The 138,122-nt window shown below is 38.7% G+C and overlaps 17 protein-coding genes and 2 pseudogenes across 41 annotated transcripts in view; 8 read left to right on the top strand and 11 right to left on the bottom strand.

Moving 5' to 3' along the window:
* Window positions 1-7,619, top strand: part of LOC103428608 (WD repeat-containing protein DWA2) — a 19,485-nt gene extending 11,866 nt beyond the window's left edge. Inside the window, exons 11-15 of one of the 12 annotated variants that reach the window (XR_011583768.1) lie at window positions 4,441-4,514; window positions 4,605-4,663; window positions 4,933-4,975; window positions 5,216-5,623; window positions 5,707-6,657. Coding sequence is in view for 7 of the 12 variants with exons in the window: in XM_070826965.1 (XP_070683066.1) it covers window positions 4,441-4,514; window positions 4,605-4,663; window positions 7,132-7,326 (328 nt within the window). In the remaining 5 variants the exon portion in view is untranslated. Of the gene's footprint in view, window positions 1-4,440; window positions 4,515-4,604; window positions 4,664-4,932; window positions 5,188-5,215; window positions 6,658-7,131; window positions 7,366-7,479 lie in introns of those variants that run through there. The other 11 variants (XR_011583769.1, XR_011583767.1, XM_070826965.1 and 8 more) reach the window with 11 other exon arrangements.
* A 31-nt stretch (window positions 7,620-7,650) lies between these two features.
* On the top strand, window positions 7,651-14,164 carry LOC103420882 (protein EARLY STARVATION 1, chloroplastic). 2 transcript variants are annotated; one of them, XM_029106525.2, is made up of 12 exons: window positions 7,651-8,467; window positions 8,610-8,701; window positions 8,843-9,036; window positions 9,384-9,423; window positions 9,951-10,032; window positions 10,189-10,266; window positions 10,382-10,507; window positions 10,730-10,851; window positions 11,040-11,079; window positions 11,168-11,242; window positions 11,450-11,612; window positions 13,728-14,164. In XM_029106525.2, exons 1-11 carry the CDS (start codon window positions 8,112-8,114, stop codon window positions 11,607-11,609), a joined length of 1,365 nt encoding a protein of 454 aa, XP_028962358.1. In that variant the 5' UTR covers window positions 7,651-8,111; the 3' UTR covers window positions 11,610-11,612; window positions 13,728-14,164. The 2 variants fall into 2 exon arrangements, with proteins under 2 accessions (XP_028962358.1, XP_028962357.1); XM_029106524.2 differs by lacking the exon at window positions 13,728-14,164 and having other exon boundaries at window positions 11,450-11,730.
* A 21,112-nt stretch (window positions 14,165-35,276) lies between these two features.
* LOC103440178 (O-fucosyltransferase 16) lies at window positions 35,277-41,405 on the bottom strand. The gene is made up of 10 exons (XM_008378844.4): window positions 40,869-41,405; window positions 40,717-40,776; window positions 40,523-40,613; window positions 40,231-40,307; window positions 39,634-39,722; window positions 39,332-39,515; window positions 38,581-38,762; window positions 37,101-37,203; window positions 36,430-36,761; window positions 35,277-36,336 (listed from the first exon to the last, which is right to left on the bottom strand). The coding sequence occupies exons 1-10, from the start codon at window positions 41,034-41,036 to the stop codon at window positions 35,892-35,894; spliced, it is 1,731 nt and encodes a 576-aa protein (XP_008377066.1). The 5' UTR covers window positions 41,037-41,405; the 3' UTR covers window positions 35,277-35,891.
* Window positions 41,406-43,874: 2,469 nt separating this feature from the next.
* On the top strand, window positions 43,875-46,822 carry LOC103440179 (uncharacterized). The gene is made up of 7 exons (XM_008378845.4): window positions 43,875-44,348; window positions 44,653-44,742; window positions 44,874-44,954; window positions 45,151-45,285; window positions 45,678-45,896; window positions 46,283-46,375; window positions 46,458-46,822. The coding sequence occupies exons 1-7, from the start codon at window positions 44,106-44,108 to the stop codon at window positions 46,617-46,619; spliced, it is 1,023 nt and encodes a 340-aa protein (XP_008377067.1). The 5' UTR covers window positions 43,875-44,105; the 3' UTR covers window positions 46,620-46,822.
* A 244-nt stretch (window positions 46,823-47,066) lies between these two features.
* LOC103440180 (pentatricopeptide repeat-containing protein At1g76280) lies at window positions 47,067-54,280 on the bottom strand. 2 transcript variants are annotated; one of them, XM_008378848.4, is made up of 14 exons: window positions 54,006-54,280; window positions 53,801-53,894; window positions 53,592-53,649; window positions 53,147-53,340; window positions 52,617-52,724; window positions 52,215-52,397; window positions 51,042-51,563; window positions 50,626-50,721; window positions 50,299-50,472; window positions 49,565-49,792; window positions 48,645-48,788; window positions 48,366-48,554; window positions 48,144-48,263; window positions 47,067-47,970 (listed from the first exon to the last, which is right to left on the bottom strand). In XM_008378848.4, the coding sequence occupies exons 1-14, from the start codon at window positions 54,023-54,025 to the stop codon at window positions 47,566-47,568; spliced, it is 2,535 nt and encodes an 844-aa protein (XP_008377070.1). In that variant the 5' UTR covers window positions 54,026-54,280; the 3' UTR covers window positions 47,067-47,565. The 2 variants fall into 2 exon arrangements, with proteins under 2 accessions (XP_008377070.1, XP_008377069.1); XM_008378847.4 differs by having other exon boundaries at window positions 53,147-53,352; window positions 54,006-54,234.
* Window positions 54,281-58,680: 4,400 nt separating this feature from the next.
* Window positions 58,681-62,568, top strand: LOC103440181 (uncharacterized). Its single transcript, XM_008378849.4, has 11 exons — window positions 58,681-59,084; window positions 59,454-59,511; window positions 59,590-59,700; window positions 59,840-59,977; window positions 60,081-60,150; window positions 60,432-60,487; window positions 60,755-60,880; window positions 61,142-61,281; window positions 61,560-61,632; window positions 61,726-61,800; window positions 61,889-62,568. Exons 1-11 carry the CDS (start codon window positions 58,879-58,881, stop codon window positions 62,207-62,209), a joined length of 1,374 nt encoding a protein of 457 aa, XP_008377071.1. The 5' UTR covers window positions 58,681-58,878; the 3' UTR covers window positions 62,210-62,568.
* A 134-nt stretch (window positions 62,569-62,702) lies between these two features.
* On the bottom strand, window positions 62,703-66,512 carry LOC103410410 (pentatricopeptide repeat-containing protein At5g42310, chloroplastic-like). Its single transcript, XM_008349115.4, has 5 exons — window positions 64,451-66,512; window positions 63,642-63,794; window positions 63,488-63,559; window positions 63,094-63,281; window positions 62,703-62,998 (listed from the first exon to the last, which is right to left on the bottom strand). Exons 1-4 carry the CDS (start codon window positions 66,254-66,256, stop codon window positions 63,171-63,173), a joined length of 2,142 nt encoding a protein of 713 aa, XP_008347337.3. The 5' UTR covers window positions 66,257-66,512; the 3' UTR covers window positions 62,703-62,998; window positions 63,094-63,170.
* A 5,461-nt stretch (window positions 66,513-71,973) lies between these two features.
* LOC139198331 (epi-neemfruitin B 7-O-acetyltransferse L7AT-like) lies at window positions 71,974-73,720 on the bottom strand. The gene has a single exon (XM_070826885.1). The coding sequence runs from the start codon at window positions 73,668-73,670 to the stop codon at window positions 72,162-72,164; it is 1,509 nt and encodes a 502-aa protein (XP_070682986.1). The 5' UTR covers window positions 73,671-73,720; the 3' UTR covers window positions 71,974-72,161.
* A 544-nt stretch (window positions 73,721-74,264) lies between these two features.
* On the bottom strand, window positions 74,265-75,318 carry LOC139198400 (phosphoenolpyruvate carboxylase, housekeeping isozyme pseudogene; annotated as a pseudogene).
* Window positions 75,319-77,558: 2,240 nt separating this feature from the next.
* Window positions 77,559-78,908, top strand: LOC139198342 (uncharacterized). The gene is made up of 2 exons (XM_070826963.1): window positions 77,559-77,862; window positions 77,974-78,908. Exons 1-2 carry the CDS (start codon window positions 77,706-77,708, stop codon window positions 78,708-78,710), a joined length of 894 nt encoding a protein of 297 aa, XP_070683064.1. The 5' UTR covers window positions 77,559-77,705; the 3' UTR covers window positions 78,711-78,908.
* Window positions 78,909-80,137: 1,229 nt separating this feature from the next.
* LOC139198281 (protein DMR6-LIKE OXYGENASE 2-like) lies at window positions 80,138-80,602 on the top strand. The gene is made up of 2 exons (XM_070826755.1): window positions 80,138-80,389; window positions 80,504-80,602. Exons 1-2 carry the CDS (start codon window positions 80,138-80,140, stop codon window positions 80,600-80,602), a joined length of 351 nt encoding a protein of 116 aa, XP_070682856.1.
* Window positions 80,603-81,014: 412 nt separating this feature from the next.
* Window positions 81,015-87,047, bottom strand: LOC103440187 (1,4-alpha-glucan-branching enzyme 1, chloroplastic/amyloplastic). Its single transcript, XM_070826960.1, has 14 exons — window positions 86,673-87,047; window positions 86,371-86,487; window positions 85,821-86,031; window positions 85,637-85,706; window positions 85,268-85,537; window positions 84,151-85,057; window positions 83,911-84,027; window positions 83,486-83,548; window positions 82,928-83,035; window positions 82,280-82,381; window positions 81,992-82,059; window positions 81,824-81,905; window positions 81,557-81,673; window positions 81,015-81,353 (listed from the first exon to the last, which is right to left on the bottom strand). Exons 1-14 carry the CDS (start codon window positions 86,784-86,786, stop codon window positions 81,183-81,185), a joined length of 2,517 nt encoding a protein of 838 aa, XP_070683061.1. The 5' UTR covers window positions 86,787-87,047; the 3' UTR covers window positions 81,015-81,182.
* Window positions 87,048-87,279: 232 nt separating this feature from the next.
* LOC103440189 (small nuclear ribonucleoprotein SmD3b) lies at window positions 87,280-89,460 on the top strand. Its single transcript, XM_008378857.4, has 5 exons — window positions 87,280-87,707; window positions 88,445-88,497; window positions 88,614-88,680; window positions 88,769-88,825; window positions 89,170-89,460. Exons 1-5 carry the CDS (start codon window positions 87,549-87,551, stop codon window positions 89,227-89,229), a joined length of 396 nt encoding a protein of 131 aa, XP_008377079.1. The 5' UTR covers window positions 87,280-87,548; the 3' UTR covers window positions 89,230-89,460.
* A 183-nt stretch (window positions 89,461-89,643) lies between these two features.
* LOC103440190 (BTB/POZ domain-containing protein At2g30600) lies at window positions 89,644-96,340 on the bottom strand. 7 transcript variants are annotated; one of them, XR_011583758.1, is made up of 13 exons: window positions 95,928-96,340; window positions 93,766-94,650; window positions 93,052-93,381; window positions 92,592-92,822; window positions 92,083-92,244; window positions 91,298-91,510; window positions 91,168-91,215; window positions 91,024-91,082; window positions 90,795-90,927; window positions 90,628-90,709; window positions 90,475-90,555; window positions 90,164-90,232; window positions 89,644-90,011 (listed from the first exon to the last, which is right to left on the bottom strand). XR_011583758.1 is itself a non-coding variant. In XM_008378858.4 (13 exons), exons 2-13 carry the CDS (start codon window positions 94,561-94,563, stop codon window positions 89,793-89,795), a joined length of 2,418 nt encoding a protein of 805 aa, XP_008377080.1. In that variant the 5' UTR covers window positions 94,564-94,650; window positions 95,928-96,340; the 3' UTR covers window positions 89,644-89,792. The 7 variants fall into 7 exon arrangements, 5 of the variants coding, with proteins under 5 accessions (XP_008377080.1, XP_070683063.1, XP_070683062.1 ...); XR_011583759.1 differs by having other exon boundaries at window positions 90,475-90,531; XM_008378858.4 differs by having other exon boundaries at window positions 90,628-90,702.
* A 291-nt stretch (window positions 96,341-96,631) lies between these two features.
* Window positions 96,632-102,858, bottom strand: LOC139198280 (uncharacterized protein At1g01500-like). Its single transcript, XM_070826754.1, has 2 exons — window positions 102,805-102,858; window positions 96,632-97,015 (listed from the first exon to the last, which is right to left on the bottom strand). The coding sequence occupies exons 1-2, from the start codon at window positions 102,856-102,858 to the stop codon at window positions 96,632-96,634; spliced, it is 438 nt and encodes a 145-aa protein (XP_070682855.1).
* Window positions 102,859-106,202: 3,344 nt separating this feature from the next.
* On the top strand, window positions 106,203-113,586 carry LOC103440177 (U-box domain-containing protein 15). Its single transcript, XM_070826959.1, is given in 7 exon segments — window positions 106,203-106,643; window positions 106,729-106,842; window positions 107,056-107,487; window positions 107,689-108,315; window positions 108,317-108,408; window positions 113,118-113,264; window positions 113,266-113,586. Coding segments are annotated over 7 exon segments (1,920 nt in total). The 5' UTR covers window positions 106,203-106,334; the 3' UTR covers window positions 113,465-113,586.
* A 210-nt stretch (window positions 113,587-113,796) lies between these two features.
* On the bottom strand, window positions 113,797-123,797 carry LOC103440176 (ABC transporter E family member 2-like). Of its 6 annotated transcripts, none has more exons than XM_029106516.2 (13): window positions 123,619-123,797; window positions 123,065-123,181; window positions 122,425-122,510; window positions 122,234-122,331; window positions 122,036-122,153; window positions 121,834-121,923; window positions 121,185-121,489; window positions 120,874-121,069; window positions 115,793-115,978; window positions 115,427-115,696; window positions 114,442-114,687; window positions 114,214-114,346; window positions 113,797-114,143 (listed from the first exon to the last, which is right to left on the bottom strand). In XM_029106516.2, the coding sequence occupies exons 2-12, from the start codon at window positions 123,165-123,167 to the stop codon at window positions 114,227-114,229; spliced, it is 1,818 nt and encodes a 605-aa protein (XP_028962349.1). In that variant the 5' UTR covers window positions 123,168-123,181; window positions 123,619-123,797; the 3' UTR covers window positions 113,797-114,143; window positions 114,214-114,226. The 6 variants fall into 6 exon arrangements, with proteins under 6 accessions (XP_028962349.1, XP_070683058.1, XP_028962351.1 ...); XM_070826957.1 differs by having other exon boundaries at window positions 114,605-114,687; XM_029106518.2 differs by having other exon boundaries at window positions 114,605-114,687; window positions 123,632-123,797.
* Window positions 123,798-125,553: 1,756 nt separating this feature from the next.
* On the bottom strand, window positions 125,554-133,308 carry LOC108173915 (F-box protein SKIP31-like; annotated as a pseudogene).
* A 403-nt stretch (window positions 133,309-133,711) lies between these two features.
* On the bottom strand, window positions 133,712-135,112 carry LOC103440175 (uncharacterized). The gene is made up of 2 exons (XM_008378840.4): window positions 134,811-135,112; window positions 133,712-134,408 (listed from the first exon to the last, which is right to left on the bottom strand). The coding sequence occupies exons 1-2, from the start codon at window positions 135,009-135,011 to the stop codon at window positions 134,178-134,180; spliced, it is 432 nt and encodes a 143-aa protein (XP_008377062.1). The 5' UTR covers window positions 135,012-135,112; the 3' UTR covers window positions 133,712-134,177.
* Between the last annotated feature and the right edge of the window lie 3,010 nt (window positions 135,113-138,122).

Here is a 138,122-nt window from a genome sequence, read left to right as displayed (position 1 = left end):
TGTCTTTGGAACAAACCCACAAATCTCTGATGATCAAGTAAAACCTGACCATCAGTTTCCTTCATCTGGTCAAGCTTCCTCTTCATGTTTGTAGCATAGTCATGTGCGAGCCGGTGCAACTGTTTATTCTCATGCTTGAGCCCTCTAATCTCCTGTTTGAGACTCATCACTTCAGCCGCCAATGATTCAACTTGGCGGGTTCGAGCAAATAGGCGTTGGGCCATATTAGACATAGAACCTGCACACTGAACACTAAGAGCCAGCGAATCCTTAACAGCTAACTCATCAGACCGTTTGGAAAGTAGTCTGTTATCTTTGGGAGTGAGAAGGTTCCTGGCCACCACCGCAGCGGTCATATCATTCTTCATCACGGAATCCCCAACGGTAAGAGGACCAGTAGGGGAGACGAAGGATGGGCGCCATATGTTGTCTGGAGAAGGCGGGGCTGCCTCTACAACAAGGTTCAAGTCAAAACGACGGTCGGAGGGGCCAGACATTTTCAAAGGTGTTGAAGAGAGAAGAGGTCGGACAAATCAAGATCTTAGAAGTGCAAGAATGAAGCTTCTACTGGTGGAGATTCAAGTGTGCTTTAGAACTTAATGCTAGCCCCTATAAAAATCTGCACTCGACGGAGCTTCAGAAATCGAAGAGGCGCCTGCTCAGAAATCGAAGAGGCGTTTGCTTTCTCAAAAGCTGAGCTGCTTAGAGATCACGAGGGTTGATCTCAGAAATCGAAGAGGCTTTTGCTTTCTCAAAAGTTGGGCTGCTCAAAGACCACGAAGGCCGATCTCAGAAATCGAAAAGGCGCTCGCTTTCTCAAAAGCTGGGCTCCCCAGAGACCACGAGGGCCGATCTCAGAAATCGAAGAGGCACCTATTTTTCCAGCCTTGTCAGCACCTGTCACACGCACACTCAGCTTTGCGGAAATTATGGGCATTCTGTCGAAGACTTCTAGGGAAGTAGAAAACACATGAATCTTACTGTTCAATCACCCACTTCCCACACGCAACAATAGCTCATGGGTACCACAGATAACTTTGCCAAAGTTCTCTGCCAAAGTTGAGCACGTGAAGCTTGCAGCTCCCACTACATCGCTCTGACCAAGAAGGGTAAAAGAATAGCAAAGAAACAGCACTAACAAAGTTTAGACCCATAAATTTTGAAGGTCTAGCTACCATATTATTACCCACAAGGGTAAAGGAACAGTACCACTGCTGGATAATTGGAAAGTCCCTGTGTGTCAACCTCTGTGCTTCGTGGCAAGGTAGACTAGCAAACATGCCCAACCTTTACTCACATTCGAGAAAACACTCCCAACAAGATTGCTTGCTCCAAAATCGAAGAGGCACCGCCTTCCGAATCTCGAGAGCCAGACTCCCAACATGATTACTTTCTCAAAAATCGAAGAGACACTGCTCCCCGAATCTTCGAGAGCCAAACCCCCAGCATGATTGTTTTCTCAAAAATCGATGAGGCATCGTTCTCCGAATCAATCGAAGAGGCGCTCGCTTTCTCAAAAGCTGGGCTGCTCAGAGACCACGAGGGCCGATCTCAGAAATCGAAGAGGCACCTACTTTTCTAGCCTTGTCAGCACCTGTCACACGCACACTCAGCTTTGCAGAAATTATGGGCATTCTGTCGAAGATTTCTAGTGAAGTAGAAAGCACATGAATCTTACTGTTCAATTACCCACTTCCCACACGCAACAATAGCTCATGGGTACCACAGATAACTTTGTCAAAGTTCTCTGCCAAAGTTGAGCACGTGAAGCTTGCAGCTCCCACTACATCGCTCTGACCAAGAAAGGTAAAAGAATAGCAAAGAAACAGCACTAACAAAGTTTAGACACATAAATTTTGAAGGTCTAGCTACCATAATATTACCCACAAGGGTAAAGGAACAGTACCACTGCTGGATAATTGGAAAGTCCCTGTGTGTCAACCTCTGTGCTTCGTGGCAAGGTAGACTAGCAAACATGCCCAACCTTTACTCACATTCGAGAAAACACTCCCAACAAGATTGCTTGCTCCAAAATCGAAGAGGCACCGTCCTCCGAATCTCGAGAGCCAGACTCCCAACATGACTACTTTCTCAAAATCGAAGAGAGGGTAAAGGAACAGTACCATTGCTGGATAATTGGAAAGTCCCTATGTGTCAACCTTTGTGCTTCGTGGCAAGGTAGACTAGCAAACATGCCCAACCTTTACTCAAATTCGAGACAACACTCCCAACAAGATTGCTTGCTCCAAAATCGAAGAGGCACCGCCCTCCGAATCTCGAGAGCCAGACTCCCAACATGATTACTTACTCAAAAATCGAAGAGACACTGCTCTCCGAATCTCGAGAGCCAGACCCCCAGCATGATTGCTTTCTCAAAAATCGAAGAGGCATCGTTCTCCGAATCTCGAGAGCCAGATACCACAGACCACTTTTTCAAAGTGCTCTGACAGAGTTAAAACATGTGAAACTGACAGCTCCCACTACCGTGCTATGACCAAGTAGGGTAAAGGAATAGCATTACTACTTGTTGTTAGGGAGACGCCTATATATGTCAACCTCCATCCCCAACGGACAGGCAGACCTGCAAAAATGCTCAACCCTTCATCATATCTGAGAGGGCACTCCCAACGAAGCCTTTCGAAATATTCAGCTTTCTTTCCCCCCGATAATACCTCTGCAAACAAGCTATACTAGAGCAAGAATATCTCATATCATCAGGGTTAAAAGCAAGAGTATCCCATATCATGCTTTTTCCCTATCTTTTCCTTTGGCCTTGTTTTTACCTGCAAGACAAGGAGAAAGAGAGCAATCAGTCAGCACTTGGAATCAAGCTTCCAGCCAGGAACTGACTGCCTGGAACCCCTTACCTGATTACTTACCTGGCATTGCTCTCGAGTACTCATCTTCAACATCTTATGTTTCCAAGGAAGATTCCGCATCTGCTTGAGGAACAGATAGGGCAAGTGCGAAGGATACAAGGAAGCATGTGGAGACAAGCGTAACAGCACACGTGCCGATACATCCATTACTCTGTCAAAAGCAAAAGTATCCCATATCAGCAGGGTGGAACGTACTCTAGATTTGATGGACTTGTTTTGACCCTCAAATTCTTCAGTCGGCCTTATACTCTGGAGGAAACCAGAAAACCCTCCAGCTCAGTTCAAGAATAAGCCTGTGGAAAGTTACTTCTTCAAAAGCAAAAGTATCTCATATCATCTCTTCTCATTTTTCTTCTCTTTATCCTTCATGCTGTTGCAAGATGGGGAGAAGGTGAACAATCAGTCGGAGCTCTGATTGCTTACCTTGTCTGTCACCTCTTTCAGCAGACCCCCTAGCTCGGCGACTTGGGGGACTCCTACTACATGGTTTGTATCGCGCTTGACCAAGCCTGAAACTACAAGTAAGCTTCAAGTGAAATTGATACATTACCTTGTGCATCTCCACCAGTTAAAGATACCACCCCTGGATGGAGGAAAAGTACTTCCAGAGAAGATGCCACATCTACCTATGAGACAGATAAGGCAAGTCAAGACGACACCACACTCCGATACTTAGAAGTTTCGTGATTACGAGATCATTCTCCCACAATATTTCCTAATGTCATTTGTACTAAATCATTCACTTGTACTCACTAAAGGAGAGCTTGAACCTATGTACTTGTGTAAACCCTTCACAATTAATGAGAACTCTTCTATTCCGTGGACGTAGCCAATCTGGGTGAACCACGTACATCTTGTGTTTGCTTTCCTATCTCTATCCATTTATATACTTATCCACACTAATGACCGGAGCAATCTAGCGAAGATCACAAAAAGCGACCGTTTTCGCTACCTAGGATCTATCTTGCAAGAGAACGGAGAATTAGATGGAAATCTCAACCATAGAATACGAGCTGGATGGATGAAGTGTAAGAGCGCATCCGGCGTGTTGTGTGACCGTCGTAGGCCACTGAAGCTCAAGGGAAAATTTTATAGGATGGCAATAAGGCCAGCGATGTTGTATGGCACAGAATGTTGGGCGGTGAAGCATCAACACGTACACAAAATGGGTGTAGCGGAGATGAGGATGCTTCGTGGGATGTGTGGGCACACGAGAAAGGATAAGATTGGGAATGAGGATATCCGAGGTAAAGTAGGAGTAGCCGAAATTGTAGGAAAGATGAGAGAAAATCGGCTCCGGTGATTTGGACATGTGCAAAGAAGGCCGACTGACACTCCGGTTCGAAGATGTGACTACGGGACAGAGGTTCAGGGCCGAAGGGGTAGAGGAAGACCTAGGAAAACTTTGGAAGAGACTCTAAGAAAAGACTTAGAGTACTTGGATCTAACGGATGACATGACACAAAACCGAGCGCAATGGCGTTCTAGGATTCATATAGCCGACCCCACTTAGTGGGAAAAGGCTTTGTTGTTGTTGTTGGTTCTTATCATGTCTTGTCAGCCTGGTTGACTCGCCTACTAGGCGGATTGATCCATTGCTCAACTCTTACAGTGACTATGAAGATAGTATTTATGGTAACTAAGGCAACTCGTGAGGCATATAATTGATTTTTTTTTTAATTTTTTTTTTATCTTAAACTAAATTAATTTTAATTGAAACTATAGGTCTTGCATGGAGCTCTCGTGAGCCTTGGATCTTTGCATCATTATCCTATGATGGGAGGGTAAGAACCACTAGGGACACCAAGATCTATTTGTTTCAAATCTTTCATTTTTTTCTTCCAGTAGAAGCATGAATTTTAGTATAAGTTTTGTTAAATGATGCCAGTTTCATATGCATTTGTAACATGCTTCATCTGCAATTCGCATACATGCATCAAATGCGTCATCGTCACACAGGCATGTATTGTCTGTGTTTTGAAAGAAGTGTGCACGCTAACCAGTTAAACTATGTCTAATAAAAGCGACATTCTTTCTTTTCCATGAAAAACAGGTAGTTGTAGAATCAGTGAAGCCATTTCTCTCCAAGAAATAAGGTTTGAGAAACTGGTCCCTGTTGTTGTGATTGGTCTACTTGGTGTGTGTTGTTCTGATTTCGTTTGACATTCATTCATGTGTTGAGTACAATTCATCTTTCTTAGATTTCGTGTTTGTCAAATAAGCTCATTGTGTTTCCCTCCCTCCCCCCTTTAGTTATTTGAATGATTACTTGAATAATGGGTTTTTTAACACCTGCGACTGTTACCAATTTTGATCTTATCATCTCTCGCTTGAAGGATGTGAAGGATATGTACAACACTGGAATTTCAAAACTTACATTTGTGCTGCTCAACCAATCTTTGTACATCAGCTCTCTCATTGCTTGACGATTCATGCAATGTGAGAGACGCAAACACAAGAATACGTAATAAAATCGAAGACTCTTGAAGGTGGATTTTTGTTTTGGTTTATGAGGTGGTAGTTGTTGACAAAGATGGATTTGTTGCCTCCTCAACTTTCGTGATCAAGTGACGAGGTTAACCTTATCCAATCCAGATTCCAGACACGCCAAAAGAAATGTGCTTGGTTTCCTCGTCCTGCAACAGCACAGGAGACATCCAAGTGGTCCCACATGTTCTATCAGCCAGACACATGGCCATCATTACACCATGACTCTCTCTCTCGTGCCACCTCCTACTTTACACGTAAGATACCTTATCCTCATTTCTGTCAAATGCAAGATCGTTTATCCACAAGCATTTCTACATGAGAAGCTGGTGGTCAACAGGTGCTCCGGCCATGTCATCATGCTGCCAAGTACTGACACGTGGTGGAGCCAATTGGTTAGACGCGTGTCAAGCAACCTGATAAGGGTTTGTGGAATTCAGAATCTGAAGCCCTCTGCCTATTGGAAGGGGTAGTTGTCTTATTTTCTACCTATATTTTAACAAAAATATTAGTGAAAATCTTTTTTAGAAAAAGACTTTTAGACCCCTACCCCATTTCTCTCCCCCACCGTCTCTCTCTTCTAGTCCCATTTCTCTTGCCTCGTGCCTCTCTGTCTTCTATTTCTTCTCTCTCGGCTTCTCCACCGACCGCCACGGCTGGAAGCTGCGGTTGGTCTACAAGCTCATGCCCAATAGAAGCCTCCAAGAAGCATTGCTGGATTGGAAGAAAATGTTCAGTGTTGTGCTTGATGTGGCTCTTGGGCTCGAGTATTTGCACCATGTTTGTGACTCACCGGTGATTCACGGTGATGTGAAGCCTAGCAGTGTGTTGCTGGACTCGGATTCCCAATGCCAAGATTGGAGATTTTGGATTGGCGAGGTTGAAAACAGAGGTGGATGATCAGGGTGAGCACGGTGGGAGTTTTGGTGGAGGAAGGGCAAGAGGAGGAGGAGGAGGAGAAAGAGAGCGGGGGAAGGAAAAGCGAGATGGGGATGATAATGGATCGATTTTGGAGGAGAGTGTGAGTTTGAATGTTGTGACTGGCGGGCTTGAAGAGGGTCGGTCGCCCGAGTGTTGTGTGGTGAGGATTGGGGATTCCGTACGACGTGGCCGGAACGGGGTTTTATTAAGCGAGTATAATAGTAGACGGCGAAAATATAATGTGGATAGAAAATAGTTCAATGATGTGAGCACTGTTATTTTTTTGGGGTTTGAAAGTGGATAAAGTATTCGGCATTCATCTGTTTGAATTTAGCGCAAATTCAAATCAATAGAGTTTTGTTTTTTGAAACAGGTGTGGGCGAATGAGAGAAATTATCCTGTTCTTGAAATACATTATTTAGGATAAACTAACTCATAATCGCACATATCTACATTAAGAGGAGAGTCGACAAAATCTCACAATGGACTAACCATAATAATTGGTTCGAATTCGTTATTGGTGAGAATCAAATCTAAGATCTCTCACTTTACAAGTGAAGAGTAATACTACTAAACCTTAGTAGTAAGTTACTAATTCCTTGATTTTAGTTGAATTGGTTGGAAAGTAGTAACAAACTTCATCAAAAGGAGGAGATTTGAATTCACCAATGTGACGCGTGTTGGGCATTCAAAGTCATGTAAACGATGCATGATGTTGCAAATGTAAAAAAATTAGTGCATGCAAGTTTTTTCCGTTTCATTAAAATGCATGTATGTGAATATGAATGGATTCACTTTGAAACTAGTGGCTACTTACTTAATTTGTCATATGAATTTTGGCTAGAGTAAGAGTCAAGACTTGTGGAAGAGAGCACGTGTCAGCGGTAGAGAGAGCCATGGTGGGGAGAAACACAAAACAGAAGAAAGAATGGAAGTGGGGTCAAGTCTGCTCACGTGTAACGGTGGTAAGATAAAATCGCGGGATTGGAGGCGGAGGGCACGGCCGATTGTTTGCACTTGCAGCCACCAACCCATCTGACTCACTCGACTCTTCTGTTTTGCTCACCCTTAGCTTAAGGTGACTGTTACCCCTTCTAGAATCTTGCCACGTCTCTTTAAATGATGGATATCTATGAACAAAATGATCGGCCCTTTTTATAATTAATTCAATTTTTTATTTTTTTATTTACAGATAACCATGAGGCCAAATTTTAGTCGCCCTAATCTCAACTTTGCTAATTTCTCCAATTTCTGAGTCTATCCCTCAATTTCTCGTAACAAACCAACCACATGATTACCATTTCCCTCCACCGTCTCTATTTCTGTCACATCCAGCAGGAGGAGGAGGAGAAATTGAAAAAGGTGGAGAGGTTGATTTACAAAAGACAAGAGGATGCGAGGCCTCCCGAGTCCCTCCATCCTTCCTTCCCTCCTTAGTTGTTCATCTTCTTCTGGCCAGTGGCCACAGCCCACCTCATTCAATCAGTCAATTTTCAAATGTCGCTCTGCGTTGCTCTCATTGCCCTCCCTCCCTCCCCCCTAACCTTCTCCCTTATTTCTTTCTTTATAAATTGAACCACTAACCAAATTACTTCTCCAACCTCATTAATTAATTAACTTCCCCCAAATTCAAAACCAAAAAACCAAAAAACCAAAACCAAACCCAAAACCCAAACCCAAACCCAAACCCAAACTCAGGGAGAGAGACTACTTAGTCAGTCTCCCAATCCAACTCCTACAGTGAGGACTCCCTCCCAACCCTCTCAGTCTCAGTCCACGTTTCCTCCGCTTGGGATTCATTGGGATGGCTTTTTTGTAAACGCAATGGTGGCCACTTCCAGAGGCTTCGCTTCTCCTCCTGATTTCAAGCTCACCCGCCTCGGCCTCGCTTTCCATCCATATCCCCATCCCCATCCTTCTACCGATGCTAATGCCGGCCGCATGCGGGATCTCAGGAAGCGCAGGAGGAGACTCTCCCTTCCCAGGGCCGACCCACCCGCAGTCACTCTAATCACTTGCTGCTGCTCCGACCCCGTTGTTCCGATTCTCTCCGGAAAGACCGTCGACAAGGCGGACGACCGGCGCTTCGATTCCAAGAAAAGGGCTCACAGAGCTGCTGGAGTCCAAGCCTCCGCCGCATTACCCTTCTTCGCTTCGTCTTCCTCTTCTTCTCCTGCTCAGTACGTTACATTTTCAATTTTCAAATTTCAATTTTCAATTTATGAGGGAATTTACTTCAATTCCGTTCTGTTTGTTCTAGTATTGTTTTTGGCTTTTGGTGTTTATAATTAATTCACTCTACTCTACTGTATATTGCTGCAGATCTCGCTTCCTGTCCAAACAAGAGAAACACTACCCTCGCTGTACCCCAAGAAACTCCGGTCCACAATCTCGTGACAGTCCTCCGAAAAGAGGTAATTCAATCAATCAATCATTCACCACTTGCTAATATACCATCATTGTGCTTCATGGATGGTTTCGGTAGATAATTACTATGATATTTGATTGATCATTGTTCTTGTTGTGATTATTGTGGTGTTTGATATGTTTTATAGATACTGGCATTGCCAATGAGAAGGAGTGGGGCATCAGCTTGTTAAACGAAAATGTAAACGAGTCTGGTACCAATGAAGATGGCAGCACTTGGTATCGCGAAAGTGGCGAGGACCTTGGCAACAATGGCTACAGATGTAGGTGGACAAGGATGGGTGGTACCTCCCACGACGCTTCTTCACAATGGAAAGAAACTGTATAATATCATAATTTATCATAATTATTTTGCTTTTTTAACTTTGTTAGCTCTGCCATGTATGACTTGACAAACCTTCTTGACTATCCTTCACTTTATTAGGCATCTCCGTCATTTTGTTTACAGTAATAGTTATCACTGAATTCTAAGATTGTATTATCAAGGCGCCTTTATTTCATTCTCAAAAGCCCTAAAAAAGTAGAGGGGGACTTGGACATCCTGCTACCTGTAAACTAGTGTCATATTCATATTCCAAGTCCCTTGCTGCATTGACTTTGTCTTTATAACCCCATTGAGAATCATCCCAGGTGGATGCATTTAATTGGATTTATTGATCTCATTGACAGTGGTGGGAGAAAAGTGACTGGACCGGATACAAAGAGCTAGGTATACTTCTTCCTTGTCTTCATCTTCAACTGCTAACTCTCATTAACCATGTCCATCACTACAAAATTTCAATGAATGAGATATCTTAGGTTCTTCATTGTCCTGAATAAACCACAAACTTCAGAGTAGTTTGACATAAACAAAGCAATACATTCATTTTTCTAGACGGGAAAAAAGTTTTTGCTTCAATATAAAACATTTATGGTCATCTAATAAGTAAATTTGTAGGCACTGTCTTTGTAGGTCCAGTATCATCCTTGTTTCTGGAAATTTTTGAACTCAACCCTTCCCACTGCTGTGAAAACTAGCACAAATATCTAAGGGCATTGAACGACAATCATTCACTACAGACGTGATTAATTAATCAATATCTGTTTTTTTTTTTTTTTTTTTTTTTTTTTTTCCTGAAGACACTCTTCTGTCCTGTGTACGTTTACAGCAACTCGTCTTTCAGCTAATTTCAGTACTATATCATGGGCATGGGTACATATAGGCATGCATAATTCCCATCTGTTATCTTTTCATAGGTGTGGAGAAATCTGGTAGAAATGCTGAAGGGGATTCGTGGTGGGAAACTTGGCAAGAAGTTCTTCATCAAGATGAATGGAGGTCTTTATTTTACCTTTATTTCATTTAAGTTTTAGAGAATTACTTTTAACTTACTAAGCGAGCGGTAGTTTTAGAAATTTTTTAAATTTATATTTCTTGACCTCCTCTTGTTTCATTCTCCCAATATAAATCACTGTTGCAACTTTGAAAGCACAGTAATGTAGCAAGAATTGAGAGAAGTGCACAGAAACAAGCAAAATCAGGCACTGAAAATGCTGGATGGTATGAGAAATGGTAAGCTAAAGTACGGTTTGCTGCTAATTCATTTTTCAGTCACATTATAATGCATTGAAGGATTGATGAATTAGATAAAACATATGGACGATTTTACTTAATAATTTGGATGCAGGTGGGAGAAATATGATGCTAAAGGCTGGACCGAGAAAGGAGCACACAAATATGGAAGACTTAATGAGCAGTCCTGGTGGGAGAAGTGGGGAGAGCATTATGATGGAAGGGGATCTGTTCTCAAATGGTTTTTTTCTTCTAATTATCTTCTCTAACTGACTTGATTTAATTCTTCATCTGTTCATTTAAAACAAAAAACCCTTCATTGTTCCTCCTTCCTCTTAAATTCGGAAATTCGTTTGTCATCCGGTATCATCATTTGACCATTTACAATGAAAAATATGAAGCACAATACAGGCAGCTAAAAAATATCTAGTCATTGATATATGCTGGACGCTATAATTTTCAGGACTGATAAATGGGCTGAGACTGAACTTGGAACCAAATGGGGAGACAAGTGGGAAGAGAAGTTCTTTGCTGGAATAGGTTCGCGACAAGGGGAGACATGGCATGTATCTCCAAGCGGTGAACGTATGTGCAAGGACCTTGAACTATGATCAACACAAAATTTGTTTGCCCTTAATTGTTTCCTTTTACTATACCACGTGTCAAACATATATATAGTCTTGAATCTGTTCCAATTATTCAGATCTTCATGTTCATTTAACTTTTCAATAATGTAATCTGATGCAACTCTCTTTTTGTTCTCTAATGTCTAGGTTGGTCAAGGACATGGGGAGAAGAGCACTTTGGAAATGGGTACGGAAAAGGGATAAGCTTGCTGAACTGCATTGTCATCTATTGTTTTGGTTTTTCTTTGACAAGTTAACTTGCTTTCTCGTTGCAGTAAGGTGCACAAATATGGGAAAAGCACGACTGGGGAAAGCTGGGATATTGTTGTGGACGAGGAGACCTATTACGAGTAATAGTTTCTCCCTCTCTCTGTCTCTCTCTCTGTCTCCAACTCTCTCTCCACACACACTTCCGCGCTGGAGTTGGTTCTGTCTGCATTTAGTATATTGAAGCAGTCAAAAGGATTCTAGGGAATCAAATATATATAATTTAGATTATATCTTCTGTTATTGCTCTTACTGTAAAACTAATTTTGATTTTTCAATCTTTGATGAAGGGCTGAGCCGCATTACGGATGGGCAGATGTTGTTGGTGACTCTAGCCAATTGCTGTCAATTAAACCTCGAGAAAGGCCACCTGGTGTCTACCCTGCCCTTGATTTTGGATCATTGTCGCCTCCGGTTGATGAACCGCCAGATGAATTTTCTCCACAATGAAAGGTGACTAAACTTAGGTGGTCTAGTTTAGAATGTGGATCGAATTCCAATTATATTGGCTGAAACTCGTCTTTTGTAACGGACATTTTAGTCTTCATTTTATTCATTCTTTCAGTCGCCACTACGTTTAGTTTTTTTGTTTTGAGTTTTTAGTTAGGGTGAATGCTGCTATATTTTTCGCATTATTTTTTTTTTTGGAGAGTTGCATTCTACTTCTTCCATACCCGACGGAGATTTCTAGTATTTATATGTTCTTGCTTGTATGACCAAAATACGTTTTCACAATTTTGATTCGGTTTTTTCAACTTTTACAAAAATCATTACAAAGTCTTATTTGGTGCTGTTTTCTAGAACGTTATCCATTGGGAGATTTCATTGACCCCTGGAAATAGTTTTGATGAATTTTCTAAATCACAAAATAGAATAATAGATAGGAAAATCCTAGCATGGTCCTAGAGTGGTTCTGGCATCCGTATTGTCTTTGAAAGGTCTTAACTAATTTTTTACAAGCTTAGGGTGGGCGGAGAAAATTAAATTGAATTATTCAAAGTCTTTTTAGAAATTGGCAAAACCGTTAGCGACTTATTGCTCACAATTTTTTGTAAAAATCAATTTTTTTAGTTTTGCGAGATCTTTTGCATGCGAATTAAGGGAAACATTTTAAGCCCATTCGAAGCGATCTTTTAATTTATTTGACTTCAAAAAGCTTTATTTTTTATTTTTTATTTTTTTATTTTTTTTTTGAATTTTCCAAGTCGCGAAATAGAATTATTGATAGAAGATTAGTCGGTTTTGCGAATTTGTTTATAAATCATTATTCAATCTATTTATTTTCACCTTCATCTCACCGTAAAGTTTTGAAAATTAAGTTAAGACATTATGTTGATATTCTTAAGGGTGGACCCCATTTTAACAATGTTTTGGGGCTCACAACCATATTTTTTTAACGTAGTTTTTTAGTTTCGGCTTAAATAGTCTACTGAATATACATTTGTTGCTCAATAAATTGTAAATCTGCTTCCAAACGCCTTATAAATTTTTCCTTAATGCTCATGGAAATATGTCTTGAAAATAAAAAATTTGCATTTTTGAGGTAAAAAACATGTTAACACTCACGGTTTTTAATTGGTTTTGCAAATTCGTATAGAATTCATTATTCAATCTACTTATTTTCACCTTTGCCTCACCATAAAGTTTTGAAAATTAAGGTTACATTCTATTGATATCCTTGAGGGTGGAACCCCATTTTAACAATGTTTTGGGCCTCATAGCTATATTTTTGACTTATTTTTTTAGTTTTCTGCTCAAATAGTCTACTAAATGTACATTTATTGCTCAATAAATCCTAAATCCACTTCCAAATGCCTTATAAAGTTTTTCTTAATGCTCACACAAAATATTTTGTATAAATAAAAATTTACATTTTTCGCAAAAAACGTGGGTCACGGTATTTAGTCGGTTCTTACAAGTTCGTACATAAATTATCATTCAAACTATTTATTTTCACCTTCGCCTCACTGTGAAGTTTTGAAAATTAAAGTAAGATTTTCTGTCAATATTCTTGAGGGAGGAATCCCATTTGGGCCTCACTACTATTATTTTCACTTATTTGCTTACTTTTTGGGTTTAAATATTATACTAAATATACATTTATTGCTTAATAAACCGTAAAACCATGTCCAAATATCTTATAAAGTTTTCCCTAAAGTTCATGGGACGTAGTTCGCAAAAAAAAAAAAAATCATTTCTCACAAAAAAATGTGAGTTAACACTCACGGTTTTTAGTCGATTTGTGCAAATTTGTACATAAATTGTCGTTTAAACTATTTATTTTCACCTTTGATGCACCGTGAAGTTTTGAAAATTAAAGTAAGACTGTATGTTAATATTCTTGAGAGTGGAACCCCATTTTGACAATGTATGGGGCTTCACTATTATATTGTTCACTTATTTGCTTAGTTTTCGACTTAAATATTATACTAAATATACTTTTATTGCTCATTAAACCGTAAAAGAACTTCCAAATGTCTTATAAAGTTATCTTTAATGCTCATGGAAAATATTTCACGAAATAATTTTTTGTGAAGTTTTAACAAAAAAAACGTGGGTATTCGGCAGGCTTGACACATGCAAAACGATGAGGACTCTACGAAGCAGAATGAGGCGAACCTAGGCGAACGGAAAGGGAGGCGGGCCCTGCTCATTGAAAATACGAGCGGGCTTTTGGCACACAAAAAGAGAATGGATCCGTCGCACACAAAATGGGGCTGGATCTGTCGTGCAAACTAAGGCCACTCGGGACATACAAAATGAGGTGAGCTGGTGCACGGAAAATGGGGATATAAAACGAAATCAAAAGGTATTTGAATCTACATAAAGTAATGTAGGAAGAAAAGAAAATTGAATGAAAAAATAAATAAATAAATAAATAAATGAAATAGAAAAGGATACGATCGGTAGTTTACTACCGATTATTTTCAGAAATTGTCGCTAGCTTATTAGCAACAGTTCCAAGTACGAATTGCTAGCTTCATACCGAACCCCCATTTTCAATTTTTCTTATTAGTTTTTTCTTTATGTTTTTCGCTTATGTTTGTTTTATTTCTCTTACCATAACAACAAACTATCAAACTCATATTCTTCAAAATATATTTTTCCGTGCAAAATCTATTATAATACATATTTAAACACTTGTAATCAACGATTTAAAACCTAAATTTAAAGATATTTGAATTTAATAGTGGTTACTCAAATAAAGTAATGTACGAAGAAAAAATTGAAGGGAAAAAAAAGCAAAAAATAAATAAATAAGGGAATTGTTATTAGCACTCCAAAAATCTCATTTTACACTCCAAACTTTCTATATTAGAAAAGAAAAATACACTTGTGAGGAGTGTAGAATGAGATTTTTGGAGTATCAATAACACTTCCCATAAATAAATTGGAATTGGGAAAGATCGGTACCACACTACCGATCCTCGTCCAGTCGTATTTAAATCACCGTTCAATCTATTTATTTTCACCTTTGCCTCACTGTGAAGTTTTGAAAATTAACGTAAGACTTTTCGTTGAGATTCTTGAGGGTAAAACCCTATTTTTGGGTCTACTACTATATTTTTCACTTTTTTATATTTATTTTTCGGCTTAAATATTCTACTAAATATACATTTATTGTTCAATACATTGTAAATCCACTTCCACATTCCTTACAAAGTTTTCCATTATGCTCAGCGAAAAAATTTCGCGAAAATAAAAAAATTTGCATTTTTGACAAAAAAACGTTGGTTACTCACATTTTTAGTCCGTTTTGCAAATTCGTACATAAATCATCGTCCAATCTATATTTCTTTTCACCTTCGCCTCACCATGAGGTTTTGAAAATTAAGGAAAGATGTTCCGTTGATATTCTTGAGGGTGGAACCCGATTTTAACAATGTTTTGGGCCTCACAACTACATTTTTCACTTATTTTTTTAGCTTTCGCTGTTAAATATTCTACTAAATAGACATTTATTGCTAAAAAAAAAATCATAAAACTGCTTCAAAATGCATTATAAAGTTTTCCTTAATGCTCACGGAAAATATTTCACAAAAATAAAAAATTTGCATTTTTGACAAAAAAAACGTGGGTTAACACTTATGATTTTTAGTTGGCTTTTACAAACTTGTATATAAATCATCGTTCAAACTATTTATTCTCACCTTCAACTCACCGTGAAGTTTGAAAATTAAGGTAATACTTTCCGTTAATATTGTTGAGGGCAGAACCCATTCAACAATGTTTTGGGCCTCACTACTATATTTTTCACTAATTTATTAAGTTTTCAACTTAAATAGTCTACTAAATATACATTTGTTGCTCAATAAATCGCAAATCGCTTCCAAATGCCTTATAAAATTTTCCTTAATGCTCAAGGAAAATATTTCGCGAAAATAAAAAAATTGCGTTTTTGACAAAAAAAACGTGGGTTAACACTCACTGTTTTTAGTCGGTTTTTACAAATTCGTACATAGCTTGTTGTTCAATCTATTTATTTTCACCTTCGCCTCACCGTGAAGTTTGAAAATTAAAGTAATAGTTTCCATTAATATTCTTGGGGGTGGAACCCTATTTTAATAATGTTTTTGGCCTAACTACTATATTTTTCACTTATTTTTTTACCTTTCGACTTAAATAGTCTTCTAAATATTTGTTGCTCAATAAATCGGAAATTGGCTTTCAAATGCCTTATAAAATATTCCTTAATGCTCACAAAAAATAATTCCTGAATATTTTTTTTCATTTTTGACAAAACATGGGTTAACACTCAGTTTTTACAAAGTTGCATGTAAATCATTGTTCAAACAATTTGTTTGTACCATACTTGACCAATCCCGAAACTACTAGCACTGGTCAAGGTTATACCGTCAAGGACCCAGAAGAGTTTCTCTCCAACCAGGAGGCCAATCACAGTGCAACACGTGTCGACATCGGAAACAATCACAGCGCGACACATGTCAACATCAGAAGCCAATCACAACACGACACGTGTTAATGTCAGAACAAAGCTAGAAACTCTTCTATAAAATGAGATCATTCTCCCACAATATTTCATAATGTCATTTGTACTAAATCATTCATTAGTACTCACTAAATGAGCGCTTGAACCTATGTACTTGTGTAAACCCTTCACAATTAAGGAGAACTCCTCTACTCCGTGAACGTAGCCAATTTGGGTGAACCACGTACATCTTGTGTTTGCTTCCCTGTCCCTATCCATTTACATACTTATCCACACTAGTGACCGGAGCAATCTAGCGAAGGTCACAAACTTAACACTTTCTGTTGTACCAAAGTCCTCACTGATTTTGTGCATCAACATAATTTATTTTCACATTCGCCTCACCGTGAAGTTTAAAAATTAAAGTACTACTTTCTGTTAATATTCTAGAGGGTGGAACCCAATTTTAACAATGTTTTGGGCTTCACTACTAAATGTTTCACTTATTTTTTTAGTTTTTGAGTTAATTAGTCTACTAAATATACATGTGTTGCTCAATAAATATTAAGTCTGCTTCCAAATGCGTTATAAATTTTCCTTAATGCTCACGGAAAATATTTTACGAAAAACAAAAAATTTGCACTTTTGAAACAAAAAACGTGGGTTAACACACACTGTTTTTATAATTCATACATAAATCGTCGTTCAAACTATTTATTTTCACCGTCGCCTCACCATGAAGTTTGAAAATTAAAGTAATACTTCCTTTAATATTCTTGAGGGTGGAACCCTATTTTAAAAATGTTTTAGGCCTCACCAATATTTTTCACTTATTTTTTCTAGTTTTCAACTTATACTCTACTAAATATACATTTGTTGCTCAATAAATAGGAAATCCGCTTCCAAATGCCTTATAGAATTTTGCTTAATGCTCACTAAAAATATTTTGCGAAAATAAAAAATTTGCATTTTTGACAAAAAAAAAAAGCGTGGGTCTTACTCATGGTTTGTAGTCAGTTTCAAAAAATTCGTACATAACTCGTTGTTCAAACTATTTATTTTCACCTTCGCCTCAGCGTGAAGTTTCAAAATTAAAGTAATAGTTTCCCTTAATATTCTTGAGGGTGGAACCTAATTTTAACAATGTTTTGGGCCTCACTACTAATATTTTTCACTTATTTTTTTTAGTTTTTGACTTAAAAAGTCTACTAAATATACATTTGTCGCTCAAGAAAACATATATCCGCTTCCATATGCATTATAAAATTTCCTTAATGCTCACGTAAAATATTTCACGAAAATAGAAAATTTTCATTTTTAACAAAAACCGTGGGTTAACACACACGGTTTTTAGTCAGTTTTTACAAATTCGTACATATATCGTCGTTCAAACAATTTCTTTTTACCTTCGCTTCACCATGATGTTTGAAAATTATAGTAATATGTTCCGTTATATTCTTGAAGGTGGAAACCAGTTTTAGCAATGTTTTGGGCCTTAATACTATATTTCACACTTCTTTTTTTTCCGACTTAAATAGTCTACTAAATATATATTGCTCAATAGATCATAAATCCGCTTGCAACTACCTTATAAATTTTCATTAATGCTCACTGAAAATATTTCACGAAAATAAAATATTTGCATTTTTGACAAAAAAAAAAAAGTAGGTTAACACTCACGGTTCTTAGTGGGTTTTTACAAATTCGTAAAAAATTGTCGTTCAAACTCTTTATTTTTCACCTTCGTCTCACAGTGAAGTTTGAAAATTAAAGTAATACTTTCCGTTAATATAGTTGAGGGTGGACCCCTATTTTAACAATGTCTTGGGTTGGGCCTCACTACTATATTTTTCACTTATTTTTTTTAGTTTTCAACTTAAATAGTCTACTCAATATACATTTGCTGCTCAATAAATCTTAAATCCACTGCCAACTGCCTTATAAAAAATTTCTTAATGCTCATGAAAATTATTTCACTAAAATAAAAAATTTGCATTTTTGACAAAAAAACGTGGGTGTTAACTCACGGTTTTTACTCAGTTTTTACAAATTCGTACATAAATCGTCGTTCAAACTATTTCTTTTAACCTTCGCCCCACCGTGATGTTTGAAAATTATAGTAATACTTTCCATTATATTCTTGAGGGTGGAACCCAGTTTTAACAATGTTTTGGACCTCAACACTATAATTTTCACCTTTTGTTTTGTTTGTTTTCGACTTAAATAGTCTGCTAAATATATATTTGTTGCTCAATAAATCATAAATCCGCTTCCAACTATCTTATAAATTTTCCTTAATGCTCATTGAAATAATTTCACGAAAATAAAATATTTGCATTTTTGACAAAAAAACGTGGGTTTAACACTCATGATTTTTAGTGGGTTTTTACAAATTCGTACATAAATCATCGTTCAAACTCTTTATTTTCACCTTCGCCTCATAGTGAAGTTTGAAAATTAAAGTAATACTTTCTGTTAATATAGTTGAGGGTGGAACCCTATCTTAATAATGCCTTGGGCCTCACTACTATATTTTTCACTTATTTTTTTAGTTTTCAACTTAAACAGTCTACTAAATATACATTTAATGCTCAATAAATCATAATCCGTTGCCAACTGCCTTACAAAAAATTTCTTAATACTCACGGAAATTATTTCGTGAAAATAAAAAATTTGCATTTTTGACAAAAAAACGTGGGTTAACACGCACAATTTTTAGTCAGTTTCTACAAATTCGTACATAAATAGTCCTTAAAACTATTTATTTGCACTTTCGCCGTACCGTGAAATTTGAAAATTAAAGTAATACTTTTTGTTATATTCTTGATGGTGGAACCCCATTTTAACAATGTTTTGGACCACACTACTATATATTTTTTGCTCAATAAATCGTAAATCTGCTTCCAACTACCTAATAAATCTTCCTTAATGCTCACTGAAAATATTTCACGAAAATAAAATATTTGCATTTTTGACAAAAAACGTGGGTTAAGACTTACGGTTTTTAGTGGGATTTTACAAATTCATACATAAATCGCCGTTCAAACTATTTATATTCACTTTCGCCTAATCGTGAAGATTGAAAATTATAATAATACTTTTTGTTATATTCTTTAGGGTGGAACCCCACTTTAACAATATTTTGGGCCTCACTACTACACGTTTCACTCTTTTTTTTTTAGTTTTCGACTTAAATAGTCTACTAAATATGCACAATAAATCGTAAATCTGCTTCTAAATGCCTTACAAATTTTCCTTAATGCTCATGAAAAATATTTCGCAAAAATAAAGTGGGTTAACACTCACGATTTTTACTCAATTTTTACAAATTCGTATATAAGTTGCCGGTCGAACTATTTATTTTCACCTTCACCTCACCGTGAAGTTTGAAAATTAAAAAGTAGCACTTTCCGTTAATATTGTTGAGGGTGGAACCCATTTCAACAATGTTTTGGGCCTCACTACTATATTTTTCACTAATTTATTTAATTTTTCGACTTAAATAGTCTACTAAATATACATTTGTTGCTCAATAAATCTTAAATCAACTGCCAACTGCCTTATAAAAATTTTCTTAATGCTCACGGAAATTATTTCGCGAAAATAAAAATTTCCATTTTTGACAAAAAAACGTGGGTTAACACTCACGGTTTTTAGTCAGTTTTTACAAATTCGTACATAAATCGCCGTTCAAACTATTTCTTTTAACCTTCGCCTCACCGTGATGCTTGAAAATTACAGTAATACTTTCCGTTATATTCTTGAGGGTGGAACCCAATTTTAACAATGTTTTTGGCCTCAATACTATATTTTTCACCTTTTTTTTTGTTTTCGACTTAAATAGTCTACTAAATATATATTTGTTGCTCAATAAATCGTAAATCCACTTCCAAATTCCTTATAAATTTTCCTTAATGTTCACTGTAAATATTTCACGAAAATAAAATATTAGCATTTTTGACAAAAAACGTGGGTTAACACTCACTGTTTTTAGTGGGTTTTTACAAATCGTACATAAATCGCCCTTCAAGCTATTTATATTCACTTTTGCCTAATCGTGAAGATTGAAAATTATAATAATACTTTTTGTTATATTCTTGAGGGTGGAACCCCAGTTTAACAATGTTTTGGGCCTCACTACTACACATTTCACTCTTTTTTTTAGTTTTCGACTTAAATAATCTACTAAATATGCACAATAAATCGTAAATCTACTTCTAAATGCCTTACAAATTTTCCTTAATGCTCATGGAAAATATTTTGCAAAAATAAAGTGGGTTAACACTCACGATTTTTACTCAATTTTTACAAATTCGTACATAAATCGCCGGTCGAACTTTTTATTTTCACCTTCACCTCACCTTCGCCTCACTACTATATTTTTCATTATTTTTTTTAGTTCGACTTAAATACTCTACTAAATATACATTTGGTGCTCAATAAATCGTAAATCCGCTTCCAAATGCCTTATAAAATTTTCCTTAATGCTCACGGAAAATATTTCACCAAAATAAAAACATTTCATTTTTGAAAAAAAAAAAACTTGTGTTAACACTCATGGTTTTTAGTCGGTTTTTACAAATTCGTACATAAATCATCATTCAAACAATTTATTTTCAGATTCGTTTCAACGTGAAAATTAAAGTAATACTTTCCCGTAATATTTTTAAGGGTGGAACCCTATTTTAACAATGTTTTAGGCCTCACTACTATATTTTTCACTTATTTTTTTAGTTTTCTATTGAAATAGTCTACTAAGTGTACAGTTGTTGCTCAACAAATCGTAAATCCGTTTCCAAATGCCTTATAAATTTTTTCTTAATGCTCATGGAAAATATTTTTCTAAAATAAAAAATTCGTGTTTTTAACAAAAAACGCGGGTTAACACTCACGGTTTATTGTCAGTTTTTACAAATTCGTACATAAATCGTTGTTCAAACTATTTATTTTCACCTTTGTCTCACCGTGAAGTTTGAAAATTATACTAATACTTTCCGTTATATTCTTGAGGGTGGAACCCCATTTTAACAATGTTTTGGGCCTTACTACTATATTTTTCACTTATTTTTTTGGGTAAATTACACAAAACTACTTCAACTATTAGGCCAATCACAGTTTGATACCCTATCTTTAAAACATTTCAATGTCATACCTCATCTTACGAATTTGTTACAATATTAGACCTCCGTTAGGTTTTCTTTCAATCTCTCTATTAAATGCTGACATGGCTTGAAATGGGCCCCACTTCTTATTCCAACTAGATTAAAAAATTAAAAATCAAATCATTTAAATATTTTATAAAACAAATATGGGACATACCCCTTATCCCCCTCACACTTCTTCCCCTCTCCCGTCTTCCCTCAACCCAAAACCAAAACCACCCCACCGCAACCCACACATGCCAATCACCACCTTTTCTCAGTGCACCACCCAGCTCAAACTCGTATCTTGCCTCCCATCCCAAATGGTTATCGTCATCATCCCTACTTCCTAGACCCCAAACCCCAAACCCAAACCCAGAAAAACTTGATCGAACTCGCTATCCTTCGACCCTAGAACCCAAGCACATCTGCATCCTGCCCCTTGAGCCAAAACCCACAAACCCTTGAGTAAAGCCCGAAGCTTTCTCCAAAACATGTGAATTTGAAATTTAGGACGGGAGGCGAGGCGGAGACTGGGACTGTGGACGACGGTAGTGGTGGTGGAGACTGAGGTCGTGGGAGATGGCGGTGGTGGTGTTGTGGACATTGCTATGGGGATGATTAGTGCTAACAAATTGAAATTTAGGGTTAGGGTTTGGGTGGAATTAGGGTATTTTATTTGAAATTGTTTACAGGGATTAATTTGGTGAGGGTGATGGGTGTGTAGGAAGAGGGGGAGGGGGATGAGCACCATGGGAGGAAGGTGGAGATGGAGGAAGAGAGGGCGACAGTGGGGTTATGGTTTTGGTGGTAAAGGAAGGTTGGGGGGGACACAGGTGGATAAGGAAGAATGGATGGTAGGTTTGTAAGGGTGGGTCCCCCATTTAAAAAAATTAAATGATTTTATTAGTTTTTAATAGGGAGTGAGCCCCGCCTCAAGCCACGTCAGCATTTAAATGAGGAATTGACAGACAAACTGACGGAAGGTATGACATTGCAACAAATTAGAAGATAAGGTATGACATTGAAATGTTTTAAAGATAGGGTATGAAACTGTGATTGGCTCAATAGTTAAGGTAGTTTTGTGTAATTTGCCCTATTTTTTTTATTTTCGATTTAAATAGTCTACTAAATATACATATGTTGCTCAATAAATCGTAAATCCACTTCCAAATGCTTTATAAATTTTTCTTAATACTCATGAAAAATATTTCGCAAAAATAAAAAATTTGCGTTTTAAAAAAAAAACGTGGGATAACACTCACGGTTTTAAGTCAATTTTTACAAATTTGTATATTAATCGTCATTCAAACTATTTATTTTCACCTTTGCCTTACCGTGAAGTTTGAAAATTATAGTAATATTTTTCTTTATATTCTTGAGGGTGGAACCCCATTTTAACAATGTTTTGCGCCTCACTACTATATATTTTCACTTTTTTTTTTTTAGTTTTCGATTTAAATAACCTACTAAATATGCATTTGGTGCTCAATAAATCGTAAATCCACTTCCAAATGCCTTATAACAATTTTCTTAATACTCACGGAAAATATTTCACGAAAATAAAAAATTTGCATTTTTGACAAAAAACGTGGGTTAACACTCACATTTTTTAGTTGGTTTTTACAAATTCGTACATAAATCGTCATTCAAACAAATTATTTTCAGATTCGCTTCAACATGAAGTTAGAAAATTAAAGTAATACTTTCCGTTAATATTCTTGAGGGTGGAACCCAATTTTAACAATGTTTTGGGCCTCACTATTATATTTTCCCTTATTTTTTTAATTTTCAACTTAAATAACCTACTATGTCACAGTCCGTCCCGAGATTCTATTTATCGAGGTTGTGAAATGACGAAATTGTCCTTGACGGATGTTAAGGTATGTGTGTGACATATTATGGAATAATGCATATTTTCCTAAGTTTTGGAAAATTTAAGTGGATGAAAAATTTGGTACAATTTTTGTGGTTAGGGACTTAAGAAATTGATGGTGATTGTTTTGGGATGGACCACACTCACACGGGACACTCATCTCTCCCTCTTCCCCGTACCCTCTCTCTCTCCTCCATCGCAGTTCACTCTCTCCCTCTTCCAGTTTGTACGGACCAACACCAAAATCTTTGAAACTTCATGGATCGAAGTGGAGATTAGCACCATCGTGTTCGTGAGTGCCCTACGAACCTAAATGTCCCATTTTCAAGTAAGGTTTTCCTCATTTTCACGTCGAAATCACAAGCACCGAGTTTGGCACTATTCATGAACTTTGTATTGGTTGGTTTTTAGGACAATCCAAGCTTATAGTGAGCTTAGTAAGGTCATAAGGAAGCTCGGAGTGCTTAGTTTGAAGGTTTTGGACGTCGGGATCACCGAGCTCGAAGTTGGTCGGTTTTCTTGGAATTTCTCAGGTGAGATTTCGTAGTTTTTAGAGCCTTAAAGTAGTGTAACGTGATTCTACATGCTTCGGGCTTCATTTTGATATAAAATGCATGAAAAATGGTTGAGAAATGATGGAGAACAAGGAGATTGAAAAATTTCCAGTTTTCGGCGACCGGAAAAACCAGTCCGGCGACTGGAGGAAGAAGATGACGCGCGTGGGGCGCGTGGGTCCGTGCCCCTCCCGGCGCGTGGGGGCGCGTGCAGCCTCGAAATTTTTTTCTAAAAATATGTCGACGTCTGTGACGTCGAGTAGGTCACTGTGGTATATTCATATACCCAAATTGAGCACCGTATGAGAAGTTATTACGAATTGTCGGTTATGTGATTTAATTAATGTTTTTATAGTTGTTTCGCATATAGGTGATACCTATCTTGAGGACGAGCACATCCAGGGACGTCACGGGGGTTACGACCCTTCGACTTACCAGTGAGTGGGCAGTATTTTCTGTATTTACCTATATAATATTGATTTTTCCCAGAAATTGAATTTAAATGAAAGTATGTTTTTAAAATGCCATGCATGCATATTGTGAATTATATGAATTAGTGATTGATGCATATATATGTGAAATGGTGTTGTGGACGCACAGGTGAGTATTAGGTGAGTTTTATGTTATTCATATGGTTTATTGATGATATGAATTGTGTTGAGAGCTCATAACATGTACCCTTAGTGTTAGTGCTTATATTATTCACCCGCACCGCACGTTCACCTTGGATCCAAGTAGATGCATGTTGTACAGACCATGAGAGGATTCCGACATGCTAGTCGTACAGATCACTAGAGGTGGTTCCGACTGGTAGGTGACCTTAGATTATGTGCACAAATGATTAATGAGAGAAGCACTAGAGCGTATTATTACACCATCCTTGTTGTACAGACTTCTTTAGGTAGTTCCGACTTATGTGCAGAGTAGTGACGTACAGGTCACCGTGGTGACTCCGGTTGGTTTGGATATTGAGCTATGGAATTAACCGTACAGGACCAACTGCAGGGTCTCCGATTGATTTATTATGTCACATGTTATATTGATGCATTCTTAATCTGTTATTGACATTTATGGCATGGCATATTTTTTGGGTTTTGATAAAGATTAGTGATTTGAGATATTTGATGAAGTATATGCATATTATGTTATTTTCTGGGAAAGTATACAGATTTTACAGCGAGGGGTTAGAAATGTTTTAAATGAAATGTTTTTGAAAAACTTTGGTTTTATTGACCCACTCAATTTTGTTTTGCGCCCCTCCAGGTTCTAGTTAGCAGCGTTGGTGACCCACGAGGATTCCCACGGCGTACTGACAGACTACAAAAATGTAGGACTCACCTGCGGGTGTTGTAATTTAGTATGGTCCTACTTGACTGCACCTAGTACTTATACTCTGAATTTGTGTGTTTCACACTTAAACTTACTCTAGCATGCTAGTTGGTTATTATTGCTAGTAGTTGATTTTTATTCCTTCGTATTTCTCTTATCTTTTGCTTCCGCATCGCACTTTTGGTTACGTCACGCTCACGTGATGGCCAGCACGCCTTGATTCTAGGATCGGGGTGTGTCATACTAAATATATATTTGTTGCTCAATAAATTCTAAATCCGCTATCAAATGCCATATAGTATTTTCTTAATGCTCACGGAAAATATTTTGTAAAAATACAAAATTTGCGTTTTTGACAAAAAAATGTGGGTTAGCACTCGCGGTTTGTTGTCAGTTTTTACAAATTCGTACATAAATCGTCATTCAAACTATTTATTTTCACCTTCGCCTCACCGTGAAGTTTGAAATTTATAGTAATACTTTCCGTTATATTCTTGAGGGTAAAACACCATTTTAACAATGTTTTGGGCCTCATTACTATATTTTTCACTTATCTTTTTTGTTTTCGACTTAAATAGTATACTAGATATACATATGTTGCTCAATAAATCATAAATCTGCTTCCAAATGCTTTATAAATTTTCCTTAATGCTCATAAAAAATAATTTGCAAAAATAAAAAATTTGCCTTTTTGTGACCAAAAACGTGGGATAACACTCACAGTTTTAAGTTAGTTTTTACAAATTTGTACATTAATCATCTTTCAAACTATTTATTTTCACCTTCATCCCATTGCGAAATTTGAAAATTATAGTAATACTTTCCATTATATTCTTGAGGGTGGAACCCCATTTTAACAATGTTTTGCGCCTCACTACTATATATTTTCACTTATTTTTTTAGTTTTTGACTTAAATAACCTACTAAATATACATTAGGTGCTCAATAAATCGTAAATCCGCTTCCAAATGCCTTATAAAATTTTCCTTAATGTTCATGGAAAATATTTCACAAAAATAAAAAATTTGCATTTTTGGCAAAAAACGTGGGTCAACACTCACAGTTTTTAGTCGGTTTTTACAAATTCATATATAAATCGTCGTTCAAACAATTAATTTTTAGATTCGCTTCAACGTGAAGTTAAAAAATTAAAGTAATACTTTTCAGTAATATTCTTGAGGGTGGAACCCAATTTTAACAATGTTTTGGGCCTCACTGCTATATGTTCCACTTTTTTTTTTTAGTTTTCGAATTAAATAACCTACTAAATATATATATATGTTGCTCAATAAATTACAAATCCGCTACCAAATGCCTTAAAAATTTTCCTTAATGCTTACTGAAAATATTTCAAGAAAACAAAAAAATTGCATTTTTGACAAAAAAACGTGGGACAACACTCACGGTTTTTATAAATTCGTACATAAATCGTCGTTCAAACTATTTATTTTCACCTTCGCCTCACTGTGAAGTTTGAAAATTATAGTAATAATTTGTGTTATATTCTTGAGGATGGAAACCCATTTTAAGAATGTTTTGGGCCTCACAACTATATACTTTCACTTATTTTTTGTTTGTTTTTGACTTAAATAGTCTACTAAATATACATATATTGCTCAATAAATCGTAAATCCTCTTCCAAATGCTTTATAAATTTTCCTTAATGCTTACGAAAAATATTTCATGAAAATAAAAAATTTGCATTTTTGACAAAAAACGTGGGATAACACACAGTTTTTAGTCGGTTTTTACAAATTTGTACACAAATCGTCGTTCAAACTATTTATTTACACCTTCGCCTCACCGTGAAGTTTGAAAATTATAGTAATATTTTCCGTTATATTCTTGGGGGTGGAACCCCATTTTAACAATGTTTTGCGCCTTACTACTATATATTTTCACTTATTTTTTTAGTTTTCGACTTAAATAACCTACTAAATATACATTAGTTGCTCAATAAATTGTAAATCCACTACCAAATTCCTTATAAATTTTCCTTAATGCTCACGGCAAATCTTTCACGAAAACAAAAAGTTTGCATTTTTGACAAAAACCATGGGTTAACACTCACAATTTTTAGTTGGTTTTTACAAATCGTACATAAATCTTTGTTCAAACTATTTATTTTCGCCTTCACCTCACCGTGAAGTTTGAAAATTATTGTAATACTTTCCGTTATATTCTTGGAGATGTAACCGCATTTTAACAATGTTTTAGGCCTCACTACTATATATTGTTGTTTTTTTTTTTCGACTTAAATAGTTTACTAAATATACATTTGTTACCCAATAAATCATAAATCTGCTTCTAGATGCCCTATAAAAATTTTGTAACATCCCACATCGACCAATGGAGAGGGGGGTGATGTGCCTTATATGTAGATGCCCACCTCTTATAGCACGAGGCCTTTTGGAAACTCACTGGCTTTGGATTCTATCGGAACTCCGAAGTTAAGCGAGTTCGGGCGAGAGCATTCCCAGGATGGATGAACAACTTGGAATTCTCATCTGAGTTTCTAGAAACAAAACCGTGAGGGCGTGGTCGGGCCTAAAGCTGACAATATCGTGCTACGGCAAAGCCGAGACTGGGATGTGACAATTTGGTATTAGAGCCACTCTGTTGTGTGGTGTGAGTGTGCCGACGAGGACGTTGGGCCCTTAAGGAGGTGGATTTTAACATCCCACATCGACCAACGGAGAGGGGGTGATGTGCCTTATATGTAGATGCCCACCTCCTATAGCACGAGGCCTTTTGGGAACTCACTGACTTCGGATTCCATCGGAACTCCGAAGTTAAGCGAGTTCGGGCAAGAGCATTCCTAGGATGGGTGACCCACTGGGAAGTTCTCGTCTGAGTTCCCAAAAACAAAACCGTGAGGGAGTGCCGGGGTCCAAAGTTAACAATATTGTGTTACGGCGGAGCCGAGACTAGGATGTGACAGAATTAGGTGACGAAGCCAGCACAACTCGATTCGAAGTCCAAGTGGACATTCCAGATTAGAGTGTGTCAATTTTCCTTAATGCTTACAGAAAATATTTTGCGAAAACAAAAAATTTACATTTTGGACAAAAAATGTGAGTTAACATACACCGTTTTTAGTTGGTTATTACAAATTCGTACATAAATTGTCGTTACAACTATTTATTTTCACCTACTCCTCACCGTGAAGTTTGAAAATTATAGTACTTTCAGTTGAGGGTGGAACCCTATTTTAACAATGTTTGGTGCCTCACTACTATATTTTTCACTTTTTTTTTCCGACTTAAATAGTCTACTAAATATACATTTGTTGCTCAATAAATCATAAATCCTTTTCCAAATGCCTTATAAAATTTTCCTTAATGCTCACGAAAAATATTTCACAAAAATAAAAAGTTTGCATTTTTGACAAAAAAAATGTGGGTTAACACTCACAGTTTTTAGTCAGTTATTACAAATTCGTATATAAATCATCGTTTAAACTATTTATTTTCACTTTCACCTCATCGTGAAGTTTAAAAATTATAGTAATACTTTCCGTTATATTCATGAGGGTGGAACCCCATTTTAACTTTGTTTTGTGCCTCACTACTATATATTTCAATTTTTTTTATTTAAATAGTCTACTAAATATACATTTGTTGCTCAATAAATCATAAATCCGCTTCCAAATGCCTTATAAATTTTCCTTAATGCTCACGGAAAATATTTTGTGAAAATAATAAATTTACATTTTTGACAAAAAACGTGGGTTAACACTCACGGTTTTTTATCGGTTTTTACAAATTTGTACATAAATCGCCGTTCAAACTATTTATTTTTACCCTTGCCTCACCGTGAAGTTTGAAAATTAAAGTAATACTTTCCATTAATATTCTTGAGGGTGGAACCCATTTTAACAATGTTTTGGGCCACACTACTATATTTTTCCTTTATTTTTCTAGTTTTCGACTTAAATAATTTACTAAATATACATTTGTTGCTTAATAATTTGTGAATCCGCTTCCAAATGCCTTATAAAATTTTCCTTAATGCTCATAGAAAATAATCAAGAAAATAAAAAATTTGCATTTTTTGACAAAAATGTGGGTTTACACTCACGGTTTTTTGTCGTTTGTTACAAATTCGTACATAAATCATCGTTCAATATTTTTATTTTCACCTTCGTCTCACTGTGAAATTTTAAAATTATAGTAATACTTTATGTTATATTGTTGGGGTGGAATCCCATTTTAACAATGTTTTGGGCCTCACTACTATATATTTTTCACTTTTTTTTTGTTTAATCTACTAAATATACATTTGTTGCTCAATAAATCGTAAACCCGCTTCCAAATGCCTTATAAATTTTTCTTAATGCTCAAGGAAAATATTTCGCGAACATAAAAATTTGCATTTTTTGACAAAAAACGTGGGTTTTTTTAATCGATTTTTACAAATTCGTACATAAATTATCATTCAAACTATTTATTTTCACCTTTGCCTGACCGTGAAGTTTGAAAATTAAAGTAATACTTTCCGTTAATATTCTTGAGGGTAGAACCCTATTTTAACAATGTTTTAGGCCTCACTACTATATTTTTCACTTATTTTTTTAGTTTTCGACTTAAATAGTCTACTAAGTGTACATTTGTTGCTCAACAAATCGTAAATCCGATTCCAAATGCCTTATAAAAAATTTCTTAATGCTCATGAAAAATATTTTGTGAAAATAAAAAATTTGTGTTTTTGACAAAAAAATGTGGGTTAGCACACACAGTTTGTTGATGCACAAAATCAGTGGGGACTTTGGTACAACAGAAAGTGTTAAGTTTGTGACCTTCGTTAGATTGCTTCGGTCACTAGTGTGGATAAGTATGTAAATGGATAGAGACAGGGAAGCAAACACATGATGTACGTGGTTCACCCAGATTGGCTACGTCCACGGAGTAAAGGAGTTATCATTAATTGTGAAGGGTTTGCACAAGTACAAAGGTTCAAGCTCTCCTTTAGTGAGTACTAGTGAATGATTTAGTACAAATAACATTAGGGATTATTATGGGAGAATGATCTCCTTTTATAGAAGAGTGTTTCTAGCTTTGTTCTAATATTGACACGTGTTGTGTTGTGATTGGCCTCTGATATTGACACGTGTCGTGTTGTGATTAACCTCCTGGTTGGAGGGAAACTCGTCTGGGTCCTTGACGGTATAACGTTGACCGGTGCTTGGTAGTTTCGGGATTGGTCAAGCATGGTACAAACAGTGTTCCCCTAAATTCTCGAGTGAGGGAAGCTTCTCGGTTTGGGACTTGCAAGATCCAAGCTGCTGAGTAATCAATAAACTTCTAAATACCGAAGTGTGGTATCGTTTTCACTTGCCTTATCTGTCTTATAGGTAGATGTGGCATCTTCTCTGGAATTACTTTTCCTCCATCCAAGAATGGTATCTTTAACCAATGGAGATGCACAAGGTAATGTATCAATTTCACTTGAAGCTTACTTGTAGTTTTGGGCTTGGTCAAGTGTGATACAAACCCTATAGTAGGAGTCCCCCAAGTCTCTGAGCGAGGAGATCTGCCGAAAGAGGTGACAGATAAGGTAAGCAATTTGAGTTCCAAGCAATCAGTCTTAGATCAGTAGTTTGATTTCGAGTTCCAGGTAATTGTTCTCATTCTCCATATCTTGCAGGCAGTAAGAAGGATAAAGAAAAGAAAAATGAGAAGAAATGATATAAGATACTTTAATTTTTGAAGAAATAACTTTCCACAGGCTTATTCTTGAACTAGGCTTGAGGGTTTTCTGGTTTCCTCCAAAGTATAAGGCCGACTCAAGAATTTGAGGGTCAAAACAAGTCCATCAAATCAAGTGTGTGTTCGACCTTGATGATATGAGATACTTTTGCTGTTGACAAAGTAATAGATGAATCTGCACGTGTTCTGTTGCACTTGCCTCCACATGCTTCCTTGTATCCTTTTCACTTGCCCTATCTGTTCTTCAGGCAGATGTGGTATTTTTTCTGGAAGCATAAGATGTTGAAGATGAGTACTCGAGAGCAATGTCAGGTAAGTAATCAGGCAATGAGTTCCAGGCAGTCAGTTCCTGACTGGAAGCTTGATTTCAAGTGCTGAATGATTGCTCTCTTTCTCCTTGTCTTGCAGGTAAGCATGATATGGGATACTCTTGCTTTTAACCCTGATGATATGAGATACTCTTACTCTGGTGTGGCTTATTTGCAGAGGTATTATCGGGGGGAAAAGAAGCTGAGTATTTTGAGAGACTCTGCTGAGAGTGCCCTCTTGGATGTGAAGAAAAGTTGAGCATTTTTTTTATTTGCAGATCTGCATGGGTGTGGAGGATGAAGGTCAACATATATAGGAATTATCCCAACAGCGAGTAGTAACGTTATTCCTTTACCCTTCTTGGTTATAACAATGTAGTGGAAGCTACAAGATTCACGTGTTTTAACTTTGTTAGAGCACTTTGAAAAAGTGGTCTGTGGTATCTGGAAAGCTGATGTTGCGTGTGAAGATTGCAGACAAGCTTTATCCAAGGAAATCTGGCTCTCGAAGTTCGAAGAGCGGTGCCTCTTCGGTTTTCTAACAAGCAATCCTATCGGGATCTGGCTCTCGAGATTCGGAGAATGATGCCTCTTCGATTATTGAGAAAGCAATCATGTTAGGAGTCTGGCTTTCGAGATTCTGAGAGCGGTGCCTCTTCGATTTTTGAGAAAGAAATCATGGTGGGAGTTTAGCTTTCGAAATTCGGAGAGCGGTGCCTCTTCGATTTTTGAGCAAGCAATCCTGGTGGGAGTCTGGCTTTGAGATTCGGAGAGCGGTGCCTCTTCGATTTTGGGAAAGCAATCCTGGTGGGAGTCTGGCTCTTGAGATTCAGATAGCGATACCTCTTCGATTTTTGAGCAAGTAATCATGTTGGGAGTGTTTTCTCGATATGAGTAAAGGTTGGGCATTTTTGCCATTCTACCTTGCCACGGAGCACGGAGGTTGACACACATAGGGACTTTCCAGTTATCAAGCAGTGGTGTTATTCCTTTACCCTTGTGGGTAATGATAGGGTAGCTGGACCTTCAAAATTTACGTGTCTAAACTTTGTCAGAGATCTTTGGCAAAGTTATTTGTGGTACCCAAGGAGCTGATGTTGCTTGTGGGGATTGTCGACATATTTTACTCAGGAAAATCTGCTTCTCGAAATCCGGAGAGTGGTGCATCTTCGATTTTTGAACAAACGGCTATGCTGCCATTTCTTTTATAGGGGCACCAATAGTGTGCAAAAAGTACGTTCAGAGAGTTATTGCTTGTAAGAATTTTCCCCTTGTTTTTGTACTTCAGAGATTTATTGGACCTCATTTCTCCTTCATCATTTCTGAAAATGTCAGGCCTATCCGACCATTGTTTTGACTTGAACTTTGGTAAAGAGGCAGCCATGCCTCCTCAAGACAACATATGGCGCCCATCCTTCTTATCCTCTACTAGTCTTCTTACCGTTATGGACTCTGTGATGAAGAATGATATGACTGCTGCGGTGGTGGCCAGAAACATTCTCACTCCCAAAGATAACAGACTACTTTCCAAATGGTCTGATGAGTTGGTTGTTAAGGATTCTCTGGCTCTCAGTGTTCAGTGTGCAGGTTCTGTGTCTAATATGGCCCAACGCCTATTTGCTCGAACCCGCTAAGTTGAATCATTGGCGGCTGAAGTGATAAGTTTCAAACAAGAGATTAGAGGGCTCAAGCATGAGAATAAACAATTGCACAGGCTCGCACATGACTATGCCATAAACATGAAGAGGAAGCTTGACTAGCTGCAGGAATCTGATGGTCAAATTTTACTTAATCATCAGAGGTTTGTAGGTTTGTTCCAAAGACATTTATTACCTTCGTCTTCTGGGGCTATACTGCGTAATGAAGCTCCAAACGATCAACCTTCGGTGCCTCCTCCTTCTGAGGTTCTGCCCAGTACTGAGGCTCCAAATGATCACCCACCGGTGCCTTCTCTTTCTGGGGCTCTGCCAACTGCTGAGACTTCTCTTGAGTAACCTTTGTGAAGACTCCCTCTTGTTTGTTTATTTTGATTCATGTATATGTACATATTTGTAACTTATCGGAGATATCAATAAATAAGCTTTGCTTCAATTCAACGTATTGTGTTAAATACACCAAAGCCTTCTTCACTAAGTTCTTTGAATTTTTTTCTTTTGTTGAAGCTTGTATGTTGAAGCTTTATGAGTGAAGCATGTAGGTTGAAGTAGTGCTCCTTTAATTTCTCGAGTGAGGAAAACTTCTTGGTTGGAGACTTGAAAGATCCAAGTCACTGAGTAGTCGTGAACCTTCCAAGTACTGAGGTGTAGTAGCATATGGTAGGAGTCCCCCAAGTCTTTGGTCGAGGGAGTTGACGAATGAGGTGTCTTGCTAGTAGCTAAGTTTCCAAAGTAACAAAACTTCACCATTTTCCTTTCTAAGTGGTAGTCCAAAACTCCTCATTCATATATATTTGTTATGAAAGTTGTTAGGCCCAAAGAAGAGGAGGCCTAGGCCTTTTTTTTTGTCGATTTTCCGAATTTCCGAATTTTCGAATTTCCGAAAAAAATAATATATATATATATATATATATTTAAGCTTTATAGGTTAAGTTTTGGTGTTGAAGCTTTGTAGGTGAAGCTTTGAGGTTGAAACTTTGTTGGGTATCATGAATTGATTTTGCTTCACACTATCTTGATCAAGAGTGTGTGAAGCTTTTGGCATTTGTAGTTGAAGCTTTGGTGTTGAAACTTTGTAGGTGAAGTTTTTGTGTTGAAGCTTTGTAGGTGAAGCTTTTGTGTTGAAGCTTTGTAGGTGAAGCTTTGGAGTTGAAGCTTTTGTAGGTGAAGCTTTGGAGTTGAAGCTTTGTAGGTGAAGCTTTTGTGTTGAAGCTTTGTAGGCGAAGCTTTGGAGTTGAAACTTTTGTAGGTGAAGTTTTGGAGTTAAAGCTTTATAGGTGAAGCTTTTGTGTTGAAGCTTTGTAGGTGAAGGTTTTGTGTTGAAGCTTTGTAGGTGAAGCTTTATAGGTGAAGCTTTGGTGTTGAAGCTTTGTAGGTGAAGGTTTTGTGTTGAAGCTTTGTAGGTGAAGGTTTTGTGTTGAAGCTTTGTAGGTGAAGCTTTATATATTATGATATTTGTTACAAGTGTCGGCCATAAATCATCGTTCAAACTATTTATTTTTACCTTTGCCTCACCATGAAGTTTAAAAATTATAGTGATACGTTCCGTTATATTCTTGAGGGTGGAACCCTATTTTAACAATGTTTTGGGCCTCACTACTATATTTTTCACTTATTTTTTGTTTTCGAATTAAATAGTCTACTAAATATACATTTGTTGCTCAATAAATCGTAAATTTGCTTCCAAATGCTTTATAAATTTTCCTTAATTGTCACGGAAAATATTTCGTGAAAATAAAAAATTTACGTTTTAACAAAAAACGTGGGTTAACACTCACGGTTTTTTGTCTGTTTTTACAAATTCGTACATAAATCGTCGTTCAAACTATTTATTTTCACCTTCGCCTCATCGTGAAGTTTGAAAATTAAATTAATACTTTCCGTTAATATTCTTGAGGGTGGTTTTGGACCTCTCTACTATATTTTTCATTTATCCTTTTAGTTTTGGACTTAAATAATCTACTAAATATACATTTGTTGCTTAATACATTGTACATCCACTTCCAAATGCCTTATAAAATTTTCCTTAATACTTATGGAAAATATTTCGTGAAAATAAAAAATTTGCAGTTTTTGACAAAAATCGTGGGCTAACACTCACAGTTTTTAGTCGGTTTTGTAAATTCGTAAATAAATCATCGTTCAATATTTTTAATTTCACCTTCGCCTCACCGTGAAGTTTTGAAAATTAAGCTTGGGGTAGGGCAAAAATAACATGAAAATTAATTCTGAATGGTGTTTGTGGAAATTGGCAAATCGATAAAAAAATCGAATGCTTTAGTTTTGCGAGGAATTTTGCACTCAAATTAAGGGCAAAGTTTTTAAGTCCTTTGGAAGTGGTCTTGTAATTTATGGAACTCCAGAAGTATTTTTTATGACACTATTTTATTCATTTCACCGGCTAGTTTTTTTTTTAATTTTTTAATTTTTTAATTTTTTAATTTTTATGAAAAACCGGCTAGCTAAAATTGTACAAAGCTTAGGGTGGGGCAAAAGTGACATGAAATTGGGTTCTGAATGTAGTTTCTAAGTTGCATGCGAATTAAGGAATAATACATAGAAAACGCTAGTAAGTCCCGGAAGTCATTTCCAACATATAATTCAAAAAGATTAGGGTGCGACAACAAAACAAAACATTTTTAATGGACCTTTTAGAAATACAGAAATTGGTCAAGTCTAAATTTATTTACAACTGCCGTGTGTTTCTCAATTTGGTAAAAATATCCATAAAAGAATGCAAACCAAACCCCGGACACCAACCCCATCCTTAGTATGATTTCTCAGGTGACTTGAAAAGAAACTAACACTAAACTCTTGGAGTCGCTCAAAAATCCTTGGTACGAATAAGCCTCAAGGCTCAAGCCAACCATGGTCTCCGCTTCAGCCCACATACCTGTTTCACAAGCCCCGGTGTTTCAGAAACTAACACTCTCTGAACATCCATCTTCCACTCAGGTCACTTATAGATACCATCGCAACCCCCGGTGTTTCACAAGCCCAAAATCAGTTTGCTGCTATCAAATGAGCTTCGTGCCACTGTTCATATATGTAGGATGCACATTATCTATGCTCCTACTTTTATATACAGTAGATATAGGAGGAACCATATCCAAAACTTTTTGGCTTGGCTACAGCTTGAAAATTTTGAGGGGGGGGGAATATGAAGAAATTGCGTATAGGAATCAGTTAAATGCTGTTGACAACTATTAGCAAGGGTCAAGGTAGAACCGTCTAGTCTGAAAGCATCTCCTCCAATTCAGGTTCCTCGGAGTTGAAAGCGTCATAATCCACGCCTGTTCGGTTTAACAGATCATTGTCCAAGGGGCCACTTTCATATTCATCCTCATCAGTATCAGGCCATTCTGGATCATCTTCCATGTTTTGGGCATGAAATTCTACTTCGTCTTTTCTTGTTATATTATTACTCTTACCGTATTTTCTAGGTCCCACATCCCTCTTGGCTTTGGCCTGGGAATCTTCACATATGCAGGTATATGGGTTCTCATGAAAACCACCCCTACCTGGCCTCACTTCATTCGGCTCACCCATAAAGCCTCTCTGATAAGTACGAACATTAGAAGCAAAAGCTCCCCAGGTCATGTTCTCTTTGCTTAGGAACAAGCGGTAGAGTTTTTTAGCATTTGGACGAATGGTAGGCTTATGTCCAAAATATCTCCTGCAACAAATAAAAGATGTGAAAACTAAGCAGGCAGGGGGGAAGAAGAATAAGATAAGAAGAGAAATGAAAAGGGAAAGAAAGACAGCACACCTTCGTCCGGCTAATATTTTGGCCATATTGCCATTGTTGTTGGTGACAAAGACATCACTCTCATCACAAACTATAAAGTCAAGTGCCGCCATACGAGAAGAAAATGAATAAAACGGTTCCAGTTCCTCCTTGGTTGCTATTGTCTCTTTTGAATAAAAGTTGGGGAATAGTGCCTTAAGGGGTGCCAATGTTTCTTCTCCTCCATAGACTTCCCCTGATGCCACATAGATGTGAACATCGCTGCCATAACCCAGTGCTCTCAACATCAGACCGACTTCCTCTGGAGTAAGTGGACACCTCCCATGCCTCCTAGGCTTATCAGGATTGCTAATCTGCAACTCCATCCAAAATACATCTTATAGACTACCTTCTAAAAGATACAGAGCAATGGGATATAAATCGACTCGATACACACATCATACTTGATTAGAGACTAAAGTCTGGAACAGGCAGAGGCCTAGCATTGTTCAGAACATTTTCTTTTCAATTTCCTATCTCACAGTTGCTTATTTTTTACTATTTACTAAACAAACATAAGCGCGCGCACAACTTGCGCTTGCACATTTATTAGAATAAAAAATAGAGGGTCGGGTTTTAATCAATTTACTCTCAGTATCTGATTCAGGGGAAATAAGATGACATAAATCCAAAAGGACAATCTTAATCCTTACATGTAAAGTCTTCCACCTCTTTCGTATGGCACCCAGTTCTTTCCTTTCCTTGTCTCCTCCACCATAATAACATCCTGAGAATGCAAGCATATCAGGTTCATACCTGTAACAGTAAACATTTAACTGCATCAAGAAACAACTTCACAAGTAAGCTTTAAAATTTGCAGAATCTTGTTTCTAATATGGGGGCAACCTGTTAGTTGCCCAACTGTGTGAAGGTATTTGGGGGTTTGTGTTAGCCTACTCATGATCATGCACTTGTAAGTGTTTCTGTAAAGGCTTTTTAGACAAAATGGTCCCTAAGATTTGCATAACACGTCTGAGATTGAAAATCAATAGAAATGGTCCCTGAGATCGTCCACCATCGATTATTTTGGTCCTTCCATTAAAAACTCCGTTAAGTGTCCCCGAGCTCTTGGCCGAAAGTTTGGACAATTTTCAAGGCTTCGTAACTCAATCATTTCTTAACCAAATTCGACCCATAATATATCAAAATGAAGATAGAAAAGTGTAGAACAAAATTATACCTATTTGGAAGTCCAATGGTTGCCGGAGATGGCCGGAAAATAGCCCAAAAGGTGACTGGTCTGCGGGAAAACTGGAAAACTCACCGGAAATTGGGTAAACTTTAAACGTTCATAACTTCTTCAATACTCAACAAAATTGAGTGATTCAAAACGAAAATCATACTTCTTGACGAAACGAAGAAAATGGTACCTTTCTCAACAGCTAAATCACCGTGGTTTAGCCGGAAAACAGCTCGAAAGTGGTTGTCTTGGTCTCGAGTTAGCCACTTTCGAACCGTTTTCCTGCCAAACCACGACAAATTAGCCATCGAGAAAGGTAACATTCTCTTCGTCTCGTTGAAAAGTATGATTTTTGTTTTTGAATCACTCGATTTCGTTATGTATTGAAGAAGTCATGAACGTTTAAAGTTTACCTAGTTTCCGGCGAGTTTTCCAGTTTTCCCGCGGACCAGTCACCTTTTAGGCTATTTTCTGGCCATCTCCGGCAACCATTGGGCTTCCAAAAAGGTATAATCTTGTTCTACATTTTCATATCTTCATTTTGACATATTATGGGTCGAATTTGGTTAAGAAACGATTGAGTTACGAAGCTTTGAAAATTGCCCAAACTTCCGGCCAAAAGCTCTGGGACACTTAATAGAGTTTTTAACGGAAGGACCAAAAAATTGGATGGTGGACAATCTCAAGGACTATTTCTATTGATTTTTCAATCTCAGAGACCAAAGTGATGTGTTATGTAAATCTCAGGGTCCATTTTGGCTAAAAAGCCTTATGTAAATGTATCAACTAGATATGGAAAGCAGGTATACTAATATACATAGAAATATGATCATGGAACAAGGTTTGACCTACAATTTTATGGCTCAATCTAAATATGCAAGAAAGACAGGGCAATAACGCTAGTTTAAATGGTCGTTCTATACATAAAAACAATAAAAGATGGATAAAATTACCTCAGGTGCAATGCGATATAATGCTTGCTTCTCATCCTCATTCGATGAACCAACTTTTTAGCCATTTTCTGTATTGGGTCAGTAAACTTTAAAGCATGGTAGTTGACTCTACATCTTAATTTTTGCAGATCTGTATTCAACCTGTTTGCAAGTCTGTAATCAAACTTGTTGAGCTGAACGGCCTGTTGCAGAATGAAAACTAATAAGTGCCTTTTCCATAAATTTTGTATACTTGTAGAAAGATAATTCAAGAAGACGTATCTAGGGATGCAAACAAGTGGTGCCATCCATTAAGGGATCAAATCAATCACTAGAGCCACACTCAAAGCTAAACTTACACTTATTTAGTAAACGAGCCCAACCTTGGGGCTTGGCTCATGTACTTGCAAGCCTGAATATATTGTTTTTATTTTAAATGCAATAATATAATCCTTATGAAAAACAAAATGTCTGACCAAGAAAAATGCAAGGTATGCTATGCCTTTCCATGTTTACTTCACATCGGGTTCATCGGTTATGCAATGTTTCGATTTTCAGACAAGAACCATTTGGTCCACAAGATTGGGCACTAGATAAGTGCACGAAATATGGAAATATCATGTATTTCGAAATTAACAGTTGGCAAACAAACAGCGGAACACAAAAATAAGCAAAGGAGAAGGCAGTAGTGATGCAACTTACAGAGGAAAAGAAGTTTCTACATTCAATAAGAATTAAAAGCTTAAGAAGCTTAAGAGAACTGAAAACTTACATGCCTTTTCAAAAGAACAGGTAATACACGATTTTGATAACATCTTTCACTACACTTCCTTGGAACACGCATAGTGGATGGTGTCCACATTTTACCTCCCTTTCTTGGAAGCTGCTTTATGATTTTAACATCTTTTGACAGAAATGATATGAACCAATCAACATCAAAGATCTCTGAAAAGTTACTGCAAAAAAAAAAAAAAAACAAAACAAAACAAAACAATTGATTGAAACATGTCCATGCAATTACAAAATCCAGATTGCAAGTAAGTATGGAAGCATAGATATGATTCAAGGACTGACCTTGCATCCTTCCAGAAAGATTTCTGGTCCAACTTTGGAACAACAAGACTAGCATTCAGTATACGAGCTGCTACAACAGCATCTGTGATCTACCAAAGGTATAGGTAGAGTAAGCTCCTCACTAAAAGCAACAAAACTATACAAATAATCTATAATCAAGGAGCACAAATGCGACAGGATAGGTTACAAGATGATGACTGGAATAGTACATCCGTATCCCATTATAAGGGGTGACTAAACTAATTCCAGTGAAAAATCAACTAAACCAAAGCCAATCAAGCTATGTCACTAATTATACTCTCAGACTAAGAATACGGATGTCAACTAATAAAGTAAAAGACTATGTCTCCAGAGCCCTCACACATGCAAGGAAAATGGTTGGAAATGCATACATGTAAGCATCAATATTTTATTTAACACCAGGAAAACTCTTGGTCTATATTATACCCTGGTTATGCATCAGTTGAACTGTTCAGAGTTAGGGTGGAATCAAGTATCCCCTCTGACAGCCTCTGGAACCATCAATGCAGTAACGATGACTATAATGCTGCAGAAGATAAACAAAAGTAAAGAAAAAAAAAAGAAAAAGTAAGTTACCCCAGTTCTTTGTTGATTCAAGCCTCCACTGGTTGCAATCGCCAAGTACCTATTAGGACGCGTAATTTCATCAACATCTGCAAATATGGACCAGATAGCGTTCAGGATTATATTAAAAACAGTGATGTCATTGTTAACACAAATGGAAGTGTCATTTTACGAACCATATAAAACAAACATATAACAGAAACCACAAACAAGTAGCAACAACGCATAATTGTGGTCAATCAATTACGAAACCCTATAGACCATGATATACTAAATGGAAAGCAAATCGGAATAAGAAACAGACCTGGAAATTTCTTGGTGGCATTGCTGCATCCATAGTAGAATTTGGAATTCCTGGAGCTCCAAAGATCACGATCTAATCTCCCTCCACCGCTCTGATTTTGAACAAGTAAAGAGAAGCCGTAAAGATCCAAACCAAACCTAACATTACATTAGGTTGAAATCCAAAATTGAGAAGGAAAAAGAAAAGGCCCTAACCGGAACACGGAAGACTGTAAGCCCTGCAGCAACGGCATCGTCGTCCACGGCATCATTGAACTAGAAGGAAAAGATGAAATTAGGATCCGAATCCAATCAAATGAATCGTTAATTGTGAATAAGAAGAAATTCGTGAAAGGGAGAGAGAGTACCTTAGAAGAATGACGTAGTTGATTATTGACATCGAGAGGGGAAGGAGCGAGAACCAAGAGAAGTGCGAAGAGGATGAGAAGTGCTCCGGAGATGGCTGAAATGAGGGGAAGGAGAAAGCGAAAGCGATGGTAGTAGTGGAGGCGGCGGCGCTGGAAATGAAAAGGCATTGGTACAGTGGCACGGCGGGTCTCTTTAAAAGAGTCGCACACTCAATTACACACCTCTCTTGTTTTATTTTGGTTTGTGTGGGTTTTTTAGTTTGGAATCTGGATGAATGAATTATGAAACAGATCGACCACCAAGCACCACCGCCCTCCCACTACCCGCAGAGGCTGAGACTTAAGGTTGTGCGATGTGGATGGGGTGTGTGGGTTGGCAGCCTGGCACCCAGCACAACGAGTAGACTACTGGCCCCCCCCCCCCCCTCTCTCTCTATTGTACGAGACGATACGAACCGGTTTTGTTGCTGACACTCTGCTCTCTGCTCTGCTCCCGTGCCAAATTTGAAATGGAGGTGGATTGTCTGCCATTTTCATACTCCTCTTAATGATCACGTCAATATTTTATATTAATTTTTTTATAAAAATAATAAAACAAAAAAAGTAAGCATATAAAATATTAACGTAGCTTAACTATAACCACACAAAACAAAAGAAAATGATAAAAGTATGAGAATGGAAAGCAGACAATCCATCTCCATTTGAAATAAACATTTACAGATTCTCCCTTCACCAGCACAGATAACTATTTGATTTTTCCTTACCCTTTTTATTTTCTTTTGGTCTAGAAGCGTTAGCACACGTGCTTGCTTCTTCCACGCCTAGTAGTAACTTTTTGTTTTTTATTTTTTTTTCGTATGCATAATTAGTAACTTTATTTATTTATTTTTGCAAATTGCAGCAAGTCCGTTTTAACCAAGTTTTGAGTTCTAAATTTGTTGGTGATGGCGATGGTGGGGTGGTTTCTTAGCTTAAAATGAAGTTGCAGCAAGTCCGTTTTAACCAAGTTTTGAGTTCTAAATTTGTTGGTGATGGCGATGGTGGGGTGGTTTCTTCGCTTAAAATGAAGTGTTGTCGATTGATTGGTTTGCCAAACAGATGGATGCATGTGGCATAGTGCTTCCCATCCACTTCCAAGTTCTGGCAGTTGACCTTTTGCCTTTGGAGGTGGGAGTAGGGTTGTAACATTTGTTCATTTTCTCCGTCTGCGCTCCACCCATTTCCATTCACATTCCAAAACCAAGGAAGAGGATCCTCTCCCTCTCCGGATGTCTATAGATGTTGACAATGAATTTCTGAAACTTACTTCTCTCCCAAAAAGAGGAAAGCAGATATTAGCTAACATATTAGTTCTAAGTTATCGCTGGTGGGATGCCGTGGAGATTTCTATAGCAACCCCCAGACCCAGTCTGCTCTTCCCATCCATCCCTTCAAATTTCGTCCCCAGAATTCCAATTTTATTGTTGAGCGGTCCAACCCACGATGGACTTTGGGCTTTTTTCACTAAGGGGGCGTTTGTTTCACCTCCTTAGGAGGGACTGGACTGGACTGGACTGGACTACAGTCCCATGTTTGATAGGTGTTGGGACTAAGTTAAGTGGAACTAAAGGGGACTCGTGTGGACTACGGGGCTCGCTAGGTAGTCTTAGCGAGACCCTCCAAATACCACCGGATTGCTAAGATCGTTGCTCTGCTCGACTCCTCAGCGCTTTGCTTGACTGCTCACCCTGCTCGACAACCTCACCGGACCATCCCAGGACAACCGCCGCGTCCTCGTAAATCGCCGCTCTCATTTCCTTCTTCCTCACTGCCTCGCACATTAAAATATCCAAAACATCTAACCCCAGATTCGGAGTCCACAACCTTCCACAGTCCACAAACAGAGACAAATTTAACAAAGAAGACAGAATCCAAACAAAAAAACAGCAGCAGAGAAGACAGAATCCAACCCCAGATTCGGAGTCCACAACCTCCGAATTTTGCAAAATGTAGAATCGAGCTTCGTTTTTCTCGTTTGTCCACCGGGTCTTCCTCTTCGATTTGTCCACCGGGTCTTCCTCTTCGATTTGTCCTCCACCGGGTCTTCCTCTTCGTTTTTCTCCTCCTCTGGTGGACAAGCCCGACGATCCCATGAACAAAAACCAGAAAAACGAAGCTCGATTCTTCATTTTGCAGAATTTTTTTTGCAATTAATCAGTTTTGGCAATTAATCAGAAAAAAGAGGAAAGGGACGGAGAGTGTGGGACGGAGAGAACGAGGAAGAAAATGATGGAGGCTTCCAGAGAGAGGGAGAGTATTATTAGAAGAAAAAAAAAGATAGAATTAATTAATATAATATTATTAGATATGAATTAAAAAATATAAAATATTGTAGTTTGTTATTATCCTTCTTTTTAGTCCGACACTGCACCAAATGCTTCACTAAATCAGTCCAGCTTAGTCTAGTCTAAGCCAGTCCAGCTTAGTCCCTGAAGCTAATCCAGTCCGAGATAGTCCGGTGCAACAAACGCACCCTAAAGGTCAAAACTCTGCTTTCTCTCTCTAACATTAAGACATCAATTTTTTTTTTTTAATTCCTCGATATTTTTACGTTAAGAAGAGGGAGAGTTTGACAAAGTCACATAATGGGCAGCCTAATGTAGTATCGAATTCGCCATTCATGAGATTCGAACATAAAACCTCTCACTTTCAAGGAAAGAAGAATACCACCAAATTGAATGACAACATTAAGACTTCAATTAGATTTTGAGATCTTTAATTTTAGGACATGAAAAATGCTAAAAAGATTATGTAAATAGTGGAATTGTACTAAAAAAATAAGACGGTGAAGAGTTCATAAAAAATATTTTTTAAGAGTCATTTCTCTCAATATATATTGTTGAAATATCATTGAATCAAAAGTAAAAAAGTGAGTATATAACTCGAACTAAGATTGCAGTTACTTTTTAACTGTGATAACCAGCTTACATATTATCCAATAGTGCAGCCGCACGGTAATTTTCGTGGAGTATATTATACGCACGTTTAAAGCACACGTGCAAAGGCCTCGGCTCCTCATCCCCTGCGGTGTAGTTTGGAGTCTCAAGTCTCACCAACTGCGTCTGGCGTGTTTGTTGTTGTTGATGGCAAGAACACTAGAGTAGCAGTAGTAGGAATAGGGATATTAGGGAATTGCGAGACTTAATTGAATTCTCATTCTATTGGATTTTTAGGAGGAAAAGGGCAGCTAACGAAACCATGTATTGGTTGACGGTCAAGCCCTCTTTCATCTTACCCAAATTGTCTCCGCCGTCGTCGTCGTCTTCTTCTTCTTCTTCTGCACATTGTCGAGCTGGGCCGTGTTCTTCCTCTATCAGCTTCCCAATAAAGACGAGAAACAGAGGAAACAGACGCCCACTGAGACTTGATGCTTACGATTCCTCAAAGAGCGACACTCCCAATGGCTCTGCCGATTCCAACCCTCCCAACGCCACCACTCTGGTACTATCTCAATTTTACTCCCCTTTGTTAATGTTATGCTAGTCTAGTTGTCGTTTACTGGCCGTTTATATAGTAATTTTAGCGTATTTGAGTTTGTATGTTACTGAACAATTGATATGGATTATGGATGACGATGATGATATTGCTCAGATGGTAACAACAATACCCGCAAACTAGAGCTTTGAATCAACGCGTCATGCTTCATTTCGCCAACTATCTAGTTGAAACACATATATGATTGTTTTGCTAGCTAGCTCATATCATTGACTGAACTTCTTGCTGGCTACTTTCCTCAACTCGACAGCCAAAGAGCAGGAGAGAAATTCTGTTGGAGTATGTCAAAAATGTGCAGCCAGAATTTATGGAGCTGTTTGTAAAAAGGGCGCCCCAGCAGGTATTTCTACGTTTATTTGCCATTAGTGCATACTATCTTAATGTCGACGAGGGTGTATTACCATGACCTACTAATGCAATTTTCATGCCTTCTCCACTGACTTGACAGCATGTTAACGCTTATTCATGTAGGTTGTTGATGCAATGCGCCAAACAGTGACAAACATGATTGGAACATTACCCCCACAATTTTTTGCAGTGACAGTGACCACCGTAAGTCTATAACTTTTATTCTTTCTTTTCGTTGCCATATCAGCTTGAGTATAGTAACATATGATTTGATGGGGTTCTTTATGTTGGAATTTGGGCGGCTGACTGATTTTAAACTGATGCAAATTTCATCTGATCTGAGTATAGCAACATTTAAGGAATTTATGTACTCAGTGGGATTGGTTAACTTCCATCTCAGGTCGCAGAAAATCTTGCACAACTCATGTACAGTATCATGATGACTGGATATATGTTTCAGAATGCACAGTACAGGTTGGAACTGCAGCAAGGTTTAGAGCAGCCAGCTGCTCTTCCTGATGTGCAAGATACAAAGGTAATATTTTTTCTCATTTTCTTTTCACTTTCTATTTATGAACCATACTCATCCTTTTGGTCGTTGAGGAAACCTTCTACCACATTATCATTTACCGAAGAAAAACCATACTGTGAATTTGAGAAGGCTTTGGCTTACCATGTATTTGTTATTGTGTATTTCTGATGGAACTGAGATTAGGTCGTGATGGCAAGTTCAATCATCTGACCCGTGTCACTAACATGCAAACTCCTGCTTCTCCTAAGTAATATGTAGAGTTTGTGCATTCGCTCATTCTGATGTTTCTGATACATTTTTCATAGTCGTTTATATGACTTTTTTCAATCTTTCTTGTTTAGTTATCGAGAAGTTCTGCTGTACAACCTTTAAATAGTGCCCTGTGACTGTTACAGGATGCACCAGATTATGCACCCGGTACACAGAAGAACGTGTCAGGTGAAGTTATTAGGTGGAATAATGTTTCTGGCCCTGAGAGAATAGATGCTAAGAAGTACATTGAGTTACTTGAAGCAGAGATTGAGGAACTAAATAACCAAGTTGGTAGGAAATCCACGGGCGGACAAAATGAATTGTTGGAATATCTGAAGTCTCTTGAACCCCAAAATTTAAAGGTAAACAACAACCCTCTGCTTATCCCAACTACTTTTGGTTGGCTAAATGTTTAGGTTCGTGGCTGGCAGCTGTGCAATGGTAGGTTTGTGACTAAATTGTAAGTCCTTTCTGTTGGAACGTCTCAAGGCGCACACTACTATTATTAATATGTTACTGTTATTGTCCGAGGTAAAATTTTGGTTGAAAAGATCATATGAGTTGGCTGCGCCATCATCCACAACATATTGTAGCTATCTAATGTGAATTGTACTACTGTTATTTTTACAAAGGAGAAAAGCACTCATAGTTGTTTGTCATGAAAATTATCCATTATTGCTTCTGAAATTAGTAGATTTATTTATAAAGGTCCATAAACCTCTCTGACTTCTGGTTAAATGTCTTCAAGGAATTGACGAGCAGTGCTGGAGACGATGTTGTGGTTGCGATGAATACATTCATCAAGCGGCTTTTGGCTGTTTCTGATCCTGGCCAAATGAAGGTTTGCCATATCATATTGCTCTTAAGTTGATGAATGCATTCATCAAGTAACCTTGTTGAACAACTGGTATGTGTTGGTACAGACAAGTATGACAGAGACAACTGCACCAGAACTTGCGAAGCTGCTGTATTGGCTGATGGTTGTTGGATACAGCATTCGCAATATCGAAGTTCGTTTTGATATGGAACGAGTACTTGGGACTCCACCGAAGCTCGCAGAATTGCCTCCAGGAGAAAACGTTTAATTACTCGGCAAAGAATTGCAAAATAGGCGTGGAAGTTAATGAGAGGGGATGTCGGAGGGTGGTGGTCTTCCATAGAGATACTCGCAAGCATGGAAGGAGAGAAAAAATTAGATGAAAATTAGGAGGCGGCCCGGGATTTCTACTTTTAGCAAGAAACTCCAAATAATATTTTTTTTAGCAATAAACTTGAACTTTTGTCCTAATTCATTTTTTATTTTGGTCCGTCTTTTATGTTGTTTGAAAACCATTTTTCCAATAACAGATTGACTAATGATTAGAAGAAAAAAAAAAACTACACTAAATACAACATTAAAAACCCCAAATAAGATTTTGTTTCGAATATTTGTACTGGGCTAGCCTGCTACCGCTACTGCAAGGGCGGCCGAATATCCCTGATTACAAATAGAAGCATGACACAATTAATTCAAAAAAAAAAAAAATGCGAACTTGTTCCACAAGGCTATTACTATTAGGCACTGTTAATCTTGTTTAGACAACTGCAGACCGATTTAGGCACACTTATCCTTGTTTACACGAGCAACAACTTACAAATTAACACCATCGGATAGAAAATTAGAAGGGCATCCCGTCATCCAAAACCGCCCATTACTAAGTAACATCCACACTCGGCTCACCTAATTTTCTACAATCTACAATACATCAGTGCTTGTTTGTTCCCAGACCTTCCTAGTTGGTCCATTTTATTCAATATTAGTCGCACTACGTATTAATCGCCCCACTGTGGTCTCATCAGGACCTAAACCGGTGTCTTTGTATTCTAGGATCTCTTTTCTGCTAAAGTGCTTCTCATGTCCTCTCTCTTTCCTTCACAAGGCCCTAAACCCTTAGGCCTCGTTCCAACACCACGCACCCCCACCCACCCCCCCCCCCCCCCCCCACTAAAAAAATAAAGGAAACTTGCTCGAGCCAGAGTTCTACCAATATATTAGGCGGCTCCTTTCCTGGTAGTGTAGTTAAATGAGAGTCTTCTGGCCCAAGGGCTTTCACTAGGTGACCAAGAAATTGGGAAGCCGAGCACCGCACACCATCTTAAATTCAAAAGGGCAGCAGCAAGGTTCTCTTCAGAATCTTCAAAAAGCTGTACTATTCGTGATTCCGCTTCCATGTCTTCAGCAAATATAAAGACATCCTCATATTCTGCCTTTTCTGGAAAGCTTCCATCTTCATTGCATATCATACGCATACTCAAAACCTGCAGTGCTTCCATGGCTGTGCTGTGAAAGCCACAGTTCACATATGCCGAGAAAACAAAATGGCAGGTCGCTGGATCAGGCTGGATCTTTTCTTGGTGCATCCATTCAACTACTAATTCAACTGCCTCAATCAATTCCTAACATTCATTTTAGGGAAGAAAAAAAAAAAGAAAGATAAACTATTAGCAAGCAGTGCAACAACATAATATTTGGTTGACCAAACTGTCATAATTTATATCAAGAACCACATTGCTTTTTTGATCTTACAGACACTTCATTTTGAAAGAGAAAAAGGGCACATATGAGATACCTTTTCACAGGCTTTTTGGAGAATGGTATTGAATAACAAAGAATCAAGTTTGTTCCCTTCTGAGCTGGCTTGATCCAAAAGATTCAATGCTTCATCAATGTCATCATCTTCCAACAGAATCTGAAACAAGATAGGCTCACAACATCATAACCCATACTAGATACATATAAAAAGAGGGAATGCACTAACAAGGATAAAAACACCCTTATTAAAACCTTCTACCTTTATGAGAGCAGTGTAAGTCACTGTTACCGGATAAAAGCCATCTCGCAACATCATGGATATCAATGCAGAAGCAGATCTATAACATTTCAGAATGCTACAGCAATCAATCATTATATTATACGTCGCAGCATCTGCCGGGAAACCAAATGACTTCATACTCTTAAATATCTTAATTGCCATTTGACTCTGCATGTAAAGCAGATAACACTGGTCAAATGTTGCACATATCATGAAGTTTCAAACTAAAGGAAAAGCAATAGTGTTGGAAGCACCTACTTCCTTAGCCTCAACAAGTGAATGCAACACCGTATTATAGATGGGTGTTCCCAGATCAACATTATTACGACAAAAAAGATTTTCTGCCACATGCAAATACTGGATCAGCTCTCTTATCATCCCCTCTGTTCCAAGGGCTTTCAACTGGAAAATAAAATAAAGAATGCCCCAAATGAGGTAAGGTGAAACAGGGAAAAAAGAAGAAAAAGAAAGGGACTGAATAGCAAGTAGGATTCCATGAAGGAAAAAAAAAAAAACAGGTAGCGCCCTTGTGAGCTTCAAGAAGTTTTAGTATTACCAAGCAGATGAACTTCAAGAAGGCAGAAAAGAAGTTTTAAATGATCTCATATAATCATAATATCAATGCAACACTAAGCAGTCATGAATGAAACTCCCTGCATGCACAATGAAAATTTTTACAACTATATGTTATTTTCCATCTGTGAGCAATGTCTTTTCTCTTCTAACGCTTTTACCAAAGACTTTGATATGCAAATGTTGCACTCTGTTAAACGATTGGAACTACTGTGTATGTGCACTGTTACAATTTTTTATTATTAACAAATAAAATTCTATCGCAGTACCCATAATAAACACAAGTTTACATATAAAACTTTTTGAGGAAACAAAATGTACATTTATCAAGCTCCTTATACCTTCAATTTGAATAGAGAATTAATTATTTGATAAACCATGCACAGAATGAAGAATATTTTGTCACCTATCAGATTAACATTTTATAACCACATTTTCCCATTATCAGATGATGATGTTCTTAAGATTTCCATCTACAAAATTATGTATCATGTCTCATAGTGCCCCTTGTCAGTCAAACGAGGCAGTATGCCACCTAGTCACCTACCAATACTCCATTTCATTCTCTAAATAAGGGAAGGAGATACATGAGGCTAGGGAGTTACCAAGTTGTTCATTGATAAGTAACTGTGCTGAATACCGTATCTTGCCATATCCATTTCTATAGCATTGATACGTTTAGCAGCATCCACCTGTGACAACATGTTGCCCTCTTCATATGGGGCATTCACGTTTCCAAATAATAAAAACAGCAGCTCGTACGTGTTAATATTAGGCATAACTTCTAATTGTTTCATTTTAGCCAACATCTGCACTGCTCGCTCAGGTTGATCCTGCATAGTTCACACAAAAATATTTTAATTGATTGGAAACAAAAAGAAAAAAACATGAACAAAGCTTTCAGGCACTGGAGAATTTTAAGTATGAAAATAAGAAAACAGATTGATATCCATCTGCTGCCCTCTGCTAGCACAAATACTCTTTTGGTGTGCCCATGTTAAATAACTTCTATTATTAGAGCCAAACAAATTTTTTAACTATCAAAACAAATATGAAGAACCAAAACTTGCACAAAGTTATTCCTGCCATTTACAATATTTAAACCATAGCAAAATCAATCTTAAACAATTACCTAACCAATTCTACTCTTCCTCGTAAAAAGTTCGGGACCAGGTTTTTTTCCCTTTTATTATAGACAAGGGTTTGAATGTTCAGTACCCTCTATCATAGATTACCTATGTGCGCTGCAATCCAATTTTAAGATTTTAAAAGTGCTAATTAACAAGGTCACAGAAGGAATTCTGATATGAGAACTCAGTTTTATACAATATCAGCTCACCGTTGTATCACATGCTGCAAAAAAAGCATTGAAAGGATGTGGATATGAACATTCAGATATTTGATCCAGCAGAGCCTCAGCTAAATTCAGTTCTAGCACTTTGCTGCAACCTATAGAAAGGGTGACAAGAGTGGAATCATATGGCTTCAGATTTCTCTGCTGCATATCTTGTAACTGCAGAAGGATAAAAAAAAAGTTGCAAAATTCTGTAATTAAAAGGCAAAACCAAAACGACCAAAATACATTGCCACCAAATGCAAGATCAGTTTTTTTTTATTTTTTATTTTTAAAAAAGATGATTGGCATATGCAGACCAATATAACTTACAATTTCCATTCCAATACTGAAACCTCTCTGAGAAGCAACTGCTCTGACAAAGCCATCATATGTATGGCTGGATGGTTGCAACCCAAAATTTTGCATCTAGACGAAAATGGGCCTCTTTAGTATGTCATAAGATGATATCTGAACCAAGTATATACAGAATAAAAAAGGGAAGGATAGAGAACCACGTAATTACACTAGAAGATTGAAATCCGCAAAGTAGCCATCACAGCAAAAGCATAGAAAACTGTAATTTAAAATTCTGCATCTTATAATTACATAGTTCCCCCAACAAGAATATCATATTTCAGTGAGTGTACATTTAAGATTTGCTTATATGAACAAAAAATAAAGCCATTTGAACATGTTTGTGTAATAGGAAATCACATAAACAAGCTAAAGTAAAAACGTTATTATACCTGTAGGATTAACTGCTCTGCCAGACCATCATTTCTCAACTGTGCACAAGCATGAATCACATCATTGAATGACCATCTCAAAATTTTCTTAACAGGCTTGCTTAAATGTTTATCAAGCATATCTAGCCGATTATTCTCAAGTTCTCCAACTCCCAAGCCAAAAGTAGTCGACTGATCTGCACTAACAGCATGATCATCCAAAGGTTTACAGTATATGGAAGGAACAGAAAGTTCATTCTCCTCCAAATCTAGTTTCCCCAAGCTTAATTCACAATTTGAAGGTATAGGAATGTCCAATCTTGAAGAAAACAACTTTCCATCAGAAGTTCTATTAACATTCGTGTTTCCCTTGGTGATTAAAGCCACCATACGTTGCAACGTCACATACGCAGATTTTAAATCTCCCAACCTAGTAAAGGACCAAATAAACTTCCGTAGAGGTATAATGCTCAGACTGTAGTGTTTGATATAGTCCTCCCAAATTTCATGTGCTGCAGGGAGGTTTTGTTGCCAAACTGCAAACTAGAAGAAACGAAAATGCAGGGTAACTATGATATGATCCATATAACTTAAAATCAGGTGGTCCTCTTATGCATGCTAAAAGTGAACAACAGGGAAAACATGTCATATCCTCAGACATGGTCAGGGGAAAATAACTAGGCATGTGAGTAAGTCATCCAGAAACATATCTTTGCAATCAAACAGTACAAACACTGTCAATTTTGTAATATCCATCCTTGAAAATTGACGTAAAAGAATAACTTTTTTTTCTTAAGTGAAATCCTGGAAGTGTGAAAATTCAAGAGAGCATCAAATCACCGTCCTCATCCTCATCAAAAATAGAAATGGCAATTGAAGATGATACTTCTGAATGTCACAGACAAATCAGGACACTATGTCCACCTTTTTATCCCTTACAAGCACATTGAAACATTACAACATAAAATATTTGAAGCCAAAATTGGGAGATTAATACTAATCTGAATATCAATCACCCAAACCAATTCCCTTGTTAGGTTATTTACGGTGATTAAAGCAAAAATAAAGGCCATACATTCTTTTATTTGCCTAAATAATAAATGGCTCAAGTGAAGAGGAAATTTTTGTGCGTGAAAAGAGGAAAGGAATGATATTTGAACAGATTAATACAAAAAATTGTTTTTCTTTACACACCTTGAGAAGCTCCGAATATGTAACTTCATTCTTCCCCGCCATTTGATGCTCCATCAAGTCCAAACACTGGTTGGCATTTATCATACTTTGCATTTTAGCACAAGCCCTTAAGAAACTGTTGTAGATAGGTAGAACTGGATAGATGCCTTGACTTTCTCCTAGGAAATTTATCAACTTAAATGCCTGATCAAAGAACAACAGGTAGACACACGAGTGCTAAGTTAATTAAAAGCGGCTGACAAAGAATGATGCTACGGGTATGGTTCCATGTTAATGGCAGCTCTGATAGTTCAATAGCTACAGTAAAGTAATAATATCACAGTAATCCTAAAATAGCTCTGCTATTACCAGCTGACTAGGGTAGCTAGATAATAATGATTAAGTCTATAGCATGAATCTTACCTCCTCTAAATATCCTCCTTTACATAGAGCTTGCATCATGAGCAAGGAGCATAAGTTATTCAGGGTAATCTCCTTTTCATCCATTACTCTCCAAGTCTCCATTACAAACTGCACGAAAAGAAAACAACTAAGTTTAATGTTAGGACCCAAACAAAGATACACTTGGAAGCAACTAGTGCCGTGCCAAAAAATTGGAAGATGCCATCCTTATCTTCACAATGGCATAGCTGAATCAAGCCAAGGGGTAGGATGAGACAATTATAACAGTTAGTTCATTTTCAGAAAGTTATATCAGTCAAAGAGAATTGACAATGTGATCCTACTGATATACATGGAGTAACATTGTCTACAAATAATATTCTAAGCTTTCCTTTGATACTGTTCAAATTACCATAATCAGCTACAAACATCAACAACTTAAATGATGATTAAAGAGCTAGCAAAACAAATCATCTACCTAGTTGATGTAAACAATATGTAGCATAATAAAAGAGACATGCAACCCTTAAATTCCACGTTCGTCAGCTTACCAATGGATCAGGTGACCTGGCACAGTACTTAAGAATATGAAGGAAATCATCAGCTCCTAAGGAATGGTTCACGTGGCTAAGATTCAAAAGCATATTTGAAGCTTTGCCCCTCTCACCCAAGCGTAGTGCATCAACAATTTGCATCTGCACGGACCTTGTAATAGATTCTGCTCCGTGCCACATAACTTGATGACCTGCATTAATCACTATGCACCGAAACTCAGAAAAAAAGACTTGCACATTAATGCTCTACAACTTTTATGTCCATTTGGACTTGTGAACGGGTATAATTGCACGAAGGCAGAACAGGCAAGAATTCACATGCACAAGCGAGAAAACAGAGAAGAGTAGAATAACAAAAGATTAATAAGTAGTGAGAGTGTAAAGCGTGAAGCAGATGGTAGGTAGACAGTTGCTAAAGAGTGGAAGAGTAGGGAAAGATTACCATTAGATGTTGTAAGAGTGCGAGGGGAGTCCAGTTTTTGAGAAGCAAGTCTTGGTCCCTAATGAAAAAAACAAAACTCTAGTAATCAAATCAAGCAGAGAAGCAATAAAGCGAAGAAGAAGATTATTATAATTACAAAGTTCGATTTCATTCGATTCCTGAGCAAACCCACAAGGGAGTGAACATTGCAACATTGGAACTTAACATACATGATGATGATGGTGATGGTGATGGTAGTGTGGTTGAGATTTACAAAGCCAATCTGAAATTGAGCGCAACGAAACCCTCGCTCTCACACTCGCTCTGTAAAAGTAAAACAAGCCAAACATGAATAGAATAGAATAGAATGAACCTAATTCCTAAATCCTAATTCCTAAATATGTAGGAGGACTGGAGGAGGTTCGACGAACTCACAGAGGTCGCCTGTGCATCATTGATTACTGTTAGATTATAAAGCTTCCTCGATCCTCAATCCTCCTAGCCTAGTCGAGCTCTTCTCTTCTGAATTATGTTTAGGGTTTAAGCATTTTGACGGAAACGGGACATTTCTCGGCAAAATTACAGACAGACATGGATTCCCTGGAGTAGGAGGGCTTCAAATTTCTCCGACTCCAGACTCGGGGACTCACTCTCCCCCCCCCCCCCCCCCAACTGCTGACTGCCAACTGCCGAGTCCCAACTGCGAACCTGTGTGACCCAATCCAAGCAACCCGATAAAAAGGCCCAGGCCTGCGCTTTTTTTTTTTTTTTTCCCCTTTCTCTTTACATTACTATTTCTTTTCTTTTATCATTTTTAAAGGAGGTTTTCTTTTTTCCAATTTCTTATTATTATTTTTTTTTTGAAACAAGTACGATATTCATTAACATAACGCAGAATTCATACAAACTGAGGGTAGTGTGCTAAGTGGACCTCGATAAAAACCTTGTCATGGCTTTCAACCCGGTCTAAGAAAAAAAGCGTCACACACAAACAAAGAGCTACCCTCAAAAGTACAATAGAAACTGAAATTACATGCTTTCCTCAAACAAAAGATCGTGGATCAAATCCGGAGGTTCCTCAAACCACAGTACATCATGGAAACAACCGGTGCCCATCCGTGCAAGGCGATGCGCAACTGAATTTCCTTCCCTCTGAATATAACCACACTCCATATAAGGCAACTCCAAAAAGAAATACCTCAAGTCATTTATAATCGTTCCCAAACCGGAATCATCGTCCCCTTTTCCTGCCATAGCAGCAACCACAACTGATGAACCCCTTTCAAATATGACCTTGACTACAGGTGACCAAAACCTCTTAAAGTACTCCACTGCATGACGAGCAGCAATTAGCTCTAACTGCAAAGCCAACGTCGACCCCTCAATAGGTCCCGTGGTAGCTCCCAAGAATCCTCCCGTATGATCTCTAACCACTACACCATAACCCTCCCCTAGAACCACCTTTACTCCATGCACCATCAAAATTACATTTGATCCATCCCACCCGAGGTTTCTTCCATTTTTGAAACACCCGAGTTGCCCCCAGGGTAAGGGATTTGTGCCATCTATGAAATTCATACAACCAACCTTCAGTCCTCAAAACTATCTCATGCGGTGGCAAACTAGTCCCCGTCCACAACACCTCATTTTTATGCTTCCAAATTGCCCAAATCAGCATCAACCAAAGCTCAAAACCCACCACGGAAAGGTTCTACGCACAAAACTTCATCCATTGCATGAAAGGCATTCAGTCCCACCTACTATCCACCCTCAACCCCAAACTTCGAAACCACACAGCTCTCGCCAAGTTACAATTACGAAGAACATGCTCAACTGCTTCTACCGGTACCCCACAAACCACACACGCCACTTCCCCTAATACTTTCCTTTTACTCAGATTCAGACGTGTGGATAATGAATCCAAGCAAGCACGCCAAACACAGATTTTCACTTTCCCCGGGACACTGGCATTCCAAATCTTCTTCCAGGACTTCTCCCCTAAACCACCAAAACAAGATGAAGAACCCGCAACACTAGGGCCATTATTATCAAATGAAAACTTTGAGTTTTAATGATAAAGACAAAATAAAGGGTAAAGTGAATAGTACCAGGATTGACTTTTTAGTGTAAAAATGTGGTTTTTCGTTAAAGTGAACAGTACGGTGCTTTTCGTTAAAGTTCCCTATTATCAATTATACTCCGAGCCACCTGATAGGCACTTCTTACTGAGAACTTCTCATTCCTTTCGTAATGCCATATACGCCTGTCTTCAACATCCCGAACGCTAAGCGGAATACTTTGGATTAGTTCCGCTTCCTCTGATGACAAAAGACCACTCAACAATTGAATATTCCACTGCTTCTGTGCTCCACACAATAGTTCTTCCACCTTGGCCTCCATGTTCCAGTGCCTCGGTGATGGTGTTAAAATTCGGAAAAAGGAGTCCCGCGGGATCCAATTGTCCTTCCAAATTCTGATGTTTTGCCTGTTGCCCACTCGCCATCGATGACCTTTATGTTTCTTGGTAAAAACAATTCCAAACTCTTTCGGCAGTCTTTTGATCGTCTATCGGTTAAATCGGAAGAAACCGCCATCCTTTTTACTTTTTTTGTTACAGTATCCATGAATTCCATTTTTTTATTTCACAAACGTGATTTGCTATTTGCCCCCTGAAGCAATCCAATATCCATAAAATCCTTAACAACACAATAAATTGACTTACATTTGAGTACAGGAAATCCTAGTTGAGAATCCGGACTAATCACAAAATATTAAAATCCTTATCAATTAATATATAAACGAAGAAAGGCTTATTATATTAACAGTTCACGTATTGTTGAATAAATCTTATATACTTAATACATCATACATTTACTTTTTCAATTGAAAATTATCTTAATACACCTCACATACTTGTCCATAATACTCTCACACCCCTACATTCTCAATATACACATTACATTTTCTAATACACCACACATTTTCTATACACCTCACATTCTTCAAATTTTATAGTACTCATTTGTTTCTTGAATCTCCCCTTGTTCAAAGTTTTCTGCTTTAGTACCCTTCCCATTAAGAAAACTTGGAAGTTCTTAGTAGTAAACCCTCATGTTTATCAACCATAACCACATGTTGCTCCTCACTTGTGAGGGCCAGTTGCGCCAAGAACTGGGAAACCATGTCCTCTATTATTGATCCTTCCAGAATCTCTAAATCCCACTTGGTTGTTCTAGCGATTGTTTTTTAGAGTAGTCGTAGCACTCCAATAAACATCCAGCAGACCAAACTGAAACATTTCTGTTAGAGATAGTGGTTATAGCAAACTAATATTATTTGCTAAGAATCATACACCTCAAGATCAAAATTATTTAAAATTATTGATTAGTAGCAGTAGTGACATTGTAAATAAACATTAGGCTTGAATCAATAATAGGCTGAAAAAAATATTGGGTAGTATGGTTTCCTGGGGAATCATAAGCAGGTACTTGGGAAGAAAGAAATGCCTCCTATAAAAAAAAATTTTGAAAAAAAAAATTGTGATCTTGATTCACAGTTTGATACCCGGCAATATACGAAAGTGCAGTGAAGGTTTTCAAAGATAGTTTTATTGGTTAGGGTTTTATTCAACAATGAGAGTGGAATGGACTTTGATAGTTGAAGAAGATAAATAATACGTTAAAAGTGATTTAGGGTCTATTTAGAAATTTCTTAATTTTTTTTAAAACCTAATAAAGTCGAAATTGTCATTGCATAGTAGGGTATATAAATAATTTAATATTAACTTTTAATGTGGGGTGCTAATAAAAAGAATAATGCTAGAGCGACCAAATTTGTATACAAAATTTTGTAAACTAAATGACATGGAAGTTGATGATTGGATTATGACTTAAGCGTTGATAAACAAACTCATTCCTATTGATGACACATCATTTAGTTTGTAAATTTTGTCTACAAATTTAGTTTCGCTAGCATTAAGCCATTAGGAAAAATTGTCACTTACCACTTTCAAATATCGTTAATTTTCAACTTTCATACCAAAAGCTTTTTTCGTCTCACTTTCATATCTAAAGTTTGAGTTTTGTGACACTTTCACACTTTCGTCTACTTATATGAACGTCGATGATTGCATAATATTTTGTGCCACGTGGATAAAAATGGTAGTAATTTTGTTAGGTAATTCTTTTTCTATTTTATCCACTTGGCTCAAATATTATGTGTTCTGCGACATCCATGTAGGCAAATAACAGAGCCTTGACAGAAAGGCTAACAAAAGTATGAAAGTATCACAAAATTCAAACTTTAGGTATGAAAGTGGGACAAAAAAAACTTTAGGTATGAAAGTTGGAATTTCAAGATACTTGATATTAGTAAAGAGAGTTATAAACTAGGTAGTTGAAACCTCCAAGATTTTTTCTTTTTAACATTTATTTTTATTTTAAATTAAGAAATTGTCAAACAAAAGTACACACCATACTACGTTGATGATGAAAATGGAAGTGGAAATTTTTTCCAAAGAGAGAATTAAACCATCTTCCCCAACACCCTCCCACCTAAGAATTTTTAAGCTTTCCCTTTTGGATCAACTCATACATGCTCCCTTGCTCCCATTATCCTCTTTTATGACAATTCTTATACTATTATGATACTCCTACATCATAAGACCCTGCACTACTATCACTTTCCTTGAAGATGATGATCTCGAAGACAACAACAATGAAGACGATGATGATGCCACAATCATGAAAAGGTTGCATGCTCTGAAGACGTCTTTGTCAGAGATCTTGATTGGGTTTTACCCGCTTGCCGGGAAGATAAAAAATGACCTGACCATTGATTGCAACGACCAATGAGCCCATTACATGAAAACACAAGTGAAACTATACGCGAATTTTGAGTAATTATAATATATATGTTATATATAGCTTAACTAGTTATACAATTACACGTATACATGTTTATGTGTGTCATTTTTGAATTAGACATGAACATGGATAAATGATTATAATCAACTCCAATCATCAAATCCCCATATTTTGTGTTGTTTTGGAATTTGGAGTGTATCTTGTTCGAAATTGTATATAACCCTAAAATGTAATGTAAGTGGAGCGCTGCGGAGGTATCAATATCATCAAGACCGTCGAACGTGAAAAATGGAATAATAATCAAGAGACCAAAAGACAATACAACCCTTATCTTTCCCCTGTTTTTTTTGTTTTATTCTTATGCCATTTTGCCACCATGACCATTGAACCATTGACCATCCACAGCTCCAAAGAAAAGAGAGAATATAATAAATAATGGAATAATGAAAACCCAAACCATGGCTCATCTCCTTGTTCCTCCGATGATTGCCAATGCCATGGCTCATCTCCTTCCTCTCTCCTCTCCTTTATCCATCACTCTCTGCTTCTTTGCGTGGTTGCAAGCTTTCTTGGTCGTCCATGGCAATACTAATAACATCACCAATCCTTCTTCTCTCACCCCCATGAACCGCGATCTCTACCATTCCAGGTCACCTCTACTTTCTTTCTCAATTTGTTTTATTTCTTTACTTTATTCCAATCTTTTTGCACTAATCATGTATTTTGACTGATTAATCTCATCTGCCTTCTGCGGATTGTACCGAATGGTAGTTACTGGTTGATTCATGTATTTTTGGTTAAATCTTGAGATGGGTTTTCTGTTTCTTTCTATAATTTCTTGTTTTCTGACTCTATGGTTGGTTAGGTTGGTCACAAGTTGTAGGGAACCTTGGCTATTCCCTCCCTCACCTTTCAATTATTTGCCTTACTTTGATCATGTGAACTTGTTATGAATTCCTCAGCCAATTTAATTTAACCCCGAAAACATCATCTACAATAAATGCATATTTGTCTGCAGTGGGGATTTGATGGAAGAAATTAAAGCTCTCGTCTTTCGGCACCCAGACGAGCTCACTGTAGGTTTCCTCTGCTTGAGAGTCTGATCATTTTTCTGAAATTCATTTCATATTCCAATACTTTGATGTTAATGGCAGTTGGATACAATGAAATCTCGAAACAAGGGCTACTCTGCTGAGATCGCAATAGTTACCTATTGCCGGAGAAGGCAAGAGACTGATGACCAGCCAAAGTTACGGATCCTTCTTGTAAGTTTTTTTTCATGTATTATTATACGCTGAATTCGTTCTGACTATATTTTGCATAGTGGGCTGGCTGTTTATGGTCATAGATAATCTCAGATTGGTAATGGCTGGTGTTTTTGACAGATGATTCCTTGTCTTCCAGAGTTTTGGGCAGCATGGAAGGGAGCTTATTACATCCGAGCTTGCATTACGAATCCTATCAATCTTGAGTAAAGAACAGTTTCTACCCAACCTGGACCCCGTGTCCTTAGACAGTACCCTTGACAAGCTCTTGATAAAGGTAACATTTTTGTAATGTGCTGCAATTCTTAGCTATTTCTTTGGAGAGAGATACTTCAACAAGTTTGGTATTTTTTGAGTTCTGATATCTTATTTTATGTCAGGTGGTTCCGATGGAAAACTTAAATGGCCGTAGACTTGTTGAAGCAGGAGACCTCTGTGAGAGGAGAAATGGTAAAGCAATTGATTTTCTGGGATCTAAAATATATATGCACACACACGCACACAGAGACACACAGACACCATTATAAATAGAATTCTCTGTCAATCAAATGCTCCCCTATTATATGAAAGAACACTAATAAGAGATTTTTCCACGGATGGCATGGTAACTGTAAAATGCTCCCGTGTGTGGTAATTCTTCAAGATTTTATGTCTGTTTATGTGCATGAATCCTTGATTTATGTATCTCTTCTTATAAAGATTGTTGAATGCTTAATTTGCATATTGGACAGGGAGGGGAGTTGATCCCAACCGTAATTGGAGCGTGGATTGGGGGAAAAAAGAGAAGGTTAATCATACAATACTGCATTTATCATGTTGCTTGTTTATTTCATCATTTAAGTGTATTGAATTGATTAAGATGTCTTCTTTAGGTCGATGTTCTTTAAGATTATATAGCACTACACTTAATATATAACCCACCATTAGATGATGAGCTTCACGTATTGTTTCCTGCTTCGTCTCCTTAACTTCAATATTCAACTGTCATTCCAGTTCTGGTTCTATTTTGTGCTTAAGACTATTCTTTTGCTTTTATTTTGTTTTTCTATCCCAGGATTATGATCCATATGAGGAAAATCCTGGAACTGCTCCTTTCAGCGAGCCTGAAACTCAGATAATGCGGAAAGTTTCCATGTCATTTGATCCACACATATGGATTAATATACACTCTGGGATGGAGGTAGGTCACATAAACTTTCAGTTAGTATTCCCTCATGTTGACTCCGAAGTCATATCTACCATTTTTGAAGTTAATTATTAATGTAATTCCGTTTTACCAAATGCAATGTCACCCTATGGTTTGCCACTTTATACAATTTTACGTTCTTTTTCCAATTACCATTGAAGTGTCAAAGTGATCCTCAATTTTTTATTCTTTTCAACTTAGGGTTTGTGTACTCTGCATATGATACATTTCTTATATAGCTTCTGGTTTGTTCAGGCTCTATTTATGCCGTATGACCATAAGAACACAACCCCAGATGGACTTTCCTCCCACCAGATGAAGTCATTGCTTGAAGAACTCAACCAACTGCATTTCCAAAAGCGTTGCATGGTTGGGTCTGGTGGAGGTTCTGTTGGGTTAGTAATACTAAGTCATTATTATAATGTTCAGTTGATCGTTACCTGAAATTTTAAGATCAGATTCTATTCTTTACGTAACCACCTTTTGTGGTGGTAGCTGGACTGCAAGGCTAAGCCCTGCTGCGACTGAAATTTTAAGTGCTTTATTTGGCTCATTAACCTTTAGCCCCCACCCCCCCCCCAAAAAAAAGAGCCAACATTTCTCCTCATGAGCCAAATTCATAGGTTTCAATGCTTACTCTTTCAAATGGTTTTTCATCAAGTTTTATTTCTAGGTACCTGGCACATGGGACAGCAACTGATTTTATGTTCGACATTGTAAAGGTGCCAATGGCTTTCACCTTTGAGGTTTGTCAAGTTATCCCTCATTTTCCCCTCAAAGTTCTGATCTTAAAGCAACCTGACCCAGACAAATTTGCATCCTTTTTCGTTGTGACTCAGATATATGGAGATGGAGCAGCCTCATCAAGAGATTGCTTCAAAATGTTCAATCCCACAGAATTGGGTACCTTCAATGTATGTCAGTTTTTTGGTCATCTTTTAAGTTTCTGCATATATTTGAAGGGTCAGTTAATGAAAACAGTATAAATCTTTTCGCTTTCAGAGAGTTCTCAATGAATGGTCAGCTGCATTTTTCACAATTTTTAAATTGGGGCCAGAGCAGCTTGGTGAAAATTATTCAAAGTCTTCTGTGCCCACCTTATTAGACAAGTGGGTATCCATAGATGAGTATCTTGAAGGGTACTTAGTCGAGAGGAGTAGTAGATACGGAAAGAAGATGGAGGTGCTTGAACTAGGAATGCAGGAGATAAGAACATATTTCAGGCTCTTCTTGTTATCGTCTGTTCTGTTAATGTTCATGTTCTGTTCCAGAATTTCAAAAAGCAAGTGTGCCAGACCAATTGTTTCTGCTATTGCAATCTGATACTGTGAAACGACTCCGTGTTAGAGGCTTCGTGCTGCACTGTATTGACCGACATGTTGTTCCGCACATTTCCTCCACTTCTCCATTGATTTTCAATACCAATTGTGAAACACCATGAGCAGCAAGAAGTTTAGGTCCATAATTTGAAGTGATTTTTTTGATTTCACGTTCCCAGTTGTCATGGGAAAAAGGAGAAGCAAAAATAAGAAACATGTAGGGGGTGGGTGTATGCCAAATTTTTTAGAAAAGCTGTACTTTAAGTTGAATTTTTTATTTTGTACAAGTACGCACGATGGGAACAATATTCAAACCCATAATATTCTTTTCATTTAAGCGATCATCTCTTTGCTTGGATTGAATTTATACTCGCATTTTACTCGAATCTCTAAGCAATTAATCGTTGTTCTTGTTCATTCCTTGAATAACCAAGAGTTGACGTCACCATATTTGTTTGCATACTTCCTTCTGATAAATTTACAAAAACACATGCAACTTAGTTTTATAATTACATTCTACTTTATGATGAAAAATAATCGGACAAATTTTTACAAGATACAAGCAATGAATCACATTTTATCTGGTGCAGCGGTGCTTATGGAAAACAATTACAACCCAAAATTTGAGTGAGGTAATGGTAATGGTAATGCTAATGGTGATGGGGGTGTATTTCTTCAGCTGTTCTTGTGTCTGTCACTAGGGTGTGCTCAGTGTCATTGTTCCCATACTCCGGAACACGATTGCCCTTGATATTGGATACTCTTGCACGATGGCCAGTGCGAATCATCATTCCTGCAAAATCATCAGACTGTCGAAGATGCTGGCATATGTGAAACTTAATTCCACAAAATTTTGACTATCATAAAGATAAACGGGTTTGGCCTAACCTTCGTACCAGACCTGACTAGACCAAAATAATAGGTGAACACATTTAACTGTGGCTGTATGACTCAAATCATGTCATTTAGGATCTGAGTGTCTGTTTCATGTATTTCAGCGCAGACCGTAACATTGCCCTCGCTTTCCTATCTGGAGTGCAGCCAGACATAATCATTTCTTCATACACCGCTGGAACCTGAAACCAAAATCATGCAACTTATACATTCAAAATCAAATATATGTATGTGTGTGTGTGTGTGTGTGTGTATACATACATACATACATACCTGTGTGCATACACAGAAGTGAAATGGTAAAATATTCAATAAAACCTTATAAGCTGAAAGCCTGGCTGTTATGCATGCAACGGTTATCTATGCTAATATTATATGAAATTCATACCTTACAAAATTTATCAACACGGATAAGGGTTTTCATAAGTGTAGTATACGTAACTACATCTGGTTTCAGGTCCTGCAGTTACAAGGAAACAAGATCAATTTTTGTACCAATCAGTGCAGTATCAGTGACTGTCACAACATTATAAATAACTTACATTTTCCTTCATGTACTGCAACACAGAAAAGGCCTCAGTATCCCTTCTATCTTCACCAAATGCGTTGATTAACGAATTGAGAGCCAAGGGACTGGGTTTTAATCCATCTGCTCTCATTACCCTAAACGCGTTCAGTGCTTGCTCTGACAAACCCTGTCAAAGATTCACAAGGAAGATCAAATCAAATGGATGCTCAACCCTCACACTCACGATAAGACAATCCAATTCACTATCAGGGATCCAAACAGAAAGACAAAACTGGTAGTCTGAAGTAAGAAGAATAGCTTTCTGGTTGATATCTATCTAAAAGCTTCAGCATCGGAATACAAGTAAATAAACACACACACACACACACCAAACAGAAAGACAAAACTGGTAGTCTGAAGTAAGAAGAATAGCTTTCTGGTTGATATCTATCTAAAAGCTTCAGCATCGGAATACAAGTAAGTAAATACACACACACACACACACTCCAAACAGAAAGACAAAACTGGTAGTCTGAAGTAAGAAGAATAGCTTTCTGGTTGATATCTATCTAAAAGCTTCAGCATCGGAATACAAGTAAAAACACACACACACACACACTCCAAACAGAAAGACAAAACTGGTAGTCTGAAGTAAGAAGAATAGCTTTCTGGTTGATATCTATCTAAAAGTAAGTAAATACACACACACACACACACTCCACACACACACACACGCTTCAGCATCGGAATACAAGTAAGTAAATACACACACACACACACAGAGCATCGGCATACAAGTACACACGCACACACATTAACATTAGAGTAAGGAAGACAACTTACTCTTTGTGCATAGGCATTAATTAGGGCATTGTACATCGTCGGGGATGGCTTCATGCCTGCAGACTTCATAACCTCCAAACACTCTATTGCATCAGTAAATCTCCCCGACTTTCCATAAATGTCAACTAATGTGGTATAGGTAACTATGTTAGGCAGTAAACCCTGAGACTGCATCTTCCCCAACAAGCCTTTCACCTCATCCCATCTTTGCTGCTCCCCAAAGGAATTGATCATGATGTTATAGGTGGTGGCGCAAGGGGCGCACCCACTTTGCTGCATTTCCTCAAACAACTCCTCCGCCCTTACATGGTGGCCTGACTTGCAATGACAATCTATAAGCGTATTCCAGGTGACGGTGTCCGGGTGGATTCCCTCAGATAGCATCCTTTCAAAGGTAGCCATAGCATGATCAAGACAGTTGGACTTTCCAAAAGTGTCAATCATGACATTGTAAAAATGCCTATCGGGTCTTACTCCACTGCTCTTCATCTCCCTCAAAACTTGGAACGACTTTTGCCACTCCCCTCTATCACGGTAGCTGGCTAAAATCCTGCTGAAAACATAGGAATTAGGCTGCACATTGCTAGCTTCCATCTCTTTCAACACAATTCTTGCGCTTTCCCACCTACCTGCATTCGCATAGGCATCAATGAGCAGGCTGTAAGTGTGCTCATCAGGAGAAATACCGCTCTTCTCCATCTGGGACACAATGGATTCGGCATCTTTCAGTTGACCTGCCTTCACATAGCCTTTGAGAAGGGCATTGTAAGCCCTAGTCCTGGGTTGCAATCCTCCTTCTCTCATTTCCTCAAAGATAGCTTCGGCTTCAACGACCCTGCCGGAATTCCCCAAGGCTGAGATGACAGCAACCAGAGTGGCAGTTTTGGGGCTCAAGCCAGTGGCCTGGACCATGGCCAGAAGGTGCACAGCCTGGGAGGGCTCGCCGGCTTTGGCGAAACCAGCAATGATGTCGTTGAAGAGCTGGCCATCAATCTCAATGCTCTCGGACTCAATCTCCCTGTAGAGCTTGAACATGATTGGGGAATCAATCTTATTGGAGCGGGTGAGGGACTGAATGATCAAGCTGTAGTTGACGAAGTCGGAGCGGTAACCGTCCTGGCGCATGCGGGACATCAAATGGAGTGCCTTCTCGAGGTCGCCGTTGCGAGCACAGGCGCCGATGAGAGCATTGTAGGTGAGGGGAGTGAGGGATTGGCGCTGGGAGAGCAAGAAAGCCTCGTAGAGCTTCTCGGAGCGGCCGAGGGCGTGGATGAGGATGGAGTAGAGGAGTTCGTAGGAGAAGCAGAGGTTGTGCTTTTGGAGCCACGAAACGACGGCGTAGGCAAGTCCAATGTCGGAGGAGGAGTGGGAGGCGCAGAGGGACTTGAGGAGGGAGTGCCAGAGTGGAGCAGGGACAGCGCGGTAGGACTGGGCCAGCTGGAACTCGGACGGGTCGAGTGAGGTTGGAGAGGAGGTGGAGGAGGAGGAGGACGAAGAGGAAGAGGAGGAGGCGGAATCATTATCGGATGACAATGAGTTGGCGAGGAAGGTGAGGAGGGGACCGAAGTCGTAGGGGGAAGCGGCAGCTTGGTCGTCCCCAAAGCGGCGTCGTCTCGAGGTTGAGGTTAAATGAATCGTAGTTGAGGAAGATGGAATTGGGGGCAGATGGGGTTCGGATGAATTGGTGACGGCAGCGGCTGCGGTGGCGGACAGAGGCCAGACATGGTGGTGGTGGCGGATGAGTGTCGGAGAAGCCAATTGAATGGAAGGGAAGCAAGTCGAACCTGGCACTGGCAGAAGCATCATCTTTACACTTCCTTTGAATTTGATTGACTCAATTTACTAGTGAGAGAGCTGAGTTGAGCATCTACCTCCTCAAACGGCGGCTCCTCCTCCTCCTCCACCAAAGAAGTTGTGGTGTTGCAGTTGGGGATGGCTGTTAAGCGGCGACAAACCCCAGCCAACTGAATTACTCAACTGGGTATGGTTAATGGTATTCTATTGAGTATTTTATCGGTTTGTTTTGTTTCGGGTGGCGATAGTTTCAGCGGAGGGAAACGCCAACTGAGGAGAGATTTTTCACTGGTTCGAAATACGGATGTTACGGTAGGATTACAAATGGTGAAATATTTGTGTTAAAAAATTATTAACTTAAAAATAAGTTATTCAATAGTACTAGTATTTTTTTTTACTTGAAAGTGAATGGTCTTAAACTTAAATCTCGTAGATGACAGATTTGATACCAAATTAAGCTGTCTATTTTATAATTTAGATTTAGTATAAAAAAAAATCAATGTACTTATAAAAAAAATATTCTTTATTTATATAAAACATATGGTGTACTAAAATTTCTCAAACCCGAGGGCCTATCTTGTGTGTTGCGGAACATGATGGAGTATCCCACGTAAACCTTAGAGCTGCCACGTAACTTTTTCAGATTTTCTATTTACTCGATCTTAGTCGTAGAACCACCTGATTCTGATTGGAGCTATAAAACCGTTTCGCTTTTGGTAGTTTAAACGGACCGTTAACCTCCGTCCCACCCTTGAGAGTTGGGAGTTGGGACTCCCTTCCTAGCTTGCCCACCACCAGCACCGGCTAGGGTTTCTCTGCTGCAACAATGTCCATGGGGGGTTCGCGAGCATCCTTTCCTCCGAACTAGGCAGCACCACCTCCCTCCACATTTTGTAGACTCTTTTGTTGTCTAAATTGTAATATATTTCTCTGGTTTTTGAGATAAACGTAGGAAATAGGAATAGGATTGATAACGGGAGCGAAATGATGCCATTGCCAAGGCCCAAGGGAGCTCCTGAAGCTCGAATATCCAAGTTTGCAGTTTGACAGTGGATAATGGTTTAATAAAATATTAGTCTAGTCGAAAGCAGCTAGCTGGACTTGGATTGGATCTAGGGAAGGGAAGTAAATGCCAGGAGTTGGGGGTCTTGTTCTAAGTAAATTAGTTCTGACCTAGAGCGTTCGAATGAACTAACTCCTTCAGTGTTCAGGTTCAGTATTGGACGTTGTTGCAGCTAGGACTTGGGGACTGGGGAGGCAAATATATACCGTAAAAATGTCCATATTGGTATATATAATCTCACACCTAATGGCGTAGACAAGATTTTTAAATAATGAGATCATAATATCAACCAAAAAACTTCATTGGGTCATTTCGTCGAACACCTAATAGACACTTACCAATTCTTGTCAACATATGTTGAAAGTTTATCCCAATATATGTCGACAACTAATATTATTTGTAGAGACTTGTCGATGGTGGATGTAGGATACTATAGAGTAATGTTGAAGAATGCCAAGACTTTTCAACTAAAATATTTCATACAAGGAGAGAGAAAAGGAAGACAAATATGATAGAAGAAAATAGAAGAAGAAGTAGTGGAGGTTATAATTTAGTTTACCTTAGCTATATATAAGGGTCAATTACTGTGAAATCCCCGGAATTTCACCATTTATTACGTATTTCGTATCTTAAATTCGTATTTCGTGATTACGTTATCTTTATTAGTTAATTTAATTCCTCTAATTATAAGTTTAGCAATTGATTAGTTATCAAGTTGGAAGTTTCTTGATCAATCTTTATCTTTCGTTGATATTTCGAAGTTACAACTAGTGTTTTTAAATAGATCTCGAACCCACGAATGCATAGGCAGAAGCCGTTTGCGAGTCCGAATTATAACGGTATAATTATTTATGTTTGAAGTTGTGAACTATAAATTGTGGGAATTGTTTAATTTCCACATGTGGGCTAAAGATTAAGTTAGTCTAATAATAAAAAGGGGACAATCAGATTTTTGGAGGGTAGAAAAGGCCAATTAAAAGGAGAAAAGCAAAAATCCTCCCTCCCCCATTTGTGAACCTGCCGTGTGCTCCACCAGCACACTTTCAAATCGGCCAATTTCAGGCAAATTCCTCCATTTCTCATCTGATTTTCCTATCTCCTTCACCTGCAACTTGCTCAACTATGTTCTTCCTTCCATCTCCACAAGAAGTCAAGGATTTTTAAGGCCTAATTCGAGTAGAACTCCACAAGAGAACCCGGGGGTTTTCGACGACAAATTGTCGTTCCGGAGAGTATCATCATTCATCATCACCCTTAATCAACTTCCCTTGGACCTAGGAACAAGACCCAACTGGTGGGTGGGACGTTGGAACACCAAGGAAGCCGAATTGAAGAACACCCATCTTAGGGTTTCGACGGGTGCGAGCCAATTAGAGGGCCTTCCTGGCCAAACTGGACTCGGCCACATGTATAAAGTTTACTCTACTTGTTGAGATCTTCATTCTTGTAAAATTTGAGAATTTTTGGAAAAAGTCAAATTTCTCTATGTGTGACATTCGATTTATGAAAATGTTGTTGGTTGAGTATATTATCGATAAGGTTCACCACTTGATTATTCTAACAATTGACGACCTTACCATTGAATTGACACCCAATTTTAGTATGCTATGTGTTGTACCATATATTGGGCCTCAAGATTTATGATTATATTTGGGCTTCATCACTAAGCCCATAATTTATGTAAGAGGAGGAAACCCTTACTCTATAAAAGGGATCATCCTCACCTTTATTAAGGGGGCCTCACCTTCACAAAATGAGAGAAACATAGCCTCACATCCCTCACAACAATAGAGGGCAATACCCTCTCAGCCAAACTGAGAACAAAATGGTAAGGGCTGCATCCATATAGAGCCCCCTTGCCGATCTATTGTAATCCATACATTCATACAGAGAAATGGAATCAACATCAGTGTGGACGTAGCCCAAACATTGGGGTGAACCACGATACATCTTTGTGTTCTTGTGCGTTTGTGTGATTCATGGCCGGATTTACGTTGGTCCAAGATCTTCCTGATTTTGTGCATCAACATTATGATAGATATTGTTTAAGGACCTTAGGAACTTACAAGTGAAAATCTAGTGATCGGATCTTACAGAATAAGTGACGTAAGATCATGGATCTTACGTTGGAATGACGGTTCGATTCCTCATTAAATGTTGTTGTGGGAGACATATGAAAGTTTTTAAGTATGTGAATTATTGAAGGAAATCTAAATGTGGACTTATACCTTGTTTAGGCGGTGATAGAACGTGATGCCTTGACTCTTGTGCTAGGGTGCATTAGCGCGGACTCCGGGTGAGTGACTTTAACAAATGTGATATTGGTGATTACATTGTTTTCGTAATGGTTATTCTGTGTGGATATGACTTGGTTTTATGTATATGTTTTCTATTGAATTGTTATTTTTAATGCTTAGCCATTGATTCAAGTTATGAAACGAGAGTTGACATATGTATATTGAAATATGGTTTGATTTGTTGATTGGCATGATGTGATGAAATGTGAAGGCTAATGGTGGGTTGTTAACCCATTGTGATGGGGATTTGTTGCTTCGATATTGTTTCATTTCTCGCTTCGTTGATACATTCTAAATTTAGTATTTGTGCCTTATTTCCCTTGGTTGAGCTTTTGTAAATTAAGTGACTTGTGCTCGTCTCATTTCTTTGAGCCGTTATACATTATGGTTGTTGGCCTTCCGTGATTCCGTTGAGTGATGGTCCAGAATCCTATTCACTCGGATTCCGTTGAGAGATGGTCGTAATCCCTTATACTCTGCGATTCCGTTGAGCGATGGTCTGGAATCGTATTCACTCGGATTCCGTTAAGAGATGGTCAAGAATCTCTCATACTCTGCGATTCCGTTGAGTGATGGTCTGAGACCGTATCCACCTTGGGTTTCATTGAATTGAGATTGAGATAGCTTCAAAGGTGTAGGCTTCGGCCGAACCATGTTGCTCTAACCCTACTTTTCATTGTGTTGTATGAGAATATGGTTGTGAGATGTTGTGATTGTTTCAGACAAATCGTTGAATCTCTGGGTGACTCCTTCGGAGTTTCAAAGGTTTGGTATTGATTTCTCATGCATGATTTATATTCAAGGTTTATAAATTGTGATTGATGGCTGATTTTATTATTGTATCACATACTTTGTATTATTGTCACTCACACGAGCTTCGCAGCTTATCTGGGTTAATGTTTGCCCGATGCATCATTCCAATGGTGTAGGCATTGATCATACAGGTGACATGTTTGAGTAGACTCCGAGAAGTCTGTAGGTGGGGGTAGCAGTGCGGTTATCAGAGATGTGGAGCATTAGGTTACCCTTGATTCACTCTTGTGCTTTATCTTTTGGGACTTTCTTTTGAGCACTTCAAACTTGTTCTTAGTATAGCGAAGATTATGCTTCTTTTTGGGATGTACATATTTGTAAATATTTTTGTGAAGAACTTGGCCACCTTCTTTTTAGTTTGGGTTGCAGTTAAAGTATTTCATTCCGTATAGTATGTCTTATTCAACGAATATTATTTTTCCTTTGCCACATGTCAATTTGCGACTTATGTTGGGATCGGGACGTGACAAATACAATATAAAGACAAATATATATGAGGTTTTTAGAGTTATTGAGGTCAATAACAACCAATGACCTCATGCTAGCTCCACTGCTCACACCTCAAAACTAGTGCAGCTAAGTGCCAAACCTTGCTCCCTCCTTCCGCGCACCTTAATTTCTTTTATCTTTAGGTCTCGTTTGTCACACCGTATAGGATCACCGGATAGTATTAATAATACGAAAGGAGTGTTTGGTGAGTTTCGTATGAAATAAGCACCGGACTATTTTTATACCCCTCACACCTGGTTATTTATCCCATCTAAAACCTATGTATTATTAGTCCGGTGGGATCTTCTTGCTCACTCTGTCCCTCACTTGCAGCACTCTCCTTCCACTCACGCATCTCTTGCTTGCTCTCTCGTATGGATGGCAGGTTCGTCTGTATCGTCTTCTTCTTTTTCTCTCTTTGTTCCTCCCTTCTCCTTTACACACACATCCCACCTCCTCCGTTCGCCTTCGATCTCTGACAAGAACAATTTTAATCGAACTTTCCACGGGTTGAAGGAGGAAGACAATGATTCAAATTCTTCCGATCTGGGCTCCAACGAGGAGAGGGATAGCAATTTGCATCTGGGCTCTGCCGAGAAGGATAAAGCCGAGGAAGGGAGCTTGACTTTCCCTGATTATGGTTGATTTCTGAGCTTCGACGAGAAGGACGAAGACAAGGAAGACGATCTGGGCTCCAACCAATAAAAATATTTATTTTTGGGATTTTTGTTTTTGGTTGATCTGTGTGTGGATTTTACAAGGATTCTAAAAGTTGGATTTTTCCATAAATTTTTGTAATTTTTTTTTTTGAATTCTGCTTAAATTCATATGTATATGGCTGAAAATGTATTCAAGAAATGTTGTATACCAAACATAGTATAAATAATAAGGTCTTAGTCCAATATTGCACCAAATAATTAATCAGTATTATTCGAAGAATATTTATCCTATCCGACTGAAATAATCAGTACAATCTAAGTTACTAAACGAAACCTTAAGTTATAGCACGTTAAATAGCCAAAGCATTAATGTCCTCCTAAACTGAAGGATGGACAGACTTCATGTGTACGAGTTGGTGTTGGTACGAGAGAGATATTTTCAACTGACTGGAGTTAAATAAATCAGTGGTACAAACGCATTTATATTGATTTGTTTAGCACGTACATTAATGGTATAGATTTGATGGATCTTTATTTCACGAATTAATGTCAGGGACCCGGATGAGAAACAGAGTTGCCTTGTGCCTACAACCTGCCTATGGTATTTTGATGGTAATAGAAAGAGGACTAGGGTTTAAAGAAACAAAAGCAAGGATGTGAGGATCACCCTCTAATATAGCCATGTCTCGCTCATCTAGACAAACCCAGGCTTCAACTCCATCTCCCGACCTTGTATCCATTAAAAGCACCATATTCATGTACGGAGCCTCTTCTGCACCCCTCTTTGCCCCACCAGAAGCCACCCACACAGGCTTTCCCCACCCAAAATCAGCTTCATAAAGACCAAGGTTGCACCGGCTGTTAAATCCTATATAATCCAGGCCCTGTCCATCAGTTGCATCTGCGCCTGCTCGTGACACAGTCTCTCCCACCTCCTTGAGAGGCTCACAGAATTTGATGAGCCCTCTAGTCCCATCTCTTTGTAGGCTTTGTACAAAATCACCATCAAGTTTGCTTACTGCTTCCCTCACATGCCTCGCCAATCTACCCAACTCACGATCACGATTATCATCAACATAATCTAAGTCGTCCTCATTTTGATCATCATCTTCAGTATTACTACTGCATTGCGACAACGCGGTAGCCATGAACACAAAATTTCCCATAGTGTATTCGGAAAATGGTGGCACAGCTCTTCGACGCAAATTCACTATGTGTGTCATCAGAGTTGGCCTCTGGTTCTGGACAATGTTAGATTTAGCCTTAAAGGCAGCCATAATGTGTTTCCAGAGGAGTGTCGTGACAACCTCCACACGCGTTGGATTTGGTACCGTTGAGCTGGCTGCTTTTTTCTTGAGTGTGGCCAGGGCTGGGGCATCAAATACAATTCTCCTTGTAACACAGTTGCCCACTTTCAGAAAGTGGGAGAACAAAGCCATCATAGTGGCTTCTCTTGGGTATTCATCATTTTGGGGAAACAAAGATGGTGCATCAAAATTACCCTTGGTATAAATATGATGAGGAGTATTAGGAGGCTCTATGTAGCGAAATGTTGCGGCCGCCCAAGCTTTGAGGAAGGCGCTCAATGCGGCTCCATCAACAACCATATGTGAAACAAAGGCGCCTAGAACGAAACCGCCGCATGCAAAGTTGGTGACTTGCATCATAGCTACATGAGCTCCGGGAGTTGCTTCGGGTTCTTGCCAACTAATAACCTCACCGGGAAGGAACTGACTGAGGAAGGAGAGATCAGGATGGTTGAGAAACTGGGAGAGATTGGAGTCAACCTCGGCCTCTATGTAACGGGCCCCCTCGTCATTGCAATCAATAGAAAGACTGTCTTTAATTCTGCCGGCAAGTGGGTGAAAGTGAGTCAAGGTTTCTGAGAGGGATTGCTTTAGCAGTTGTGACCTCATTGGAACAGTAATATTAATATTAATAGGGTGAATGGATGAGGGGAGATAGAAGAGGATCGTGGGTACATAGGTGGAGGGAACCAACTGGTCCAAGAGGGAAAGCTTATGGATTCTCAGGTGTTGGGGTGTTAGGGAAGAGGGCTTGATGCACTCATTGGAAATTATCTTGACTTGCATGGACGTCGACATCGTGATTAGCTCGATTAGCTCAATTAGCTAGGTGGGTGATAGATGATTCCGTTTGGATCCTCCTTTAGGATTTTCTCTACTGGGGCTCTTTTTATATATATATATATATCAGAAGGCATCTTTCTGCATGAGGTCCGATCCAGCTTTGTTTGTCATATTAGGGATGCCTATATATGCATTGGTCATTTTCTTGTTAATGTTAAAGAGATTAAATTCTTTAAATTAAATTTGTAAACTAAATAATAAGATTGTTAATTATTAAATTATTATTTAAACGTTGATTAACGTGCTTATTTTCTATTAGTGACACATCATTTTATTTGCAAATTTGGTTTAAAATTTTGATCTCTCTAACATTATCTTTTTCTAGCTAAGCATCTAGCGACCCACTCTAGTTTTAATATACTCTCTCTTTCTGATGTTTATCAGACCGAAGGGTGCATTCATATATATAAGCATGCTTGATAATGATCATCAATTTAGTAACAAGACAATATCATGTTAATTTAAAAGTAGGTAGCTAACAATATCACGATAATGATCATCAATTTAGTAACAATATCATGTTAATTTAAAAGTAGGTAGCCAACAATATCACGATAATGATCATCAATTTATTAACAATATCATGTCAATTTACACAAATTAAGAGGGTCCCACCACTAAACACCTATTCCCATCACCACCGTGCATTCTCTCTTCCACACCAGACGCCACCCTCACCTTCATAACTCCAGCGAAGTCCTCTTCATCTCCGGCCACCCTCACGGTTTCCTTGAGATCCTCCCCATGTAAATCTTGGAGAATATCCAAAAACCGATCCAAAAGCAGAGCATTGTATTCGACCAACTTGTCATCCTCGTTCACTTTGGCCGGAACCAGAAGCCGAAGTTGAGACGCCATCTCCAGATTCCTGTTAGCCATTGCTCCCCACAGATCCTCACTCTGTGGACAACTAATCCATCACAAAAATTATAAAAAATTCAGAACTTGAAAAATAATAAAAACCCAAAAAATGAAAATTTGAACATATGAGCTTGAAATCTCGGATTGAATCAAAACACAATGGCGCAAAATTCTGATCAGGACCCAGAAAACTAGAGCCTGAAAATGTAGGAATCAATGGGCAAAAACCACGTGTAATGTGGAGATGACCCAGGTAAGAATGTTGGAGTATTTTGTTGTCGATAATAACAATATGGGCTACCTGAATCTGGGAAAGTTTGTATTTTCAGCAAGAAGATGAAGACGAAAAGTGGAATAAGTGAAACCAAAGAGAGAGAAAGGTGTGAGATCCAAATGAAGGGGTGGGAGTGATTATATATAGAAAGTGTCTAGGCCTCGACCGTGAGAAACCATGACTGACGACCACTACTTCAACATCTACCTCCGCGGCTGTGGCGGCCTGGTGAGTCTCTCTATTCCTGATTCCGATTTGTGGTAGCTTCAATTTTTGGGATTTCGTTCGAATAATGTTTTTCCTTCTGAATTTTTTCAAGGGGTATTTTGAACTATTTAAAAAGTTAAAACTCGTTAAAACTTAAACCTATTTCAAAAGTAAATCTATAAAATTAGATCTATTTCAAATCTTCCCTTTTTTCAAATGCGATATGAACGGGTTTTCTTTGATTTGGGAATGAAGGTGGTTTCGGTTTATTTGGATCAGTCAAATTTCCGGGCTCTAGAGGGAGAAAAAAATTTCTGTAATAATCAATCGCCGGCAGATCCGGTGCCTGGAGATGAAGAGGACGTCGTCGGAGTTACGAAGGTGAGGGTGGCGTCTAATGTGGGAGTGAGAGTGCACGGTGGTGATGGGAATGGGTGCTTGGTGGTGGGACCCTCTTCATCATTTTAATTTGGTTATTAAAAAAAAATCTTAATTTTTAATATTTAATTTTTATCAATCTAGTTAGATGAGTGAGTGGGCCCCTACCACGTCAGCCGTTAATAACCAAATTAACAGAAAATTTAATAGATGGCTGACATTGCAACAAATTAGTAAGTTGAGATATGACATTACAATGTTTAAAATATGAAGTATGATATTATGGTTCGACTCATAATCAAAGTAGTTTTAAATAATTTACTCTATACGTATCAATCGGCAGCAGAAGGCATCTTTCTGCATGAGGTCCGACTCCAGCTTTGTTTGTCATATTATGGATGCCTATATATGCATTGGTTATTTTCTAACGGATAATACTAAGGAAATTAAAAAATTTAAATTAAATTTGTAAATTAAATGATATGATTGTTAATGATTGAATTATTATTTAAGCATTAATTAGTCTATTTATTTCCTTTTAGTGATACATCATTGGTTTGCATATTTAATTTAAAATTTTGATATCTTTAATATTATCCTTTTCTAGCTAGGCATCCAGCGACCCACTCTAGTTTGTCTAAAATATCAATGATATCGGAAATATCGGTTGTTCAAAAACACCGAAATTTCTATGGAAATATCGGGATATTATCGATATCGATAAAAATTGAATAAAAACCACGGAAATTGTAAGAAAAACTTGGAAATTTTTATTAAAACTTTGCAGGATGTTTATTTAGTCAATTATCTATTAGTTTATCACAAAAAAAATTGGAAGGAAATGCATTGCATGATGGATTTAACTGATTTAAGTTGATTATATAGCGAGCTGGCAAACATTGTGAGTGTAAAAAATATGTAGTAATTAATGAAAGAAGTTTAAACATACCATAATCATTTATATATAATGAATTAGTACAATATTTTACACTTTATACATTACATGGTAAGATACATGAGTGACTTAGTACCACATAGAGTTCCTATCAAAGTTTAAAATATCGATGATATCGGAAATATCGGTAGTCCAAAAATACGAAAATTTTGATGAAAATATTGAGATAATATCGATATTTTAGACCTAATATACTCTCTCTTTCTGATGTTAATCAGACCGAAGCGTGCATTCATATATATGCATGCTTGATAATGACCATCAATTTACCAACGATATCATGTTAATCTAAACTAGCAAGTAGGTAGCTAGCTATGCATATATATATATATATATATATATATATATATATATATATACACACACCTAGCTATTCACACACACATACATGTATATGTATGAAAGATCAGAAGATACTTACCTTGTAACTTTTTTTCAAGAATTCACACCGTCTATATTTCAATTCATCATTCATAAATTCTCAGTGAAAAAAAATTAGATAAATTTAAAATTATTAAGACATTATTTGTGGTGAAGAAAACGAGCAAATATGATTTTGTAAAGAAACACTAAAATGACTATCATTTAATTAAACGTCATATGGTTTTGAATTTGAATTTTTTTTTGTAAATTTAAAAGTCTGACGTTTAAATCGTTGAAATACAGTACAACAAACGAACTGCCAGACGGGCTCAACATGCCCAACCCAATGGCCGAAAGGCTCTAATTGGAGTTGGGTTTTGTTAAAAAGGGGCTAAAAATTGGTTTATGGCCTTATAGCCATCTTCATTGGAGATGACCTAACAAAGACATCTTGTTGGGTCAAGGGCATGTATTGCCGCGACCCTGCCTCCGCCATTGCACTTACCTGAACCACTGGGGAGCTATGAAGTGTTAAAAAAATATTACCGAATTATGAAAAACTTATACCTTGTACGGATGAACGTTTTAGTTGACAAATCCTCAAATAATAAAACGGTTACCATATTGGCAACCCTCATTCTCAAAAAAGAGAAAAACCACTAATATATCATATCCCCACAAATAAATGGGACATCCAGGTATTAATGGAAAGAACATCTACACGGTCTACCTACTGTTTTAAAATATTCAAATATTGCTGCACCGTCGGATCGAATATATGACCGTTGGAGGAGCCGAATCGAAAGCGACAAGTCATTTCACACAATAAAACCAAGCAACAGATACCAAGGATATATACAGTTAACCTCCTCCTCCCCCTCCTCCTCCTCTCTCTCTCTCTCTCTCTGTAGGTATTTGGCAATTTGCTCTCAAGTTTTATTACAATCAATCAATGTCAAGGTTGAAGCCGGATCGCAAGCCTCCGCTGGCTAAATCACCAATTAGGCTTCGACCCCGTCGGGTCCTCGGATCAAACTCAAACGTTATGCAAACCCCATCCGGACGGTCTGAGATCCGGTTCCAGCAGCAAGCCGATCCAATTTTAACAGGTCTGATGCGTTTTTTGTTTTTGAATATGTGCGGTTCTAATCACATTAAAATTGAATTGATAATGATTTTATAAAATATAGGGATATTTTAATTTGTATGAATTGGTTCAGGAGGGTCTTTAAGAAGATCGGAGAAAGCAAGGCCCACAAGCGGCACATGGGAGATGGAAGAAGCGGATCTTCGACCCGAATACCAGTCGATTTCGTGGGAACTGAGGGCTTTAGCCAAGATGGTTGGTGACGAATTGGGCAAGGAAAATTGTGATGCTGCTGATATGGATAGTGATATGAAGATGAATTGTGGTGGTGGGAATTCGTTGGTTTCGAGCCCTTTGTTCGAAAGGGGTAGATTTTACGAGCAGTACTCTGCCAGAAGGAACGAGCGGCTCAATAGGAAGAACAAGATCAAAGAGGCTCAAACAAATTCTTTTTCGTCAACAACCGCGTCTGTGTCTAAATTTAAAAGCTATAATAATAAGCTGGGTGTTACGGTAGAGTCTGCCAAAAGAAGCAGTTTTACCAGTACTACCAGTAGCAGCAGCAGGAAGCTTCAAAGCAGCTTGAGGAAATCGGTGGTCTCTGCGCTGGTGGAGACTCCAATTCCAACTCCAACTCCAATTCAGCGGAAGAGCACTAGTAGCCAGTGCGAGAAACAGGCTCCTCCGACTCTAATTCCAACTCCAACTCCGAGGTATATGCTGAGGAGCATGACGAACAAAGAGAATATGAAGCTGCCTCCTCTGCCTCAGCAGCCTTCTCGTAATAATCCTAAGGCATCTGCCATCCGTGGGGGACGCAAAAGCGGAGCTCCATGTTCAACCCCATCAAGAGTCGTTGGGGGGTATTAATCACTAGATCACATTAGATTAGAGAAGATTGATTGATTTTATCATGTTTGTTTGGAAATTGGTTGTTTTAGTTGGGGAGTTTGGGTTGCCCTGCCTCCGTTTTCTCTGTTTCTGAAACTCTCTCAAACTTATATAATGATAGTGTGAATGTTGGTTGGTGCCTGTTCTAATAATACACATTCTCTCTTTATCAACTCATCTCACCCTCAACTCTCAATAGTAGCTTTTGGTATCTATGGTGGTGCTAGCAACCTTTGTATTCCAACATTCTCATTTTATCACATGTCGTGTCATTTTGTACACACAAAAATAGACTTTCTAACCCTTTTGGCTAGAGATTAAAGATTAAAAAACAAAGAATATAATTTCGAAGGCATTAGATTAAGGGAATTTTAACGAAAAGCTCACAAAATTGTTCATTTTAACGAAAAACCATATTTTTACATTAAAAAGTCAATCCTGGTACTATTCATTTTACCCTTTATTTTGTCATTATCGTTAAAACTCAAAAGTTTTCAAGTCATTTTCATTAGTTTTCCTTTAGATTAAATGTATTTTTATTTATTGTAAAATGATATGACATTTGATAAAGATGAGAAGGTCCAAATGCAAAGGTTAGTGCAAGGTTGCTGACATTTCTCTCGGCATCTATCCTTGGATTGAAGCACATGGGTCAAGTGGATTTGGATCCTCTCCTGAGCCCAAGGAGAGGATCCTCCTGACCAAAGGATTTGGGCCGTTGGATGAAAATCCAACGGCTATAATTATTATAACTCTAAAGGGACCTCTCTGTTTGTAGCCCAACGGCCCAAGTCATTTAGTCAGGAGGATCCTCTCCTTGGGCTCAGGAGAGGATCCAAGTCCGGGTCAAGTTACAATTTTTCAGTTTTAAGAGGCAAAGTGAGACCTGAGTTTTGTTTCGGGGGGCAGATGAACAGTACAGCTTAGGCCATATGGCAAGACTGTAAATGAAGACTTTATCATTATACAACTAATTGATCCTCGAATATAAAAAGAATAGTAAACAAAAGATAAGAGATGCAAAGCAGTGACTGACTTTTTTGAAATCATATTCAGGTTGAAAGGGAAGAATGAAGAAGCTTATATCAAGAAGGTATAAAGAAAGACCTATGCCTGAGCTGAGGGTTACATATTCCCACCCGATGTAACGCCCGGGAAGCTTACCGTCGTTCCTCTATGCAACAATAACAACATTCCAGTCATTGATTTGGGGATGGTGAAGGAGCAGCGCAAGGTTGTGATATAGCTGACCAAATACTCAAGGCTAGCCAAGAATTTGGATTTTTTCAGGTCATTCAATTTCTTCCATCTGTAATTATGTATGTAGCTTGTAAGTTATTAGTACTAGTGCTGCAGACAGCTAGTAGTTAATCAAAAGGTTTTGTTGATGAGATTTGAATTCAGAGATGTTGTCGGGAATGCTCCACACAAGCGAGGGAACTGGCTTGGAAATCTTACTGTCAGCAAATTATCACCCGCCTAGCCCGGAACCAAGTTTAACACTAGGATTACCTAAACACGGTGATCCAAACCTTACAACCATTTTACTCCAAGGGGATGATCTTGTCAATGGTCTTCAAGTTCTCAAGGATGGGGAATGGATTTCTGTTGTTACTCTTCAAAATGCGCTTCTGGTTAATGCCGGTTATCAATTACAGGCACACCCTCCCTCCCTACCATGCATGTTCCTCACCGGTCGCCTTTTTTGCTTTGCTATGCATGACCATCTACAAATTATACACGGTTGCAAACTTGTTACTGCGATATTGTAGGTTATCAACAATGAGAAGTTAAAAAGTGCTGAACACCAGGTATTGATAAATTCAAGTGCAGCTCGGATTTCAGCCGGGTTTCGTGATGCCTTCCCATGATTCCCTTATAGAACCTGCTGCAGCTCTTATCAATGCAAGCAATCCCCAACTTTACAAAGGCTTCCCATACAAAGACCTGTTTCTCAACTTTGGTACAACGCTGGGAAAAAACCAAACAAGTACCGGATCGCTTTAAGCTTCAGGGTTAGCAGCTCAATACAACTTGAAAAGGGATAATTCAAAATCTTCGCTTTGAGCACTGCTCATTTGATCAAATGTCCATTTTGCTCTCTGACGAGGCAAAATCTTACACAAGGTCTCCGACTATAGTTGGAGCTTATTTTGGGTCATTTTATTGATAGTGCCATCCCTGTGATTGTGAACCGAGACTCGAGCTCGAGTGAAATTTGCTTAGTCGAGTGAATCGTGTGCATCCAATTAATCTTGAATACATATGTGACAAGTAACACAGTATATGGAAATTTGTTTATTTTCATGTATGTACACATTCTAGTCTGCAACTTCATCTGCATCAAGTTGTACAAACTTCTACAGAGCGTTTAACACTCATTATTTTTATTGTTCACACACACAGGCAGGCGCAGGCCACAGATTATATCTACAAAAGAGCAAAAAAATGTCAGTCCGACGATGACCCTTGGTCACTCTCTTGTGCTCTTGGACCAACAGCATTGTCCTCATTTATGGGACCAGTTTGTTCTTCAAAGTTCTCCTGCCCAACCCCAACTTCCTCTTCTATTAATGTCTCCTCCGCATCTGCCTCCTCACTTTCATCCACTCGATAATAAACCTTGTAATTTTGCAAAGAAACAATTAAGCCATATATTCCATTACTCAAGTTTTAGTTTAAACAAGATGTGACAAAATCAAATCACCACACAGCATTTAGAATCATGTATCCATTTGCACTGAAACCAGAAATCAAACACAATAACAAAATGTTCATCAAAACCATAAAACAATACCATGAAGGAAAGATGATCATATTCATACCACACATGTTTGAGCCGGTGAGAGTATTTTGAAGGAGTTGGGACGGTTGTTGAAATTTGTTTCAGGAACCCCCGGTATTCCTTCTGGGAATGTGAAGTGGTCTACATTGTGGCCCACCTGCCAGCAGAGTAGTGAAATCAACATATCAAAAGGTCTACACCTGATCTTAAAGAGACACGACATGCATTTTGTTTTTGTTTCTTTTAATTGCATTATCCTCAAATACTCTCACTCTCATTCACGCCACTAGGAATAGGAATCCCTTACTCTTCCATGGCCACCAAACTCCCAAGCATCACTATCTAGTGCAACTCTGTACTTCCCAGGTAAGTCACACCCAACTTTATACCTGTATGTTTCATAACACAGGTCACTCAAATAAACAACGTTATTTGCGCACAATATACTTTTACCAAAATGTAAAAACTGACATACCCTTCGTATGTGTTTCTTGGATGAAAATTGAACACAAAAACTAAATCCCCGCGCTCAAAGACAATAACCTGTAACATCCAACAAGGAGTCAATGTTTCTAAAATCCATCACCTTGTTTACATTATCACTTACTGGTTTATCTCTATTCTCTAATTGGTAACCATAAAACTGCAAGAAGCCAGGAAGGTTGGCTGGTGTGCCAAACAATGGATCACAAACATTTGAGTAAAGAACGAGAACCAACTATCTTTCAACTGATGTTTGTGCGATAAGAGAAGATTATCTAACCTTGTCTTCTTCATTTGTGCTGCTCACTATCTGCTTTGTTGACGAAAGGAATGAAAACTTCTCATCAAGCAAATTCATAGCTTTGTCAAAGGCATTCATAAACTGGACAAGTTCCAAGCATAAGGATGTAAGAATCGGCAAGTACTAATGCAAATAGAAGCAGAAAAACAACATTGCAACATGAAATCATACATTGAGATCCCTAAAACATACATGGTACACATCACATGGGTGCTTTTTGCATGATACAGAGATGGAAGTGGCAAAGCTTATCAATAATGTCCTACCACAATTCCATTGGAACATAATCTAGAACATCAAATCTGAAATATTGATCACATGGTCAAAGAAATTTTATGGCCCTCAGTTGCAAACTTACATTAAGTGTGACCGCTGAGCTGCTTTTAAATACAGGGAATGATAATAGATAAATATGGCGGCCCAATTATCTATCTAATTTTGTGAACCTACATGCATACATGCAAGCAACGTAAATGAATTTTTGTGTTGATGTTATGGGGCAACTCATCAATTTATCCCTTAATGACTAGAAGTGTAGTAGGAGCAGCCATTGACAAAAAGCACAATCAAGCATGCAAATAACAGCAAAATTCCAAAAATAAAAACACTAAAAAATTGTTTCCTAACCTTATATCTCAAATGATCTGTATCCACCAGGTTCCACTGGCGTCTGCACTTCTCATAACTCCACCCGTTGCCTTCTCTTGGAAAGTCAATCCATTCAGGATGGCCAAACTACAGAAATCACTCAGTAAGAAAATCTTCAACAGAAATCATGAAACTGCAACACTAACAGAAGGAATTATGGGGACGTACAATTTGACTGATTAGGAAGGTGGGTTTTACATAATTTATGATGAGGAAGAGCCAGTCAAATCTTCTAAATTGTTTAGTAACCCCTTGGTGTCACTCCTTTATACTTAGACAAAAGGCGGTTAGGTAAAGAATACAAGCTGATGCCTTAACTTGTTATCCCAGTTCTATGTGCTTCATACATTTTTAAGAGTGATAAAGAAACCAACCATTCTACAGGGTTTCCAACTGTAACTTTTTCATATGTTCCACGTTTCCTCCGCAATAAAAAATAATGGCACTTCCATAACCATTCTATTGAAATTTATCCAAGTCTTGCTATACAGTGACACCAATAGTTTGGCAGGCAGAAACTTTGGCCAATGTGCTTACCTCATTTCCCATAAAATTGAGATACCCCTCGCCTCCTAATGCCATAGTCAAGAAATGTATCATCTGCAAAAAGGCGGCAAAAATGACAAAAACGAAAAAGAAAAAAAGAAGAATGAACTGAAGATTTAAGAGCATTTAAGTCTGCTAACAAAATCTGATAGTGGTTAAGCTCTCCAGATCTAAAATTCAAGTCAGCCCCACAATCATTTTTAAAAAGACTAATAACATAGCAACTTTGTCAGTCATATAGGTAGTGAACAGGATTTGTTAATTTGATAGTTATGGTCTTTGTTGATATAGTCTGATATATATACATTTAACCAAAAAAAAAGAAAAAAAAAGAAAAGAGACTGTTCAGATAGACAGCTAAGAACATAAACCCAACACATTAACAGATGCTTCTTGCACAGAGGTAGCACAAAAACCTTGTGAAGCGCAACCCCTCGCTCAATGGTAGGAGAAGCATCAACTAAACAAGACATGCCAGAATACATTTCTCTATCCATCAAAAAGAATGCAATTGTCTTGTCACCCACAATTGCCTGAAACAAAAGAATTGGTATTACAGTTTGCCAGAGAATGTTCACTATGATCAAATTTGAAGTCACTTATCCTGTTTTGTCTCTTTCTTCTTCCATAAAACACAAGAAAAAAAAAACTGATACCTGGTCATGACTTTCAGCGTAGGAGATACACTTCTCAGTGTACCTCCTATTTGTCAAGTTCCATGAAATTTCCTTCATTGACCACTCTTCGTCACTCTTGTTTTTCACATAGTCAATCCATTTGTCAGGGATGGCCATTGCCAGCCGGTAATCAAAGCCAATGCCACCTTCAGAGACAGGCCGACCAAGTCCGGGCATACCAGAAACATCTTCGGCAATTACAGTTGCATCTGGCAAAACTTTATGGATCAGATAGTTGGCAAGCATCAAATAAACAACAGCATCAACATCTGTTGCCTCACTAAAATACTCATGATAATCCCCTGAAAATGCCATGTTTATCCCGTGGTGATGATATAACATTGAAGTTACTCCATCAAATCGAAAACCATCAAATTTAAACTCCTCCAGCCACCACCTCAAGTTGGATAAAAGGAAGCGGAGAACTTCCCAATTAGCATAGTTGAAAAGTCGGCTATCCCATAACTTATGATAGCCTCTATCTCCTGTGTGGAAGTAGGACTCTTGTGAGCTTTGACCAACTTCAAAGCCATTGAGGCCATCAGTAATGTTGTTACTTGCATGGCTGTGAATAACATCCATCAATACCCGCAAACCTAGGGAATGGGCTTTGTCAATTAGATATTTAAGGTCCTCAGGTGTTCCAGATCTACTGCTGACGGCAAAGAAGTTTGTCACATGATAACCGAATGATGCATAATAGGAATGCTCCATCACGGCCATCAACTGGACTGTGTTATAGTTATTTGCTTGGATACGCGGTAGAACGTCATCAGCAAATTCTCTATATGAACTGATGCGGGGTTCTGAGCTACTCATTCCAACATGTGCCTCATATATTCGTGGAGCCTTGGGTTTTGGAGGACGAGGATACTTGAACTGAAACCTGCATGGTCAAAACACTCCCTAGTTAGCATGAATGGGCCAATCCAAAGTAGAAGTACCAACAGAGATTTTAAGTGTATACTGCAATCTGACTTTTGTAATATGAAACATGTTTCTAGCTTTTGGAATTAGATGCAAAAATTTATGTTCCCTAGAAACACTGCATATTATTTCAGTTATCTATGAAGGTGGAATTATGAACAAATGGTACCTTTCTGATGGTGGTGGATCCCAGTAGACACCATCATATGGTGCTGCAAACCTTGCTGGGTCCACGGTGGCATATTGAATCCAAGCAGGGATGCGATCAACCCAAACTCCACCTCCATGCTTGAACCGGAATTTAACCCTTGAATTGTGAGGAATGGCTGAATTTTCACCAGAATCGGGTATCTTGATACTCCAAACCCCAAATTGGTTCTTGTCCATCTTGTGCTTGGAGCCATCCCATCCATTAAAGTCCCCAATAAGTTGTGCCTCCCTAAGTTATTTAAGAAACATAACATGTATTAAAGCAATTAAGACAAATCGTATGCCTCAGAAAGTTATGGAATTGTAGTCGAGAAGCTAATGAACTCACTGAGCAGCAGGGGCCCATTCACGGTACACAATTCCACCTTCTTCTCTGTTAAATCCAAATTTCAAATAACCTAGAGATGAAGCAAACAGGTGTTAAACAATCTGTTTTAAGGAAAATGATACGATGGTATCTCTAAAGAAAGGAAATTTAAGAGAAGAAATCCATTGCATAAAATAAAAGTGACCTTGAGCAAATTCCTGTAGACCTCCTTCGTATGTCTCAATAAGCCTTCTCTGATCCAGGTATCTGTTGATTCTATAGTTGAAGTGGTCCTTGTATGGTTGCAAGGATTGATCGATGCTCAAGATTCCAAGGTTTTCCATGCTTTGGTCGGTGTCTGTTATTATGGGGCTGTCGTCTATGAAAACAGCTTTACTTTTGGAAGTAGGCTCTGCCTGAGAAAGAAAGTGCGGATTGCAACTAGTTTATCAGTGAAAGTCGAAAGTAGTGGGGAAATGAAATGAAGAATGTGAAATCAGTTAGTATCCCCTTCCCCTTGTTAGAGTGAAACTAGTATTGAAGGAAGCATATTAATTTTACATGGCACATGGCGAAGGCAGCAGGCAGCAGCAGAATGCAATGAAGATACATCAACAAGCAAGGACCAAATAGTCAATCATAACATAACAATGTGAAATTAATTAATTATTCATCTTCTAGCCTGTCTGCCTGTCTGTTTACTGTCTAGAGTAAATGTAATTAAGATTTAAGAGAGAGCAAGCAGTAGCACGCACCTTGGAACATCCACTTGTTGTTGTTGTTGTTGAGGGGGAACCACGTCTGCGAAGAAGCGATGATGAGTTTTGAGATGTTCCGAACCTCAACAACCGCACTGCTTGCTGCTTTTTGCCCTGCAGATCCAAATATGTTGCAAATTTCTAAGACTCAAAACAAAAAACGAATATTCTGCAACTACCGCCACGCACGTTTTCAATAAATAATTAAGATTAACAATACATATATATTAAGTGATTAATTAAGGAAAGTAAAAGTAGGAAAGATTTTGATTTTGATTGAGTGAGTGAAGGTGACAAACCCTGAGTCCAAGCCCGAGTCTGGATGGGTACTCGTCGTTGGTGCTCGTAAAGGTAAATGATAGAGGAGTGTGAGTGGGATGACGAAGAACCAAACCAGTCGGTGCCAACATCATCTTCTTCTTCTTCTTCTTCTTTCTTCCTTCTTCTTCTTTCTTCCTTCTTCTTCTTCACCGAGTCACCGATTCAGCCTGTCTTGTTCATGATCGGCCATCTCCCATTCGTTTTCTTTTTCTCCCTCCCTGCTTGTATTAGTATTAGTCCTATTATTAATGAATAATAACTTATTACGCACTGCAAATGCAAGCTAAGGCCCACGCCAGAGCCCACTCCAGCTCAGATTCATTTCTTCCTAATGCTTCTGCTAATAGCCTGATAGCCTAATTCAATGGTGCTGTACTTGCTCATCCACTCCACTCCGCTCCTTATTCAATCGGTGAAAAGCTTTTTCTCAACTGACGGTTTGTATTTGGTTAATGGTCACGACCTCTGCGCCAAGTGGGATCCACACTCAACTAAAAAAATCATTGATTGCGCCTGACAACCTATTTGATTGCGATTGCGATTGCTTTCCGCTGGAAACAAAGAATAGCATCCACGTGACTGCGCGCTGCCCGTTAGTTCTATTTTCTTTCCTTTTCTCCACTGTACTGTGATTTTAAAATATTTTTTCTTTTCTTCTAAAAAAGAGTATTGGGCCAAGGCCCAAATAATATCCTCACCAGTTAGGCCCCATAAAGTTTGCAACAACACTTGGACGAGGACAAGAAGGAGCCCTAAACCCTATAAATTAGGGGAAGTGAGGGAGGAAAGACGGTTCGAGGTTAGGGTTTTGCAGAACGAAAAGAAGAGGAAGACAGTCAGTCAGTAAGTGAATCATGAGCAGAAGTTTGGGAATTCCGGTGAAGCTTCTTCACGAGGCGTCAGGGCACGTGGTGACGGTGGAGCTCAAGAGCGGTGAGCTTTACAGAGGAAGCATGGTCGAGTGCGAGGACAACTGGAACTGTCAGCTCGAGAACATCACCTACACCGCCAAGGTACTCCAGTCTCTATCATCTATCGTTTCTTCTTCGTTTGTAGTATCTTCAATGTGCTGTTATTTTTGCCTTCTTTTCAAAGACTGCGATCTCCGCTGCCATCTTTTAAATTAAAACCCTAGATTTCAAGCGCTTGCACTGATACTGCATCTCTCTCTTAGTGAATCTGACGGCACAATTATCAAAAAAAAAAAAAACCATGAACTTGTACTAGTAGTGTAGGCTGAAAAGCCGGTGAAATAGTTGGATTGGAAGGTAAGGGAATTGGAATTCTGCACCCTATTAGGCAAATTTCCCTAGATGAAGCTGAATGATTGTTTCCATTTTTTAGGATTCGGAAAGTAGTGGTGGTGGTGGTGGAGAATCTTAAGAGATGGTCCAGTTTCCCAGTTTCCCAGTTTCAAAATGTTGGAGTAGGTTCAGTAAGGTTTAAACTCGCAATGGCTTTACAAGTCTCTATCACTGTTGGTGCACACACTACAATTTGAACAATTGGTTTTATTTCAACTGGTGTTTGGTCTCCATGATACCTCTAAAACTAAAAAAAAGTTTACTTGAACCAAGCACTTAATGTGTATTTTTTTCTTGCTATACATCCTGATGATCAATTTTGAAAATAAGAGAAACGGAAATTGATGGAAAAATATCCTATGTAGGATGTTACTAAGCCGCTTTTATTTTCAAAGCTTGGACAATTAGTTTATCTTTGTTTTTGACATTAGTAGACTCATCTACAGGACGGAAAAGTTTCACAGCTTGAGCACGTATTTATCCGAGGGAGCAAAGTAAGGTATATAATAACGGATTACTTTTTTGTTTGACAGCACCCATTCATAATTTGGTCTAGTTGTGTTGCTTTGCTACTTCCAATGATTGTTCACTGATATTGATTTGAAATTTTAATAGGTTTATGGTCATACCTGACATGCTAAAGAATGCTCCAATGTTCAAGCGCCTGGATGCTAGAATCAAGGTATCATTCCATGTCTAAATGATCATCGAGTTTGCGATTGTGATGAATTTTGTTTTTTACTGACATTTTGATTTTCTGAATCTGGTAGGGCAAGGGTGCTTCACTAGGAGTCAGCAGAGGTAGAGCTGTTTCAATGCGAGCTAAGGTAAGCTCTTCTCATTTTTACTGAATCTTAATGCAGTTTCTCTTTTGTCCACGGAACGTTTTCAGATGGTGGGTCTATAATAAAAGCGTAATAATATGGAATCTTTTAGTCTTCTATTTGAGTTTAATAATTGAAAGCTTTTGATGCCTTACATTTGAACATTCATGTGTGAGAAATGTGGAGACAACACAGAAGATAGCGTAGTGAGAAATAGAGAGTTCCTTGATTTAGTCTTGTAGGTCAGGCATAGGGATACAAAACTCTGAAAATATTGAGCAACTCATTTATAGAAAAGAAAAGGATAAATGGATTTGGGTTTGAATAAAATATATTTTGTTGTGCAGGCTCAAGCTGCTGGCCGTGGGACAGCCGGTAGGGGTGTTGTACCACCTGTTCGAAGGTAATCGGCCGCCCGTTGTGCTACCCTTCAGAATCCTCGGTGTAAAAGAATAGACATTTTTTGGGAGATGAGAGAAATCGGAGAAAGGGTTTCTTGACAGGCTGTTCTCGTTTTGTATGCATGTTATGTTTTGGATGCTACATTTTTTCGACTCTTACATGTACTCGATTTCCATGTAGTTGATATTGTTGATGTAATAGCGTCATTTCAATCTAAATCTTCAGAGTTGGTAGCATTTGTTCTGTTTATTTTCTCACAAGTTATAAAAAGAGAGAAGGAAACCCGAAGGCAAGGGAAGGCGGCCAGTCTTGCTGCATACCATAAACATTTCATTTTTCGAGTAGCTGTGGCATTTTTCGACATGCTCAAAACCAGATTAACGTGACAAGTATCCCCGTCATGGTGAATCACAATCAACTGAAAGAAAAGAAGGGTTTTCCTCCCTTGCCATTTTTATTCCAACAGTTTTAAGTAACATACACATGGATAATGGATACATATGCATGACATAAAGCTGGTCGAAGAAATTTACAGAAATTGAGGAAACACCACACATAATATTAAAAATTAGTGGAAGTAACCATATAGTTCTAAAAAGCAAATGCAGAAATTCCAAGGGTTGGAAGCATCTGCTGTAGGACCTGTCAGAACAACCCTAAAGAATCTGAACGGAAGAAGAGCGTTCTGTCCAATAACGGGCCATGATGCAAACTGCCCAGGTTTGCATATGGTTTGGTCATTCTCGTGCACTCTCAGATTTGTCCATGTCTTCCCATCCAGAGATCCCTATAAGAATAGTAACATATTCAACAACAGGATTACTCCATACTGTTTCCTCCGTGTCCCACAATATTCGTAAACACCCCCAAAACGAAGAACAAGCATGACTGAAAATGAAAATAAAAATGCCGCAATGTGTCACATTTCCCAGTCTTTACCTGGAAATTCCAATATCTCATGTAGGCCCTGGACCCATCTTGCCTCAAGGTGTAGTTATTGCAAATAAGCTGAAAATCAGCCAAGTTTCATTCATCAGAATGCCCATCAAGAGGAAATTACGACACCAATGTACTAGACAGGAAGGTGGTCCACATATGAATAAAATTAGGCACACTGTATAGGCTTTGAATTCGTCAACTTTATTGGATCCCTGTTTTCTACCAGAATGGAGCATATGACAATGTTTATATGCCAAAAGCACGTCCATGGTACTTTTTAACTGAAGCAGATCGAACATACGGAGATATACCTGATGATCTGCACCAATATCAACTGTCCACCACGTGCTTTTGTGTCCATCTTCTATCTGTGGCCCAGCAAAAGATGTTCCCTGATGTGGCCATACATTGTCATATTATTTCGATTCCTCACATACCATATTTGATATTTATATTTACCGTACCCTGTAAGTTCTTGAGACCAAAGCCTTGGGATCAGTGAACCTGGAAGGGGGACTGCTTGCTGTAATAGTAATTCTCTGGAACATGCATTTATAAAGAATGGGCAACTGTGTTAAAAATGATTACACTTAAGAAGTCATAAAAAGGAAACAAAGATATAAGAATATACTTTAGCCAGAACAGGATTAACCCATTGATGTTCCCCATATGACGTCCCTGCAAAGTACAGAACTCCATTGCTGTCCCCGTCGCATATGTACTGGAGTTCCTTATAACTAGATCGTCTATGTTGGATTCTGAGACTAGAAAAAGAAGACTATGTTAGCTTACTAAATACCCAGAGCATGAACACCATACACCCTTTGTCAACAATGTTAACTCCAATACTCCATACTCACTTATGCTCATTTTCTGGCCTTGCCAGTCCATGCTTGATACAATTGATGGCCTCCATGACCTGTGATATCAGCATAAAAAATTTTATTTAGGAACAATAATCATTTTTACGTAGAAATAAGAAGACACAGGAAAGCCCAACTCACAAGATTACTGAAAGTAGAACTATGCCTGGCAATGTTGCTCTTCCCCAACTGCAAAATTATTGTAGTCAGACAAAAAAATTCTAGTCTTCAGTAGAATAGTGATACATCTCTATACCCAGGGTCCACATACCTTCTCAAGCAAGGGCAAGGGTAGCAACCGAAATCGAACAAAGGACAGAAGGTGATTAACTGTCTGCAGCCTATCCCCAAAAAGAAGTTCCGGGGTGCAGTGTATCATCATTTCATCTATCATCTCCCACCCATACTCTTCCTTTGCTTTCACACCCCACATTAAGATTGCATTGAGAACCTTTTCTTCAGATGTTACAGTCAAATCTGGATGCTGCAATCAAGGCAGGGCCAGAGCTATTCTAAGGTTGCGGGTGGGATTTTCAAAGACCCCTTGTTATATAGACAATAATACAAAAGTAACATAGAAACATAATTACATTTAAGCAGTGGAATCCTTCCCAATAAATTATGCACGTGATAGGATAAAAGAGTTAGAAGTAGCCTCCAATAATCATGAAAGTCATGTCTATTCTTCTATTAAGATTTGCAAAAGCAACAGCTCAAGACCTCTTGTTATCTCAAATCTTGTGTAGAAAGGTAATGGGTTTATAATCTTGTCAAGTGGTATTTTAATCAATAATACTCATTACAACTACAAGGAACATTTTTAATTTTGCTTTATATTTTGTCCCCTTTAAAGTTAAAATCGCAGCTACACCCTTGCCACAAGGTAAACCTCACTGGTCTCTCACTAAGCTGGTTAACTTACTCCCTCCCACAGGACGCCTTTCCAACTTCAACCTCACTGGCCTCTTACGTCAGTCCTTTTGTATACATGACCTGATGTATTAATCCTGAGCCTTAAGCTATCCATATACTAGTGACTTAAACAGTGACTCCTACCTGAATGATATTGCGAAAGGTTGTCTCATCTAACAAAACGAAGTCAACGCTTGCGGTTGTACAGTAGTCAAAGTGCATCGAAAAGTTCATCTCACAAGTTTCTTGAATAAGTTTGCATGATGGAATCGACGAAACTACTTGAAGGACCAGACACACTGAGTCCTGCAACAAACATCAACAGTTAGCTTCAAAGCAACAATGTAATTATTTTTCCCAAACAGTCTGCTTCCACGTCCATTAAACTTGATATTAGTAAAATTCTTGTTGTATGACTTCTTCCACTAGAACTCCATCCCTGCATATAATATGCACATGAGATGTATCAAAATCTCTATAATTCATTTTTAAAAGCTCTTCTGTTCTTTTCAGAAGTCCGAAACTGCAAGTCACTTCCCCGTTCTTTTATTCTAGTCATGCAAGTGACATTCTGTAAAACTGACAAAATAGGCACGATATGAACCACTATAGATGAATTAAACTATGTTGTAAGATAAGGATTATCAAACTACCTCTGAGAGGTATTCTAAAAGTTTTTTGCAGCATTCCTGATGAAGGAGAGTAACTCCGAATTGATCGGCCAACAGAAAGAGTTGGAGTAATAAGGCACCAGAATCAACAGTAGCTTCTAAACTGAGTTCCCCACTATACATGAACTCAAGCAAACCTTTGAATGCTTCAGGTGATATGTCTCTTAAAATAACTTCCGGGGATATTGTTTCACTCATTCCATTTGTAAACATCTGCACAATGAAACATTTGAATAGAAAAGTCATCCGTGAGACTTAAGAAAACAAATTAGCATGGACAGAGAAGAATGCACCCCTAGATCACATTTAAACTAACATTATGCTCGTATAGCAATGCATTTCCTCTCTACGACAATTATGTGCTTATGTGGTTTATCTGAGAAGCATAAGGGTGTACATAAAATAGAATAAAATGGAGCAGAATGATGATTAATTGGCTCACCTTTGTGAACGGGAGACTCCATAAACTAAGAATAATTTTATGTGATCGGGCAATAAGGCCATGACCCTCAATGTAGATATTTACATCACTGTACTTTCTTGTTAAATACAATTGTTTCAGCCGCGGTATATCAACGGGAACTCCAAATGGGAAGGCTGTGCAACAATTCGGTCGAGTGTATGGATATGACAATTCCACACTTTTTCCAAAGTCAAACAACTTTTTATTTAGTTTCCACCGTTCCCTGGCTTCCTCGCATTGCTTCACTAGTGGAATCACTTCAAATTGTAAGCCTAGAGCCCTCAAGGAACCAAGTTGTGGTTCTGGAATCTATATCAAACAGAGCCATGTTACCTATTAGAATTGCAATCTCTGTAACAAAATTAGAACTGACAAAGGAAGAATATTTAGAATACTAGTCTCTATCAAATAATAAGGATGATTAAGCTGACTTACAAACCACCCACGTGATCTTTTCTCTTATATATACGTAAATATGTGTGTGCGAGAGAGGGAGAGAGAGACGAATCTCATGCAAAAAAATAATAAGCGAAAGGTTCTTCATGTAATATACCTGCTTGTCAGGGATGCAGGGGCATCTGTGGCGTAAAATAACATATATTTGTAATTTCTTTACGTTAACATGCTAGATATGATTTTGATATGTCAACAGATATGCATTTCTGATTTCCCCATAATTTAAGCTATATGTACCTGTGTTCGGCCTGTGTAAATATATTGAAGTAGTGCATGTAGAACCGGATAAGCTACCCCCTTCAGGCGGAGAATATCTTCTGAAGAAGTCAATGGGAAATTACCAGATGCTACCAAAATAGACTTGTGAGCTGGTACAGGCCTTTCTTCAGTACCAACGATGAAAAGAACATCAGATAACTCCCAATTTTCAAGAAAATCTTCAATCCCCCATTTCTCATAAGCCGTTCGTTCATCCTCCAGCTCCTCTTCATCATCATCCTCACATATGTACTCGCCACAGTCCACATGCTTCCACAAGGATATATGGTTGCGAGTTAATGGCAATACACTGACATTCCTATAACCAACATGTTTATCCCAGCTACTAAGCCCGATATAACGAACAGCACAATTTGGATGCGAATCTAGCCACTGAAAGACTAGATTCTGAAAAGGGTATTTTCCCTTACCAATACTGATCAAACCATCACAGATGCTGATCCAGTAGCTCTGAAACGCAGAAGAAGAACAAAGACCAACACCCTCCACATCCACCACAGTATTCCCATCTACCTCAATTTTCAACCGCCTATTCCTATGACTGCCCAGTATAACAGTATAGTGAGGACTATTATCTCTTTTGTAATGATAGTGCTGGCTTCCTACATTCTCCCGAAACACCAGTGTTACATCATTGTGAGCAAACGCTTCAAAAGCCACGCAACCCCGGCCGGATTCCCGGAATTTTAAATCCTTTCGCCAAGCACACTCAAAGGGGGCAACTGTAAGGAACTTTTTCTCTTTCTTATCCATCATCAATTTTTATTACAGAATACCATTCAATCGCAGAGATGGATCAGGGACCGGACAGTCTTGTACCTAGAGCCCTGACTGACTGACCATCTGGAAAATAAGGACAGACAGGGTGTGATTTTGGCAACAACACAAACATCCATTTTAGATTTTAAAACATGACTGACTGACTGACTGGGTGGCTATTATAATCGGACGAGTGAATTCAGTATCAAATTTTCACTGAATCAAAAGCACGTGACCAGAGTGGATGAACTGATCGACCTTGTGCTAAAATTCGCAACTTGATTTTGGAAGTACCAACACAACTCTGAAACGAATCCTAACTCTTAAAGAGGGCGTAAGTCAGTTGAAAAATTGGTAGAAGAACAAGAGCCTCCTCCAATAATCCAAGTTCCAACCAATTCCATCCTCTCAAGTCAAGTTGCCACAAAATATCTGAACCCAAACACTAAAGTCGAAAACAATTAATCACAAACATCATCATCAATCACAATTCACACATCGCTGTCTATCAGTCCCTATGAAGCATGGATACGGATACGGATACGGCGATACGATACGACACGACACGGCGATACGGAAAATCTCTAAAAATTAAGATACGATACGCTATGGATACGGCAAATGAAAATGTATATAGCAACAAAAATATACATTTTAAAACATAATTCATCATTCAAATTCAAGTACATTTGAGTTGTTAGATAAGGAAAGTTTGAAATCTAATCCTCTTTATACAGTAGAAGAAATGTGAGAGTCGTATTCATGGTTTTAATTAGAGGGAAGCTCTTTGTATTTAGCAACTTTCAATTATAGATGTCTCCTATTAATTTTCTCTTCCTCATTACCTTTTTTTGGAAGTGTAAATGTATCTTAAAAGCAGGATACGTGTATCCTAAATGTAGGATATGCATATCCATCATGTCAAATTCGTGTCCATCAACCAGGATACGTGTCAGACGAGTATCCGAGAGTATCGGGCAAGTATCGTATCCGATCAAGTATCGGATACGGGATACGGGACCACACAGAAGTATCCGTGCATCATAGATCAGTCCTTATCCAAACACACGAACAGGACAAATAGGATCATCAAATCAATCCAAAAACGAAAACAAAATACAAAAACAAAATATATCTGCATTCGAGCAAGCACAGCTCACCTCAGAAAAATCCCCAGAAACGACAAATGAAGGCCATGACTATCTATCTATATGGGGTGGGGGTGAAGTAATTGTTTGTGCATCATGTATGTATGTATGTGTGTATGTATTGTATGTATGTATTTTTGTATGTATGCATGCATAACGAAAATGAACGATAACAAATCCCTAAGAAAAAACTAAAAAAATCAAATAACCCACCTCAGAACTCTGAAAATATTTCTTGAGCTGCTTCTTATCTCACCGAAGCAAATCGTTCATGGCTCCTCCCGACTGACTGACCGTGACCAACAACTATTGAAAGGCAATTTCAACTTTCATCAACACGCAGAGACTTTTAAACAAACAAATCCAAGGCAATTTCAACAAATCCAATTCATCTGATTTGAAAACAATCGGTATATAAATTGCCCTTTCCTTTTTCAATTTTCAGAGAGAGAGAGATATATTCCGAACTTGATGGGTTGCCCATCGTCTTGTCTTTTTCACAATTTTTTTTTTGTTTATTTTCTTTTTATGGTGGGTACGTGGCAGCTGTTCATGCTTTTTTTGGTCGAATCAGCAAAGCAGGAGCACACACTTCATCTTCATATTTCATTGCCCAGCCATCAGGATTAGGGGTGGGCAAACGGGTACAGGAACCGTGGGTAGGGACGGGTAATTCAGGTTCGGGGCGGGTCCAAAATTTCTAAACACAAAACGGGGCGGGGTGGTTCGGGTATATGAAATTAGTGGAGCGGGCCAGATCTTAAAATAAAAGGGAACGGGCCCCGGCCCGGCCCGTTTCTAGCATGGAATAGAATTTGAGGCCTCTCTTCTCATCTCTCATCCCAACTCCTTTCATTTCACTCAGATTCTCAGACTTCGATCTCTCCTCCGAGCTCCACCCGTTCTCGAATTGTTCTTCAATCCCTGCGCATTTCCATTGATCCAAACACCCTCCACCGCTCCAGAGACCCACACAGAACCATATCATTGTTCTCGTACACCTCGAATTCAACCCCACCGGTGACCCTCACGCTATCGATACTGACGTACATCACCTCCGACGACTCCTTATCGACCCAATCGCGACGGAGCATGAGCGATGCCGAGTCTGACGCCGGAACCCGGGTCCTGTTGATTTCAAGCGATACCCCAATCTCGCGTCGGAGGTGGCGGAGCTTGAGGTGGTCGGGAACGCTACCAGTCACGCAGGGGGTAACCTGGATGTAAAACAACCGGATTTCGAACCAGTCATCTCCTCCGTCTGACTCAGACCCATATTTGCAGCGCACGACTCTACTCCTCTTCAGTTTTAAGGTATTACGTTTTAGGGATTTAGGATTGAAAATTAAATTAGGGTTTTCTAGATTTAGGGATTTTGTTGGGTTCTTGAACCTTGGCCTCTGTTATGCTCCAATTTCAAATCTTTTATTGAATTGAATTTGAATCGACTGAGTTTGAAACTTTGTTGAATTAAATTGAATTTGAATCGATTATGTGTGTGAGTATGTGTGTGTGTGTGTATTCAAGAATTGATGTACTGAATATATATATATGTAAGAATTGATGTGCAGTGCAACCTTAGTTTTAAAAAACAACTCCTGTAATTTTCAAATCTGTTTATCTTGGATTGCTTGTGTTATGCTTAGATTGTTTTGATTCGATTGTTAAAATTTGTATTTGTTTATCTGTTTTAGATTGCCCATGCCATCAGGAAGATGCATTTGGCAAAGGCTAAAAGGTACTTGGAAGATGTTTTAGGCCACAAGCAAGCATTCATTTCCGCCGCGTTTGTCGCGGTGTTGGTCGAACTGCTCAGGCGAAGAACCGCTAGTCCAATGGCTAGGGATGTTGGCCGGTTTAGTCTGCTAATTTCATTCCAGTGTTGTTGCAATGCAGAGCAGCACTATAGTATAAATTCAAAAAAAAAAAAAAAGAGTTGGACCCGTGGACCCGCCCCGAATCGGCCCATTTCAAACAGGCCGGGTTAGGTCCGGTTTCAAAACTCAAAATCTCTCTACCCGATCCAGCCCGCACCGTTACTGTTTAAAACGGGTAAGGTCCGGTTCCTTCAAAATTGGGCCCGGCCCGGCCCGGCCCGTGCCCAACCCTAATCAGGACTCTCCCCATCTTCTTTAGGAGTATCTTCGAGATCGTCAATTGAGTTTGTTTATCATAAATCATGCAATTAGTTTTTCTTATATATTGTTTATGTTTATGTTTATTTTTTAATTAAAAAAATTAAATTAAATTTTTTTCGCATAATATATGATAAACGAACATAATTTACGAATTTATGTAATCCTCGTAAAGAAAACCTGAACTTTTATAGGTCCAAAAGTAAGAAGAGAATACTATAACTATTACTATTACTCTATTATGAAAAGGAATCATTTCCGGATCTCTTCCTCCTAATCTATCAATTTCGGAGATTCAGGCAATTGAAATTTGATCAAACGGTTATAAACATGGATCCACTTTAAAAGTTATAATAATTTTAGCCGTTTGATCAAATTTCAATAACTCAAATTCCTGAACTTGGTGAATTAGGTGAAAGGGATCCGAAGAGTTTCCTTTCCCTCTACTATAACTATTACTGTTAATCTTTGTTTTTGGAAAAAATTAAAATAAGAATACTATAACTATTACTCTACTAGCCAGCTTTATTAGTTCTTTTTGTTACACATTACAACACATAGAGATTACACATACATGTAAACCGGTCGAAGTCGGATCGCATCACCCTGGATCCGTCTTCGGGTCCATCTGTAACTTGATTCTTTTGTTATATTTTTATTTTATTTTTATATAAAAGTTTCATGTTACATGATAAGAAAATAATAAATACTAGCATTTGCCTACACATTTTATGTGTGTATAAACACTTTTTTTTTAAAATGAGAAGGAGAGAGAGAGAGAGAGAGAGAGAGAGAGAGAAAGTGGAGGGAGTGGGAGGTTTTTGTTTTTGGTTTTTTTTTTTAATTTTAATTTTTTGGTAAAGTACAAAAACTACCTCAATTATTGGTGTCACGACACTTTCATACCTCATCTTTTAAAATTAGAATTTAGTCCAATGTTATACCTTCCGTTACTTGACCGTTTATTTTTCAGTTAAATGCTGACGTAGCTTGATCCAGATTCCACTTTCTATTAAAAAATTAAAAAAAAATCATTTAATAAATTCTAAATATTAAAATAATAAAAAAATGTTAAAAAAAAAACTTATTTTCATTCCTTTCCCCCCCTTTCTCTCTCTTCTCTCCCATCTTCTTCTTCCTCCTTCTTTTCCCCCCTGTTTCTCTCTATTCTCTCCCATCTTCTTCTTCTTCCTCATTCTTTTGCAGATTTGGGTTTTCTTCTTTCTTCTTCTTCTTCTTCTTCTTCTTCTTGGGTTGCAGGAAGGGGTCTGGGAGGGAGAAGAAGATGAAGATGGGGGATCTTCTTCTTCTTCTTTCTTCGTTGCAGATTCGGTTTCGATTCTCTCCCATCTTCTTCTTCTTCCTCATTCTTTTGCAGATTTGGGTTTTTTTTTCTTTTTTTTTTCTTTTTCTTCTTCTTTTTCTTCTTCTTCTTCTTGGGTTGCAGGAAGGGGTCTGGGAGGGAGAAGAAGATGAAGATGGGGGATCTTCTTCTTCTTCTTTCTTCGTTGCAGATTCGGTTTCGTTTTTTTTCTTTCTTCTTCTTCTTCCTGCTTTTTTTATGGGTTGCAGGAAGGGGGCTGGAAGGGAGAAGAAGATCTTCTTCTTCTTCTTCTTTCTTCGTTGCAGATTCGGTTTCGGTTTCCGTTTTTTTTTCTTCTTCTTCTTCCTGCTTTTTTTATGGGTTGCAAGAAGGGGACTAGAAGGGAGAAGAAGATGAAGATGAGGGATCTTCTTCTTCTTCTTTCTTCGTTGCAGATTCGGTTTCGGTATTTTTTGGTTTTTTTTTTTCTTCTTCTTCCTCATTTTTTTCTGGGTTGCAGGAAGGGAACTGGAAGGGAGAAGAAGATGAAGATGGGTAGAAGAGAGAGAAGGGGGGGGAGGGAACGAACATATATTAAATCATTTTTTTTAGTTTTTAATAATATTTTTTAATAGAAAGTGGGATCTGGATCAAGCCACGTCAGCATTTAACTGAAAAATAAACGGCCAAGTAACGGAAGGTATAATATTGGACCAAATTCTAAAGATGAGGTATGGCATTGTCAATTTTAAAAGATGAGGTATGAAAGTGTCATGACACCAATAATTGAGGTAGTTTTTTGTTCTTTACCCTTAATTTTTTTATATTAGAGGTATTTTGACATCACTTATATGTGTGTCTTCAATAAAAAACAGTAAAATTTAGACTTGTGAAATTACATTATTGACCATCAGTAGTCTTTTCACCATCTTTTGATTGGCAAAGAGAATTTCATTAATTAATAGAGATATGTATTTTTATTGCATAAAAACCTGAATTACCATTACACTATTGTGTGTGATAAATAATATAAAAATCAAATAATATGTTTTACTAAGTCGGATTGGATCACTCTTGACTTATATCTGGTTTCAAATGTAGTTGGAATATCAAATTCAAATCTATTCGGATAATTGGTCGTGACCAAATCCTACTAGTTACATCAAATTCAGATTAAATTCGCATCAAAAGCTGATTCATTGATAGGTCTAATTATGCAAAATCACTTAAATATAAGTGGTATTATTTAGTTAAGAATTTTGACATATGGCTGGCCGGACCAAACATGAGGCTCATTTGCTCTCGATTTGTGTCAGGTTGGATGATGGCGATAAGCTCCAATGACAGAGGGATGTGAATGAAGATCCACGACGTTGGCGATGGCGAGCATGTTCAATGGCGAACAATCTAAAAACAATAGTACATTTTAAGCTATTATTTGTACTATCTTATAATGTTTTAATAAAGGGTTTTTTTTTTTTTTTTTTTTTTAACATCACACATGTTGTTGAATACACCTTGTTGATGCACAAAACCAGAGGGGTCTTGGAACAACATAAATCTGACCGTGAATCTGCAAGAAAGTAATAACACAAGATGTATCGTGGTTTACCCCAATGTTTGGGCTACGTCCACACTGATATTGTATTTATCTATTTGTGAGAGGATGAGAGGGTGAGAGTGAGGCTTCTCATGGCCTAGGAATTGGCCTCTGAGGGTGAGAGTGATGCATCCCCCTAACTGTGAGGGTGATGGGTCCTTTTATAGAATAAGGGCTCATCACTTATTACATATTTGCCCATTCTTTTATTACATAATTACATTTAAGTCCTCCGAGTATTTATACGAGATCTAAATATGGAGGCCCTAAGTATGGTACAAACAGTAGTCCCCCAAGTCTTCAGTCAAGAGAGTCTTTTGGCTGGAGACTTGAAATTCAGTCCATGTGTGGGCCGAAGTAATTAGATGTTGTTTAGAACTGATACTCGATATGAGGCGCTGCTCAATCTGAAATGATGCTTAACTAGAAGTAGCACATGTTGCGATGCTGCTCTACTTGTGGCTTATGTTGCCTTGGTTGGCTCGGCTTGTGACGTTGAAGGTGAGGGAGTCCCTTTTATAGAATAAGGGTTCGCTCCTCAATACATAAGTGATGGGCTATAGTGGATGCTCGCGGCGAGGGGGTTGCTCAGCTGGCGACGATGCTATCTAATGATGGTGAGGGAGTCATTTTTATAGAATAAATGCTTGCTCCTCAATACATAAGTGATGGGTTAAGAGTGATGCTCGCGGCGAGGCGGTTGCTCAGCTGGCGGTGATACTCTCTAATGAAGATGAGGGAGTCCCTTTTATAAAATAAGGGCTCGCTCTTCAATACATGAATAATGGGTAAGGAGTGATGCTCGCGGTGAGGCAGTTGCTCAACTGGCGGCGATGCTCTCTAATGAAGGTGAGGGAGTCCCTTTTATAAAACAAGGGCTCGCTCCTCAGTACATGAATAATGAGTGATTTCTAATAAAAGTGAGGAAGTCCCTTTTATAGAATAAGGGCTCGCTCTTCAATACATAAATAATGGGCTAAGTCCCCCAAGTATTTTTTATGAGGCCCAGTTGAGGCGCAATAAATGGTGTATAGTGTAGTCCCCCAAGTCTTCGGTCAATAGAGTCTGTTGGCTGGAGACTTTAAATTGAATCCATTTATGGGCCGAAATGACGGTTGTTCGGAGACGTTATTTGTATACCCTGCACTGAAGCTTTGTAGGTGAAGCTTTGCAAGTGAAGCTTTTAAAGCTTGAGCTCTGTAAATGAAGCTTTTGAAGCTAGAGCTTTGTAAATGAAGCTTTTGAAGCTAGAGCTCTGTAAATGAAGCTTTTGAAGCTAGAGTTTTTGTAAATGAAGCTTTCGAAGCTAGAGTTCTGTAAATGAAACTTTTGAAGCTAGAGCTCTGTAAATGAAGATTTTAAAGCTGATTGACATGAGTGATGCTTATGAATGTTTATGTTGATTGACATGAGTGATGCTCATGGATGTTGACATGAGTGATGCTTATGAATGTCGACATGAGTGATGCTCATGAATGTTTATGTATGATTGACATGAGTAATGCTCATGTATAATTTGAAGTACTGGGCATACTTTTGATCTTCTGGTTGGTGCCGAATAATTTTGGAGCCATAGGGCCTGGCTCTTTTGGGCATATGGGTCTTGGCCTTCCACATATCAGTCCAGCCCATTATTTTGGGCTTGACGTTTTTTTATTTATTTATTTTTATTACCCTCTGATGGGGTTTATACAGATGTCTCCGAAAGATAAGAAAAATAAATCACATCATACAAAAACAAGAAAAGTAAATCACATCTTTCTGGTGGGGTTTATTCCTTGCTTTTTGTAGTGTCCCAATGTGCCTCCCTTTTGCTTTTTGCTTTTTCTCGGTTTTTTTGTTTTTGCTTTGTTTTTGCTTTTCTTCTTTTCTCTTTTCTGGTGCACCTCTCTCTGTCTCTCCACCTCCAGGCATAAAGAATCATAATAATAGGAAGCTTATCTTTTGCTTTTCTTATTTTCTCTTTTCCTTTATTCCACTTTTGCTTTCTCAGAAAATGAAGATGCAGGGGATGGGTCATTGATCTTATCCAGCAGGTCGTCTGTAGCATACAGAGCATCTTTGATCTGCTTCCTTGCAATTTGTCGAGGTACTGGGGTTGGCCATGGCCCATCTTGATCGCTTCCTAGAGACCACGAGATTGAGAACCAGACGGTGGAGCCTTACCGGAGATCCACCACCGCTGAGACGAGAGGGAATCAGAAACCGACGGATGGCGGAGATCAGATACGATCAAACATCGACGACGGTCATCGAACCTCAAAATCCGTGGCAGTTTTGTCCTCTCTCACTATATCTGGAGTTCGTCTCTACCTTCCTCTCGCGAGATATGGATTCATCCCTAAAATGTTGTAGAAACCATTTGATATCTTGTCAGTGTAAGACAAGCGGCCACTGACCTATAGCCGATACGACACCGTCTCAGCATCAGTAACCTCAAGTTGAGTAGTAATCTCGTGCAAGAACAATGTTTCAGCACCAAGAGTAGCTCGAGAACAAAGCCTCTTGGCCAAAAGAAGCTGCAAATAATAACTTTCCTTAAACCTTTGAAACAAGCTCACTTTAGCACTATCCTATTCCACTTTTTTTTTCCCTGTTCGAGGCTCTTACCACAGAACACAAACATGCACGGAAATGTGACATGCAGAACTCGGAGGTGGATAAACTTGATGGAATATGTGATTCGAGAGCTGTAAGAAGGTTGAAGGGCGCATCGGTCTCGGATCTGAGATGAAGAGGATAAGGATGAAGGCAGGCTATCGAGCATCTCGCCATGGGTCGTCGGTGCAATTACAGAGACGCCGGTAGTCCGTCGAAGGAGGGAGGAAAATGATCGATTTTTCTGTCATTGTAAGCGACAACGTCGACGAGCTTGTGGGAGAGGTGGGATGGGTCGTCAACGTTGAGGACGGGTTTCTCGTTCCAGCAAGGATTTCTCGCATCCTCCAGCAGCATTTAGCACAAGCATAGACACTTGTTCATCCTTAAGGAGTTTCATCTTCAACTCCTTTAACGGCAAATCCAACCCGACTGTAACCGATGACGCTTCAGGCACCCCAGACGAACATTTAACCATTTCAGGCTAATTACTTTTCATCTTCAAACTCTCTTCTATTCGAGAGAGCACCGTCATACCCTGCAGTTTAAGCACATCAAACACTCTTCGAAGAGAATTGTCCGGTTGGTGAAGCTTCTTGGGGTGAGTGTGTTTTCTCCACCCGCCAACGTTGCTGCACTTTTGAACAAGCTTCGCTCATTCCTCCATCTGTATTGCATAATTTTCCGGTCCCTCATTCCTCCAAGAGGCAGCAAAGAAGGAACTGATAGAGTGCTTTAAGCTGTTGGAAAACGAGCTAGGAGACAAGACCTATTTCGAGGGTGAGAGTTTTGGCCTAGTGGATGTGGCACTTATCCCTTTCTATAGCTGGTTCTATGCACTGGAAACCTGTGGAAACCTGTGCATGGTGGAGTGTCCGGGGCTGGTAGGTTGGGCAAAAAGATGCATGCAGAGGGAGAGCGTGTCTAAGTCTCTGCCTCAAATTTGTCGGTGGTCTCGAAGACCGGACCTCAGATTTGTCCTGGTGTGAAATTAGTCTTCCTCCTTGGACTCGAAGACCGGACCTCAAAAGCTGGAAGAAGACCCACTCGATGCGGAAGAGCAAGGCTTGAGCTTAAAGGATTTCTTGACGGTGGACCGCCTCGCTGGTTCTCTCATTTGGACGGCGGGATTTACAGCAGAGGGCGAACTCGATCTGGTTCTTTTGGTGTGCAAATCACTTTTAGTTTTGGATCGGCAAGGTTTGCCGCAGGAATAACAAATGAGATTGAGAACAACTTCCGTGGACTCAGAGAAGTTAGAGTGGGAGTGAGAGATGTGGTGGCTCTGTGGGTTTTCTGGGAAAGCTTTGGGTTGTTGGGTTTTTGTAGATTCACGGTGGACGGTGGTGAGATGGAAAAATGAAAGAGAACCGACATAGCTTTTCGTGTCGATTCCCACAGACGGCTCCAAATGTTGATGCACAAAACCGGATGGGTCTTGGAACAACATAAATCCGACCGTGAATCTGTAAGAAAGTAAATAACACAAGATGTATCGTGGTTCACCCCAATGTTTGGGCTACGTCCACACTGATATTGTATTTCTCTATTTGTGAGAGGATGAGAGGGTGAGAGTGAGGCTTCTCATTGCCTAGGAATTGGCCTCTGAGGGTGAGAGTGAGGCATCCCCCTAATTGTGAGGGTGAATGGTCATTTTATAGAATAAGGGCTCCTTACTTATTACATATTTGCCATTTCCTTTATTACATAATTACATTTAAGTCCCCCGAGTATTTATACAAGATCTAAATACGGAGGCCCTAAGTATGGTACAAACACACCTCACTTAAAAATGTAATACTAAACAGCTTGTAACTCTAATATGAAATAACTATTCGAGCCCTCATAGCTACTATTACTCTCCATTGTAGAACAAAGCCCTAAAAAACACAAACAAGTTGATGAAAATATATCCTTTGATGAACGGAACAAAAAATCGAGTTTTGCTCCTTGTTCATTTGTTGGTTTTCATATTCAAGAAATTATTTAAATAATGGAATAAAAATTTGACATTTTGCAAAGCCCTACTTTAATTGGAATCCAAGAAATAGGAAGAAAACTGAAGAATGTTGAAAATTTTAAGATGTAATTAGATGTAATATTCTTGTGGTTGTTTGATGATGAAGAAATTGAATGTTTTTTGGCTATTTGGAACTGATATGACCTTATAAAAACAGTTCCTACCATTTGTTCATCAGGCTTCTTAGAATCCAACGTGATTTTTCTATAAAATTTGACGGATGTTTATAAATCAAATGACAAGATGAAGATTATACAAAAATTTAATTCATCTTTCTTGTCTTTAAAATGTGGATTATTCTTTTGTTTGAAAGAGATGAAGAGTTTGATGTGTGGTTAATTAGTCGATAATTGTGGGGTGTGTGAGATGTGAGGTGTGGGGTGTATAATATGTGAGGTGTGAGGGTAGTATTGGAAAATGCATGGGGTGTGTTAAGAAAAAATTTAATTTAAAAAGTAAATGTAGGGTTTATTAAGTATGTAGGGTTAATGTGCCTTTAATAAAAAGTATTTCTAAATATAACTTATATGAGAGAGAGAGAGAGAGTAATAGTGTAATACTAATGCTAATGCTATGTGAGAGTAGTGCGGCAATTGGCAATTTACCGCAAGGGAAGCCCAAAAGTAGTTAGTCAGAAACTAACCAACTTTCAAATAGCGTTCTATTTTAGGCTCAGTGTATTTTCCAATTTAAAAAGCCAGAGACCCGAAAACCCCGCGAAAAGCTTCTGACAGGCACCAAGAACGAACACACAGAGCACCTGCAAAAGGAATCCATGGACATTAAGGTTAGGGTTTCGTTATCTTCAACCCGGCTTCCAGCGGCAAATGATGCATTCATAAACCCTAGGGCAATGCTATTGCTAGTTCGCTACTCGTGATTTGAAGTCAAAATTACTCTTAAGAAACTAGGCTTCTGTTTTTTGGTTCATATCGTATACATATATGTATAAAGGTGGAGGCCCATGGTAATGGAAGGAGAGATCAAGGGCGAAGGTGAAGGTGGAGGTGGCGGAGAAGAGATCAGAGATGAAACTGCGGAGGGTGTGATTGAATATGTTGTTCAAATCGGAGACTACCGAAGGACGCAGAGGAAAGAATGCTATAACCTGGTGCGGCGTATGAAGCTCTTGCTGCTGCTTTTTGAAGAGACGCGGGAGCTCGATAAGCCAATTCCGGAGAGGGGTGCCGCTTGGTTGGAAAATTTGAAGATGATGCTTCTCATGGCCAAGAAATTGCTCAAAACTTGTCATGAGGGGAGCAAAATTTATCTGGTTAGGCTTTTTCCTTTTGAAAGTTAATACATGTTCAAATTCGGAACTGTGAATTATTTAATTATTTGTTGTTGTGGTAATTTAGGCATTTGAAAGCGAGGCAATCATGGTTAGATTTCATGCGGTTCATGAAAGACTCGGTCAGGCTTTAGAAGGTTTGCCTGATGAACTTTGCATCTCAAATGAAGTCAAGGAACAGGTATATACATATATGTTGCCTTTTTTTTCGTTTCAAAGCTAACGATAATGCTTCCCTTGTGTTATTTCATTTTTCATACACAGAGATCTTCATCCATTGCACCCGTTTGATATAAGTTTGTGTATCAAAAACTTGTTCTTGATTGTTTCGGGGTGGGTGGTGTTAATTCGGAGCTTGGTAATCTTTTAGACGAACTTTTTCACTTTGTTTCAGGTTGAACTGATGATCATGCAACTTAGACGAGCGAGGAAGCAAATGGATACGCAGGACATAGAACTCGCAATGGATATTATGGTGGTTTTGCCCAAAAAAGAAGATAGAAATGCTGATAGTGCCATTATAGAGAGGCTGGCCCAAAAGCTAGACCTGCAAAAATCTGAGAACCTTAAGATAGAAACAATAGCTGTGAGGAATCTGGTTAATGATAAAGAGAGAGGAGGGCCAAGTGCAGAGACTACGCAGCAAATCATTGATCTTCTAAACAAATTCAGACAAATAGCAGGAATGGAAGCGACCAATGTCCTTGGCGACCCTGTTATGCCTAAAATGCTCGAGAAGTGCCCGTCTTTGATGATCCCTCATGAATTCCTCTGTCCAATCACGCTAGAAATAATGACGGATCCTGTTATTGTTGCAAGTGGACTGGTGATTCGCTTACATGAAATGGGCACTAACTAGGTTTCCCTGGTATATATTCGTCTTCCGTCTACTCGTGTCACGTGAGTTGGAGCATATCTTCCGTAGAGAAAGTAAACTTGTGCACAGGTTACATTTAAAAATGTTATATTAACAGAATGGAAACTGATTAGTTTTTCCTCTTTCTTGGGTTTGGTTATTTCATTGAAGACGTATAACAGAGAAAGCATACAAAAGTGGCTGGACACCAATCATAGGACATGTCCCAAGACCAGGCAGACTCTGGCTCACCTGTCACTAGCACCAATTTACGCTCTCAAAAATCTAATCATGCAGTGGTGTGAGAAGAACAACTTCCAGCTCCCGAAAAATGAAACTTCCACAGGCCAGGAAAGCTCCTCCACCGAACACAAAGAGGAGATCTCATCTTTGGTTGATCAGCTGTCCTCAAGTCACTTAAAAGTGCAAAGAAATGCTGCCATGAAGATTCGTTTGATCTCTAAAGAGAATCCAGAGAACAGAATTTTGGTTGCCAAAAGTGGAGGAATCCCACCACTGGTGCAACTTCTTTCCTATCCAGGTTCTAAAATTCAACAGTATGCAGTAACGGCTCTTTTGAATTTATCGATTGACAAAACAAACAAGAAACTGATAACCAGATAAGAAGCCATTCCAGCTATTATAGAAGTCTTGCAGAATGGAAGCACAGAAGCTAGAGAGAACTCTGCAGCAGCTTTATTTAGCTTGTCGATGATTGATGAGAACAAAGTAATTGTGGGGTCATCAAATGGCATTCCGCCATTAGTAGATTTGTTGCAGGACGGGACGATCAGAGGTAAAAAAAGACGCTGTCACGGCACTGTTTAAATTGTCTCTGAACCAAGCAAACAAAAGGAGGGCCATTAGTGCTGGCATTGTACCGCCACTACTCCAGCTATAAGAAAAGAAGATCTTTTATTATTTCTTTCTTAACGAGAAAGGAATACAACTCAGTTTATATACATTTGTCTAATTAGGCTTAGTAACTAATTATACTTAATTTAATCTCCTAACACAAGGGATTAGTTACAAGACTGTTATAACCAAAAAATACAGCTGTAAAAGCTATTAACTATGTGGCATCCCTTTACACCCCCTCAAGCTAATCGGTGGAGCACCCAGAGAAAGCTTGGACTGGAGATAGTGAAACCATGACTTGGACAGAGACTTTGTATGCTACCATGGTGGTGACGGGTGACGGAGAATTAGGGTTCGATTCCGGAGAGGGAGCCTGAGAAACGGCTACCACATCCAAGGAAGGCAGCAGGCGCGCAAATTACCCAATCCTGACACGGGGAGGTAGTGACAATAAATAACAATACCGGGCTCTATGAGTCTGGTAATTGGAATGAGTACAATCTAAATCCCTTAACGAGGATCCATTGGAGGGCAAGTCTGGTGCCAGCAGCCGCGGTAATTCCAGCTCCAATAGCGTCAGCAATCTGATGCTCAGTATTTACATACAAAACTATGATGAGATCTGCAAGAACAAGCTCCCTAATATAGTGATAATCAATCTCAATGTGTTTCGTACGATCATGAAACACGGGATTGGAAGCCAAAGAAATGGCAGACACATTAGCACACCATAAGGTAGGAGTGTGAGAGAGTGGAAAAGTAAGATCTTTAAAAATCTTACAAATCCATGTGATTTCGGCAGCCGTAAGAGCAAGAGATCGATATTCAGCCTCAGTTGAAGATTGTGCAACCGTTGGCTGCTTTTTAGCACTCCAACTAATGAGATTTGAACCCAAGTAAACGCAATAACCAGATGTTGATCTTCAATAAAAAACACAGCCGGCCCAATCAGCATCCGAGAAAGCTGTAAGGGGCAGATAACCTTTTTTAAACCAGATACCTTGATCGACAGAACCTTTGAGAAACCGTAGAATACGTTTGACTGCTTGGAAATGGGTATCTCGGGGGCAATGAAGAAATTGACACACTTGATTAACAGCAAAAGAGAGTTTAGAATTTGCAAAACCAAGTGAGAGAAGTGCATGACCCAGTTTGTCATACCAGGCCCGAGGGGCCTGTTTTAAGCCATAAAGAGACCTATTCAGCTTGCATACAGAGGAAGGTTGAGAAGCAGCAACAAAACCAGGAGGTTGTTGCATAAACACCTCTTCTTTCAATAATCCATGCAGAAACGCATTGCTAATATCAAGCTGATTTAGGAACCAATCATTCTGAACAGCAAGAGTTAATAAGATGCAAATAGTCACTGGTTTAGCAACAGGACTAAAGGTTTCTTTGAAGTCAATACCCTCTTGTTGGTGAAACCCTTTGGCTACAAGACGGGCTTTGTATCGATCAACTGTGCCATCGGGTTTGCGCTTAATGCGAAATACCCATTTACAACCAACAATGTTTTGATGAGGAGAATAGGGGACAAGAGTCCAAGTACCTGTGCTTTGAAGAGCTTGAAATTCTTCTAACATAGCTTGATTCCGGTGAGCATGTTTGGATGCTTGCAGATAAGTAGTAAGCACAAAGTTATCCATAGCAATTGGATGTTTGGTTGCAGAGAGCACTTTAGGTTTAAAAATACCTGCTTTGGATCGGGTAATCATAGGATGAGAGTTGGTGGGGATATTTGACGGAGTTGGAGAGGAAGAGCTTGAGGACAAATGTAAAGATGGAGGGGGAGGAGAAGGTTGAGATGAAAACGGCAGAGATGAAACAGGTGATGAAGGTGGGACTGGTGACGTTGCAGATGGTGTTGGAGCATGTGAAGAATGGGAAATGGAAGAATGAAGGTTGAAGAAGAAGAATTCGAGCCTTGTGACATTGAAGAAGGCAGAAGATTCTGTGCATCATGAAAAGGGAAGTGCCCTTCATTAAATAGAACATGTCTTGAAATATAAAGGCGCTGAGTTTGAATATCCAAGCACCAATATCCCTTATGCTGAAAATTGTAACCAAGAAAAACACAATGAGTGCTTTTGCCATCCAGTTTAAAAGAAGTATACGGTTTCAGCCAAGGATAGCAGCTGCAACCAAAGACCTTCAATCTTGAATAATCTGGAGACTTACGAAATAGAAGTTCCCAGGGAGATTTGTCCAGTTGAGAAATTGGTAATCGATTGATGAGATACAGGGCAGTTGAAAAAGCTTCAACCCAGAACTGATGGGGAACTCGAGAAGAAGCCAAAAGAGTCCTTGCAGTCTCAGTGAGATGCTTGTGCTTTCATTCTACACATCCATTCTGTTCTGGTGTGTGAGGGCAGTTATATTGATGAAAAATACCATTGCAAGATAGAAAAGAATTGAACTGCGAGCTGGTAAATTCACCCCCTAAATCTGATCTTAAGACTTTGATTTTATTGCCAGTCATATTTTCTACATAAGCTTTGAAGGAGACAAAAAGAGAGAACACCTCAGATTTATATTTCATGGGAAACATCCAGGTATATTTTGTAAACTCATCCACAATTAACAAGTAGAACTTGTAGCCAATGACAGAAGGGATGGGAGATGGACCCCAAACATCACAATGGAGCAATTCTAAACTAGTAGAAACAGAACTTGTACTAGAAGAAAAAGACAACTTGTGATTCTTGCCTATAACACAATCAGTGCAAAAGAAAGATACAAGTTTGTCACCACTGTGAGCAAGACTACGCTTATTTAATATTCTCCGAAACATAGCAGAAGATGGATGACCAAGTCTTTTATGCCATGTTTTCAACGATTCTTTGGTACTGAAGAACGCAGAATGAGGAGCAAGAACAGTAGAGAGACCATGAAAGGGATAGAATCTGTCTTTAACTGGACCGCGAAAAAGTGTCATCCCCAAAGAACGATCCTTGATTTCAGAACCATCAGAATCAAGGGTCAAGGAACAATGGTTATCTTTCAAGAATTGATAAGCAGAGAGCAAATTAAATTTCATCAGTGGAACATGAAGAATGTTACTCAATCTGAAATTAGCAACTGGTGTTGAGACTGTAGAATTACCAGTGTGATGGATAGCCATACCTTGTCCATCACCAATATACACCTTGTCTTCGCCAGAGTACGGATGTGGAGATTGGATAGCAGAAATGTCATTAGTGATATGAGAGGTGGCACCCAAGTCCATCAACTAAGTAGTTGGAGATTGTTTAGAACTGGTGTGAGCACACATAACAGCTAACTTTGCAGGAGGAATTCTGCCAGCAAAAGCAGGGTTCATTCTCTCATAACAATCCAGAGCTTCGTGATCAAAGGAGTTCCAAATTTGGCAAGGAGTTTTGCCACCAAAACTATTGCGACTAACACCAGGATTATTGCGATTGCCAGAGTTGTTATTATTCCTGTAATTGCTATGAGAATCCTCAGAATTGGAAAATGACCATGAAAATTGTTGAAATTCTTATGAGCATTACCACGACGTTGAAAAGGACCGCGACCACGATTGTTGTTAGAAAACTTTGGTGGAGGATTGGAGAATGACTGATGAGCCGCATAGGCTTGAGGAAAATTGTAGAACTGTGGTGTAGGAAGAAGTGGAGGTTGAGACTGCGCAACAAAAGCCTGAAAAGGCTCAAAAGCAGAAGAATTTACACCTTTTTTCTTGCGAAGCATAAAAACCTCCTTGTTGATCAGCAATCCATGAAGTTCATCTAATGTTGTGGTCGAAAGGCGGAGCATGATTGAGTCAATGAAAGACTCATACTCATCAGGCATTCCATTGAGAGTAACAACAATCAAATCATGATCACTGATAGGAGCTTCAGCAGCCATTAACGAATCAGCAAGGCCTTTAATTTTCTACAAATAATCAGAGATAGAGAGATCGCCTTTGTGCACAGAGTGAAGACGAGAATGAAGTTGATGAATGTGAGCGGCAGAGACTCCACCAAATTGATGCTTAAGATTCAACCATAGATCTCGAGCTGATGTGACACCAACTGTGAATGGAACTATATCCTCAGAAAGCGTAGAATTCAACCAAATCAAGATATTATGATCTTTTTCATACCAAATCTTGAAAGCAGGATTCGGAATATTGTGACCAGATGCATCAAGAACATAAGATGGCGGACAAACTTCATAGCCATCAACGATGCTGGTCAGTTTGTATCGTTGGAAAATCGGAGCAAATAGAGCTTTCCAGACGAGGTAATTATCACGCTTGAGCTTTGTAGGGACCATGCAGCTAATATTCTGAACAGTTATGGAAGAAATTGATGAGATCGAAGAAGAATTAGAAGAATTAGGGTTCATCGGTGCAAAATTGGGGAAAGAATTTGCAGGATGAGAAGGAACAAATTCAGGCTCTCCAGGAGAGGAAGTCGAAGACGCCACGGCCGAAGATCAAAGAACGAAGAAGATCAAGAGGCGAAGGCGGTGGCGGTGGCGATGGCTGAAGAATAGAAATCGAAGGATCGAGAGGCAGTGAAGCAGAAAGGCGGTGATACCATATAAGAAAAGAAGATCTTTTATTATTTCTTTCTTAATGAGAAAGGAATACAACTCAGTTTATATACATTTGTCTAATTAGGCTTAGTAACTAATTATACTTAATTTAATCTCTTAACACAGAGATTAGTTACAAGACTGTTATAACCAAAAAATACAGATGTAAAAGCTATTAACTATGTGGTATCCCTTTACCAGCTACTCAAGGACCGAAACTTGGGCATGGTCGATGAAGCGCTCTCCATCTTCTTACTTGTTGCATCACATCCAGATGGACGACAAGAGATTGGACAGCTTTCATTCATTGAAACTCTAGTGGAATTTATGGGGGAAGGAACGCCCAAACAAGGAATGTGCAACGTCAGTTCTTCTCGAGTTGGGGTCAAGCAATTACTCTTTCTTACTTGCCGCACTGCAGTTTGGTGTGTATGAGCATTTGGTAGAGATCACAAGGAGTGGAACCAGTAGAGGTCAAAGGAAGGCAAATGCACTTCTGCAACTCATAAGCAAGAGTGAACAAATTCCTCGAACAACTAATTAACTTTTGTGTAGAATATATTTATTTTCCCCAATTTTGTTGCTTTGATTTGATTTTAGCCTTTGTATGCATGACGATCGAGAGTAAGCATTAATCGGTACGCACAACGTCGATAAAAATGCTACGACGCCATTTTCTATTTCTTCCTTTTACCCAATTGGCTTTAACGTCTCCCAAAATTGTTAGGTTGTTGAGGGAGACAGGTGCTATTGCTAAGAAGGTTCACATGAGGATTGCTAGCCCGCAAATTAGAGCTTCTTGTTATTATGGAGTAGAGACGACAAGTTGTGACGAGTTGATTGCAAATAGAATGAACAAGATTGACGCCAATTAAATTTCTGTTGGTAAAAAGCAAAATTTATCACGAGAGATGAAAGCACCGTCACATAAACCCAGAAAGCACAAGAGTTAAACATCTATCAAGGAACCTCATCTCACCACAACGACCACAAAAAGACATCCTTTCCTCAAACATAAAGTTAAATGCAATCACTGATACTATGAGACCATAAATTGTACATCTAGATTGCCTCCCGCCCAATGACAGACTAATTTACCATAACTGCATAAAACTCATTCGCCTCTGGTGAAAAAAGGACCTCCGATCATTTGTCAGAACGTCATGACTCAGCTGTGATTCCATTTTTAAGATCATATTAACGCCCTCCGAATTTGGCCAAGACTGCAAGTGGAACACCTTCTGACAAAACAAAAACAAAAACATGAAAAACAGAGTAAATAATGAAACATACCATCACGACTATATCAATCATCCAGGTAATAGTAAGACCCAGCAGCTTTTTGTTCCCTATCCTTCGTTGACTCCAATTTGTTGATTCTTGGGCGATAGTTAGTGGGGTCACGCCTAAATGTGATATCAAGATGCTGCACGATTTAAACAAACAAACAAAAATATCAATGGAAGTCACTTGTGCACAGCGAGGTAGGGAGAGAGCAATGACATTAATTGCAACACTTACAGATAAGAATAGATTCATCCCAGTCAACAATGACTGGGGACAATTTGCAATACAATCAATTGACGGCCTCCCCTCATAGACTATAACTCTATCCGCCAAGTAGGTAGCCATAATAAAATCATGTTCAACCACGAAAGCAGTTTTCTTAGCATGAAGGATAAACCTCTTTATGACTTTGGAAGCAACAATACGCTGCTCAGAATCAAGATAAGCACTTGGTTCATCTATCAGATAAATATCTGCAGGCTGCATTCAGTAAATAGAAGCGGACATTAGAGTGTATCTGCAGGCTGCAAACTATAACGCAGAATCTTACCGGCATCAAACAATTAAAAAAAATTAAGTGAATCTGTTTTTATGAACATCTAATCACTATATTTACATCGTTTATTATGCAGCAGAGCACAGCAAGATTGCCACAAGAGAAACCCACTTAACATATTGGTAGATAAATGACTTGCATACTGAGAACTGACACATTCTTATTCCTCAATTATTTGGGCGCAAACCTAACATGTTTCCTATCTCACAAGAAAAACTTGTATCTTTAATGGTGGCATAAGAAAATTTTCATTCGCAAACTCAGAGGAAAGAAAAATATACAACTATAAACTACTCGAGTCAATATAATAAAGAACAATGCCTAGAGGTTGGCTAACTCCTAGGGATCACAATATAGTTCTCGTATCCCCTAGAATGCCAGATCTTGCAAGCAAGCTTCCACAAAGGCACGGAACCTGACCCATGACAGCAGGTCTTGTAACCATGCATCCGCCTTAAAACTGGGACCAAGGAGTGGGTGGGATTGTCTGTGTTTCAAAGAACAACACCTTGGATCCATTTCCAACTTCCAAACACAGACAGGCAATTCCACCCACTCAGATGCAGCCAAGGCAACAAATATAAAAGAGTACCACAAAGTGTTCAAATGAATGCATCCCAAGATACAAAGTGTCCTACACAAACGTAAATAAACAAAATTTACCTTCCCAAGGCATAGGCATAATGCAACCCTCTGCAACTCTCCGCCAGAGAGATTCACGACTTCTTGATCCATTAATTGTTCAATTAGAAGAGGCTTCATCACATCTGACATGAATTGTGGATGAGTATATGAATCACGAATTCTTGAATGTAACAAGTGTCTGACAGTGTATTGAAACTTTGGACTGATTTTCTGGGGCTTGTAAGAAACATTGAATTCAGGTATCTCCACATCTGAATTTTCTACAGAATCAGGTTTCAATAGACCCGCCTGAAAATCGGATGAATATACATTAAATCAACATCTCAAACTGCAAAGCTATTGTTAAAGAAGAAAAAGAAAATGGCAAAAAGAAACTAAAAATACCAGCATACGAATAAATGTTATCTTCCCCGTTCCATTCTCACCCAGCATCACAATAATTTGAGAATCGGTAAATTCACCCTCAACCACACGAAGCCTGAAGTTTCCCTGAGTTTTACTCATTGATGGGTATCTATATCGTGCATATGTCTCAATTTCCTCAGCACTTTCCTGTGGTGTCTCAGCAACCTAATACAGGCAACCAAGTAAATCACAAAGTACTGATAAGTCAGAAGACCGATACAACAACAACAACAACAACAAAGCCTTTTCCCACTAAGTGGGGTCGGCTATATGAATCCTAGAACGCCATTGCGCTCGGTTTTGTGTCATGTCCTCCGTTAGATCCAAGTACTCTAAGCCTTTTCTTAGAGTCTCTTCCAAAGTTTTCCTAGGTCTTCCTCTACCCCTTCGGCCCTGAACCTCTGTCCCGTAGTCACATCTTCGAACCGGAGCGTCAGTCGGCCTTCTTTGCACATGTCCAAATCACCGGAACCGATTTTCTCTCATCTTTCCTTCAATTTCGGCTACTCCTACTTTACCTCGGATATCCTCATTCTCAATCTTATCATTTCTCGTGTGCCCACACATCCCACGAAGCATCCTCATCTCTGCTACACCCATTTTGTGTACGTGTTGATGTTTCACCGCCCAACATTCTGTGCCATACAACATCGCTGGCCTTATTGCCGTCTTATAAAATTTTCCCTTGAGCTTCAGTGGCCTACGACGGTCACACAACATGCTGGATGCACTCTTACACTTCATCCATCCAGCTCGTATTCTATGGTTGAGATCTCCATCTAATTCTCCGTTCTCTTGTAAGATAGATCCTAGGTAGCGAAAACGGTCGCTTTTTGTGATCTTCGCTAAATTGCTCCGGTCATTAGTGTGGATAAGTATATAAATGGATAGAGATAGGAAAGCAAACACAAGATGTACGTGGTTCACCCAGATTGGCTACGTCCACGGAATAGAAGAGTTCTCATTAATTGTGAAGGGTTTACACAAGTACATAGGTTCAAGCTCTCCTTTAGTGAGTACAAGTGAATGATTTAGTACAAATGACATTAGAGTACAAATGACATTGGGAAATATTGTGGGAGAATGATCTCGTAATCACGAAACTTCTAAGTATTGGAGTGTGGTATCCTCTTGACTTGCCTTATCTGTCTCATAGGTAGATGTGGCAGCTTCTCTGGAAGTACTCTTCCTCCATCCAGGGGTGGTATCTTTAACTGGTGGAGATGCACAAGGTAATGTATCAATTTCACTTGAAGCTTACTTGTAGTTTCAGGCTTGGTCAAGCGCGATACAAACCATGTAGTAGGAGTCCCCCAAGTCGCCGAGCTAGGGGATTTGCTGAAAGAGGTGACAGACAAGGTAAGCAATCAGAGCTCCGGCTGATTGTTCACCTTCTCCCCATCTTGCAGCAGCATGAAGGATAAAGAGAAGAAAAATGAGAAGAGATGATATGGGATACTTTTGCTTTTGAAGAAGTAACTTTCCACAGGCTTATTCTTGAACTGAGCTGGAGGGTTTTCTGGTTTCCTCCAGAGTACAAGGCCGACTGAAGAATTTGAGGGTCAAAACAAGTCCATCAAATCTAGAGTACGTTCGACCCTGCTGATATGGGATACTTTTGCTTTTGACAGAGTAATGGATGGATCGGCATGTGTGCTGTTACGCTTGTCTCCACATGCTTCCTTGTATCCTTCGCACTTGCCCTATCTGTTCCTCAAGCAGATGCGGTATCTTCCCTGGCAACATAAGATGTTGAAGATGAGTACTCGAGAGCAATGCCAGGTAAGTAATCAGGTAAGGGGTTCCAGGCTGTCAGTTCCTGGCTGGGAGCTTGATTTCAAGTGCTGACTGATTGCTTTCTTTCTCCTTGTCTTGCAGGTAAAAACAAGGCCAAAGGAAAAGACAGGGAAAAAGCATGATATGGGATACTCTTGCTTTTAACCCTGATGATATGAGATATTCTTGCTCTAGTATAGCTTGTTTGCAGAGGTATTATCGGGGGGAAAGAAAGCTGAATATTTCGAAAGGCTTCGTTGGGAGTGCCCTCTCAGATATGAGGAAGGGTTGAGCATTTTTGCAGGTCTGCCTGTCCGTTGGAGATGGAGGTCGACATATATAGGAGTCTCCCTAACAACAAGTAGTAATGCTATTCCTTTACCCTGCTTGGTCATAGCACGGTAGTGGGAGCTGCCAGCTTCACATGTTTTAACTCTGTCAGAGCACTTTGAAAAAGTGGTATGTGGTATCTGGCTCTCGAGATTCGGAGAACGATGCTTCTTCGATTTTTGAGAAAGCAATCATGGTGGGGGTCTGGCTCTCGAGATTCGGGGAGCAGTGTCTCTTCGATTTTTGAGAAAGTAATCATGTTGGGAGTCTGGCTCTCGAGATTCGGAAGGCGGTGCCTCTTCGATTTTGGAGTAAGCAATCTTGTTGGGAGTTTTCTCGGATGTGAGTAAAGGTTGGGCATGTTTGCTAGTCTACCTTGCCACGAAGCACGGAGGTTGACACACAGGGACTTTCCAATTATCCAGCAGTGGTACTGTTCCTTTACCCTTGTGGGTAATAATATGGTAGCTAGACCTTCAAAATTTATGTGTCTAAACTTTGTTCGTGCTGTTTCTTTGCTATTCTTTTACCTTTCTTGGTCAGAGCGATGTAGTGGGAGCTGCAAGCTTCACGTGCTCAACTTTGGCAGAGACTTTGACAAAGTTATCCGTGGTACCCATGAGCTATTGTTGCGTGTGGGAAGTGGGTGATTGAACAGTAAGATTCATGTGTTTTCTACTTCACCAGAAGTCTTCGACAGAATGCCCATAATTTCCGCAAAGCTGAGTGTGCGTGTGACAGGTGCTGACAAGGCTAGAAAAGAAGGTGCCTCTTCGATTTCTGAGATCGGCCCTCGTGGTCTCTGAGCAGCCCAGCTTTTGAGAAAGCGAGCGTCTCTTCGATTGATTCGGAGAACGATGCCTCTTCGATTTTTGAGAAAGCAATCATGCTGGGGTCTGGCTCTCGAGATTCGGGGAGCAGTGTCTCTTCGATTTTTGAGAAAGTAATCATGTTGGGAGTCTGGCTCTCGAGATTCGGAGGGCGGTGCCTCTTCGATTTTGGAGCAAGCAATCTTGTTGGGAGTGTTTTCTCGAATGTGAGTAAATGTTGGGCATGTTTGCTAGTCTACCTTGCCACGAAGCACAGAGGTTGACACACAGGGACTTTCCAATTATCCAGCAATGGTACTGTTCCTTTACCCTCTCTTTGATTTTTGAGAAAGTAGTCATGTTGGGAGTCTGGCTCTCGAGATTCGGAGGACGGTGCCTCTTCGATTTTGGAGCAAGCAATCTTATTGGGAGTGTTTTCTCGAATGTGAGTAAAGGTTGGGCATGTTTGCTAGTCTACCTTGCCACGAGGCACAGAGGTTGACACACAGGGACTTTCCAATTATCCAACAGTGGTACTGTTCCTTTACCCTTGTGGGTAATAATATGGTAGCTAGACCTTCAAAATTTATAGGTCTAAACTTTGTTAGTGCTGTTTCTTTGCTATTCTTTTACCCTTCTTGGTCAGAGCGATGTAGTGGGAGCTGCAAGCTTCATGTGCTCAACTTTGGCAGAGAACTTTGGCAAAGTTATCTGTGGTACCCATGAGCTATTGCTGCGTGTGGGAAGAGGGTGATTGGACAGTAAGATTCATGTGTTTTCTACTTCCCCAGAAGTCTTCGACAGAATACCCATAATTTTCGCAAAACTGAGTGTGCGTGTGACAGGTGCTGACAAAGCTGGAAAAGTAGGTGCCTCTTCGATTTCTGAGATCGGCCCGCGTGGTCTCTGAGGAGCCCAGCTTTTGAGGAAGCGAGCACCTCTTCGATTTCTGAGATCGGCTTTCGTGGTCTTTGAGCAGCCCAACTTTTGAGAAAGCAGACACCTCTTCGATTTATGAGATCAACCCTCGTGGTCTCTAAGCAGCCCAGCTTTTGAGAAAGCAAACGCCTCTTCGATTTCTGAGCAGGCGCCTCTTCGATGTCTGAAGCTCCGTCGAGTGCAGCTTTTTATAGGGGCTGGCATTAAGTTCCAAAGCACACTTGAATCTCCACCAGTAGAAGCTCCATTCTTGCACTTCTAAGATCTTGATTTGTCCGACCTCTTCTCTCTTCAATACCTTTGAAAATGTCTGGCCCCTCCGACCGTCGTTTTGACTTGAACCTTGTTGAAGAGGCAGCCCCGCCTTCTCCAGACAACATATGGCGCCCATCCTTCGTCTCCCCTACTGGTCCTCTTACCGTTGGGGATTCCGTGATGAAGAATGATATGACCGCTGCGGTGGTGGCCAGGAACCTTCTCACTCCCAAAGATAACAGACTACTTTCCAAACGGTCTGATGAGTTAGCTGTTAAGGATTCACTGGCTCTCAGTGTTCAGTGTGCAGGTTCTGTGTCTAATATGGCCCAACGCCTATTTGCTCGAACCCGCCAAGTTGAATCATTGGCGGCCGAAGTGATGAGTCTCAAACAGGAGATTAGAGGGCTCAAGCATGAGAATAAATAGTTGCACCGGCTCGCACATGACTATGCTACAAACATGAAGAGGAAGCTTGACCAGATGAAGGAAACTGATGGTCAGGTTTTACTTGATCATCAGAGATTTGTGGGTTTGTTCCAAAGGCATTTATTGTCTTCGTCTTCTGGGGCTGTACCGCGTAATGAAGCTCCAAATGATCAACCTCTGATGCCTCCTCCTTCTAGGGTTCTGTCCAGTACTGAGGCTCCGAATGATCCCCCTCCGATGCCTTCTCTTTCTGGGGCTCTACCGACTGCTGAGACTTCTCCTAAGCAACCTTTGTGAAGGCTCCATCTTGTTTGTTTATTTTGACGCATGTATATGTACATATTTGTAGCTTATCGGGGATATCAATAAATAAGTTTTCCTTCATTTCAACGTATTGTGTTAAATACACCAAAGCCTTCTTCGCTAAGTTCTTTGAATTTTCTTTTGTTGAAGCTTGTATGTTGAAGCTTTCTGAGTGGAGCATGTAGGTTGGGGTAATGTTCCCTTAATTTATAATCTTGCCTTGAATGTCAGAGATTCATCTCGGAACCTAAGATTTTCGGTGGGGACAAATCCGGCCAAGAAGATGTTGATTCCTTCTCTAACTGAGAACGGAAGTGTCACAACTCCATACGCACCCGGTTTCCCATATAAACAGCAAATGAAGTCTGATAAGTAATCCAAGACACTAAGATCATGCTCCACAACAATTACATAGCTGAAAACACAAGGAAATATCCGATCAGCTAAACATGAAGGAAGACAATCAAGAAAAAGAATCCAGCAAACACATGCAATGAAAATTTCAGAAATATAAATATATAAAAATAGACCTATTAGGCCTAAGCAAAGATCGGACAACTTGGGCAGCTTTAAGCCTCTGTTTCACATCAAGATAACTTGAAGGTTCGTCAAACATATATATCTCTGCATTCTGTATGGCAACGACAGCAATGGCAAATCTTTGAAGCTCCCCACCTGATAAATCCCCTACATTACGTTCTATAACCTGGTTCAGCTCAAGATCAGCACACAGTTCTTCCTTCATATCCCTCTCATCTTTCTGGTTGAGCACCTCCCCAACATTTCCTTGAACTGCTTTTGGAATGTGATCAACATACTGGGGCTTTATAATGGCCTGTGAAGGAAAGAAAAATATAATTATGCAATCAGCATGAAGCAAAAAAATTATTAAATAAAACAGTATAATAGTTACAAAAACAAACAAATTTGAAACGCATGCATTTTGTTTCTACAGACTAGGCCAGAAGAACCACTAAACTTGGAATTCATCGGGATACAGTGAAGACAGTATAAAGGTATGTTGACCATCCTATTTATGACACTAAGAGCACCCACCTAGTAATGGAAGCAGCAATAGAAGGCACTGCAGCTCAAAAATACCTTGGATAGAACAGACAAATTTCTATTCGTCTAAATCATTCAAATTCGATAATAAACGTTATGAGCATCAAAAGGTACCTTCAAATTATCTTCCAGAATACGGGTAAAATAATTCTGCAGCTCAGATCCCCGGAAGTAGGTCAAGATTTCCTGCCAATCTGGAGGATTCTAAAAAAATAAAAAAATTAAAATGAAGACAAGTTAATCAAAGAATACAGCTAAATGAATTTGAATAATATTTTATACATATCAGAGAAAGGAATTTTGTAAGGAGTATTACCTTGAAACGGCCTAAATTTGGTTTCAACTTTCCAGCCAAAACTTTGAGGGCAGTCGACTTCCCAATGCCATTTGTTCCAACCAAACCAAGAACTTGACCTGGCCTTGGGACTGGTAACCTGAAATTGTGAGTTTCTGTTAGCCACATAAAGGATAACATGGTCATCATCACTTCCCAATAATGTGGTAAGGAGCTAACCTGTGTAGTTTGAAAGTGTTAGGCCCATAACGATGGGTCGTATCTTTATCTAAATCCTTTGGTAAGTTGATGATTTGGATTGCTTCAAATGGGCATTTCTACGTCATGAGATGGAACATAGTCCAATGAATGAGTTTAGAACCAACTGATGTAGGGAACACAAAAGAACAGTAACAACAATGTTTACAGACCTTAACACAGATACCACACCCAATGCACAATTCTTCCGAGATAAAAGCAATCTTTGATGCAGGGGTAACCTCAATACATAGTTTACCTGTAGATTGATTAGTTAGGTAAAGATGGTGTATATTTTTAGCACTATAAGACAACAGTATATTAATAAACGTGTTCAACACTAGAAAATCAGCTTTATATTAGAATGCAATACAGGAACTCTGCCAAAACTGAAATATCAAATCTATTTGGAGCCACCACACTATATACTGGAGCTCATGCCTGTAAGTAGCCATTAGTAGAATCTTTCCTTGCTTTCATGTACCATCTAGTTAGAGCTTAATAAAGTTTATGGGTAATTCAACTTGCAAGAGTTATCAAGTAATTGAACACATATAATAAGTTTCGTGATAAATAACAGTTCACATGCTAAACAATCAGCTACTGAATCTAAGTGATCAAGAATTGTGCATCGCAATACCCTTAAGAAACATATATCAAGCTCATAATTCAAGAAACAAGAAAATATTTGCAAGTTTTTGTGAAAATAAAAGAAACCATTATCTTGAGTGATTCATCAATCCTGATATGCTATTTCCTTTATGAATAGAAACAATGGAAATAATAAAATTAAGAAGGGATACTGTAATATACCAGTCTTGACAACAGGACAGCTCTTCTTGCATTCCTGGCGGCACTTCTTTGGCTTGCATCTGTCGGAGCTCACGATTGCTATACGGGTCAACCGGTCTGCCATTTCCTAATCTTATTCTATCCCCAATAAATCAACAAAATCAGATTAAGCTAGAGAGAGAGAGAAAGAGATTAAAGACATATGCCCCTTTCTTTTGTCTATATTTGGTAAAACATGCGGTGCGCATGATCAAACAAAGGCTGGATTGGATTGCATAAAAAAAAATATTTACACAAGAAACAGAAATTGAAATATACATCTGTAAAAATTTGAAGTAAGTGGAGGACTTGGTCAATTTCATTAATCCCAAAGGCTTCAAGAGAAGAGTCATTAGCTAAAACTGTATCCAAATCGCCCAACACACCATCTACTAATTTGTCAAATTTCAATCAATACTAACAATCAGAGGAAAATAATATGCCCACTGATTTTCAAATAATAATCAAACAGTTCTCTCTTGATCTTTGTTTTCCGGCACCCAGATACACAGGACCAAAATACACCAAATACTTACGAAGAAAACGAACCAGATGAGACGGCGGTGGCGACGAAGGGCAGACTGGCTGCTAAGTATACGAAGGGGTGGGGAGGTGGTGAGGGATGTGGGGGTGTGGCGTGTGGCGTGTGGCGTGTGGCGTGTGGCGTACCAGGGGAGGGGAGGGGAGGGCTGTCTCTTTGTCCTCTCCTCTGTGTGATAAATGTTAGGGTTTTTAAAACCAAAAGGGGCGTTTGTTTGCCTCACTAACGGGACTGGACTGGACTAGCGGTTAGTCCAATACTGTGTTTGTTCTATACTGGGACTAACATTAATGAGACTAAAGGAGACTAGCATGGACAAAACCCTTCACTAAGAGGTCTTAGCAAGACCCCCTAATAACCATGGGACTAGCTAAGACTATCATCTCTCGTCCTCGTCATGCTCAACAACCACTCCCGATAGACTCATCATCATCTCCGGTCACCTAGATCATAATAAAATATTAATAATTTATATATTAAATAATATAATATTAGAATTTGTTATTATCCAGCTTCTTAGTTCAATACTACACCAAACGTTTCACTAAGTTAGTCCAGCTTAGTCTAGTCTAAGCCAGTCCAGCTTAATCCTTGAAACTAGTCCAGTCTGAGATAGTCCGGCGCAACAAACGCCCCCAAAGAGACTGACGGGGTTGGTTTGGGTATATAGAGAGGCGTGCGTTACAGTATTATTATTGCAACAGGTTACCAACAAGGCACCAAGTTAAAAAAAGTTTGGAAGTAAAAACAAAACTCTTTTGCAAGGAAGGGATGATAAAAATGTTATTTACAACATTTTACCAACTAGTAAAGTGGTATTTTCATACCAAAATTGGTATAAGTTTCAAATTTGACATATTAAATTGAAGTACAATTCAATCGAGTATTCAACAAATTCAATCCTTTATACTGACTGATACAATTCAATTTCAATAAGCTTTGGATAATTTATATATCTTTGGATTGCTTCCTAAATAAAAATCGACATCGACATGATTGAATCCGATGATTGATTTGCTTGTGACAATTCAATCTAGTTGGTTCAATTTGGGTGATTAATGGGGAACCATACAAGGACGGGCGACCAGTATGTAATGTATATTGGTTTCGGACTGAGAAGGGTGAACTCGGGAAGCTCGTGACCATTTTCTTGGGTCTGGGATTGCCGACAAGGAAATGTCAAGGCTTAAAGTGAGGGCTAATCAATCAACAAGGATTTGATGATAATTGCTTCATGATTCAATATATTAGTAAACAATAAACATGGGGGAAGTTCAGAAGTGGAGCAATAACAATGCCCATGTTTTACAGTTTAGTAAAGATGACAATTGCATAAAGAGTAAAGAGGAAATATCAGATTACACAGATGCATAAAGGAATGGAATCACACCCCAAAAGAAAAGAAAAGAAAAGAAAAACAAAGCTAAAGCTAATTTAACTGCAATTCCAAATTGACAGCAACAGCAACCACCCTGTATCTCTATCTGTCTCACGGCACTGATGATGATGATGATCATAACAATACAACAGTATATCTAATGTAATATGCATACAAAGTTGAGCTTAAGCTTTTTTTTTTGTTTTTATGAAGCATATTTTTTATTTTAATACAAGAGAATAAAGACAACCCACTTCGGGCTACGGCTGGCTTTCCTCTCAGTGACTTCTGGAAAAAATTTCTCCCAACATATTTTGGTGCACCAAGTTTCATAATTCAAGTGGTTGGAAAAAAAAATTTCAGTATCCAACCACTTATATTACGACATTGATATACATGGCCGATTATATTGGGACATGATCCGGTGTAACAAGTGTCATAATACAAGTGATTGGAGAAAAAATTTCAAGTATCCAACTACTTGTATTTTGACATTGATATGCTGGGCCGTGTTTTTTACACACTAAAATATCTCTCCTGGTCTTGGGGTGGGTTTGGCCAAATGAAAGGTATTTTTTCTGAGTGTGCCAGCGACATGAGTAACGCGGTCCATGTGCCTGACCCAATAATTTCACTCCCACCAATATGGGACTGGGACTTTATTCTGTTCAAACAAACCTCAAAGCATCCTCTAGCTCTTTCTCATCAACACAATTATATCCCATCATATAGGCTCTTGCTGCCACAAAAACAGAAAATTATTAAGGACATTCCACTTTTCTAAAACAAAAACAAAAAGGCAACTTGATTACCAAAGCGCCCAGATCCCAGGAATGGTTTATGCTTCGTCTGTCACAGTTCCTTGCTGCTGCTCCTGAATTTATTTTTTTAAAGGAAATGACCAAGCATTAGCAACTATATAAACCGACAGAGACAAATTGTTCACTACATGGCTAACAACTAGCCAAATCACCTATTGCATTTTAATTTTTGGGTAAAAGACTGTTTACTACCCTCATGTTTCATGGTTTTCAACATTTAGTACATAAAGTTTTTTTCGTTTCAAAGTCATACCTAAAGTGTACATTTTGGGACAGTTTCATACATCCGTTAGTCAAACTGTTAAGTCTCCCGTTAACTGTGACGTAGCGCCCATGTGGACACTAACTGGGCGTCACGTGTCATCCACGTGGAAATTAAAAATAAATTATTTATAAAATAAATAAATAAAATTATATATATATAAACCTTCATCTTCCCCAGATTCGGAGGAAGAAGAAGAAGAAGAAGAAGGAGAATGAAGAAGAAGGAAGAAGGAGAAGAAGGAGGAAGAAAAAAAAAATGTTGCAGTCGGAGGAAGAAGAAGAAGAAGAAGAAGGAAGAGAAGAAGGAGGAAGGAGGAAGAAGAAAAAAAAAAATCTTCCCCAGATTCGGAGGAAGAAGAAGAAGAAGAAGAAGAAGAAGGAGAAGGAGAAGGAAGAAGAAGGAAGAAGGAGAAGAAGGGGAAGGAAGAAGGAGAAGGAGAAGGAGGAAGAAAAAAAAAAGTTGTAGTCGGAGGAAGAAGAAAAAAAAAGAAAAAAAAAAAACTGAATCTGCAACCCAGATTTGGAGGAAGAAGAAGAAGAGGAAGGAAGAAGGAGGAAGAAGGAGGAAGAAGGAGGAAGAAGGAGGAAGAAGACAAAAAAAAAAAAATCTTCCCCAGATTCGGAGGAAGAAGAAGAAGGGGAAGGAAGAAGGAGGAAGGAAGAAGGAGAAGAAGGAGGAAGAAAAAAAAAAGTTTCATTCGGAGGAAGAAGAAGAAGAAGGAAGAAGAAGGAGGAAGAAGGAAGGAAGAAGAAGAAGAAGAAAGAAGAAAAGAGAAAAAAAAAACCGAATCTGCAACCCAGATTTGGAGGAAGAAGAAGAAGAGGAAAGAAGAAGGAGGAAGGAGAAGGAAGAAGGAGGAAAAAAAAAAAGGTCTTCCCCAGATTTGGAGGAAGAAGATGAAGAAGGAGGAGAAGGAAAAAGAAGGAAGAAGGAGGATGAAGGGAAAAAAAAGTTGCAATAAGAAGAAGAAGAAAAAAAAAACGTGGATGACACGTGGCGCCCAGTCAGTGTCCACATGGGCGCCACTTCACAGTTAACGGGAGACTTAACAGTTTAACTAACGGATGTATGAGACTGTCCCAAAATTTACACTTTAGGTATGACTCTGAGCCAAAAAAAACTTGATGTACTAAATGTTGAAAACCACGAAACATTAAGGTAGTAAACAGTCTTTTACCCTTAATTTTTTTACAAGAAATGAGAAAACAAAATTGACAGCTAGTTGATGTTTGGGGGGTTAAGTAGCACATTTTCAGATTAATGGGGCAGAGTGAAACTAAAAGTGAGTTTCAAGGGGCATACCAAATTATCAATAACTAAGCCTAACACAATTAAGTTTTAACTATTTATATTAACTAGAAAATATCTCATATTTGAGGGGCAACTTGATGACAAATTGTTGTATAATGACGACAAATTGCAAGGCAGAGGAGATGTCCACTCACAGCATCAGACTCCATTTCTTCCGGTGATAGAAGCCTACCGAAACAGTGCCCAGATATTGTGCAGACCCAAAGCTCATTGGCCGGATCCATAACAACTTCTCTGCAATTATCATCACATACTGAAGAAGAGAACATGAAAAATAATTGGATGAGACTTCAATCCTACATAAAATTCACGCATGAACACACAAAGTGCATGATATTCGTTGATACCGACCATGAACCTGGCCAGTCTTCTCACAACAAATACATCTCCAATTTGGTAGTAAGTGCACTTTTCACTAGAACAAGCATGATCAGCTTCCACCTTATCAGTTAGGCCCCTACTACTTTTCCACATAAACACTTGATCAGTTATTGTTATGTCAAGAATTATCCCGTCATCATTTACCTTCACATGCAAATATGAAAGTTAAACCGATAAAGGTATATAAGTAGAAGGAGATAAAGAGTCCCACATGTTACAACTGAATGTAAAGTAAAGGTCGAGTGGGACATATTCAACACTAGAAAACTACTGAGAAAATAACACAAAAGGATCTTGAAGTTAACCCAAGAGAAGCAAAACGCTGAAGGCTTTAAGACCCAATGTCTCATAAAGTAAGTCTCCCAAGACAAAATAATTATGCATAAGGTTTCATGAAGCATAAAAGTCAAGGCACCGCACAGGTTAAGGCAAAGGTAGCTCGAGTTACTTGTGAAGGAAGAGGTGCTTGGCTTCTTTTGGCAGCTTGCATTTGAATATAATATTCCTTGAACTCAAGTGTCCAATTCCTAACAAGTTCCACTGTAGCCAGGGACGAAGCCAGATATTTATATGAGCATGGGCATCCTTAAACAATAAAGTCACAATTAAAAATCTCAAGAATTTATTGAACAAAACACTAATATATTAATCCATAAAGTTTTTCATACAACATATTACAATATTCCTCGAATCGTTTTCATGTTTTGAAAGCGTTGCATAACAGTATCATTACCAATACCATTAAATATCTTTTTATATAAAAATAATTATTTTATTATTCATCCATTGATCTATAAATTAGAAAGCTAAATTCTAAATTGAAATGCCAAAAACAAATTAATGAAGTAAAGTCAAGGTGGCATTTGCTAGAGTCTTATGAAGTGGACAGCCACATCATAAGACTAGCAATTCTTCCTGATCCCTTCCCTCACATCCTCAAGTTCCTCTCTTATGAGGATCCCAGATGCTATGCTATTGCTAATTTGCTAGAGTCCGATGGAGGAGAAGGTCGAGGTGGGATATGAGGGGAGAACGGAGAAAAAGGGATATGCATTTTTTTGAAAAAATTACATATAGTGTTAGACGGAGAGAAATTTCGGTGGATTCTAGAAAATTCAGCGGCTTTTGTTTTTTATATTAAGGCAACACTTTTTAAACATTTTAAAATGAGAAAATTCGGTGGCTTTTGTTTTTATCTGTTGGTTAAATTGCATATTGCATTACGCTATTGGGAATGATCGTATGATTTTTACTATGAGAGAGAGAGAGAGAGAGAGAGAAATTGCAGATTGCATTGGGCTTTTGGTTGTTGGTTAAATTGCATATTGCATTGCATTGCTTTTGGTTGTTGGTTAAATTGCATATTGCATTGCATTGCTTTTGGCTTTTGCTTGTTAGAGAGAGAAAAATCATATGAAGCCATAGAATCTCTTATCGAAGAAATTGATGGAGCAATTGGGGACGATCAGTGATTAATTTACAGGGAAAGTGCTATGAATGTCAAAGGGGCTGCGTCTGTGGTACGGTTTGGTAGAAACTGGCGAAGGAAACTACAACCACAGAGCCGGTGATGGCAGTTATGAGAGAAACACAGTGAGTGAAGAGAGAGAAGGAGATGAAGTGTGAAAAAATACACTATAAAGGGTATTTTGGTAACCTACGCTCTAGGAAAAAAAAACTAATGGCATCATCTTTCAGATGTTTAAACTTTGGGAAATTTTATTTAATTTTATTTAAATCCATGTAATCTCTTTTTACATTTAATTTAAAATTTAAAATGTTAATTGTCTAGTTTATCGTATTGCATAATTACTATTAAATACAAAATGAAATTAATAATAAAACTCAATTTTATCAATAAATCCAAATGGTCAGAGGCTGCTTCACCGCCACCACCAGAGCCTCATTCGCTGCCGCCACCACAAGTCTCAACATCTCTAGCTTCCATTCAAACCCAGCAGCTACTTCCTTCTCTTCATGTGGTACAACTCTCAACAAGTTTACTCTTGGGATATTGTGGTTCAGAAAGTTGGGAACAAATTGTTCTTTGATAAACGTGATGGGTCGTAATTGGATTTGCTTTCGGTCCATGAAACCTCTCAGGAGCCCTTGCCTGAAGCTAAGGATGATATCAATTCAGCTTACTCGTTGAGTGTCGAGGCTGCTTATATCAATTAGAACTTTTCACAGCAGGTTTTGGTTAGAGATGGGCTTTCCGATGGCGATTTCCTCGGCTGGGATTTTGGCGGTTCCGATGATCTCGGCGCTGAAGACGTCGTTATCTTTGACCTGAAACTCGTTGCGATGAATCTGCCACATGCAGAGGAAAGACAAAAACAACAAAGTTGCAGAGAAAAAACAAAAGCAAAAGCAAGTCTGCCAGAGAGGGTGGAGGTGGAGAGACAGAGAGAGGCGCAGTGGAAAGAGAAAAGAAAAAGCAAAATGATGTCTGGAAATGGAGTGGGAAACAAAAGTAGAAAGCAGAAAGTAAAAGCAGAAAGTAAAAGCAGAAAGCAAAAGAAGATAGAAAAGTAGCAGACATAATTGCGGTGGTGATGGCATGCAGAAAGGGGAATTATGGGCGTGACCCATTGAGCAGATGGTCGGATTTATTTTTGAATGATGTGATTTATTTTTCTTATCTTTCGGAGACATCTGTATAACCCTATCAGAGGATAAATAAAGAAAGAAGGCAGCATGCCAAAAAAAAAAAAAAAAAAAAAGAAAAGGTTGGAATGTTATGTGGAGGGCGAAGGCCTATATGCCCAAAAAAGCCAGGCTCTATGGCTTCAAATTTATTCGGCACCCTGCCACTATTATCACCAACCAGGTGATCAAAAGTACGTCATGTACTCCAAAATTATTCGGCACCCTGCCGCTATTATCACCAATCGGGTGATCAAAAGTACGCCCAGTACTCCAAAATTATTCGGCACCCTGCCGCTATTATCACCAACCAGGTGATCAAAAGTACGTCCAGTACTCCAAAATTATTCGGCACCCTGCTGCTATTATCACCAACTAGGTGATCAAAAGTACGTCCAGTACTTCAAAATTATTCGGCAGCCTGCCTCTATTATCACCAACCAGGTGATCAAAAGTACGTCTAGTACTCCAAAATTACACATGAGCATCACTCATGTCAATCATACATAAACATTCATGAGCATCATTCATGTCAATCATACATAAACATTCATGAGCATCATTCATGTCAACATTCATGAGCATCACTCATGTCAATCAACATAAACATTCATGAGTACCACTCATGTCAATCAGCTTCGAAAGCTTAATTTACAGAGTTCCAGCTTCGAGAACTCCAGCTTCAAAAGCTTCATTTACAAAATCTCCAACTTCAAAGCATCACTTGCAAAGCTTCAGTGCAGGGTATACAAATACCGCCTCCGAACAACCGTCACTTCGGCCCATATATGGATTCAATTTGAAGTCTCCAGCCAACAGACTCTATTAATTAAAGACTTGGGGGACTACACTATGTACCATATATTGAGCTTCCGCAACTGGGCCTCATGAAAAATACTTAAGGGACTTAACCCATTGTTTATAATGTACTATATATAGAGCATCTATTATTCATGTATTGAGGAACGAACCCTTATTTTATAAAAGGGATTCCCTTACCTTCTTTAGAGAGAGACTCTTAGCCCATCATTTATGTATTGAGGAGCAAGCCCTTATTCTATAAAAGGGACTCCTTCATCATCATTAGATGGCATCGCCGCCTGCTAAGCAACCGCATCGTCGCGAGCCTCAACTCTAGCCCATCACTTATGTATTAAGGAGCGAGCCCTTATTCTATAAAAGGGACTCCCTCACCATCATTAGAGAGCATCAACTCTAGCCTATCATTCATGTATTGAGGAGCGAGCCCTTATTCTATAAAAAGGACTCTCTCACCTTCAACGCTACAAGTTGAGCCAACCAAGGCAACATAAGCCACAAACCAAGCAGCCTTGCAACATGTGCTACTTCTAGTTGAACATCATTTCAGATTGAGCACCACCTCATATCGATTATCAGTTCTAGACGATATCTAGTTACTTCAGCCTACACATGGACTGAAATTCAAAGTATCCAGCCAAAAGACTCTTTTGACTGAAGATTTGAGGGACTACTGTTTATACCATACTTAGGGCCTTCGTTAGACTTCGTATAAATACTCGGGGGACTCAAATGTAATTATGTAATGAATGAAGGGGCAAATATGTAATAAGTGAGGAGCCCTTATTCTATAAAAGGACTTCTCACTCTCCTCATTAAGGGAGGCCAAGTCTTAGGCCATAGGAAGAGAGCACACAGAAAATAGGCTAGAGAGCACACTGCCTCTAGCCTTCTTATATATTCACCATTTAGAGTGAAACTATATCAACATCAGTGTGGACGTAGCCCAAACATTGGGGTGAACCATGATATATCTTGTGTTCTTTACTTTCTTGCAGATTCACGGTCGGATTTACGTTGTTTCAAGACCTTCGGATTTGTGCATCAACATGGTTAATTATGCATACAAAGCATACAAAACAAGTGTTGAATAAACTACTAGAGAGAACGAACATTCGTGATTTATAATTCTTAGCTCACGCATTAGCAGCTTAAGTTTTCGATTACATTGAAAAACCAACAAATTTATCCTTAGCTCTGTTGAAGAATCTATGAGCTTATTTGGCGGTAACTATTCAGCAGTCAAGTGGCACAGCCTGCTACGGTAGCTTCTGAGTTAAAAATCCAATAGGTGTAAAAATAATTCTACATATTGAATTGGGTTTATGGGGGTATATTATGTATTAAATTTGGGTTTAAAGAGATATTAATAGTTTAGCTAAAAATCAAAATGGGTGCAAAGAGTAAGTTGGGTTAGATGGGTGTATAAATAGGTTAGATGAATTTAAATAAAATTTCCCTTAAACTTTTGTCTCTTTTTTAAATGTTTAAGAAATGTTGTCTCAATATAAAATTAGGTATTAAAAGTGTACTCCATATGTAATTTTTCCTTTAATCAAAAGTTGGAAAGTAATAGATGTTTAATTTATAAATGTCTAAAACAAGGCATCTAATTCTAATTTTTCATTTTCTTATTTATTTATTTAAGGATAAACTTGAAAGTTTAGTAGATACAACTTTTCAGTTGGGTGTAGAGTTAAGATAACTGGGTTATAAAATTTCCCTAACAACATTAAAGTTGGAAACAACTAAAATTGTAAACTTGTTTTCAGTTTTGAGTTTTATTTCATAGACATTTCCTCCACTGTCATTCATTCAACCCTTCATTTTTCCTCTAGCTTGTCCCCTTCATCTGATATGAGCTTTATTGATTGGGTCTCCTCGGCCTTGTGGAGTAATCCTATTGATACTTAGACTGATTCCTATACTCTCCATTGCAAGCTTTTAATTCTCTGCTGGCGGATTTGGACTTCAAGGAACCACTTGGTTTTCCGAAATGTGGTGCCTCACCCTTTCAAAGTCGTCAAAATGGAGACCTTCTGGTCTCATGGGCAGCAGCAGCATTCCTGTAGGAGAGCTGAAAATGGTTCAAGTAGCAGTCCTCTGGCGATTTTGAATTGGTTGGAACCGCCACCTGCCCATGTTGTTAAACTAAACTCTGGCAGATCGTTGACTAACTCCTCAGCAGCTTATGCAAAACCCTAAACCCTTCACATTCTGAGAAGGGCTACATTTTATTGCGGTTGCCTTAAGCTAATTTGGATCATCAAAAGACCTCATATTGCATTTTGGTAAACTCACTCCCTGCCTGTGCCCAGCAAGCTCTACAACTGGATCGTATTTGTATTGGGGAAAAAATAACTTCACTTTTCCGCATTTATCCCAAGTACTTTTCTTATGTGTCTAGCAAAAAAAAATTAGAACTAAAAACTAAAATTGAAATGGTCTTCAAGCGGCCTCTTAACAGTTACTTTCATGTGATCTTAATTCAATAATTCAATAATTCAATTGTTTAGTAAACACGAATATGATATACTACTAAATGAGAACATTAAAAGAAGAACAAAACTTAATCCAAGAGATACAATACACAATCAAGAAAGATTAATCACTGAATATCACTTAAATAATATTGCATTGAGACGACTTAGGGATGGAAAAGGAAAAACGAACTCTTTGACGGATGCAATGTAAGTTGAATGGTCATGAAATTCGAGCTTTCAAGTAAAATGCATGATCTTGAAACTAAATATGGATTGTGTCTCTGTCTTGAAAAATACAGTGACATTTATTCCAAGTGAAGGAAAGGGTTGAGTGGATGTGCCAAATCTGTTTAAGGAGGGAATCAGATAAACAGAGGTGTCCTGAAGGTGAAGAAGAATCAAAAGTACTTGGAAGATGCTGCAATGGAGAAGCAGGGTAGAATCTTGTTGCTACTTGTTTTTGGAGGCCTTGCCTTTAGTCTTCTTGAATTTATTGGAATCTTGTAGTTTCTGGTCAGCCAAATGCGTGGGGGTGGCGGAGGATGTGGCAGTGCTTTTGATGCGAGAATAGGTGAATTCTTGGGAGAGCAATCGGGTGATTTCAGCGACCCCAACCCTCGATTTTCCATGTAATAACGTCTTCAAGTTCTCATCCCAATTACGGTCCTTGATACCGGGACTCTGCACCATTCAGCGTCACCATCCAAATTCAATAATTCATTCGGAAGCATATGACTGGAGTGGAGATTATCCAAGTTGAAAATGAAAAACAAAGGAAAATCATCGATGCCTAGGGTTTAGATACCCATATAACATATACATAGTACTGATACTGGTACCGGCGGTGCAAGTGAAATAACAACACCCAGAAATCGGACAAACAAACAAACAAATGTATTATGCTAATGCTATGATTGCAAGATATATATAAGGAATACTGCACAAACAAAAATGAATAGGGGGCACAAAATCAAAACCCATAAATTTTAAACATAAATTGATAGAAAATTTCATATCATAGCATATAATAAAAGAGGGGAATCGAAATGAAATCCCTAGTAAGTCCTAACCTAACCTGAGTACCTGATGGTTGTAGAGGCCAATGAACTTGGAAATTAAGAGTGCAGTGGGAGAGCGAGAGCGTTCTGGGATCCCCAGAAACTTGCACAACTCTGACTTTGAAGTTTTCGTCTTCACTTTCGCTGCTATTACTTTCGCCTCTGAGAAACTGCCACCCGCCATTAGCGACCGGCTTGCCCTAGCGGCACCGCTACCACCCGCCATCTAAACTCAGTCTACCTAAAGTTCTAAACTGCTCCTGCTCCTGCTTTATCAAACCCTACGAATCTATTGCTTCTCTCCCTTGGAGAGATTTTTTAGACACACGAAGGGCTGGTTTATTACTGTGTTTTGAAAAAAAACTGCTGTCAGAATAAGCGGCTGTGAAATAAATCAGCAGAGCGTTTGGTAAACTTTTTTGTAAAAAAGCTTTTGGAAAAAAAAGTAGTCTGATAGTGGGTCCTTTCATTAAAGGAGCACTATAGCTCCATGTGCTTTGAAAAAAAGCCAGTTTTCCAAAGCTACAAATAGCAGCTTTAGCTTTTTCCTTTGATTTCAGCTTATTCTCACAGCTTCCAAAATAAGCCCTTTTTTTTCAGTTTACCAAACACCTAAAACCCTCACAGCTTTTTTTCATAGGTGCTTTTTTTTTAAGCACCTCACTCCCAAACTAGGTCGAAGTGGTACACGTGTTAATGGTGGGTTATGAGTGTTAATGATTAATAACTTAAAAATTAAAAATTTCAATTACTTGCATAAAAACATGTGATGTACCATTCGTGTTTCTATCATAATTAAAAAAATTTCCTCTCTTTTGATGCGTTGCGTTTTCTACTCTTCTGCATGTCTCCACTCGCCGAGCCCTTTTTATTTTTTTGAACTCTATCGACTATCTACTTAGGTCATCTCCAACCGAAAGGTCCAGAAGGTTGAAAATAGCTTGAAAATCATCTCCAACCAAGGACCATGCTAAAAGGCTCATGGGCCCCACTGGACAAAAAAGGGCTAACCGGTCGGCCCAGGGCCGAGCCAAAATTTGAAAACAAAAGGTAACTAGCTAACGTCAACTAGATGTTACTTTTGAATTTTTTTTAAACAAAATTTTGTTTTAAAAATTGTAAAAATTCTTTTTTTTCCCTATTACTTCCTAAACCATTAAACATTACATAACATTAAGTAACATGAAACAACATTAAACAATATTAAACAACATTAAATAACATTAAACAACATAAAAATTATAGAACATAAAAATAAAACATTTAACAACATGAAACTTAAACAATATTTTAAAAAACATTTAACAACATAAAACTTAAACACCTACTTCATACTTCTTTTGACCTAAAGATGTGTAACAAGATCCCGTTGTAGGTACTTGTTTGTGGCACGGGAACGTATCATTCTATAGCACCTCATGTACTCATTTAAAGGGATACTACCAGTTCTTGGATTGAAAGACAAATTAGGCCCATAATATATTTTTGCACGAGCCCTTCTTGACCTATTTGGATCGTCTTGGTCGTCATTGGACTCTCTTTATCAATATACCCATCTCTATCCTCTCGCTACCAAACTTGGTCCGCTTTGGTGCTTTTCCTTCTTCGGCTCCCCCTTCTCCTCTTGTTGTGGCCTCCTAAGCAGGGGCCTTGCTCCGGGGAGAGGAGGGCTTCGCTCATCCTTCACAATCATGTTGTGTAATATGGTGCAAGACATCATGATGGAGTTTAAATTTTCTCGACTCCACCCTCTTGCCGATTCGCTAATGATCTTTCACCGTGCTATTCGCAGAGTTTGGAATTGCTTGGACAAGTGTTGCCCATTTTGGGTAGATGTCATCTGTCAAGTAATACCCTATATTGTACTGACAGTCGTTGATGTAGTGATCAAGTTGAGGTGTTTTACCTTTCGTCAGGCTATTGAAGAGGGGTGAACGCCCAAGAACTATAATGTCATTTTGGGATCTAGGGACTCCAAAGAAAGCATGTCAAATCCATGTGCCATACGAGGCAATCGCTTCTAACACAATAGTTGATTTTCTCGACCCTCCGCTGAAGCCTCCTTGCCATTCGGTGGGACAGTTCTTCCAATCCTAATGTATGCAGTCTAATGACCTTATCATGCCCGAAAACCCATGGTCTTTAGCTTTGCGAAAGAGCCGATCCAGATCTTCTTGATTTGGCTCTCGGAGGTACTCGTCTTTGTAAAGCTAAACAATTATGTCACATAATTCAGCAAGAGTATTAAGGCATGTAGACTCAGACATACCATAGGTTTCATCCATTGAATCAGCTGGGGAGCCATAAGCCATCATTCGGAGTGCAACAATAACCTTCTGATGAGGTGAAAAACCAGGGCGGCCTGCTATGTCCCACTTCTGTTGAAAGTATGGATTGACCTGCTGGACATCACGAAGTAGACGCTCGAAGACATGACGCCTCATCTAGAAACAACGTCTGAAATCCTCTTCTGTGTACACCGAGTTGGGGTTGAAGTAGTTGTTCATCATATTGGCATGCGTCATCACTCTATTTCGTGGTTTGTAAGAGCAAACAACAACAGAGCCACCCCATTGAGGTTGTTCCTCAGTTGGCTAACACACCACGGCCACAGTCATGACTGCCATATATTGTGTGTTGCGTCATGCTTTATCTTCTTCATCATACTCCTCATTTTCTCGTCTCATCTGTGCCTATTTTTCTTCCAATTTAGAATTAGATGAGGACCCCCAATTGAAATTCAAAGAGGATCCAAAGTTGGAATTCATTGAAAACTTGAATTGAAATAGATTGAATTCAAATGTGCGTGAATAATAGCCCAATATCCACTTTATTTATAGCCTAAAAAAATTCAAATCCAACGGCTAGCTGATGTTAGCATGAAGTCAACGTGCAACAACTAGCTAACGTCGTGCTTACGTCACTTAGCCGTTGGATTTGAATTTAAGTTGTAGTTTTTAAATAATAAATTATGTTTAACCCTATGACCCTCAGTTGGAGATGATTTTTCTGGACAGGCTAAAACAAGCCATATGGCCCTTTGGTCCTCGGTTGGAGATGGTAAAAAATATGGCCATGTACTATTCATTAAAATATTAATTTCTTGGAGGGCTAGAGGGCTAAAACGAACCATTTGACCAACCTTCGGTTGGAGATTGCCTTAGGTTGAAATTTTAGAGAAAATGAGGCATTGATTGATACTTAATTTTGAGCTACTAATTACAACTTGGGTAGTACGGGTGGGTTCAAAAAATCGAAAATCGAATCGGACCAAGGCCGAAAAAATTGAACCGAAACTGTCAAACCGAACCGAACTGAATCTAGCCCATTTGGTTTC

Source organism: Malus domestica, chromosome 08 (assembly GCF_042453785.1).
Source record: "Malus domestica chromosome 08, GDT2T_hap1".
Lineage (NCBI taxonomy): Eukaryota > Viridiplantae > Streptophyta > Magnoliopsida > Rosales > Rosaceae > Malus > Malus domestica.
The sequence above is the reverse complement of the archived record's forward strand: the minus strand, read 5'-3'. Positions and strand labels throughout refer to the sequence as shown.

Excerpts from the sequence above, each read along its gene's own strand:
- LOC103420882 (XM_029106525.2), top strand. The coding sequence starts at position 8,112 with ATGGTGGCCACTTCCAGAGGCTTCGCTTCTCCTCCTGATTTCAAGCTC. Across the intron at positions 8,468-8,609 it reads TCCTCTTCTTCTCCTGCTCA|ATCTCGCTTCCTGTCCAAAC; the intron begins GTACGTTACATT and ends ATATTGCTGCAG. Across the intron at positions 10,267-10,381 it reads GCTGGATGGTATGAGAAATG|GTGGGAGAAATATGATGCTA; the intron begins GTAAGCTAAAGT and ends ATTTGGATGCAG.
- LOC103440181 (XM_008378849.4), top strand. The coding sequence starts at position 58,879 with ATGAAAACCCAAACCATGGCTCATCTCCTTGTTCCTCCGATGATTGCC. Across the intron at positions 59,085-59,453 it reads CGCGATCTCTACCATTCCAG|TGGGGATTTGATGGAAGAAA; the intron begins GTCACCTCTACT and ends ATTTGTCTGCAG. Across the intron at positions 60,881-61,141 it reads ATATACACTCTGGGATGGAG|GCTCTATTTATGCCGTATGA; the intron begins GTAGGTCACATA and ends TGGTTTGTTCAG.
- LOC103440175 (XM_008378840.4), bottom strand. The coding sequence starts at position 135,011 with ATGGCGGGTGGTAGCGGTGCCGCTAGGGCAAGCCGGTCGCTAATGGCG. Across the intron at positions 134,409-134,810 it reads TTGGCCTCTACAACCATCAG|AGTCCCGGTATCAAGGACCG; the intron begins GTACTCAGGTTA and ends TGAATGGTGCAG.
- LOC103440187 (XM_070826960.1), bottom strand. The coding sequence starts at position 86,786 with ATGATGTTGGCACCGACTGGTTTGGTTCTTCGTCATCCCACTCACACT. Across the intron at positions 84,028-84,150 it reads ACGCTGAAAGTCATGACCAG|GCAATTGTGGGTGACAAGAC; the intron begins GTATCAGTTTTT and ends CTTTTGTTTCAG. Across the intron at positions 83,036-83,485 it reads TCAATTTTATGGGAAATGAG|TTTGGCCATCCTGAATGGAT; the intron begins GTAAGCACATTG and ends TGATTTCTGTAG.
- LOC103440179 (XM_008378845.4), top strand. The coding sequence starts at position 44,106 with ATGTATTGGTTGACGGTCAAGCCCTCTTTCATCTTACCCAAATTGTCT. Across the intron at positions 44,349-44,652 it reads CTCCCAACGCCACCACTCTG|CCAAAGAGCAGGAGAGAAAT; the intron begins GTACTATCTCAA and ends TCAACTCGACAG. Across the intron at positions 45,897-46,282 it reads TTGAACCCCAAAATTTAAAG|GAATTGACGAGCAGTGCTGG; the intron begins GTAAACAACAAC and ends AATGTCTTCAAG.
- LOC103440178 (XM_008378844.4), bottom strand. The coding sequence starts at position 41,036 with ATGCCTTTTCATTTCCAGCGCCGCCGCCTCCACTACTACCATCGCTTT. Across the intron at positions 39,723-40,230 it reads TGAATCAACAAAGAACTGGG|ATCACAGATGCTGTTGTAGC; the intron begins GTAACTTACTTT and ends TACCTTTGGTAG. Across the intron at positions 38,763-39,331 it reads CTGTTCTTTTGAAAAGGCAT|GCCGTTCAGCTCAACAAGTT; the intron begins GTAAGTTTTCAG and ends ATTCTGCAACAG.
- LOC139198342 (XM_070826963.1), top strand. The coding sequence starts at position 77,706 with ATGTCAAGGTTGAAGCCGGATCGCAAGCCTCCGCTGGCTAAATCACCA. Across the intron at positions 77,863-77,973 it reads AGCCGATCCAATTTTAACAG|GAGGGTCTTTAAGAAGATCG; the intron begins GTCTGATGCGTT and ends GAATTGGTTCAG.
- LOC139198331 (XM_070826885.1), bottom strand. The coding sequence starts at position 73,670 with ATGTCGACGTCCATGCAAGTCAAGATAATTTCCAATGAGTGCATCAAG.
- LOC103440176 (XM_029106516.2), bottom strand. The coding sequence starts at position 123,167 with ATGGCAGACCGGTTGACCCGTATAGCAATCGTGAGCTCCGACAGATGC. Across the intron at positions 121,070-121,184 it reads TCTTTGCTTAGGCCTAATAG|CTATGTAATTGTTGTGGAGC; the intron begins GTCTATTTTTAT and ends TTGTGTTTTCAG. Across the intron at positions 115,979-120,873 it reads ATGAATCTCTGACATTCAAG|GTTGCTGAGACACCACAGGA; the intron begins GCAAGATTATAA and ends TGCCTGTATTAG.
- LOC103410410 (XM_008349115.4), bottom strand. The coding sequence starts at position 66,256 with ATGATGCTTCTGCCAGTGCCAGGTTCGACTTGCTTCCCTTCCATTCAA. Across the intron at positions 63,795-64,450 it reads TTAATGCCTATGCACAAAGA|GGTTTGTCAGAGCAAGCACT; the intron begins GTAAGTTGTCTT and ends AATCTTTGACAG. Across the intron at positions 63,282-63,487 it reads GTGTTGATAAATTTTGTAAG|GTTCCAGCGGTGTATGAAGA; the intron begins GTATGAATTTCA and ends TTTTGGTTTCAG.
- LOC103440190 (XM_008378858.4), bottom strand. The coding sequence starts at position 94,563 with ATGATGGATAAGAAAGAGAAAAAGTTCCTTACAGTTGCCCCCTTTGAG. Across the intron at positions 92,245-92,591 it reads TTTTAGAATACCTCTCAGAG|GACTCAGTGTGTCTGGTCCT; the intron begins GTAGTTTGATAA and ends TGTTTGTTGCAG. Across the intron at positions 91,083-91,167 it reads GTTCTACTTTCAGTAATCTT|GTCATGGAGGCCATCAATTG; the intron begins GTGAGTTGGGCT and ends CTGATATCACAG.
- LOC103440189 (XM_008378857.4), top strand. The coding sequence starts at position 87,549 with ATGAGCAGAAGTTTGGGAATTCCGGTGAAGCTTCTTCACGAGGCGTCA. Across the intron at positions 88,681-88,768 it reads GCCTGGATGCTAGAATCAAG|GGCAAGGGTGCTTCACTAGG; the intron begins GTATCATTCCAT and ends TGAATCTGGTAG. Across the intron at positions 88,826-89,169 it reads CTGTTTCAATGCGAGCTAAG|GCTCAAGCTGCTGGCCGTGG; the intron begins GTAAGCTCTTCT and ends TTTGTTGTGCAG.
- LOC139198280 (XM_070826754.1), bottom strand. The coding sequence starts at position 102,858 with ATGGCCAACCCCAGTACCTCGACAAATTGCAAGGAAGCAGATCAAAGA. Across the intron at positions 97,016-102,804 it reads AAGCAGATCAAAGATGCTCT|AGGAGTAGAGTCGTGCGCTG; the intron begins GTATGCTACAGA and ends TTAAAACTGAAG.
- LOC103440180 (XM_008378847.4), bottom strand. The coding sequence starts at position 54,025 with ATGATGCACAGGCGACCTCT. Across the intron at positions 52,398-52,616 it reads AAGGAGGATATTTAGAGGAG|GCATTTAAGTTGATAAATTT; the intron begins GTAAGATTCATG and ends TTCTTTGATCAG. Across the intron at positions 48,789-49,564 it reads ACTTATCAATGAACAACTTG|TTGAAAGCCCTTGGAACAGA; the intron begins GTAACTCCCTAG and ends TTTATTTTCCAG.
- LOC139198281 (XM_070826755.1), top strand. The coding sequence starts at position 80,138 with ATGTTGTCGGGAATGCTCCACACAAGCGAGGGAACTGGCTTGGAAATC. Across the intron at positions 80,390-80,503 it reads ATGCCGGTTATCAATTACAG|GTTATCAACAATGAGAAGTT; the intron begins GCACACCCTCCC and ends GCGATATTGTAG.